Raw genomic sequence first — 115,188 nt, 5'->3', positions numbered from 1 at the left:
AACGCGATTCATCTTTTTGCGGTTTACATAGGCCTACACTAACGCTATTCCATAACGTTATTCCACATAACACTTGAGAAAAGATAACTTAGCCTACCTCACTCCTCATCTATTGCTCCTCATATCAGCACTGTTCTTTTCTCCAGGATTATTAGGTAGGCTATGCCTCACTCGCGGCGCGCTGCATGTGTTTACAGCTGATGTGGGCGTTTCACAGGTCTGAAATGGTTCAGAATTTGCGTTTGAATAGCGCGTGCTCTCTGGGGCGTGGTTACATTACATTTGAATGAGCTCTAATAAGCTCGACTGGAATTGCTCTCTTTTAATACAGATTTCACAAGCTGAGAATATTTGTTTTTTATATAAATTACTTAATTTAAGAGAAGCGATTTCAAGCTTTATGCCCGTGGTTATGTTTACCTGTTTGACTGAATTTTCGCAGAGTATCAGATCATTTTCGAACGCGTTTCAAATTGAACTTCACAGACAGAGAGAGTGCAGAACTTGAATCATGTTTATTTTTCTTTATTTGGCAAAAAGCACAACACTTTATTTTTATTGTGAGTATACAGAAAAAAAATAGAAACTGACCAGGATCGATTGATGTATAACACGAAAATGAAAGATCAAAATTAACAGAGCAGTTTGAGCTTATTTTACATTGCTAAAAAAAAAAAACGAGCAAAACGCGGGGGCGCGTTTTTGGTCCCCAGAGGGTTAAAGCCATGAGAATGCTACTAACAGAGAAACTACAAAAAACTGAAGCTACCATGTGTACTGAATTTCGCTTTATGGTGGAACAACAACAACTGGAATTACAGCAGGACATCAAGACCACCCAGCGAATTTTTCAAAAAGAGCATGAGCAACTCACTGCAGAAGTTACCAAAGGTAACATCAAGATGAATGAACTAGATAAGAAGATAACTGAATTTCAACTTGAAATAAACAGCCTCAAAACAATCAAGGTGGATATAGAAAGGTAAAAGGCTTGTTCGAGTTCATGCAGCTCTGCGCAGACCGATCGGCGGCTGACTTGAAGCAGTGCATGCCGGTTAGAAATTTTGTCCGACTTGATACAGCACTGACGCCACGTGACTGTGACGTATGCCATCAAAGTACCGCGAGAGCGATTCGAGAGTAGCCGGAGAACTCAGCCAGCGCAGCTTCTCAAGAGCGGCTGCACTGGGCTGCATGAACTCTGATGACGACACAGCTGTCACATGATTCACCGCATGACAATGATCACATGTGTTTCGTGTTTATTCGAACACCTTTAGTTCCTCTAAAGCTCACAAATCAGTGTTTTATAACAGTAAACACTCTTTTCATGTAGTTGCGATTGTTATATTGTGTCATGTTTATCAAATTAAAACTGATTAAAAAACGTAGACTCCACTTCATTGATAGTAGCTTATGTTGAACTTTATTCTTGTTCAAACAGATGCTGTATGAAGCAGTACATAAAGTGTTGAATGAAAATGTCTCTGAAACATCTGTGTATTATTTGGCAAATATTGCATTTATTTCACTTCAGCTGTGGTAAAGTATGCAAACACCACATGAGCGGTAACTACGTGAACCAGAAAGTGTCCGACTTCACGTCTCCATTTGCAGTTCCTCCCTGCCTGCACGTGGCTACTCTCTCCGATCGGTTACATCCAGCCGCAGCCGATGTCGAACACACCTAAAGTGAGTCCTCATCTACAACCCCACCTAACATACCTGCTTCACCAATAGTAAGTCCTGCACATCTAAAAACTCCTGCCATCAAAAGTGACCATTTAAGATTGACCTTTCCTACTTTTGGAAGATCATCTGATGACACAGACCCACTGCTATATCTAGCACGATGTCAAGACTTCCTAGCATTACACCCTCTTGCCGACATTGACATTTTAGCAACTTTTCGCACAGTCCTACATGGCACAGCATGAGACTGGTGGGAGGTCGCTAGATCTTCCATAACCACTTGGGATGAATTTAAAACTGCATTTCTTTCTGCTTTTCTGTCAGAAGATTATGAAGATGAGTTGGCGGAACGAGTCCGTACCCGAACACAAGGAGAAAAGGAGACAATTCGAGATTTTGCTTTCACATACAGAGCCCTCTGCAAACGTTGGAAACCAACCGTGACAGAAACTGAGGTGGTTAAATTGATTCTCAAAAACATAAAACCTCACCTGGCCAGTCAGTTATGTAGTCGTGTCACAACAGTGGAAGAACTCGTAAAGTTGGGTCATCAACTGGAGAAGGACTACGAGCAACAACAGCAGTATGGAACTTGTGTGAGTAACCCATCATTCCCAGATGTGTCACAAAAGCCCACAAACAGAACTGCTAACAAACCATCTTCTGTAGATGCTGGAGATGTAAAGGATATCACGCACCTGGAAACTGTCCACATTATTCATCCACTCCTGAGAATCCACAGCACCCACCTGGTTACAGAAGGGCATTTCAACCTCACAAACATGGCAGCCAACCAATCAGTAATGCTGTAACTGCTACAACCATACCTAAAATGAAAACGACCCCAAAATTACCTTAATCTCCATCTCCAATCATTCTGCCACAGTTAGTAGTGCCTGTCTGCATTGGTGTTTGGGCAGGAAAAGCTATTGTGGACACAGGAGCAAGTTATACTATGGTGCAGGAGGAGGTGTGGAAAAAACTTACCCCACATGAGAAACTGCAACCTTGGACTTTGGGACCTTTGTATCTGGCAAATGGAGAAGCTGAAGTTCCTTTAGGATGGATACATCAACAAATTTATATACATGATCATTCTTTTACTTTACCCATTGCTGTCCTTTCTTCCAAGGCCCTCGCCTATTCAGTAGTTTTGGGTTTGGACTTCATATTCTTTAGTGGCATGCAAATCAACGTCATTGACCGACAATACTTTTTCAAGTCAAATCCAGGAGAACAACATTTGTTTCAACCTGGAAATGCCAATGTGCCTGCAAGTAGCAAATCCCAACGACAAATCCCAAGGCAGAGTCTGTCCTTCCTAAGCGCTATACCTCCTCAATCCACACTCATGTTACCATCTCTTGAGAATACAGACTTAACTCTGATTGAAAAGGCTGTGAATGATGCCCACGTACCCCCTGATGGTAAACAGCAATTGCAGGAACTTCTGGAGAGGAACACTCAAGTATGCACACTTCAACTTGGTCGTACTGATTTTCTGCAACATTACATCTACACAAGTCAGCAAGTACCCATTAAACAGAAACCTTACCGCATGTCTCCTGTCAAGCAAGCTCTGGTAAAAGAACAACTGGAAGAGATGCTTAAGACAGGAATTGTGGAACCATCACACTCGGGTTGGGCTTCTCCAGTCGTTCTTGTCCCCAAGAAAGATGGCAGCATGAGATTCTGTGTGGATTACAGGAAGTTAAATGCCATAACCGAAACGGATGCTTACCCATTGCCGAACATTGCAGAGATTCTCGAATCACTTTCAGGGGCAGCAATTTTTTCCACAGTAGATCTCAACAGTGGTTATTGGAAAATGGCCATGGACCCCTCAAGTAAACCAAAAACTGCCTTCATCACTCCTTCAGGTATTTTCCAATTTAACGTTATGCCTTTTGGGCTTAGGAACGCCCCCGCGACCTTCCAAAGGTTAATGGAGACGGTATTGGGAAAATTGCGAGGAGAACGGTGTTGTGTCTACATGGATGATATAATCATCTATTCATCAGACCTAAATCAGCATCTACAAGACTTTCAGACTGTCTTCCATAAGCTACAAGAAGCAGGATTGACCATCAACTTGAAAAAAAGTAAATTCTGCCTCCAAGAAATTTCATTCCTTGGCCATGTTGTGAACACTCAAGGTATTATGGCAGACCCAAGCAAAGTTGAGGCCATTCGGTCTTATCCAGTACCCACCAACCTCAAAGAGGTACAGCGGTTTCTTGGACTAGCCGGATGGTACCATTGATTTGTGCCGAATTTTTCACAAATTGCAGAACCCATAAATGCTCTGAAAAAGAAAGGGAAAACATTTAATTGGTCAGATAAATGTCAACAGGCATTTGAGCAGCTCAAGACATGTTTGTCTTCATCCCCCATTCTTAGTCATCCAAATCTGCAGCATCCTTTCACAGTATACACAGACGCTAGTGACACAGGTTTAGGAGCTGTGTTAACCCAAAGAAAAGAACAAGGAATGGAAGAAGTTATAGCTTATGCAAGCCGAAGCTTAAACCCAGCAAAAACAAACTACTCCGTCACAGTGAAAGAGTGTTTAGCAGTCATCTGGGCGTTAGAGATGTGGCAACATTACCTTGAGGACAGAATGTTCACAGTTGTGACTGATCACTCTGCCCTTCAGTGGGTAATGTCCTCTACTAAAACCACTGGTCGTCTCATCCGATGGGCCCTGTGTTTACAAAAGTTTGACTTTGTCATCGAATACAGAAAAGGAAAACTAAATGCAGCGCTAGATGCCCTTTCCAGAATGTCCAACTTACCTGCATGCACCTTGTTCACTAGCCTGAACAACGAAGTAGACTTCCCAATTACTGCTATGGACCTATGGGAAGAACAACATAAGGATCCTGAAATTCAAAAGATTTTCGAAGGAATAGCAGAGAACAAGCAAGCTACCCCTGAACAATTTGAGATTGTTGAAGACAAGTTGTATCTCAAGACGCAACTGGCCAAAGGACAAGTTCAGTACAGAATGTACTTACCTAAAAACCTTATTCCTGAAATTCTTCAGCATTACCATTCACATTCTCTGAGTGGACATGGAGGTATTTTTAAAACCTACAAACGTCTACAGGATGTTGTCTTCTGGCTTAAAATGTGGACAGATGTCAAGAATTACGTTAAATGTTGTAAGAAGTGTCAAACCTACAAATATGACAATCGCAAACCTGCAGGCAAGTTACAAACTGTCACCACCACACGTCCTATGGAAATGTTAGGAGTGGACATTATGCGACCATTGCCCAGCAGCAGCCCACACCGTCACGAATACCTTCTAGTCTGTGTAGACTATTTCTCTCGGTGGGTTGAAATGTTGCCAATGCGTAAAGCAAATGCACAAACCATTGCTCTGATTCTTCGCAAGGAAATTCATACCCGTTGGGGTGTGCCAGACTTCATCTGGTACGATCGAGGAACCCAGTTCGTCTCATCACTTTTCAGGGAATTGTGTTCATAATGGAACATTGCACAAAAATTAACGACAGCGTACCATCCACAAACGAACATGACAGAGAGAGTGAACCGCACCTTAAAATGTATTATTGCCTCTTACTTGGAGGAAAACCACAAAAAATGGGACCAGTACATACCTGAGCTCCGTTTTGCTGTTAACTCCACCATCCAAGAGCGTATTGGAATGTCACCTGCAGAATTACAACTGGGCCAAAAGCTCCAAGGTCCAATAGACAAACTGTTTCGACCTCAGGGAAACAACCTCTCACCATCTGATCCATCTTACGATGTTGTAAACCACATAGCTCAACTAAAGGAAAGAGCTAAAGAGAATTGCATACGAGCGAAAAAACGCCAACTGCGAAACTACAATAAAAACTGACGAGAAGTCTTGTTCAAGGAACAAGATCGCGTCTGGCTGAGGAACTTACCACTATCCAGCGCCCAACAAAGTTTCAGTGCCAAATTAGCACCCAAGTGGAAAGGGCCTTACCGAGTAATCAAGCAGATGGGTCCAATTAATTATCAAATAGTTTTGGAATCTACGGGCGAAGATGTTAGAGTTACTCACGTCTGTAATCTGAAACCATGCTACCCCACCGCTGCTGATTTGGAGTTATATGGTAAACAAAGACTCCAGGAAATCTTTCAAGAATCCTCAGATGAGGATACAGAATTCCGGGGATTTTAAAGCATATGACTCTCACAACCTTGAGGTTGTGTTTTTCCAGCGGGGGGGAATGTGACAATTTCGTGACAAACCCGCACCTTTTAATTACTATCACATAAATGAAATGAAGTTGACCAATCAGGAGACGGACAAAGGATGACGCAAAGGGTATGAAAAGGAAGCGTAAGGAAATGGAGGAAGGGGCGGTAAATGTAAAGGCAGCAGGGGACAGACAGCAGACAGTCATAGCTCACGGTTCTTTTCATTCATTGCATGAATCTTTCGCCTGCTACTAAAGATCTGTGTGGAAGTGAACATTACAAGTAACGCTAATGAGTCAAGTCCTGCGTGGAACTACTCCAAACACACACTGTTTCGAGTTCGTACAGTCAACAGAGGGAACGAGCCAAAAGGGATTTAATCGCCGCATTTTTGGAACCTTCAGACACCAGCTGCAGAGCATTGCCTGTTCTAATGCCTTACCTCAGGTATTCACTCCAAATCAATTCCACTCAAGCCCGAAAGTCTTCCTCTGTGGCGTTGTGCATTCACGTCAGTGACAAACGCACATAACGTTACACGCACACACACACACAAATGAACATTCACAATTATTCACCCTAACTCTTTCAAGATACGCTCAGAGCGAGTGCTTTTGTTTTGTTCCTGTTTTTGTATGATTATTTTTGAGCGTGACGATTTGCATATGAGTGTAATAAGTGTGATATCTTGAGTTATATTTTGCAAATCATGGACTATTGATTACTGCGAGCTTACACCACACAACCTACATCAAAGGCATTGTGATCCGTTATTGTACCAAACCTCTGTTGTGAGAAAATGTTATCGTTTATTTATTTTGTTTGTTTGTTTGTTTGTTTGTTTGTTTTGTTAAAAGAATAATATAAATTTTTACACTAAATCTTTCTTGTGGGATGTTTTGTGAAGGAGGTTATTGCAAATACAATTTGTTTTTGTGTAACTGGTGGCTTATGAGCTATCCTGGTATAAATTATTATGTGTGGTAGACCTTAATTCTACCTGGCACCCAAATTAATTACTTTCAAATTTAAAAATCCTTTTGCAAGGGCGTGCCACCGTTACAACGCTCATCACGGACCAAGAGCCTGAGCCCACCACTGACTGAGAGACTGAGCCCGCCACGAAGACAGCTAAATACTGAGGCCATCTTTGTCCGGGAGCCCGAACCCAAAGAGAGTCTGAGCAGGTGTGTGAGCTGGCAACACTGTCCGTCCCATTGGGTGTCCTCATGGAGTACAAGGGCATGGATGACAGCCCTACTCCCGCTGCTAAGGGTGAGCTGTGCCAGGTTTCTACATTATTATTTGATGGATTGGAAAATATGAGTCCCCAAAATATCCTCTTACCGCTGGTTACACCCAGTTGCAAGTCTCTGTCATCGCTGATGGTCCCACCTGGCTTCTCTTTCCCGCCAGTCCCTCATCTCCTCCTTTGCTAGCTCGGCTCTGCCGCTTGGATCCGCCTCGGGCCTTGTGGTCTCCAGCTCCGGCTTGGTACATGGACCCCCTGGCTCCACCTCTACCCGTCGACCAGTCGGCTCCTCCTTGGCTCCTCGCCTCATGGCTCCACATGGAACCATCGTCCTTAAGGCTTCGCCTTAGTCACTCGTCACACTGCCTATGCCACGGACTTCTAGGCCATTGGCTGTGCCTCATCACCCTTCGGCTCCATTTGACTTCTCATTCCCTCCGGCTCCTCCTCAGTACTCCAGCACCCTGGTTCCATCTCGGCCGCTCATTACCATGGCTCGGCCTTGGCCTCCAGGTCCTTCGGTGGCACCCAATCTCTTTCATCTCATCGGCTCTGCCCAGGTCTCCAGCTCTCCTGTCTCCACCGCTGTCGGTCGGTTTCCTGACTCCACCATGGCTCCTCTCTCCATCAGTTACACCATGGGTCCTCGCCTTGGCTGTGCTTTAGGTTTCTATCTGGCTCCTTCCTCCATAGATTTAATTTTTTTTTCCATAACCATATGTGATGCGATCTGGGAAAACCCATCACATGGTGAAATTTTACAGGTTTTACAGCCCTTTACAGGTTTTACAGCCCTTTCCAAATCTGTTTTTATTTCTTTCATCGTTTGTCGGTAACAAAAGTTATGGTTATCTGAAGTCGGCTGATCGCCATGATTTTCAGGAACGGAATTTTGAGAAAAACAGGTTTAATTAACTGTCACGTCCTGCTAGCGGGACGATTGGTGCTCTTTTTTTTAATTGCCTTTCTTTCATATCACATATTTAAGTAAGCATATTAGACAGCGTACAAACTCAAAATTCATCATGTGAAAACTGTTTTGAAAATGGGCGATTGAGAGGGGAGCAAGATCTTTTAAGTGAGCAGCTACTTCAGACTCCATTGTTCTCATGTGCTCCGCTCCGCATCTCACGATAACGTTGGATAAAAAAAAAATAAAGAAAAGAAAAAAAACTTGCGTGCCGTTGTAGTTTACCAGGACCGGTGGGGAATGCGCATTGATATACCTTTATTCTAGATGTTATGTGGTTTATTTTGATAGGTGAACTGTCTTTGTAGTGGTAACTTTTTTTTTCTTTTTTTTTTTTTTTTCACCTCCGCACATGCGTGTTCTTAAAGAGAAAGACAGTCTTTTCAGCTTGCCACTATAAATCGCTATTTTTCTGCACTAAACTAGTGAATTTTGTCAAGATATATTGAGAGATGATAGACTAGATGTTATAGAATAATAATTTAATGAAAACCCAATTTTGACAAAAAAAACCCTGACATTCGACCTATTTTTAGACCTTGCTGAAAACGTACCAGCGCGACATCCGACAGGTTTTCCCAGATCGCATCACAGATATGAAACCATCATGAATACAAAGTGTTTATTTTTAAGAACTTAACATATGCGTTTTAAACTCTGTCACTCCTACTCCTGTGCTCTATTAGCTGTGATATGACAAGGGAGGTCAGTCCAGATTTATTCTGTTTCTGTCGGGCCTGTGAGGTGGTTGGCTGTATCTGTGCATTAATGAGCAGGATTTGGCCTAAGCCCTAAAAATCTCACCCTTCCGCTGGTTAGTCACAATGATTACTGAGACATCTGCGGAAATTACAATTGCACAACACTCATTCACAAAGCAATTTATGGCACTTTAATATAGTAGAAAGTAATTTAATAGAGATGAAATATCAGATTCAGAAGCTAAAGAACCAGTGTAGATGTTACACTGCCCTCTCTTCTTCAGTGCATAATGGGTTATGACTATTACAGACCATACATGTGACATGAAGGACATCTTATCTTGATTGGTGATATGTTGAGTCTCCAGCAAACACCTTTAATGTAAACCTGTTAAAATGAGGAACTCAGTGGTGTCTTTGTGTAGCCATTGACTCAGATGCAGGTAGTTACATGACAGAACTACCAATTAGGTGCTTCACGGGGTCTTGTTAGCCTGTGTCTTCTCTGTCAACCACTAAGGTTCTGACACAGAACACTGTGTGTGCCCAGAGAGAAAGAAAGGAAGAATGAGAGAGCAGACATGTCAAGAAATCTTACTGAGATGGTCTGAGGGATCTGAAACAGGACATATGTCAGGGATTTTCAAACATTTTAATGCCCAGGACCCCCAAACATGATGATCCTCTTGTGAGGGACCCTCTTACTAAAATATAATGTCAAATATTTTCATATATAGCATAATTTTATGACCAAAAAAAAAAATCAAAGGAATATTTTACCCACAAATAAAAATTCTGTCATTTACTCACCCTGACGTCACTCCAAAACTGTATGAGTTTCTGTCTTCTGTAGTACAATAAAGAAGATATTTTAAAGAAATATTTTCTCTTTTATACTGCCAATATACTAAAGCATTTTTTTTAATTACCTGCAAATATTTTACTTTATATTAAGTTGAGGTTTTTTTTGTTTTTTGTTTTTTATCTGATGTGTAAACCTTAAAAATAAAAAACAGAGCTTGTTTTTAAGTTCTTACAATGAAATGCTGTCAATAGAATAAAATAATTATTCATGAATAATTTAATGTCTTTCCAACAAGTTTTTGAAATTAAATTATAATAATATAAAAGTATTGTGTTAAACTGTAACGGTCACCAGCTGGAGTGCCCTTGAGTGCCACCAGAGGGCACTCCACACCAGACTATCATATTTCACTCACACTACATTTCCCAGAACTCACTGCCCGGACTCATTATCATTGATTGCATTCACCTGTATCTTATTACCCTGTTAGTCTCAGCCTATTTATACCTTGTACATTCATTCATTCCCTGCAAAGTCTTGTTTGTGTCACACTGCATTTCTGAGCGTTTATCCTGTGTTTTGTTTATCTGGTTTTTGATCTTGGACTGTTTCCTCATTTGTAGTGGTGGGCAGATCGAGGCTTCGTGAAGCAATGAAACAGTTGAAGCAAATGTTCCATATTGTTTCGAGGCTTCGAATCAATCCGACACCTGTCTCAACGGTGACACCTAGTGGTCACTTGCAGGTGTTGATCTGAAATAACCTTGACGAGCCATTAAAATAATGTGTTGTTTTTTTATTATTGTATTTTTCTAATATGTGAAGCTTGTAACCTGTAGGCTCCTCACTGTGCATAATGTTATTTTGGTCCTGCAAAATTAATATTAATAAAAGAAATCAAGCCACAATGTCTAAATTTTTTTGAGATTTTTATTAAAAAATATTAATTTTTCTGCTGTGGAAGGACTACTTCTTTTTTTACAGTTAATTTCTCCAGCCTTTGAAAAAATCCTCTCACAAGGGACACTTGTTGCTGAGGTGCAAATATATATTTTAGCAAGGACATACAAATGAGGAAAGATTACTGCTCTCTCTTTCCAGTAAGTTAGTGGATCATGAGTTCTGGGCAAATACACAAATTTCAAATTCTCCTCAAATGGCGCATCATGGATGATGTATTGTTGCAGTAGGCTAGCAGCCGATCACAATACACACATCTCATATTTATTTGGGGTTTCTAAATGGAAATGCTCCCACACCACAGATGTACGGCATCTCTTCTGGGGAGCCTCCATTTGATCTATCTATCCAAATCTATCTATCTATATGAATCTATCTATGTATCTATAATCTATCTATGTATCTAGATATGTATCTAGATATGTACCTATGTATCTAGATATAATATGTATCTGTATCTATCTATAATCTATCTATGTATTTATATATGTATCTATAATCTATCTATATCTATCTATTAATCTAGCTGTCTATATATATTTATATCTATGTAATGTGTCACTATATGTATACTCTGTCTGTCTCTAGCCTATCAGTCAATGTGTTGTGTAAATTTAAATGTAAGCCTAAATAGCCTATATAATCAAATCGCACTATGTCACTATATCACCAAAAATCCGCTATCTCAAAATCAAACTCCTCTTACAAAAACCCACGAGGTCAATATGCGTTGATTTCACTTTTATACAGATGTGCGATTGTGTGGTCTGTTCCCGACCGTGTCAATCAAACACTGATTCGGCGGACCACACCTGATGAAACACTTAGTGAAACACTCAAGCGGGAAGGAAGTCGACCGGAAGTTGAAGCCGGCCGCGTGCCACCATCTTGTAGCAGAACTTCACCTGCTGTTAGCATCCCATTGACTCCCATTCATTTTGGCGTCACTTTGACAGCGAATAACTTTACATCTGAGGCGTTTGAAGACTCCATTTGTCCATTATTTATTTCTAAAGAAACACGACAATGTATAAAATGCTCCATTACCTTGTAGCTTACGTTATGGCCCCGTAAAAAACGTTTTTGTAAAAGTAGGCTAACGATTGCGTCATAACCACACGACTCTCTGTCGCACAGTAGAGAGATTACCGTATTGACGGGAGGAGAAGCTCGCGGGCAATCGGGGGGACGTGGAGGCAAAATGACAAAATAATTAATCAGAATACCTAGCAAAAGTTTCTCCTGCTCCTAGCTCATGGACAGCTCCTACTCACACTCTCCGTCTCTGCAAGATTCGGAAGGGAATGATTCAGATTTCTCATGCCACAGCCACTAGAAGACAGACGGGTTGCTCACGTCACATCTACGTCGTCAAGCTCAGTTTGAGTCTGCGCGTCAGGAACGGAAGTCCTAAAAAATCGCTGAAAATGGGCTTCACTTGCCTCAATTGAGTTCCAATGAGATGACTCTGTCCATTTCTTATACTGTCTATGGAAACACTTCGAGGCTTCGTTTGGCCATAGTCACGTGACATGTGTGTTTTGAATCACGCTTCGGATCAGTGTTTCGAAACATCTACGCTTCGGGATCTCGCAAAGCTTCGGAACGACTGTTTCGCGTCAGCCATCCCTACTCATTTGTATGATTGTTATCTGCCTGGCCTGACTTGGACTGTTCTTGGACTTTTGATTATTGCTGCCTGCCCCGAATTCTGCCTGTTATCTGGATTACCCTTGCTGTTTGATCTTCATTGCTCTGTCTGCCCTGTTTGACCCCGCCTTTACGACCTTCCTTATTAAAAGCTGCATTTGGATCCTCTACTCTCGTGTCTTGGAGCAGTTTCGTGACAGAAACATATTTAATTAATAGCTTCATTTAAATGAAAAACTTTTAATTAGTAACTTTGACAACTCCAAATATACAATTTGTAAATCTTTCCTTCTCTCATATTTCTCACAAACTCCCAAAAATTCTCTTTGCAGTCTTTTAGCGAGTTGGAAAACCCCTGCAGTACAATACAATACAAAAAATATAGATGACACGAATAGAACAAGAGAGAAGGTATAGTGACAAAGTTTTGTGTATGTGGTAGTGCAGTGTTGTAACTGAAGGAGGTTTGCCTTGATTAGAAAGGACTTTTATGCAGAATAAAAAGGCGCTTGGACCAGCTGCATGGAAAGTGTAAACAGGTCCACTTAGCATCTAAGAGATGTTCAACAGCTTCAGAAAAAGAGCCAGACCACATCACAGAGATCAGAGAGTCTCTGAGAGAGCCAATATGTGCAGATAGCCAAAAAGATGATGAATGTAATCATAAGGACCCTTACCTGCCAGACAAGCACATGCCACTCACAAAGACATAAAAGCAGCCATACATTTCCCAATAAAGAAAGTCAGATCAGTGCAGGTGGTTCTTCTAAAGGACTCCATTGGGAAGTTTTCTGAATTTGTTTTGTGATATTAGATGCCCGAAACATGACCAGAAGCTGGAATAAGAGAGTATGGGGAGAGGCAGAGCACCTGTATAAAGTCTAACCTCCGTTGCCCTGAAGTGACACACCCCTGCGAATGCGACGATCAGAGCCATCCACACAGTGCTCACATGAGGATATGCAGCGCTCCTTATTGCACACCTGGCTCATTTGACATGAGATGGCCCTCCAGGACTTGTATGATGCACCTGCACAAACAGGCCACTTGGATTCTTGCCAAGACCCTATAAGATGCAACCTTGGGACTCAGTCCAGAATGTACTCACAGAGGTCTCCATCAGCCCACTTACATGCCCAGATATGTCCTCCTCCACTTTAAAGACTCAGTCGTGCCTAAGGCCCACCGTCACCACACCACTCTAATACCCTTTTTTCTCTGTGCTCCTCTTCCCTCATACCAAACACGGTGCTTCACAATCATGCTGCTAGCTTAGACTTACACTGAAAAAATACAAATAAAATAGGTGTTGTCCGCAAGCACCTATAAACTCCTATTGTTGTAATAAACAGTTTTTGAACATATTACCATGAACAGATAGGCTGTTTTCAAACTCATAAAGCCTTTGGCTTTTTGGGGGAGATTGTGTGTGTGTGTGTGTGTGTGTGTGTGTGTGTGTGTGTGTGTGTGTGTGTGTGTGTGTGTGTGTGTGTGTGTGTGTGTGTGTGTGTGTGTGTGCAGGGTGCGATTTGCCGGGGGGGATGCGTGGGATTTCCCCCTTTCTGGTCAATGTATCCCTGCCTCTGCTTAATTATTTTTATCCCCGGTGGGGATAAATTTATCCCCCCCTCAAAGTGATCAGTGCTACTACACTAGTGGCGAGGCGGATCACAAAACTTATCACGGATCCGTGGTTTGATTAAAATCCTTTTTATTTTAAAATGCGCTACTTTGACTGGCTCCGCAGCCTCTCTGTAACCACCACTCTGCAGACTTGCTCAATGTCCCGCCCACGGCGCTATATGATTGGTTACACCTCACGAGTAATAGCCTATCAACACTTGCGAGACGGTTGCAGGTCTTTTTTTACGCTGCATATGCAGCATATTACTGAAGCGGGAATAAACATCACAATCTGATTATCTGTTTCTATGATGACAAGCAGAGTTAGTGCTGAAGTTGCACATACGGTGTTTTACTCAACTGAGGCTAAGCAAAGGTTTTTTGATTACTCACTCACTCTTGAGTGTCTGGCGTGAGTGATTTCAATGTTAAGTCAATGTAAAGACGCGTTTACGCGCGTCTAGAGGTCCTGCGGCGCGATGCGTGTCGCGCGGCGCGGTAGACGCGAAGCCCGAATGAGGCGAATTGACTTTGTCGGCCCGGCCCGACACATTAACTGTATGTTATGAGCCCGAGCCCAATTTAAACCCAGGGGTGGCGCCAGGGAAGTTGAGATGAAGCAAAGATGAAGTTGACGATCGCCATTTCCGTAGTGAATGCGCATATATGGAGAAATGCATGGATTACATCAGAGTGTTGCCTATTTCTTTTCGTTTTGAATTGTTTCGTTTAAAGACATTTCAAGCGTTCTTTAGATATATTTCTTAATATTCTCTTTGAGGCATACACTTAGTTTCGGTTAATTTATGATGAGATCCGCTCAAGTTATCATGCAGTGCAAGTAACCGCGGCGGCGCCTCTGATTATAGCCTTTGTCTGCTATATTTGCTTCTTATTTATTAAATACACGCAATTCGTTGATGAAAAATTTATTAAAATTAAGATACAATTTATACAGAACGAAATTCACTTTAAAGAAAGGCTTTCTACAAAACAAAACTTAATGAAATAGTCAAAATCATGTCTAACCCACTCCAAGTCTCCCGATATATACTGCACATCCTATCTTACTCGTGCTGCTGTTCACTTTTCATAAATCAACATAGATGGAAAAAAATAACAATAATATTTTAACAAATATGAAACTAAATGAGCTTATTTAATGGCTACAACACATATAGTAGGCCTATACAGACACTCTATTTGTACAAATTGCTGCACATTCATTTACTGCTTCTGAATTTTGCACACATAAGTTGAAAGGCATTTGTTTGTGCATAGTAAAACATATCTGCAACATTTATCAAGTTCACGGATATTGTGCGTGCATTTATTAATTATTATCATAATGAATAATGCAACAAGGACAAATCATGTAAACTGCCTTGTTTGTTTATTCAGAATGAAATGGATCGCAAATGGATCTGAAAGAAGAAACGTAAAAAATAAATAAAATAAAATAAAAATAAAACGTGAAAAATGATGAACACAGAAAATGAACTTTGGATGAACTTTGGATGGCCTAGGAGGAGTAGCCCTAGTAGGCTACAACTCTAATTTAATTCAACAAGGTTTTAGAATATAGAATATTTTTTAAACAAAATAAATATTTTTAAAGATTATTATCCCGGGCCGGTGTGATGCGTGCGAGTGGAGGAGCATGACACGTGACGTGTTGCATTTTGTAACACAAGTGCTGGATCAAGGGCCCGGGTCGGGTCGGGTCAAATTCGGGCTCGGGCAGAGAATCTAAACTCTGATTTATCTGATCCTGTCCATTAGCTTTGATCCATGTACGGCTTTTCAGAATGTCACCAAGTACAAATATTTGTAATAGTATGTAATTTTTCAGCACGAAAACTCTTGTTAGCTAGCTGGGAACAATGAAAAGGGTCCAGAGCAGCAAATGCAGTGAATGAAGTTCTTGTTCTCATGATTTATTTTTATGAATAAAAATGTTTCAAAACATCCCCCCCTCTGTTTTTTTCACAAATCGCACCCTGTGTGTGTGTGTGTGTGTGTGTGTGTGTGTGTGTGTGTGTGTGTGTGTGTGTGTGTGTGTGTGTGTGTGTGTGTGTGTGTGTGTGTGTGTGTGTGTGTGTGTGTGTGTGTCCAATGAAAGGACTATGCTAGTTATTATGTTACTGGCATAAATCATAGTTAAAAGAAAAAGGTATTTTTAAATCCAGTTCTTATCTTTATAAAAATGTTAAAAGCTAATAATTTGCTAAAGTGTAATGAAGTATTTAAGAACACATATCAGAGCAAGAAAACAAACACAAAAGGTGAGTGTTAGAAACTGCATTTAAAATAAAATTAAAGATGTAAGCTGACACTCTTCTTTGAGCAAATTCAAAAGTGATCATTTGCAACTAGCTGGCTTTCCTGATAACAATGCAAATCATGCTCTTAAGATCATCTTAACACTTTTGAGACTTTCTCAAAACAGTTTGATTCCTTTTTATTAAATAAGGAATAATGTTTAGTCAGACAATATTGCTAAGTAACTCAAACAGGTTATTTCATCAGTGTACAGTATGTTTTGTTCATTCATTGTTTTTTATTATTATTTAATATAAAAAAATATAAAAAAAAAGAAGAATTTGACTTGATTTCCTGTCTTTATGTTCAGGAGTAGAAAATGAATACATCTTGAATGTATTTTTTTTTTTTTTTACATGTGGGTGGGAATAAAACACGCCTTTTGCTGACTGGTCTACCAAAGATCAGCTAGGTTATAGTTGTGTGGATTCTAAAGTGATTATTGCAACAACATTTCATCTCTTTCTCCTCAAACAACCAGACTAACGAATGGCTTTACACAAACGTTACCTAAGCTAGACAGGCATAATACAAATGATTATATTATATTATATTATATTATATTATATTATATTATATTATATTATATTATATTATATTATATTATATTATATTATAGTTTATTTTAATTTATTAATTTATTTTTATTTATTTTATATTTGATTTATTTCATGTGTAATGACTATTTATTCAATTAATTAATTAATTAATTAATTAATATGACTAAAAACCAAATAAAAGCACACTTGATTTGTGTTGTTTAATTAAATAAATATTAAATTAATTATTTTGTTAATTTACTTGTAGTGTTGTCATAGAAAATGGTCCTGATATCAGAAATATTTGAACACTAATGCTATGGTTGGCCAATTGAAATTAAGTGTTCCAGAGTTCTTCTTTTTTATCAACACTTATGCATTAATAATATAATTTATTGCTATTCCTATTACTCTGATGATCTGTCTGAACAAGGAAAAAATATATATATAAGTTGCAAATAATAGACTTACAATTGGCGCTTGGCTCTCATTAACTGAAGAACATTTCTACAGTATGTGGTACACAAAAATTATATTTACAATCATGCCATGAAAAATGCCATTAAGATGAAGTACTAACCTTCTACTTCTAAGTCTTCTGGAAACATCCAAGGAAATGTCCAAGGTTATCATCAGACAGAAAATAACAAGTTACGCAGAATTACACAACACAGAAATTCACTTGAATATAGTGCAAGTGATAGAAATAAGTTCATTTATAAGATTTAAAAGACCCTGATGCTTTAATTAAAACAAAAATATGTTGCATTTATGCCTTTACTTATGAGTGCCTTATACCGAACATCTAACAGACACCCACTCCAAGTGTCCTGTTTACAACTTCTAAAGCCTTAGCAGTCATGCTTTGAAGAGAGGCGATGAAGGGTTGCTTTATCTCCCAGACAACAGAGCCATATAACTGACAAGGACCAAACTTGGTGTCAGTCCCATGACAAAGTTAAAAAACTAAAAATCATCTTTTTGTTATAAATGTGACAATAATAGCTATTTATCCAAAGCTAATGGACTTCAAAAAGTTCATTGTTTTGTTCCCTTAGAAACTGAATCTTGGGTCATAAAATTTAGTAATGGTCTTAAGAATGATATAATTGGTGACTGAAACACATCTCTTTGTCATTCAGCCAACAGAGGTTTCTTCAATGGCCTCATTCTTTTGTGTCATAGAGAAGAAAGAGAGGGAACCAACACGACCACAATGCCTGATAAAGTACATTTGCATAATGTCTGATGAGCAATGTTACAAGTGTTCTGTGGTCAGCTACTTTTGTGGCCACTCTTCTCCTTTTGAAATTATTAATTGAGCAATTTGAAAGGCGCTTATGTCTGACGCGTGATTGTTAATTTCTGCCCTGCTCTGGCTCTAAAATGTCCTCAAATTCCCCATCACTATAGGCTGGGGACAATGAAAGCTCTGTGAGGATATGACACGGCCTGACTGTCTGTCTAATACATCTGTCAAACATCTTATGCTGTTTTAAGGGTGGTCACATTTGAGAAGCGAATGAGCGCCATCTAGGACAGGATGTTCAGAATTTATTGCTGCTTTTTCAAACATAACTCCAGCTAAATTTTTTCTGAGTTTTGATCATTAACATCTGCATCTTATTTGTACCACTTACAGTATAAACAGTTTAGAGTTTGCCAGTCACATTTATAGAAACTGGATGGGACTGGAGGAGAGAGTGAAGCAGGATGATGGGGATTAAATGTGGGGAACAGGGGAGTTAGATTTATCTGACGCGAAGAATGTTGACGTGCTGAGGGGTTTATTTCTGATTACTCAACTGCTTACTGTGCAAAAGGAGAGAGACATAGTGAGATACAGATGAAATGAGAATGAGAGATTCTGCAAGACCAGACATGCATACAAATCTCACACTCATCTGTGTAAGTGCATGCATGCTAAATACACAGATCATGTGTTTGAGATAAAATACAATACTTGGATGAAATATTACTCCAGCAAAATATAAGTAGCCTATGAGTATTAAAAGTACTGATCGGTTGACCAATGTTTATTTTATTTTATTTTATTTCATAAGTACATTTTTATTTGTTTATTTGCAATTTATCATGCTCCATCAAATTCCTCAAAATTCACATTTAAAAAGAGATGGGGCTAATTTCCTATAGACACAAAAAGGATAAAGATTAAAAGGCTTGATATTGTGAATTATTTATGTTCATAATTTCCACTGAATTTTACAGCAGATTAGTTCACACACAACTTAGAGTTATGTATAACCTAAAAATATTATTTTAATTTGAAAGACTAAAAAATAATAAAATTTTGCATTAATCACTTACTTTTCACATCATCAGTCAATTCCTGTGCACACTCATTTCTGGTTCTTGGTTCATTTTGAGTCAGACTAAGGTCGTGAACTGGAATTGGATCAAATCATTGAACCAGTGAGTTGTTGATGCAAGAACAGCTCTGTGTCCAAAATCACCTACTCTCTTCTTTTGAATACTTGTTATAAAATACACTCTATCGCCACTTTATTTGGTAGGCCTACAGCTTACCGAGTTTGACCCCCTTGCCTTCAGAACTGCCTTAAGTCTTCATGGCATATAGATTTTGCACATTCCTCAGAGTTTTTGGTCCATTTTGACATGATAGCATCACGCAGTTGCTACAGATTTGTCAGCTGCACACCCATGATGCGAATCTCTAGTTCCACCACATCCCAAAGTTGCTCTGTTGGATTGAGATCTGGTGACTGTGAGACAATTTGAGTATAGTGAACTCATTGTAATTTTCAAGAAACTAGTCTGAGATGTTTAAACTTTGTGACATGGTGCGTTATCCTGTTGCAAACAGCTATCAGAAGACGTTACTCTGTCATAAAGGGATGGACATGATCAGCAACAACACTCAGGTAGGATGTGGAATTTTAAACGATGCTCAAAAGGGCCGAAAAGTGTGCCAAAAATATATCCCCCACACCATGACCATAAGTGGATTGTATAAAGTGTCCATTGGATGTGCACTAGGTCATCCTGGTATTTTTCGCCTATACTTTTTGTTTTATGAATACTGTACATTCGGAAATACTACTCTTTTCACATACGGTTTTCGGCTACAATTGTAGGAAATGATGCATATTCTGATGGAGCCTTAATCAGATCTGTCCAATCTGGCAGTGAATCGTTCTAGTGTTATGGGGTGTGTTTCCCCAAAAATCCTCAAAAATTTAGCAAAAAAAGCAAGCATTTTTTTGAAGAAAGCGCTTGTGCCAACCTACTCTTGTACGTAAGAACGAGCCTATGATTGGAAAGAAATAGTCCTCAGATGCCATGTCCGTAATTTATAGCAAAACATCTAGCATTTCGATCTCAAACAGATTCATTAAAATAAGTTATCACTCCATCACGTGCATGACATCATTAACCAAAGTGGTTGAACAATCAATTTGCATCAATACGGTTTCGGGAAACAGTCTATGGTCGTGACTAGCTACAGTAGTTGATTTCATCAACGATGCATCGTACTATGGTAGTCAAGCAGCGAGTTACGTCTTTGTACAGGAAACGCAACCCAGTGTGATATGTGACATCAAAACCAGATAAAAAAGAATCTCACAAAATAATGATTAATTCATGAATAAGACATCGCTATCACGTTATGGAGTGGGTCTCAATATGTTTTATTAGTGGAATAAATGACATAATTTGCTTTGGAATGTATTGTGATAAAGTAGGCTAAAAGATAGCTTATAATGAAAATACACTAATAATGTAGCCTGGTTAAAACCAGACCATTCTCAGTAGTAACTGAGTTATGGTCTGGCAAAGCTTCATTAATAACTCATTTCCAAAGGGGCGTCACCAACGGACGTCGCTCAAATGCCTTTGGGCGCAATCGGATAGACCTAAAACCAATCAGAGTGATCGTCATCGTGTAAAGCCATATGCTGCGTCCCAATTCGCCTAAGTTACACTATGCCATATATGTACTCTTTTTGTAAAGAAAAGGTTTTTACTTTTGAATGTGTAGCAAAAAAGTAGGCACACTTTGGGACATACTACTTCGTCATCTTTATCGAACGGATCTGTCGTGTGCATCCTGTCACGTAAACTGCCCTGTCAGTCATCTTGTCACAGTTAAAATCCTCTATTAAATCTAATTTAATTTCCTACCGTTTCAGAGAGAAATGTAGTAGCACGTTCATCTGCCAGTGGGTCTTTCATGGAGACTGTCCTCATGTGTTTGCAATTTGAATATAATAATGAATTTAAAATTTGAACGGACGTCGCTCAAATGCCTCTGGGCTAAAACCAATCAGAGCGATCGTCATCGTGTAAAGCCCACCCCAACGTTTCTGATTGGTGCCGCAATTTCGACGGATTAGAAATGGGCTTGAATGAGCTCTTTGCCAGACTACTTGCAGAGCAAATCTAAATTTGCCGGAAGTTGTCTGGGTTTTCCCAGGCTACTAATAATGTACAAATAGCCTACTTAATGTATTTTTTATAAATTCCCCATAAAGATGCAAAGATGCTGTTAAACATAAAAGTTGCTTGTCAGTTGCAGTGCAATGATGAATGTTAGGTGCTGGCTCATGCTTTCAGTACTAGATATATCAGTGATGCTGACATCTCTTGTCATTTATGTGGTTGCTGGGTGTGGGTTTGTGTCTCAATGACATGTAGGCCTCTCATAATAGGTATACACTGTCTGTGATCAGCAGCACATGGCAGCACTTTGAACTAATCACAAATTCATCATAATTTGCAGTTGCCCTGATGGGCAGAGCATGTTGTGGTTTGTGGTTTGGTATGGTTACTGCCCAGACAGTTTGCTGGAAGATCGTGACGGGGTGACTGTGTTGGCATCAGGTTTGCTTTTTGAGGAACTTACTCTTAAGAAAAATGGTTCTAAACAGTACCAAATTAGGGTTCTTCGTTTTGTAACAATAGCAGAACCCTTTTTGGTGCTTAATAGAACCCTTTTAATAAGGTTCCATAAAGAACCATGCTTTGAAAGGGCTATATAGGACCTTAATGGTGTTATAAATAACCTTTTCAACAATATTTATTTTCATTAATATTAGTATCTTCAAATTATTATTATTACTATTATTTTTGATAAATTATTTATTAATATTGTTTTGTTTTTAGTCCTCTATCTGCCTGGTCTTAAATCTTGTTGCCTCTATTTAGGTTTTACATAAAAACACAGCATGTTGTGTCAATTAGGTACTTTTATTTGTTATTGACATGGCAGATTGTAGCAATAATGAGAGTTCTCTAACAACAGTTGTTAGCTGAATACATTAATAAGTAACAATTGACAATGAACACGATATAGATGTAATAAAGACCAAGTTTCAGTCAAATCTCTGCAGATGATGAGGTTATGATACATGACAGCATCTGAAATACACAATTGTGTAGTTACATTGTGTCTCTTACGTTATATGTAAAAACAGTTAGGCTATGTTCATGAAGGCCAAAATGAGCAATAATGGACAGTATGAGCCCTTTGTTTAAAGGAAAAAGTGATATAAAGTCATGGGATAGCTATAAAGTGGTTTGTGCTTTAATGGCATAAAGTCATTATTTAAAAAAACAATATGGATCAATATGGATCATAAATTCCATATCTCTGTTACTTACTTTGTGGAGAAGAGAAGATAAGGGTGGTACCACCCATAGGGTGGTAGTGGCGCAGTGGATAAGACACATGCCTTTGGTGTGAGAGACCCGGGTTCGAATCCACTGTGAGACACCAATGTGTCCCTGAGCAAGACACTTAACCCCTAGTTGCTCCAGAGGCGTGCGACCTCTGACATATATAGCAATTGTAAGTCGCTTTGGATAAAAAGCGTCAGCTAAATGAATAAATGTAAATGTAAGATAAGTATCCTTAACTGAATAGAGCTGCTCACATTACATGTTCTGTTAAACTAAAAAGAGAAAAAAACACGATTGTTAGGAAATGATTGTTACACCATTTTTAGAGTTATGAATATAGACATTTTAAGAAAGAAATGATTTACCTGTTGAGAGTTTGTTGACAGTCTGTGTGGTTGTATAGCTGCATGAGCTCCAGAAAGTCAGTAATGAGGAGGCTTTGACAGTTACATATTTGAAAAACAAAAAGGCGGGAATAAAGAACCCTAAACTCTTACACAAAGAACCATTTCAACACATAAAAGGATCTTCTGGACGATACAGTTCTAAATAGAACTGTTGTTTCTATGTGTAAAGAACCTTTAAAGAACTATCTTTTTTTAGAGTGGGTTTCAGACAAAGTATATTTAGTTGTTAGGATTTGAGCTGTGGTTGTGGTTTATTACTGTAATTCATTGTGTTTTAGTGCTGTGGGTGGGGAAAGCATTTACATCTGAGTGTATACAACACTCACATATGATATGAGTGTATCATACTGAGGAAAAAAAATGGTATGTTGCGAGCTCACCCCTTTAGTGATTAACTCTAAGGTGGAGATACTCTTTCTTGTTTTGGTGAATGATTACTTTGTTTTCCTCCACAATTTGCTGAATATTCAGATGCTTGGTTGCACCTTGCCTTTAGGTTTGTTGTAAGGCAAAATTCTTTGTAATACTGCTTTGGTGCAATATTTATTGTGAAAAGTGACAATCAAATAGGATTTGAATTTTATTTTAATATGTTCATCTACAGATTTACACCTTTAACAATACTGTAATAGTAACAAAAAATCACTGTAAACTTAATACAAAGTGAATATTTTGCAGGTAATATTTTAATCTCTTCTCTTGGCTTTAGTAGGCTACAATGACAATATAAAAAACAATTGTTTAAGGATACTGCCTTATTAGTTTAGTAAGTGGGCCCTCGCAAGGGGGATTGATATCCTTAGGGGTCTTTGGCGTTAAAAAAGTTTGAAAAGTCCTGTCTTTCGGTTACCACTGAGTGTAAGTGTTTCCACATCTTCTGCACTTGAATGTTCTATGAAACTTGTGTAGTCACAACATGTGATTTCGAATTTAGCCAGCAGATGGCAGTAAATGATCGCTTTATAACCTGATCTCGCGTTTTCTCTTTGAGACAGTATGGTCACTGAAATCCAAGCGTTACTTTTAAGCCAGCCCGTATTATGAATATGGTCCATTCTACAATAACTTTTGCAAACCATGTCAGGGCAATTCCATATCTTATCAATATTAAATGTAAAATTATTGTCAAAACTTTGATAAAGATTTGATTGGGCTACTTACTTTTGTTTTCTACAAGTCATGAAATTGTATGTTCAGAGCTATCTTGAGATATCTACACTTATGCTCTAGTTTTTGTTCTCTGGTTTGCTCCTAAAATGTATTGTGATAGGCTATTGCTTCGTGGATGTGTTGTGAATGTGTGATTTTCCTCATTTGTAGGACCTAATTTGCATTTGATAGCGTGTCTGCTAAATTAACAAATGTAAATGTTGAAATTCTTGTTTACTCATGCATCAATCATCTTTAAAATTTATTTAGCCTAATATTCATGTATTTTTTGTTATATTTGTTATATTTATGTAATATAGTATTCATTAATAAAATCTTTTACAGAATTTAATAATAGTCAGGAGTAGACTTTGAGCTATTAGAGGTTGTACAATTTGGAGGGAATTTGATTTGTCATAAAAAATCGGAAGCATAAAAAAGTAGGAGCAACGACAGTGAAAGATGAGAGAGGACCAGGACTAGACTTTATGTTATGTTTTGTGTGTGTGTGTGTGTGTGTGTGTGTGTGTGTGTGTGTGTGTGTGTGTGTGTGTGTGTGTGTGTGTGTGTGGCAGTCGTCCGTGAGGGGCTGCCACCTTAACTTTCGTTTTGTGTTTGTTTATTTTGGATTAAAGTTTGTGAATGCTCACCGGTTCCCACCTCCTTCTTCCCATAACAACATACCTCGTAGGCATTGGTGTTTTATAATTCCACATACTGCCTTTGTTTTTTTGTGCATAGCCTGATCTTTGGTAATTATTGATGTTACCATCTTTAACTCCAGAGAACGACTGTAGGGTTTATTTTTGGAATTTAATAATAAAAAAAAACTTTTTTAAATTCACGTACCTTCATCATCTTTAATTAAAACTTCCCCTCCCTCTTGCAATGACATCTCTTTTCTTCTCTGATGATGTGTTTACTGGCGTGAGGGCGGGACAACCTGTCACCTTTCAATCAATTCCCTATGGACCAAATTAGGTCCTGCCCCTACATTTTTTCTTGATCGAGAAGCCGTTTCACTCTGATGCTGCGTCTCAATTCACCTACTTGTACAATTATACTATGCCCTAAAAGTATGTAGCTACTCTTTTTGTGAAGAAAAAGTACTTTTGAGTGTGTAGCAAAAAGTAGACAAGCTTTGAGACATACTATAACATACAATTGCGTCTTTAACGGTTGCTCTCTGTCGCATCTTATCACAGTAAACTGGCCTGTCAATCATCTTGTCACAGTTAAAATTTCATTTCATTTCCTACCGTATCGGAGAGAAATGCAGTAGCACGTTGATCTGCAGTCGTGGGTCTTTCATGCCGAGACTCTCCTCATATTAAAGGTGCTCTAAGCGATGTCACACGTTTTTTCGGCCAAAACATTTTTTGTCACATACAGCAAACATCTCCTCACTATTCGCTAGCTGCCTGTCCCCTGAACACACTGTAAAAACGGCAAGAAAAACAAACTGGCCCAGCCTGGACCACGAAACATAACAAACCGTTTTCCAGCCAATAACCGATAAGAATGATTTGGGGGTGGGGTGGGGGTTGGGGGGTTAGTGCCCGTGCACATGAAGGGGAGTGTGGGGAGTGGAGGAGAGAGAAGCATGAAGAGGGAAGTTAGCTAGAGGAGAGATGTCCTAGACAACGACAACGACTAACGTTGAAAACGTTATATTCTTGAGAATTTTGATATGGCCGACACACGACGTTCCGATGAACAAATAACAAAGAATAGGGAAAAGGAGAAGGAACGCGTGCAAAGTCCCTAATTTAAAATCGGAAAAGCGTTCAAAAAGTGCCGAGTTCCAATTCGAAATTCAGGTGGCTCTCTTTTTGCTGGACAGGTGGGTAAATCTAGTTTGGTTTCTCTAAATGGTTCATCACTGTTTCAGGAAGCACGGAAGGGAAGGGGGTGGGTGGATGGGATGAGGAGGAGGGAGGGTCTAGCTAGCCTCCGTTTTGTTTGACAATACTTTGAACGTCAACAAGAAGTGACGTCACCCAACATCGCTTAGAGCACCTTTAATGCATAATGATGCATTTAAAAGTTAATGGCCAAACGGATCTTTATAAACGTCCACATTGCTATTGCAGATGAAATATAACACGGATAACATTACATAAATATATTTTTTTTTATCAGGTTAAACTTTGATTAGTCACTCAAACCTTTATCTAAACCTCTCACCATTGGACGCGTTTATCCGCCATGTTTTGTAGTTTTTTTTAACACTTTTTACTCATGTTTGTAGTTCCTCCTCCAAAGCGCAATGGGTTGTGGGCAATATTAGCTGTTAGAGTGTGCACGGATCCACACTTCGTAAATCCACCAGAAATTGTAGACCATCCGGGGACTTCTGGCATACTCTTTTTAACACACTATGCTTTGGGACACACTTATTTTAATCTCACATAGCCTACTGTTTAGGATGGATAGTATGGACATTACGACGCAGGGTGATATATGCCACATAGGGAAGAGAAGACCATCACAAATATAAATTCTGTCATGAAACTCTAGATCAGGGATGGGCATCTTCGGTCCTGGTGGGCCACTGTCCTACAGAGTTTAGCTCCAACCCTGAAAAAATCACCTGCCTGTAATTTTCTAGTAATCCTGAGGACCTTGATTAGCTTGTTCAGGTGTGTTTGATTAGGGTTGAAGCTAAACTCTGTAGGACAGTGCAGAGCCATAGAGAGAGAGAGTTGCGACACTCCCATAGACCTCCGTTGTAAATAATGGCGGCGCTTTTAACCGCCTACTTCCGGGATATGAAGATCGGAATAGTTCCAAACACTGTCATTTGGGCGTTGGACACCATTCACTTACATTGCTGCGCGTCGAGTTGTTCCAGAGTTAAGTTGCCGAAATATCGACCTCTTTTGAATTGTCAACTGTCTATATTGTATCAGAGGCCCTTTGCGATGCTTATACTGGTCTTCATTTGTACATGCACAGCGTAATTATTTATATTTTATGTTGGTTCAACCAATTTTCAAGCACTGCCTGCCTGCTAGCTAACGTTAGTTAGCTAGCGCGACTTCGTCAGCTAAGAGTTCGGTAATGAATCGCTACCACCTTTATAGCAACTTTTATTTAATTAAATTTTTTGGGATATACTAACTTTTCATTATGTTATTATTGTCTTGAGTGAAGCGGCTTGTGAGAACAATGCTGGACCTTTAGGATTGTTATGGCCATCACCAGTCCTGTCTGTTTCATGGATCACCTGCCCCTGGTTTTTGTTTTTCTTGTTCACACACACAAGCACACATTTTTGTTGTCTGTCATTGTTTAATAAAAAATATTTTATTTGAAAACCTTCATTTGTATCAGCCATGCTTAAATTCGTTTTTAATCTGTTATAGTTTTGATAATGTGTATGGCCTTAATCTTAAAATAATATTCTTAGTCTTAACATGATCATGTTTCACGTTGTGGTCCTGGGGGTGGCCACTTTCATCAGAAGAAGTGAGCTAGCTTCTAAGCGAATTCTGAACGGACCGCCACGGCAGACCTCTTTGCGTGATCACGAAGGTAGGCTAATGGCTGAATCAAAATTTATAAGCAAAATCACGGGAATCAATAGCCTAATACAGCCCAGTTGTGCTAAAATAAATATCATGAGACGTCCATCATCAGATGAATGATATGGAAAAGTTAAGTTAGAGCCGCTAAAGCCAGTGCTACTACCCATGCGAACATGAACACTAGCTTTTCCCTCCAAAAATATAGCTTAAAACTTATCTCCAAATGCAAAACTGACATTAACAAAATGCAATAATGCAATAACAGCTGAAAAAGTACTTGGGTGTGTGTTTTATTTTATATTTACCGTTCAATAATGCAATCGCTGCTGTCTGTCCCATAGAAGAACATGACAGCCAGCGTACGTTTTGGAACTATTGGGGCTTACATGAACCACGTGACAGCCATAGCGGCGACATCAAAGAGTGTCGCAACTCTCTCTCTCTATGGCTCTGGGACAGTGGCCCTCCAGGACCGAAGTTGCCCATCCCTGCTCTAGATGGTGCAGGCTGATAGGTCCTTAACTCAATTTGCGATCACATTGTTATCTACATAGTGCAGCTGATTGGTCGCTGTGACATCAATGGCCAATGAGCTGCTGCTCAACATTAAAATACTTGCCATTGTTTGCTGTTAGCAGTATGCAGCGCGCTTTCAGAAACCCTCCATCTTCCCCAGCTCCACCTGTATAGATCTGCTATGGGGGTATTTCATCTATTTTATATGTGGAGCAGCAGCAGCATGTCTTACATGCTCACAGCAGCATGTTTGTGAATGTATTGGCAGTAGCAGGTCTTATTTGCTCTTCAGCAGCAGCAATAATCATTATCAGCAGCAGCAGCCGAGCTGATCTGTTCCGCCAAGACCAAATACATTTCCCACATACATTACCATTCCAATCTCTCAGAGAGTTGTCAAGGCAAAACATTAGTTTCATGCCAACTTTAATGTACTTTTTGATAACTTAAAAAGAAAATCTTCAAGCTCTGAAAAGTTTGACAAAAATTATTTGACGAAAAGCATTTTATCTGTGTTCATCTTTATAAATCAGGTCTAATCAATTAAGGTAGATATAACAATAGTTGAACTTATTGTATTTTGTGTCTATATCTCCCTCTCCCCATTTCACAACTTTGATAACCCTGTTTTGATAGTCACTGTCTATTTGCCGTGGGATCTTGATATGTGGCATTCAAATGTGTTCTCACCCATGTCATTTCCTCTTTGGGCCATCTATCACAACAAGTTGCACAAGTGCCTTTTCACTGGTCCCTTGCCACTATTGCTAATGCAAATTGCATTTGCATGAAAACTTTTTGCCTCGTGGGCCCATCCTGCCCTTGGGAACTGAGGCCGCTGCATCTGCACATATCGACAATCAGATTGAACCCCAGTGTCAAAATGACAATATTCCTGCCTCTATGAATTGATCTTGTGTAACCTCCAGGTCATCAGTTACTCTATGTATGTCATATTTCTATACTCACACAATCAATTAAAGAAAGTGATGACAGATTTTGACACAGGAGCTGGATGAGCTCTGATGATGTTCTGTTTCCCAAACATGCAAACTTGATGGTGGCTGCTGACACACAGAGCATATGAATCAACAGATCTTACTCACATACCCAAAGCATACCTCTATTAGTGACTAAATCAGATGAACATCAAAACAATATACTAAAAACAAAACATTTATTTCCCAGGGCACCTTCATAAGTTTGACAATGTTAACAGTATGGGAAGATATATTTTTATCCTAAAAAGGAGTGCCAGTTCACTTGAGACCATTTTCTGTTTTTTCTGTTTACGTTTGGTCAATGCAAGGTTAAATGCAACTCCATGGAAAAATTTGTCCCTGTAGGCATCTAGGCATAACAGAAATTGTGATAAAACACTGCAAAATAACATAGTCAAATGCAATAGAATGATAATGGTGCGAGGCGTAGCATTTGGCAGATAAGATAAAGAGCTACAGTCTGGACAAATATATGCCTATAAAAGCAAGCTTTAATGATTTCAGATAAACCTGACGTCAGTGGAGTAGAGCTTGTATCGAGGAGGTAACATGGAAGAACTTACAAAGCACACGTACTCTGGCCAAAACATTAAGCTATTTTTTTTCTCTCTGTCTTTCTCCTTTTACCCTCTTAGTTTATGAGTCAGTGCCATGTAATCCCATGGGTGGTGCAGCAATCTGTAGCTGTGCAGACATTTATGAAAACTTTATTATGGCTTATAAAGCTGAGAAAAACAGGAGCATTGGCAGACTAAGAGAGGGATTCTCCCAGTTATCACAGACAGTTTGTGCTAATATGCAGCAAGAATTGCTAGAGTATATATCGTACTCTCTTGGCCTTTTCAAATATGAATTAATTCTAAACTTTGGAGAGTCCAAAAGGAAAAATATCACTTTAAATATCTGCAAATAATGCTTTAAACATGCAATACCCTGCAAAAGTATTTAGACACTTCTCGTTTCACTTAATTAAAGATTCCACATCTATTCCATGTGATGTTTTAAAGCTCTTTCGAAGCAAATCATTTATTTTTAATGTCTTTATCTTTCTCTTTTTTCCCTTTCTTTTTTCATATAAACGTACGCTCTAGTTTTTGTACAGTAATTTACTGCTTTGTGGGTGTGTGTGATTTTCCTCATTGGTTTGGATAAAAGTGTTACTCACCAATCATCTTGATAATTGATATAATATTTATAAAATATGTGCAGAATTGAAAAGTCTGGAGCAGGTTTTGAACTCGTTTCTGTTTGAAGAGGTTTTAGACATAAGACTTTATAGACTTCTAATTTGATGTTAGGCTGCACCGATTAGATCAGACGGAACCGGGAACACTCCCCATAAATCCTGATGTACTCGTTACATCAGAAAAAGAATGGCATCTACGCTAATATTAGTCTCTCTGTTTATCCCGAGGTTTACCGCAGTCCGCCGGATCCATGCCGTATCCAGATCTGATGAAGGACCTGCGCCTGGACGTGACAACAACGCAGTCCTGAAGTGTCAACTAGTCTCTCCCCTGTGAAGGCCTCCCTCCCCTCCCTTTACCTCTCTACATATAAAGCGTTATCGGGATAATTCCGGTTCACGTGGCTACGCGGAAGCGATAAAAATTATGTATTATACATTTTAAGGCCAGACAAGTAGTTTGTTGAGGGTTGGTTTGTAGACAAGGACTACACGCCTGCGCACATATATATTTAAAAGCACATACCTATAGACCGAACTTGTAATACGCATGTGCATGCCATCAGCGTTCTCACAGGTTCGCATTTTTAAAGTTTGTGTAGAGAGAACTTAAAGAGTTTTCTGTTAAAACTGTGTTGTGTTAGCGGCCCCTAAGTTAATAACTAATGATCGTTGCGACGGAAGTGAATCAATCAAAAATAAATTTAGCTGGACAATAACTTTATTCTTGAGCTGCTATAAAGCCAAAACAATATCTGTAACTTTAATTTCCTATTATCACGTAAAGCTGCTTTGGAACAATCTACATTGTTAAAAGCGGTATATAAATGAAGATGACTTGACTTGACTTGACTTTGAATTCTGGCTGTCTGTCTCTTTTTAAGAAATGGCTTTTTTTGGGCACCGCGTAGCATGTGTTCGAGAAAAGTTCCGCCCCTCCATAACAGTGAGTTCTGCTCAAATTTTAAGGATGGCGTAAATTTCAAATCAGTTCGAGCCCGATTCAGACCCTGACAATGTTAACGAACAAGAGGATCATACAGAAAATAAGTAAAATTTTAACCACTCTAATTTTGTCCACCTAAGAAGGGCAAACAAAGGGGTTTTGAAACGGGGTGGAAAAACAGCATCTCTTCGAGATAGCAGCAACATTCTTCATCTTCTCTAGCACAGCTCAACCAGGCCTCACTCCCTTTTTTGGTGTAGCTATTCTGTGGGTACAGGTTATTTAAATGAGTAACACTGTGACTTCATAAGACCAGGGGAAAAATGGGTTGTAGTCCAAACGAGCTGTTTGTTGTAGTTCTTGAAAAGGGGATTCTGTTAAATAAAATATCTCCCTTTGGAGTGGACTTTGAGCTTTGTAACCTTGCAGATTTTTTTATTTTATTTTATTTTTTACTCAAACAGCAACATTACACAATTGGTAAAGTTGAAAAAGAGGAAGAGCATAATAGGACCCTTTTTAATGCATAAATGTACTTTGTTCTCAGCTGTTCTTGAGCTGTGTCGCAGTGGATTCTCTTTAATGAATTTGGATTAGTTTATCTCTAATCTCTTTTGAATGACCTCAAATAGGCTATTTTTCCCATAGCTGTTCTGTAATTCTAAAAGTGAATAAAATGCTTTTAATTGTTAAGGTTTTATTTAGAAAATGATAAGAGTTGTTTTATTGATCACAGAGGACAACAGCAAGGCTAATTATATGTCCAGTGTGTAGGCCTAGGTATACCAATATTTTTCATATGCGATTTTGCAATGTGAATCCAAATTTTGGTGTGAATAGTAAACACCACATTTGTGTAGTTTTAACTACGCCCCAATTAATGGGTTTATTATTAAACCCATTTCTTGATTATGTAAATAAGGCTTTTGAATATTTCACAGTCACAAGTTGGCTACTTTCGGCTTCACACTATACAACTGACGTCGAGAAATCATTAATATGTAGGTTTGTATTAACATATTCAGCACCTCACTGGCTGTCCTGCAGAGAGAGAGAGAGAGAGAGAGAGAGAGAGAGAGAGAGAGAGAGAGAGAGAGAGAGAGAGCGCGCGCGCGCGCGCCAGTAGAGGGGGAAACGTGAGGCTAGATTGAGAGCTGACCGTGTTTTCTACAGGAAACAAATCAGAGAGAGGGAGCGAGTGAAAATGCTGTTGTAACCGCTGTGTTTGTCGCGGTTTTGTGAGTGTTTTCCTGGAAGCTGACGCTTAGCGAATCACGCCAATCTGGAGCCCCGTTTGTTTAGACCCGGGAATCTAAGCTAAAGGTGTTTATTTTGTGTTTTTGGTGGCGTGAAGCTCGAGACTCCTCGCAGAATGACCGTTGACTGGCCCGATCTGCTTATCGTTCGCGGGCATTAGGTAAGAGGACTTATTTACACCGATCATGGCTGAAAGAAAAGCAGATAGCATAACGTTTCTTTTGGGCACTCACAAACAATAAGACATGCTGTAGCTTAATTTTAGTCCGTTAAATCGCCCACATCATGCCTAAATCTGATTAAACCAAGCAAATTCAACCTAAAGACTTCTGAGAGCTTGATATTGTACTTGTTCTTATGTTGAAGGAACTATCACTACCTCCGTTTGCTGGCGAAACAAACAACGCATTTGCCTTCGAGGGTCTTTTGGGTCAAAATGAAGAGAAAAATGGCATTGCTGGCAGTCCGAATGCTTGTGTTGGGCTTGTGGATAGGGGGGCAGTCAGCCACTGCGGGAGAGGGACAATCCACTCCGGCCACATGCTCTCCGCTGTGCCGCTGCGATGAGGACGGAGGAGCGGACTGTTCTGGACGAGCACTGACCACTGTTCCCACCGGCCTCAGCGCTTTCACATATTACCTGTAAGTTAATACAATAACGTTTAACAATCAAGTTCATGCTGGGAACAAGTGCATACTGAATGTAGAAAACAGTTTTTCTAGATTTGGCTCCCATATCTAAAAAGTCCTTATTAAACGTTACATGTTTTTTTTGTATTTTTTTTACGATTTACTGTAGAAATACCAATAATAGCATGTAGCAATCCCGCAAAATAATGACGCATATCTAGTTCATGCATTTACGTAAACTAACCATAATTTGTCTGCCTAAAACAAGTCTAAAATTGTTTTCAGTCTTCAAGTTAATAAGATCATTGATCATGTAGTTTCAATCCATGATAAACTCTTTTGTGACTCAGAAACACACCTTATCCACTCACTTTTATTCACAGCATAGCACTAAGCTGCAGTACAAAATGTTCAAGATTAAAGGTGAAAAATCCAAATTAAGTAGTTTTGATGGACATGACTGGCAGTAAGTAATTATTATTACAGTACAAATATTAGCTAAATTTATTCAGAAATTCATAGGTGAGATTGTTTTGTAGCTCAAAGTCCATCTTGGGCCGCTTTTGGGTAGGCTACTTTGTGTGAGTGTAACGGACTAAATGACCCATGCGGTTAATAAAGAGAGGGCTGCTCATCTATTATTGAATGCAGCCAGCCTTTAAAACCATACCAGCCTGCTTTTAAACCCATGCTGCATAAAAAAGGTAGATTTTGAGCCAGTTATTTATATATTGAGGTGAGTTGAGGTGCTTTTCTATAAATAGGGCTTTCCACAAATGTCTTTCTCGGCAGTCTACTGCTGATTTTGTTTTTATTTTTTGCAGTGCACAACGCACGGACACTAGTATTATATCTTTCTGAATTTTTTTTAGGTTACATTTTCTTCATTTTTGAATTGAACTTTGAATCACTGATAATCCAGGAGCCCTCCCACATTAAAAGACACAAGTTATTTAAGTATGTGTAAGTATACTGTCAAACAGTAAGCTTTACCATTACTGACTAAAGGCCCGTTCACAATAAGAACTAAAACTATAAAGAACTAGGCTATAACAACTAAATTAGCATCCACGCCAATGCACGATAGCATTCTTTTTTATTATAAGCGAGAGCATGGAGTTATGCTGTCTTTATTATGTCGTTTTAAATGCTCAAGCTCCTTAAAGTCGGTTGGATTCTGATTGTCTTTCAATGTTTTTATTGTTCATCAGCTGGAAAAAAAAAATTGTTCTAAAAATGATTCCAGCAATATCGTGTGGCCTTATTCTCATAGAATTAGAATGATTATTAAAACTTTATAGTTATTGTCCTTGGTGTTAATGGGCCTTAATTCTTGATGCTGACTCCTTTGGGTATCAACAAGCATTTGCATCAACCGTGCATAGTTTGATGTCTTACCGGTTGACTTTGAGAACTTTTTTCCGTCTGTTAATACAGAAAGGCTGGTTTATTGCTGGGCTGAGCCAGAGCCCAGTGTCTGTGGCACGTGCGAATCATGTCCCTCACCTCATTAGACTTTACCGGCATTTTTAGTGCCTTTACTCTGTTGTGTGTTACTTTTCTGCCAAATTGTTTAGAAGCAAGTCTGGAGGTGAGTGTTTACTCTGCAGCTCTCTCTTGGAGCCCATACATTTTGAAAACAGCTTGACCGGGCTCTCGAAATATCTGTGCCAAGCTGCAGCGTGTAACTCAACGCCAAGCTAAGTCCAGTCTGGAGAAGCGATAAAGCCAGAAATAAAGCCACAGAGTTAACACTAGCTGCGGCAGTTGTCCTCTTAGATGTCAGTGAATTATATGGAAATAGGAGGGATGCATGTGTAGGCATCAGCAGGATAATAATACTCCCGATTGGGTTTTTTATATATATATATATATTTTTATATGTGACACATTTTGTTAGGCAGTGTCATCATTATAACCAACAGCATTTTGTTAAATGTTTCTTGACCAATTCACCAGCAAGCCACATTATATTGTTGGACTAGGGGGAATTCAGGTAAGCTAAATTGGGATTTTTTTTTGCCATTTAGATGAATAATGTCTCAAAATGTCCCAATTATTCTGAATTAATCTCTCTCTCTCTCTCTCTCTCTCTCTCTCTCTATATATATATATATATATATATATATATATATATATATATATATATATATATATATATATATATCATTTTATTTATTTTTAATTCAGCATGTAATGAAAATTCTCCCTATCTATTTTGTAAGTGCATGTTATAGATCTTATTGTGAACCATTCATCCATTCACTTTCAAAATGTAAAAAAACCCCAAAAAACTGACGTATACCGGACTTCTAATATTTAGTCTACTTAAATCCCTCCACAATCGTGTGCAAGCTCACCTTCATGTTTGAGTGCAACAACCACATCTCAACATCCAATTAACAACTGATGGATAGAACCTGGTCTCTGTCCTATATTTTTCAACAATCTGTTACACTTATGTGTAAGTCACAGTAGGGAATAAAAGATCTGTTGCTACTTCAACTTAATGATTTTGAAGACTATAAAATTAATGTGTGACCGTATTTTCTCTTATTTGTAACATAGGCCTACTGGTTAATCTGGAAACTATGTTAGTGATGAAAGGTGTCTATATTTAAACAGTTTGTGTTTTATTGTGGTCCAATTTTTGATAAAATGCACATTTCTGATCAATCCACGAGTGATGATGAGCAGATGATGGGACATCTGTCAGTCAGTCTGTGTGGTAATAGTCATAAGTTGTGAAATGCGCTGCCACCGCTCCAGCCGTATTGCTGCATCCGGCTGCGTCGGCCTGCTGCACGCTTTACTGCATTTCTGGTATTTATTTATGTAATTGATAATAGTTGGGCTGTTTTCTCTGCCCGTACTCTGGGTTGCCTTCAGCTGTCGCCACACTGTCTCTCCCTGCAGAGAAGAACAGAACTGGAGAATTAGTGAGAGAAAGGACAATAGAGGGAGGGAGTTGAAGTTGAAAACTGGTAAAGTGACAAAGAAAAATATGTTGGAGGATATCTGGATTCGGAGGGTCAGAGAAAAAAAAAGGGAGGGAAACAAGTGTAAAAGTGTGAGAGAGAGTGGGCACAGTCTGGTTGATCATTATTCTCTAGTCTAGATAGCAGCCCTCAGTGGGGTTAATATAGTTTGCTTACTTCAACAGGTTGTTGCGCAATACTCCAGGTTAATCATACTCTGTTTAGGTGGAGTATCGTAGCAGGGCGAGTGAGAGACTTAGCACTGGCTTAAGAAACAAATATGCACTGTAGTATCGCTCCACACCAGGGAAACTTTGACCTTGACTGAGCTGTATGGACAGATGTAACTATATACTTATTTAACTCCCGATGCAGGTGGTTCATAGCATATTACAGTGCACTTTGGCCTTGATAGTGTTTTAACAAGCACCCAGTAAAAAAAAAAATCTGTTTTGTTGTATTGATAAGTGCTTTCTTAGTTGGGGCTGGGGGTGGGGGTGAGGGTGGGGTTTATGCTTAACTCATATATTTGAAAAAGTATTTTAGATGTTTTTTTTTTTCTTGTAATAATTTCAAATTTCTTACCTAGTTGTTTAATTGTTTTACTTTTGTTATTCACTTTATCCCCATGAAGAGACCCTTGCTACTCACTTCTTTCTTTACTTATCTTGTTCTTTTCCAGTAAGTTTAAAAAAAACTTTTTTGTTACTATTCATTTGTATGTCCTTCATAGTCAAGCGCGTGACTCCTTTATTTTTGACCCATGCTACTTTTCAATTTACCTTGCCTCTTTTTTGGTGGCAAAAAAGAATTTCTCTTGTGTATATGTGTGTGTGCGCTGGCTTAGTGCAGTGGGGATATCCCCCCTTAACCGTCTGTCCACACGCCATTAGCAAACTCTTGCCTCAGCCTCAGTAAAGCCCTTCAGCATTGAGGAGCTGGAATGTGCCTTTGTGTCCCATTAACAAAACAGAGACGCCATGTTCTTTTCCATCTTAAAGGCTGTGAGAAGGGTTGCACGTCTACAAGCTCAGTCAGATGGAACCGGCAGCACCATTTTTCCACACCTTTCCCTGACTGAATGTATAGAGCGATTAGTGATCTTGTTTTTTCACATTCACGTCTGAAGACAAAACCGTTTCTGTGCAGTCAGAGGGTACATGACAGAAAATTCCTGGTTGGGTAATGCACTTTTAATGGTGTTCGAGAGTGAATTAGAGGATGAAAGTTTGTCATTGCTCTTCTTTTGATTTAAATTTTTTGAGCAGGCACACACTTTTCTTGAATCTGTCAGATAAAATTACTAGGGTGAAAACTATGGATTAGCTGAACCTTTGAGATGCAATGTTTTATCTGAAGATGGTTTGTATGCCTCAGTGCTGCACAAATGATTTACAGCTCTAACTGATGTTATGTGGTGAATTGGGATGGTTCAGGATAAAGGTTGTTTTATATGCACATGAGCACAGGCAGCCTTCAGTCATACCTACACACACACACACACACACACACACACACACACACACACACACACACACACACACACACACACACACACACACACACACACACACACACACACACACACACACACACACACACACACACACAGGTCATGAGAAGAGCTCTGGAGGAAAAGAGGGCCCTCTGTGTTCAGCGTTCTGGCGAAGACTTTCTCAGCCGTTACTGGTGAAGCCTCATGAATGTCTGTGACTTAATTTTCGTTTTTTCAAGAACAACTTTGTGTATCCAGTTTTAGTCTCAAACATTGAACTTAATACCAAAAAATCTATGCTTGGCAACCAAGTTTTTTTTTTTCAATTCAGAACTGTTTTTTAAAGGGGCTATTTGGAGAATTCAGAAACCCTTATTATTAGTGACACCGGTGGCTGTTAAGTGAACTGCAGCCAGCAACTTGCTGCTTGTGCTCGCACTCCTGCACACGTAACGTAATGCCTGATATACTCACAGCGAAGTCCTTTTTTCACTTTTTGCTTTGGGTTAAATGAAGTTAGAGCGATGTTTAGATGAATATGTAAATAGGTGTTGCACACTTTCCTCTTAGAAACAAAATAAACACACAATAAAAATGACAGCACTGAGAAAGCAACAGTTAAGAAAGCATCTGAGCATAGCTATGTGGAAATGTTTGCACAAGCTCTGCAATTCACCAACATCATATTGACAGATGAAGTAATTAATAATATTCAATATTCACTTAATATTCAACAATATTATTGATCTGACTATTCTGACGCTGTTGTAAGAAAACTGAACTGAGCTGGACAAGGACATCCCTTTTTTTTCAGAACTGCTATATAGATGAAATGAACTATTTTAATAATTGATTATCTTTACAACGGAACTGAATCAACACTGAACTGATTTCAGCTGAACAACAGCCAAGATGCATCATTTTCCTGTTGTAAAGCTGCTTTGAAACAATCTGTATTGTATAAAGCGCTATATAAATAAAGGTGACTTAACTTGAAATTACACTGTTATGATAGTTTTATTATGAAGTATATTTGAGACTATAGACTATATCTGACAATGTGAGACCATAGTTCGAATTAATCACTTTTCTTTGCATGATACACTGACATTACAGTACAGAATAGCTCTTTTGGCAATATCCTGAACTAGTGTTGTCACGATACTAGAATTTCTAACTTCGATACGATACCTTGAAAAATATCGATATTTGATACCTTTTTCGATACCACGGAGAAAAAAACTGCCATAATATTAAGGGGTATTTTTTATTTATTTAAAGCTAAATATAACAAGTCTAGAACATGACAATGAGGGATATTTTACATGAACAAAAATGTCCTGAGGTAGTGCACTGGTTCAAAAGCATAAATGCTGGTTAATACATTAACGTTATTTGATGAACAGATTTAAACGCAAACGTGCATCACACACTGGATCGACATGAAGTCAAGTCACCTTTATTTATATAGTGCTTTTAACAATACAGATTGTGTCAAAGCACTTAACAGTATCAAATTGGAGGATAGAGTGTCAGTAATGCATAATAATAAGATTAAACATTCAATTTTCAGTTAAAGGCATTTCATTATTGAATTCAGAGATGTCATTGTCTAGCTCAGTTTAGTTTAATTAGTATCTGTGTAATCAAATTGATGATAATCGCTAATGAAGGCAAATTGCAGAATTAAATAATAATTTTTTGAATAAAGTTAAAGGTACAGTATGGAATTTTTCGCCACTAGGGGTCGCTAACCTATTTACAATAACAAAGGCGTAGTTTGATGACGCAACATTTGCTAAGAATTATGGATCTTGTCGTCAACGTCAAGCCGACCGATCTAATCTATGGATCTAATAATGTTTATGGATGACTGAATTAGGGCTGGGACAACGCGTCGAAGTCATCGATGACGTCGACGCAAAAAATACGTCGACGCAAAATATGCGCGTCGATTCGTCGACCTGTTTTCATTTCTCTAAAAAACGTGTGCAAATTACTTCACAGTGTGTACCTTATGTGCGCTGATACGCGATGGCCATCATTCTATCCAACAGTATATAACCAATCCAGGGGTTTTCCTGCATTGAATTTTTTTTTGGCGGCCGCCAAAGCCTTATTTGATCGACAGGGCGCATATAAGTACGAGAGAGAGCCCCGGCCGCGCGCGCGCGCGCGCACTCACCTTCTTCAAACAACACGAGCGCTGTCTTGCTCTCTCTCTCCCTCGTGCATATTAATCAAAATCATTAGACACGATAGAAAAAGGGCGGAAGACCAAAGTTTCACGTGGAGCATTCGGAGATTTTTTTTCTCTTGAATTACCGCGGAGTGTGAATTGTGGTAAAAAAATTAACTGCCGGGATAATCACACAACGCTTGCCGTAGGCTACACGTCCACTAATGACACGTCCGATTCGCGAACTAATGACTCATTTGAACCGATTCACTTTAATGAATGGTTAAAACAACTGATCTGTCCAACACTGAACTCACGAGACGTCTGAATCGGTGTATAACAAATCGGTAACACTTTACAATAATGTTCCATTTATTAAATTCTAGTTAAGTACTTTTTTTTATTAGTTTTTTTTTATTTATTTTTTTTGAAAAAGGTGAGTGGCAGAGTGTATTACTATACGTTGTTGTCATTTTTATGTGAATGAAGAATTAAAATATGCACTTTTTTCAGTAAGCTAGGACTATGTGTTTTCAACATAAATGTTCAATTCTGTTGGTTCAGGAAGGACGCCATGACAGGCTGCTGGCTCCCACTGTTAATTTTTATTTATTTTTTGTTGTAAAAGCACTCTCTGTATTAGCTTAAACCCCCCAAGTTTACATTGGTTACTGTATTCTTTCAATTGCTCTAAACAAGTATTTTGGGTGACCTTTTTATTTTTTTATTGAATGCTAGACATCAAGTTGTTGTTATTTTCATCTGAAAGAATAACTTTTTTTCAGTAAGCTAGGCCCTATGTGTTCAGTAAGCTTGTTTCAGTAAGCTAAGCTAAAGGTTTTATTGAATGCTACCTCTGACTAAGAATGCATTACTATGCACTTGTATAGTCTTTTATTTTGGAATTTTAAGAGCAATAAACATATATTGCAATGTTAAGGAATTCATGTTTTTTTTCATTCAGATATGTAAATTAACATGTATAAATTGCTATTAGTCAATTAATGGGGATTGGGGAGATAATCGAATCGAATCGAAATCGAATCGGACTGGAAAAATGAATCGTTAGATTAATCGATGCATCGAAAAAATAATCGCTAGATAAATCGTTTAAAAAATAATCGTTTATCCCAGCCCTAGACTGAATACATCGATGCTTTTATCATGACTGTGATATGAAGCAGTTCGGGATTGCTAAGAGACAGCTATCAGCTATCATATAAGGAATATGGACATTTCATTCTACCGAACTAACATTACACGCGAGTGCAGAATTACTACTCACAGTCACAGGTCAGTTTATTAGACAAATTAAACTTGTGAGGTAACGCAGCGTTGTTTCACTTGGTCTAACATTACACTATCACACTAAACTGCATTTGAATGTGTTGAAATGTATGTGTTAACGTTAGTTTGTCTGTATGAGACCAGCAGTAAGCTAGATAAACATTTGAATAACATACAGATCATATTCTAACATTTCATCATGTTGAGCTATATAACATTGATTAGTTTTATGTAAATGTGCTCACCTGTTTAATAAAGTACATGTAGAAGCGGTCGAAGTCTCGGACGTGGAGCTCTCGTTTATATACTGTCTATGGGAGCTCTAGGCATCTCGAAAACACCGCGCTGATATTGATTCTCGTTTAGGTTCTCCTTTTGTATCCAAAGTCTGCTTGCCATGGTCCATAATGTTTGAACGAAACAACAACAGCGTGCAAATAGACATTGCGAACTACCATCAGTCGCTTTGGTTACTATCAAAGGGCTCTGGTTCATAGCTCTGGTTGCCATGGCAGTACGAGCGGAAACCAGGGACAATGTGGATATGACGCCATTGACGGCGACAAAACGAAAATAAAGAAACGGGACGTTTCTCGAATTAAATTACAAATTTCTCCTGGTTTGAAAGTTGTTGGAAACAGTCGGGATAATCTAAGTACACAACTAAAAAAAATATATAACATAGAAATAGAGCACAAGTTAATTTACATTTGACCATGTAAAAGTAAAATATTTACTTGTCTAAGATTCCTCAGTCAGATTATATTAAATTTAATAATTACGGTGAAAAAACGAGACAACACACACTCATAACAACAAAGGCCATTTTGGTTAATGTTTCAGAAATGTTAAAATGAGAAGAGTTACCAACCTCTCGAAATTATTTATATAGATCCGGGTGTCGGTCTTTCAGGTGCTTTGCTGTATTAGGCCCCGATCACACCTAACGCATTTTTTCAGGTTCGAACACGCGAGGCACACAGCTGCACTTACCATCACACAGAATGAGCAGTGCGCTGCGTTTATTATGTTGCTAGGCAACCACTGAAACAGCTGTCCTGTCAGTCAAGTAAACGTCAAATCAGCCTTTTATTAACTTTATTTACTTTCTGTTAACATTGTGGTAGTTACGGTTTGTGAAGTCGTTAAGCTCCTGGTAACCCGCGAGAGCACCACAAGTTTATCCTCCATCATCGCACTCTCCGGGCGTTCAAGCAACTAGCTTTCAGCACTAAACTGGAAGGCCCGCGAGGCGCAGCAGCGCATAAACAGCGCGTAGAACGCTCGCTGGAAACCAATTGAAACCAGGCGCCTCTCACTGCAAAAAAACGCGTCAGGTGTGATCGACCCCATTTACTTCACTTTTGCTATTTAATCAGAGCGAATGAGACGAGTGCGTGTGTGGTGTTTGTCAACGCGCCTTTGGAGAGAAGTGAAAGTGACAGCTCGGCTAGTATCGATACTACGGGAAATTAGTATTGGTATCGTTCAGATATTTCAGTATCGATATTTATCGAAATATCGATATTTTTGACAACACTATCCTGAACATTGTATAAGCATTCATTTCATGTGTCATAGAATGGAAGAGAGGCTCTCGGGAGCACCCGTAAACGTCACATCCTTTTTATTTTCCCGCCAATAACCACCTGGGTTTCCAATCTTTCATAGACAACCTAGGAAGTCAGGGAATGTCTAGTTTCGTTACATTTAGTTTCGCAATTAATACGTAATAAGTTAATTAACACTTTTGCCGCAGAGACCATTTATGTCCTATAAATGTGTCGTATTTTTGATATTCCGCGCAGATTTCAGTTGATGATTCTATTTAAGGTTATAACAAAATATGAATGAAAGCGAAAGAAAAGAGCAGGATGTGCTTTATATTGAAAAGAAATATTAAAAGCGCGATAAGTCGCGAAATAGAACTGAATTATACTGACAGGATGCTGTGCGCACGCTCCGAGCGCAACACGGACAAGCAGCCTTTGTCTCTGGTTGCACGCCTAAACGGCCAAACAAACACTAACCCTAACCCTAACCCTAACCCTCATCGTCCATCGCGATGTTTTACTGTAAACATCGTCAACTGCCGATTTAGGGGACATCGCCCAACCCTATTTTTTACATATAGCCCCTTTAAATAAAACTGACAGATTTTCATGCACTACATGTTCATAGGAACCACGAGACCGCTCTTGAATCTAAAGCTTGAACAATGTAGTCAGATTATAGAATAAATTACTCTTATTAATCAGATCTTTTTAGTGAATCAAAAACATACTACGTGACCATGTAGTCTGATTCCTGAACAAATCACTCTAATGAATTGGATTTTTTTTAGTGAAACAAACACACACAGCTTATAACTTACAGTGAGACTCAGTTTAATTACTGACTGGTTCCTTATATGACATTGTGTACTTAAAGATACACATTATGAAGTTTGTCAGTAGAATTTTATAAATATTAAGGGACATTTTTGATTGGTATTGTTGTTGTTTAATATTTAAGGCCAAATATTGGACTCCATTAAGTCTGCCTAAAAAAAGCCATTAAAAAGATGACACCCTTTACAAGATTTGTTTTACGTTTGTAAAGTATTTTATTTTGTTGTTGTGATTTTATCATTGAATATCTCATAATTTGACGATTGGATCGCTTTTGAATTTAACTCAAAAATAAAAGAAACTTTACTCGGACCAAAACTGTTAAGAGGAATTGTAACTAAAATGGTTAAATTCTTTACGATTCCCATTCCTAATAAAATCTCTGTCACTCTGTACTTTCCCTTTTAGATTCCTTGTTTTATATCTCTCCCTCTTTGTACTTTTCTATTTTTGATGAGCATAAACGAAGGCTCATGATGGTTAGAGAGACACGTAAGAGCTTTTCTCTCATTCAGAAATGGTGGATGTGGGACAAAGAGAGAGACTGTTAGGCTGCCAGAACTTCTTAAAGCATTGCAAGTGTTTATACATGCAGCTTTCAGACCTCAAATCAAACCTTACTGGCCATGCCCTTGTCCTGTGGACTTCGTCCCATGTGAAGAAAATATCCACTAAATGTCCGTTCTGCTGTAAGGAACTGTGAGGACTGGATTAGTGGACTGACAAGTAGTCCCCAGTAGGAGTCCGACCGGAGATGAGCTCTAATCCAAGGTTTGCGTGTGTTGTGTTCTCTGGTGGTTAGGCTCCTTGAGAAGTGTCCAGCAGCTGAAGAAGTGCGGATGTCTTCTCTGTCCAGCTCTTCCAGTAAGGAGTGTTTAACATGGTACCTCTCCTTCTAGCCGAACATTTGTACGTGTGTGGTCCTACACAGTGCCACTTGGCTGGCATTTCCTCTCTGCCCATGTGCGCGACCCCTGGTGACCTCGAGTCGCAGGGTCCATCATCGCCCCACAGCCGAGCGCTTCCTGACCTGGAGATGACCCCCCTGGGTCCCCCGCATCTGTCCACACATTGCCCCTGCCAACAATTTGTATGTGTTTATGAATGTGAGAGAGACAGAAAAGCAGCACCTGTTGAATTTATTTAAACTGAACTGATGATACATTATGTCTAGAGTCCAGTAAAATAAACAGTTATTACCAGTTCATCATTTTCTTCCTCATTTCGGAAACCTCTGCTGTGTCCTCGTCTGGTTGGCATGTCATATTTAAGCCAGTCATGCTTCATTTTGCGCTGCTATTTTTAAGAGTTTGCAATATTTTGAGAGAGAGAGAGAGCGAGAGAGAGACTAGTAGGTACATTGACAACAGTTTACAGTGACAAAACAACCATTATTTTGTATTAGATTTGAGGTGACAAGGGACAATGTAATGGCAAACAACCACACAGAGGGAGAGATGAGCTAGGTTAGGAATGAGGAGCATATTACTGTAAAAAACGGACAATTACATGCAGAAAAGAAAAGAAAACATGCATCATCCTTCATGCAAAGGCAAGGTTTTAGGGACTGCATTCAACTGAGAAACTGTGGGCATAGTTGATTTCAAATTCACACTGATATTTTGTCCAGTCAGTAGACCTAGTAATTAACTTATGAGCAGAAAAATAAAAAAATACACTACTGTTTAAAAGTTTGGGTTCAGATATATATATATATATATATATATATATATATATATATATATATATATATATATATATATATAATATATTATTTTTTATTTATTTATTTTTCTCAACAAGGCAGCATTTATTTGATATATATATATATATATATATATATATATATATATATATATATATATATATATATATATATATATATATATATATATATAATATCAATATATTGATTGCAAAGTTGAATTTTTAGCAGCCATTCAGTATCACATGATCCTTCAGAAATCATTTTAAAGACCTCCTGTGGTGAAAATCAAGTTTTTAATGTTGTTTATATATTGTCTATGTGGTGTTTTTATTATGCTTTAAGACAAACCATATGCAAATTCATCAGTCAACACCATTGCTGAGTATTTTCTCCTTAAAACTGCAGTGAACCAAAGATGCGGCTTGAAATTGCCACTCTTCTCTACGTCACAAATATGTTGTAACCAATCCCTTCAAAGTGCAGGCTGGCCTTAGCATATCATTAAATATGCTGTGAAGCAGGGGGGGGTCTAATCATATCAATTATCATTATGTATAATTTGCCCTTCCACTTCTGAATCAGTTTCTGGTTCAAACATAAATGGCTAAATTAAACTAGTATTTCCACTCGCCATTGTGTAGCGTTTACTACAGTAAAGTTGACCCAGTGGATCAGGTATTCTAAGCTCTTGGGATTGAGTAGAGGCGGATACTAAATTGCATATTCATGGATCCGTGTATACTAAATGAAGCAAGGGTGTAGTTACATTCAAGCTATTTTAAGGCATGTAGAAATTATTTTCACAGGATAAATTGTTTAAATGTCATTTTGGTGATCAAAGCTTAGTTTTAAGGGATAAAATTGACAACAGTGGGACTTCAATATTTCAAATGATCAATGTTGAAAACAGTTGCGCTGCTTAATATTTTTGTGGAAACTGATACACTTTTTCAGGATTTCTTCTTTTTTCACTAATTTCTTTCAAACATGCTTTATGAAACAACTTTCATTAGTCATTATAAAAAATAAACATTATGTAGTATTAAACAGATCAGTATGACAATTCAAATATATGAATCAAATTTTCATTACATTCATAAATATTTGAATGTATTTTAAATAATGTTCTGTGGAGAAAGCATGGCTCATTAATATTATCAAGTTATTTATTAAGTCATTTTCACTTGCAAATGCTCACACTCCATTTAATGGCTTTAGAGTTATAAGAGAGTCTGAGAGAGTTTGTGTATGGCACTGTGAGAGAAGGCAGGACAGACTGTGGGGTACTGAGGTAGTAAAGAGGCCCCCCTGTAATTTATTAGAGTGTTGAATTCTAGTCAAAGACAGTTTGATTCACTGTGTTTGGTCTAAACCAGCTGAGAGAATCGTGAGGACAGCCGGACACTCCCTCCGACTCACTCCATTCACACGCTCAAGTTCATCTCTGTCCTCCAGAAATGGAGGGTTGTGAACGCTCACAGAGATGGCCATGTGATTATTTAGAGATCATTCATGGTCAATGGTGTTGTTGGGACGCAGGCAGGTTGCCTTGGCAGTTAATGGGTTTGTTTAATGTGAGCTTCCTGATGGAGCCTTGAAGAAGACCATCTGCTGCGTTAGAAACGCCTGTCTCCCATCACATCTTCTTTTTCTAATGGACACCAGACAAATGACAGGATGAGGCTCTGAGATCAGTGGAAAGGAATGAAGGGGAAGGATGGAGAGAGAAACAGAGGGAGAGAGATGGGCCGAACGATAAACAGGGGTATACTGAGTGAGATGAACTGGGAAAGTGCTGAGCCACACACACACAAGCACGCACACACATTCTGTCTCTTAGTGTCACAACACACACAGACACGCAAATAGGTGCAGCCACAGACAGGTCTGTACACACACTCTTACTGGAAGGTGGGAAGCTTCTCTGGTCTCACTGGAATGTGAAATGGCTTCCCAGAAAACTGGTTTTATTTGGGTTTCATTCCCATCAAGCTTCTGTCCAGCTCAGCTCACCTATTCAGAGACAAAGAGAGGGAACACATGGACCAAATTGAGAAGGAGTACTATGGAAAAGAACTTGCTGGCCATGAGACTTGTCAGTATCAAACCCTTTTGGGAGGCAACTTACATTTAGGTAATTCTGTCAAGGACATCTGGACAGCACTCACTGCCAAACATTACTTGCTGATATTGTATTAAAACAACTGTTATTTGAAGCAGTCGAGGTATCCACTGATGCTGATTATCTTCATTATCCTTCTTTAGTGGAGGAATGTTTCCTTCTCACCACCATGTTTGATACCAACTGTAGCAACCTGATTTGCTAACAAGCATTTTGATAGCAATGAGATCATGTAATTGAAATTATTAAGAATTATTATATTTTAATGAAAGGATTGGAAAATTGCAGAATTTACAGTCTTGTTAACATAATATCTATTCCCATAAAAATACTTTATTAAGATGTTTTACTTAACCACATTTTTAGTGTATTGGTAATTTTTGACCTCACCTCAATCTGAACAAAAATAGGAGATGTTTATCATCACTGATTTATTTTGGATTATCACTGATATATGTTAAATATCACTGATTTATTGATGTTTACATTAAATAACTGAATATAAGCATGATTGAAATTTGAGCACTCTAGCAGAGGGGGAGGTTTCTTTTTAAGTGAATACGTTTGTTCTGTTGTAGAACTTCAAAGGGTTTGTATATGAGACTTTGTTTTATGATACTTAAATGGTGCTTTTTTAGTTCTTTTTGGAGCCATTCATAAGCCACTTCATTGAATGGAAAAGAGCAGCCCGGATATTCTGTTAAACAACAAATTGTGTTCATCACAATAAAGAAAATCAGCTGGGTTTGGACTGACGGGATTGTGGGTGAACTATCCCTTTAAATGTTTTGATAATTCCATTTGGAAAATTCACTGTATTAAAGCACATATTTTACATAATAAAGTTTACATTTAAGAAAATAAAGAAGGGAGGTGAAGGTGTATGGTTTGCTCTTGGCACTTGTGCAGTCTAACTCCAGTGTATGTTGTTTGTGTGGATCGGTGGTGTGTTCAGCCTTGTCCATATCTCATTACAGATAGGCTATCAGCACAGCCCAAACACACTGTGTGCTTACAGGCATGGTGTTCCTGTGGAATTAGCAGCTTAATGCACTTCCTTTCTCGCATTCCTGCTGTCTTTCTCTTTCTGTAAATCCTTTGCTTTCTCTGTCTCAATGTAAAAAAAATTTTTTTTTTTTTTTATATACTTTTTTTCATAGCATAAAATAATGTGTGTGTGGTCGTCTTCTCTTCTTTAAGTATTGGGTAAGTCTGTAGTTTTTTTTTTTTAAGGATCTCAGGTAGTTTCGTTCAAAGAGGGTTTAGACTGGAACTCATTACTCAGAGTTTAAATCCCATGCTCTGCGTCAGACGGCACTCGTCTTTTCCCAAACATTTTAAGAAAAACATTTAAGTGCTGTCTTCCCAAACATTTAAAGAACCAAGTACTGTGTTTGAATTAGTATATAAAGCTTATGCCCTATCTTTGAGGGCTATCAGGCCTATCCTTCTTTTGGAAAGGTGTCTTACACTGAGCTTGTGAACTAGAAGGCAATCTGTTTACTTATCTTTCTGGTTTTTATAATTTTTTAGTTCAAACTGTACAATTGTCTTCTGAATGACAGACAGTGTGCTGGAGCTCAAATATGACTCAAACTTGTCTCTTGTGTAGAGTACGAGAGGAATTTGTCAGGCATGACATCATCCAACCCACTGATAGGCTTCCAGTGTTTAGCGTTCAACCTCTACTATATGTAATGCTGAAGGAAAAACAAACCATCAGGCTTTCTGCTTGTGAGAAGAGACTAATGTGCTTAAAATTCAGGGTGGAGGTCCTGCTTGAAACAACAAACCCTGAGCCCTACTCAGGCCCTGAAACTCAGGATTGTAGCATTGTAGTTATTGCTCACCATTTTAATCAATCCCACAAGTTGCGCACTCAAAATGTTGGAAAATGAATTTAATTATTGCTCAAAATAATCTGACTTTACATTACTGTGTTATTTAGCTGTGCTCTAATCAGGATTTTTGGGGCTGATCACAGATTACCAATCACTGGAAGCAGTATTGGCCAATACCGATCACCGAAATAAATAATAGGCCAACTATTCTTAACAACAATGTATTTGAAGTATAATATATTTAAGAGATGTGGAAGTATCATGAATTGACAACTCTTTATTTATTGGTAAGGAACATGTGCAACATATTACATTTCCTCTCTCAGAGGTGATTAGGAACAGCTTAGAGCTTAATAAACATAGCATTCCTGTTAAATAAATAATAATAATAAAACTTTATGAACAGAAAATAATCAAGAATAAAACAACACTGCACAGTCTTTACTGTGTACATTTTATATAGATGAATTCTACTAAGTCTACTATATTTGTTTTCTTTGTCTTTTGTTGTTTGATTAACATTAATGAGACAGATTTCTTTAATATTACACCGGCCTTTATAGAGACCACTGATCAAACTATATAAATCATATTATCGGTCAATAACGATGGAACACCCTTATATTATACACAAGTGCCTAAAAATCCCTGAATAAGACTAGATGTAGGTCCATGTGAGATACACAAACATTTATATAAAATTAGATAAAAAGTCCCATTTCATGAGGACATTTTTAAGGCGCACACCCTTTTTTATGCTTGTTCTTTAAAGGTTGTATCAGTGATTTCAGGCCCCCCCAAAAAATTATCACATTCATCTAATCTTTCGATCCGCTAGCTGCCTGCCCCATAAGCATGCAGTCAAAAAAACGCGTCTCTGTAGGCAGCCTAGGCTCTGAGATCTGCACACAAAAACAATTGGTTTCACCAACCACTCAAAACCAAAACAAATAGTGTTCCAACCAATCACCGACAGGGGGTGGGTGTTGTGAGGTTTGGAGCCAACTTCTTCTTCAGCTCCGACTTCGCCGTGCACGAGCACAAAACCTCACAACACCCACCCCCTGTCGGTGATTGGTTGGATTCAGTTTACAAAGACGTGAAACTCACCGAGTGGTCAGGGGTGTTCACTGATATGCTTACACAAAAATTGCTGCAAAAGATGCTTTCCAACAGGTTTTTTACCATTCGTTGTAAAACTGTGGACCTATTTTTCCAAACGCCTCACACCCGTACATTCTTCCGTTGAGAGCTTGAATAATAGACACTCCAGCCCGGCGGCGGAGTAATACCGTACCTCACAGCACATCCAATTCAAGCCAATGGAGTTGGACAAAAACTACGATAAAACCTGTTGGAAAGCATCTTTTGCAGGGATTTGTGTGTGAGCTTATCAGTGAACACCCCTGACCACTCGGTGAGTTTCACGTCTTTGTAAACGAAAGTTTAATGCGTTTTAGGAAGGATTGTTCCAGTGCACATATGCAGCCATTCTGGAGGTGGGGGGGAAAGCGAAAGAAACCTAAAATTCTCGGGACAGCAGCATGTGTCCAAATTTCAATCTTAACCATTCTATTTCATCAGAAACGATCTGTAAACAGGGCTTTAAGTGTAAAATACCGAACTTGTCCTTTAAAAGAGATCATTTGAAGGGCTGTCAATCAAAATGGAGTTGTCACAGAAACGCCTCACCCTTTTTGGTCTAAAAGCCAGCCGGTGAACAAGACCCACCCATGCCCTAACACACGCACGCACGCACGCACGCACGCACGCACACACACACACACACACACACACCATCTACGGGCCTTATCATGGGGCAGGCTGTGGCTGGGCTCCTTCAGGGCTTGGCAGGGCTGTGAGCGGCCTGGCCCAGCTGTGATGTGGGTCTCTGTGGGCAGCTGCGGCCACCGAAAGGCCTGCTGCGGTTCTGGTGTGGTTTGCCGACACGCGGATGCTCCCATGTTTCATTGGTGCAGTGGAAATGTAAAAGTTAACCCTCAGGGTCTGAGCGGAGGAGTTAAGGAGGCTGCAGAGGGCAGTTGCTATTGATTGGATTCCTGCACATGTTCATGGACACACTTTCTGTATTGTTTTACCATCTGATTCACTAAATAATTAGTAACGCTGTAAACACACCCACAAAGTCTATGGTGAATGCAATTTGGCCAGCTCAATTCTGGATCTTTCAGGTTGGTTCTGAGGGTAGATCGCTAATCGAGATAATCCGATAATCATTTTACTGATATTTTTGACTGATATAGAGCTGTATGAGTAATCATTAAAAGATTACAATCTTGATTCAAACACCCACTCGATTCCTAAATGACAACGATTCGCCTGTCTCTATTAAAGCTTTGACGGAATCATACCAGAATATTCAAATCTGTGTTCGCACTCTGATCCAGAGAAAGCAGTCATGTTTAGGTATGAAATAGCTTCACAAACGGTCTTTTTAACCACAAAGTATTGTGATTTCTGTGTTAAAAATATTCAAATGATCACAGAATTACTGGGATGAAAGTTTATACTTCGAATATAGACACTGATGTCTACAGTAGCGATCAAAATAGAGTAACTTGGCGTTTCAGATAATGTTGTTCAGTGTTTTGTTTACAGGGCTCGCAAAATCGCCTGCCCGACGTCCCGGGGCTATATTGTTTTCCATTCGGGCTACCAAAATGCATAACCGGCCTGCCCGACGGGCTATCTGAAATACTGTTCGTTTCAGTCTTGTTATAATCAGATTCAGCGCGTTCTTCATCTTCAATCCGCAGTGGCTCCGAGCAGAGCGCACGTCAGAAACAGAGGACAGGGTGTGTGTGTGTGTGTTCATCTGAGTCTCATTGGTCTGTCAATGTCAGAATATTTGAGATGACCAATCAAATCAAAGTAGGCGGGCTTTATATACACAGAAGCTTCTGAGCGCGAATTTGAGCAGAGCGGTCGACTCGCTTCAGTTTACGGTCAAGTGCGAGATAAGATGTAAGTAGCTAAACTAAACATTTCATATTTGACAGTTTTTTAGGTCATAAATGTGAAACGAATGACAAAAATGATCAGACAAACGAATATACTTTTGTCGAATTTCGCCATTTTGAACTGAAAATAGGCCTATGTAACGTGATTAGTTTGCTGTCATTGTGAGGGGACATTAACAGAGCATTAACAAAGCCGTTTTCATGTTGGGCACAAGATTAATAATGAATGTGTACATGTTGAGAATTAATATACAATTTGTAGCCTTCAGTAAATTAAAAAAGTTCAGCTTTAGGAGGGGAAGAGACAGGGCAAGATGAGACTGAGAGAAAAAGAAAGAGTGATGGATAAGAAGTGAGAGCAGGTATTGACAAATAATCTACTGCCCACTGACGTTGTTTTAAAGCTATTTCTTATCCTTTTTTGGCCTTAAAATGTCTTGAAATGGACATATCAGAGAAATGAAAAAAATTCTTTGATTATAAAGCCCTGTCTACGGCCCTGTATTAGGAATAAGATCAATAATGAATGTGTACATACTGTGAATGAATTTAATAAACTTAGTTAGGCTACCTAGTAGGCCTGTCACGATTATGAAATTTGGCTGACGATTAATTGTCTAAAAAATAATTGCGGTTATGCCGATTAATTGTCAGTTTTAGGGCTTTGACGATTAATTGTCTGTGTTAGGGCTTTGGCAATTATGCTGATTAATTGTCTGTTTTAGGGCTTTGTGCTTCATTCATTAAATAATTGTGATGAATTTAATCCTTTGTAAGTTATCATTTTGCAGTGTAAGTTTACAGTTAACACCTTTAAATATTAAATAAATAGGCTATATTCAATAGCTATGACAATTTGTTTATTAAACTTAGTGAGTGTATAAATCAGCAGCAAAAAGTAATTTTTGAAAACATCTGCACAGTAATTTAATAAAATCTAAACATGTTAATAAAAACAAATGTGCACAAACCATGATAATATGATACGCTTCAAAACAGAGCGGAACAAAGCGCGTATGCGCATCGCGGGTGCAGAATGATGTGCTTAATGCAACATGGAGTCGCAGCGATGCACAAGTGCGCATTTAAAAGTTCACGGCACAAAGCGAAGAAATGTCGAGGGCACAAATCCTAGTGTATATCAGTCCAACAGTTTATTGATCATTTGTTTCTTCACAGTTTTAAACTCCAGTTATTGTGCATCTGATGCCAATTCATAGTCCTTGTGCTGTGTAGGCACACGGTAGCGAGCGAGTCATTTAGAAACAGCAAAAAACTCCAGCAAAATAAAGTCATTTTATGCAAATCCACAGCCCTTTATCTACAGATCAAGCATTATAACGTCAATGTCACATTGGAGAAAGTTTTACCGTGTATCCTGTCGTAACCGGACGACGCGCGCTGTTTGAATGCTGAACGGAATGATTGACAGCTGCAGAGTTTGAATGCCGAACGGAATGATTGACAGCTGCAGACGAGTTTGTGAACTTTAATTTAACAATGTAAATATACTACTGTCCCTCACATTAAGCTATGGAATGGCTTCAGATGACTTTGAATATATTGCTAGAAAACGTAATTAGTGCTTGACTGCTTGTCTATTTATTTTGGTTCATGACTCCCCCTTGTGCCGTAGGTCTATAAAAGAGCGCAATAATCGCGGTTGTCTGAAACAATCGCGGTTAGATCAAATAATCGCGATCAGACGGTTATTTAATTATCGCGACAGGCCTACTACCTAGCTTTCCTAGTAGCTTTCAGTAAATTAATGCGTCTGAGAAAATGATTCATAAATCAACCTATCAGATATGTTTACTTCACTGACAGACAAAAATGAAAAGCCTATATCAGTCAAAGCTCAGCTTTAGGAGGGGAAGACAAAGAGAATAGGAGTGTGATGCTGATGAGGAGAGAAAAATAATCAGCTGGCCACTTACATCCATTTTTTTTTGGCCTTCAAAACATCTTAAAATGCACATATGTAGATCAGAGAAATCTACATTTTCTCGGGGGTGCCCCCGAACCCCCCTGACTGAGTATGAGTGAGTATTAGACCCAGATTAGACCCTAAACTAAAGTGTTACTTTTTTTTAGTTTTTTTATCATACCCTCATTGGGGGCTGAGCCACAGACATGACTGATTCATGTTCCATACTTGTCACACACATTTCAGTTCAGTTAGAACCAGATGCATATTTGTTGATATTTTGTGTTTTGAAAAAGTTTTTGATTCATTGTTTTGACTCCTAACCAATTTTCTACATTGAAAATTGTTTTTTTTATCTGGGCTAGTAAAATTCATTTCGGGCTACCAAAATCTGAAGAGTGCCTGCCCGAAGGGCTACCAGCGATTTTGAAATTTTGCGAGCCCTGGTTTAGTTGTCCGTGCAGGATTGTGGGAGAATCGTGATCTCTATATGAAACGCACAAAAAAAGTGATTCTCAATTTATTCAAAATCGTACAGCTTTTGAAATATTGAAATATTAACAAAATTAATTTTTAAATGTTTTTTACAGGGCTTATCATTTTCATATATTTTATTATACCGATAAGTGTCATCTAGTAGGTCTCTATAGAATAATACTCAAAACAGCATTTCATTTTGTTATGACTGAAGAACAGGCCTATTGAATAAATAGCATATATTTATAGTATATGTCTGGCTGTAAGTCTAATCTCATATGCTTTGTAATTTTTTGAAAAACTGAATTAGACTGCAGTACATGTAGTAAGTGAATATGCACAGGTTTTTGTGCTAAGATGTTGTGCAAAATTTTAAACGTTTAGTGAATTTGCCCCTGAGTGTTCATTCCAGTTGTGCCTCTTTCAGAGTGATTTAGAGAGCATCTTGCATTAAGCTCTAAAAGAATAAATGTTGTTTTAGAAAAGGTGAATGACGCTATCCTCTTAGAAAATAAGGCTATCATTCATAAATCAATGTTCTCTGTCCTATAGCATGAGTTTAACTAGGCTTCTGTCTCTTTCCTGCTCTTTTTCTGTTACTCTTACTGACAGGCAGAAAATCTGCAGTGCTCTGTTGAGACTTGACATGTTCCTGAGCTCTCCTAACACAAAGCTTTTTCTTCTTCCTTCCATGTTTGTAGTATGTATTTTCCATTCAGTCACGCTCCATCTGTAGCGCTTAGGGTGGTCCTTATTTGTATTCCTAGAGTTAGTAATTTAATGACAATGCCAAATTGTATCTGCCTTTGCAAGCTGAAATCTTTAACTGTTTGAGCATGTTGCAGGATTTCACCTTCACAATACCCAGCAGGTTTTACATTATCGTTCTGTCACTGGTGTTTAAAACAAGACTTTTAACGTTTTAAACATGCTCAAGTATGTTTTGGGTTAGTGCTTGGCCGGTATACCAGTTTCAATTTCGCGTACGATTTGTATTTTTCAAATAGCGCCATGCCAGCGCATAGCTGAAACAATTGTTGCATCTGTTCAATGGCCACAGAGAGCGCTATGTAAAGTGTATTGAGAGGAGACCTCTATTAACTGCATACCCTTCTTTCTAATGGTTATAACTTTATAACACAACAATAAATATTCCACATAACTAACTCAATTTAACAAGGCAAATACCATTACATGTTGGATTTTCACAATGCAGAAAACACGGACGGAATCACAAATGTCACAAATGGAAATTAAATTACTGTATAAAGTGGAATGTCACTGAATTTGTCAATTTTTGGATGAATAAATCAAACGTTGAACTGTACAATGAATCAAATCGCTATATGGACAAAAAGACTGCTATTGAAATTAAGTCTGCATGTTCTGTGTGTCTCTATGTGAATAAACTGCAGTTTCGTCTACTACACATACTGAAGCATGCGTGGCACTCACTTCACAAGCATTTCACCATTTCATTTGATAAAACTATCATATCACAGAAACTCAAAGGTCTTCACGATTCACAACAACCCGTCAAAATAAAAGTTTGGTTTAACTTGAAGAAATTATAACAGAAATATATTACTATTGCATGGTAGAGTGTTCTTCTTCAAGAAATAATGATGATAATAATAAAAATAACCAATCTGACTATATTACTAGGGACACATAATATTATTGGAATATCATTGAAATCTTAAAGGCTTAAAATATCATCAGCATTGGCCCGATATGAAAAAAATTTGAAGATAAGATGACGTGTTGATTCAAAATGATATCACGATATTTCAAGAATATTTGCGATAATGATATTTATGACGATATAAAAAAAAAATGTTGACAATTTTTTTTATTACATTTATCTCACCTAAATGTTTGCTCACTCATTGTGTTTTTACAATTGGGTAATTTTGTTTTTAAGAGTTTACACAACACAAGGAAGCTTGATTTCAATCTTTGAATTAAATTGAAAAAAGTAGCAAAAAATATATACAAAATAATAAAGATACAAATAAAGAGAAAAGTTTTTGGGTAGGTCTAACACTATTCAGAAATACTACAGAAACTGAATAAGGTAATCAAATGTAAAATAACACTAGTCCTGAGTCCTGACTAAATTAAATACATAGGCTATTAATTCTGATTCCTTACAATGAAAGTTATCTTTTGTTGTTTTGACGACAACATTAATGACAGACACATATGGCTGCTGTCACTTTTAGAGCTAGTGCCCGGATCCATTACTGTTATACTGTCTGTCACACTGTCACACGCGTTTTATGGTTATTTCAGACATAACCGACTGTTTACAAATATACTAACCATGCCTGGAATTTTTACAAAATTTTGCGTGTTTTTTCCCCCGTTAAAGCGGTATAATCCGCGAAAAAGAACTTTTGTTACTCGCGAGCTGTTTGTGAGGTGGCTTTACTGTATGTATGCACGCAGAGTAAACATCTCTCAGAGAGGGCGCAAAAGTACTGAATAGTTTAAAATCGCAAATGTTTAAACTGATAAGACTTAAAAAGAAGTGAAAATGATAAACTTTAGTTACGATGCAAGTGACAAAAGACAATTTCGTCATGTCCTGACTGCTAAACACAAGTGTGGTATTGACGCTTGACTTGTGCAACCCATTTTGAGAGCGAGAGAGAGAAGACGCGGCACTGCTGAACACTCACGCGGTTGGTAAAATCAATGTTTGCGGGGGAATTTCCCGCATTATAAGTGGTAGACCTGCGGGAATGATTAAAATACTATTGAAGTAGCTCCTTTTTAGGTACTAAATCATCATTGGAGGCTGACTTGCTGCTCTCACGCTCAGACAGGTGTTGTTATTGTGCGTGCTAGGGAACGTAATGCGCCATACATCATTGCGTCGCTATATCAGTGATATCGCGATATGACACTTTTTTATCACGTAAAAATTTATACCGGTATTATCGTGGACGGTATGATATGGCACACCCCTACTCCCCATGTGTGCAAGGAGTACTAGCCATAAGATCATGTCAGCAGTTTGGTCATTCTTGAAGTGAACTTGTTATTAGACTAATAAAATAGCATTTGTTATTTCTGTTTCTGAATAAATAAAGCAGTAATTAATGTCTTAAAATCACGAGTCTGATTTGGTTTAATGGTCAGCAGCTATAGCCTACATGACTAATAAAAATCACAAACCTGACACTTGTAAATTAAATTATTTTATATACAGTATAGTTTATTAATAGATCTTTTTTTTTTTTTAAATGGATGATGAAACATGGCAAAATTATCTCTAATTTTACACAGATAATTTTAAAGTATCTCTATATATCATACAGATAGAAATATTATAAATACATCTGATCAAGTAGAAATAGCTCCTTAAAGGAATAGTTCACCTAAAAATGAAAATTCTTTCATGTCTTTCCAAATCTGTCTGTCTTTCGCAGAACACAAAATAATTTTGAAGAATTCTGGGAGTCAAAATAACATAAAACCTCATTGACCCCAATTTAAAAAAAAACAACAACAACATATTTTCAAAAAAGTCTTATTTTGTCTTCCACAGATGAAAAACTTTTCATGACAGAATTGTCATTTTCGGGTAAAATATCCCTTAAATGTAAGAACTAGACATTTTAACATTTAAGAAGTTTTCATTTCGAGGTTGTGGTGTGTATGTTAAAAGAAAATACACCATGTTACTTGCCATTTCTTCTTAATTGTTTGTTAAATTTTCAAGCAATTAGAAAATTGTTTATTCACCAATAATGAATTTTCTTTTTTATGTTTTTTTTTTTTTTTTTAGTGTAGAAGTTTGAGACTTGTAAATATTTTTTACAATTCAGTTTGGTGACATATAAACAAGACACATCACCTTTAAGGTCCAAATGCACAAGGTTAATAATTATGCTTTATTTAAACATAAATGCAGTAGAACTGGTCTGAAGCAGTCACAAATGCACACATTCTTTAAGAGCACACGTTATCAGTCTCATAGGATAGAGTTTCCTCCGGTAACGGCTCCAGTAGGCCTCTGTCTCCGTCCCTGTCTTTGTCACTGCAGTGCGGCCCCTGGCCCCTAATGAGGAAACCTGCTACTCAGGGATAGAGATCACATTCACAGACCCAAACACACATACACATAGTCTTCTTTCTCTCTCTCTCTCATCCTGCTCCCAGGCACCTCAGCCAAAAGACTGAGAGAGTTTGCAGTAGGACGAAAGGTGTGTGTGTGTGTGTGTGTGTGTGTGTGTGTGTGTGTGTGTGTGTGTGTGTGTGTGTGTGTGTGTGTGTGTGTGTGTGTGTGTGTGTGTGTGTGTGTGTGTGTGTGTGTGTGTGTGTGTGTGTGTGTGTGTGTGTGTGTGTGTGTGTGTGTGTGTGCAGGAGGAACAGGACTGTCAGTAATACATAATGTATCCAGAGGACCACCAGGACCGCTGCACAAATAGGGGTCCAGGGACACCACCAAGAGAGAGAAGGAGTGAGTGAATGATAAGGAATGAGAGGAGAAAGGGGAGTGTTCTGGTGGTACATGGTCCATTGAAAGCAGCCTGAAGGGTAATTGGATAGGGCAGGTAACCTGCGGATCAGAAAAGAAAAAAAGATAGCGGAGCGATGGAAGGTCATAGCTGCAGGGGGGATAGGGAGGCCCCTTTCGGTGTGTGAGATGGGGGGGTAATCTGATACACAGTGTGGCCAGAGGCCCTCATGCTCATATACGCTTTCAAGACTCAAGACAGCCCTTGCAATGAAATACAAGATGGTGAAGACTCTCTTCCCCTTGTTTTTCTCTACCTTCAGGGATGGGGATGTGCCTCATTAGCTATTGTAGCATGTTTGTTGGGCTCCGTCAGACCCCGTCTCCACGTCTACTGTGTGCGGCCCAGCTTTTGAAGCCGCACATAATGGATTCTTAATCAAGATCTCGGCCCCAGCTGAAAAAACCTGCATCTCCTCCAGAACAAAGACAGAAACACACACACTCAATTCTGGCTGGAATACGGCAGGATAAATAAACAAGAGGACTGAAATGTATAACAAGTAGAATGCCACATAAAAACACACTTATTATGATCTACATGCACTGGTTCTCATTTCCTCTCTGTGAGTTTGTGTTGTGGCGTCACTAACGGTGGGTGTTTTAAGGTCAGTGTTCTGACCTTTCTCACTGCGGATCTACCATTTGCTTTTCTAGCTGCCCACACATTTCACCTTTCAGCCCAAATGGAGAAAGAGAAAGAGAGAGGAAAACACTTTGTGTACTGCCTGCATTTTTGTCATGCTGCTACATGCTATCTCTCGGTCTCCTTGACAGCCTTCGTTCTCTCTATGCTCAGAGCTTGAGAGCCTTAGGGAGAGAAGGAGGGACAGAGATAGTTTTATTGAAATTAAGAGAAGAAAAAAGAGAGTGAGGGAAATGTAGAGGATTTCGCTTCATTAAAGGAATACTTCACAATCATTTACTCATTCCAAACCTGAATGCTTTATTTTTCTCTTGCAGTTTTTTCAGAGAATGGATGTTCTTTACTTACAATGAAAGTGAATGGTGACCAGAGGCTGTCAAACTTCAAGATGACAAAAAGCACAATAAAAGTTGGCCAAGCTAATTTTTTAAGCTTTTGTTTTAAAGCTTGACAGACCCTGGGAAAAGAACATCTCATTTAAAAAAAAATGCTTTATGAACCTATTTATCAACCCTTCTTTTTCTGTATAGACTGAAGCAACATAATAATGGTCTACTACTTAATGTTTGAAAAAGAAGTCTGTCAGGCTTGATGCACAGCAACAGACATACAAACAGCACTTTGTTCACAAATCTGACTCAATTCAGATAATTTAGCCATACAGTGTGCACTTTGTTTCTATGTAAATTATTACTATACTATGAAATTTGAACCACCTCATTGGATGAAAATTAGATTTCATGATGATCAAGTTTGTAATAGTAATAGTCCTTCCTAAAAACTATTTTGTTTTTTATGGACAATTGGACATTATTAACGGGAATACTCAATGTGGTTGTACTCGATGTGTAACCCACTGCATTAGCCATGGCTAACTCAGAAATCACTTTATCTTCTGTATGAGCCACAGCTAAAAGGCTGGGATCGTCAAAATATTTGCACAATGTATATTTGCACAAAGCAGGAGAGATTATGGAGGATGATGGGAAATAAAGATTATATGTATGAATATGTATATGTGAAAAATAGATTTTTGGTTGGAAATGCAAACATTTATAGCTTTTCAATCTCATCTCCCAAGCAAAAACTTATAAGCCACTGATGTCGTACTTGCATGACAGTGGAGGTAAAACACCATAGTGCAGCACTGATGACATCAAATACATTTTGCTTTCTTCAATTATTGTTGCGTGATGCTTGATCTCACTGTCTGATCTGGATTCAGGTCTTATCAGTCGTCACAGACATACAGATCTCTGTTCGAACTTGTAAAGCATGAACATGATCTGTGGGAGGGGCCACTCAAAAAGAAATGTATCAAATTGAAATAATGTACGTTGCCTTATGGCACACTTTTTGAGTTGTTCTATTTTGAATTGTGTTAAAGGCGTAATTTTACTCTTTCTTTTGTTTTCCATATATTGTCTTATTTATTTTACATTTACAATAACAATTTGCTTAACTAATTCACGCCTTTTTGCAGTTTTATTTTTAGTAAATGGTATTTTTGGATTGCAGAGGGAGTACCTTTAAAACAATCATGATATGACCATGAAATCTCTTTAAGTTCTGGTTGAAATAAGTGTCCGCACACAGTCAGTTTTAGTTATGTTGTCACGTGAGCGAAATCCCAGCACAAGCTATCCATGATCTCTTCTCTTCCATACAAAATAGTGAAGAAACCAACCATAAAATGTATATCCAAAAAAGAAATGCATCCAAAGAGCAAATGTAAATGTTTGTGTTATGTTATGTTAACCTATAGAAATAGTACTGCTCAAAAACCACTATGAACATGTTATTCTTTTGTTTCCATAGGGACATCAGCATGAACAACATCACTGAGCTGCCTGCTAATGTCTTCAGAAACCTGCCCTATCTGGAAGAACTGTGAGGATGATTTTTTTTTCTCTTTCACTATTTTCCTCTTGCTTTGTTTTCTAATTCTTATGTTTGACACTGTTTGCAAGTACTGTCATGGAAAAATATGATAAATGGAACACCTCTATGATGATTTGAAATTATCTTTTGCTCAGCCTTTATTTTTGAGTATGGCCCTATTTAGTGATATTTTGCATATTTTTAGATTTTGAAATGTTTATAGAACTGCTAAAACAACTTTAAAACTAAATACACATGGCATCCATTAAATCTCTGCTGGTTTCAGTGTCCGCTTGTTGGATTACGTGAGCTCCATTGTCTTCATTTCTTTTGATAGTCACCACATTGTGTCGCTGTCCATTTACAAATTAAAGTCTGCTCAACTTTGATGCAGCAGTCATTGTTGTATTACATTGCCTCGGATCGGCAACTATCATTGAAAATGTGTGACTTCCAAACACTTTGACTCTGCAGTCACTGTTTATGCACGACTGCTGTTTAGGTGCAGTCACACCAGCAAATTTTCATGGACGAAATCATTTTAAATCATCACATTAAAATCATTTTAATAGGAATCCACATGAGTTTTCCCCATACAGATTTTGTATTGTTTTGAAGTTGGTCACGCAAATTCACCACATTGACCAACAGAAAGCTTCTTGGTTTGAAAGTGACTTCTGTGTGAGTCACATACATCGCTACTCTGATAATAGACAATTGACCTTTTTTGCCCCGCAATATTTTGCTAATATGACAGTACCTTTATTTAAGGATTCCAGCTAAGTGGCCCCAGAAAACTCGTCCATGTTGTAGATATTCAGTATAACAACACTATCGCATTCGCAAGTATGATTTGGCTTTTTGTTCTTTATCATCTTAGACAGATGCAATAGAATGGATTTACAGATGATCAAGCTACACACTGTCAATTAGACCTTGAGAGTTCTCTTCAAAAAATAAAAATTCAAATACCTACTGCAGACAATAAGTGGGGAAGAGATTTGACCACCCACAGCACCATCCGACTGGTTCAGCACATCTGGAACAGTCTCATAGCTTACCTTATTATTAGTCAGAGCATCTCAGGATTACTACGGGTGTCAGATGTCACCAAGCTGGCTTTTGAAGCAATGTCTAACTTGTTCATATTGTGTTAATGGCATTAAAGGAACAAACACATGCTGTTTTTGACTGTTCTGGAGTGTCTGTATCAGTATGTCTGAAAAAAGTTCTGAACTCTCATTGGGTGTCTGATCTTTTTCCATGTGTTTGTCTTTTCTCTACTCCTTCACTCATCCCGTGTCTGCCCATCTGCGGGAAGGGCAGATAACATCTGTCTAAGTGATATCAGGTACCAGTGCTTCCAGACTGCTGAAATGACCAGCTCTCAAAGTCGGCTCCCCCTTGTTGTTCACTCTTTTCCACTCTTTTCCTTTTTTATTCGTTTGATTGGAGTGTGTTTTCTTACCCTTGTGTGTCTTTCATCCACTCCAATCTCCTCGGCTCTCATTCCTAAACAGTCCTCCAGCGCTTTGTCAAAGGCCAATTTGCTTTTCAACGCATTGTGAGAAGGAATGCATGGCAGGAAGAAGGAGGGCAAAACAATGGTTTCCGTGACAACTGGAGTTTTCAGAAGCGTGTGCTATCTGGGAATGGGGTGGGGGGTGCAGGAGGTCTCAGGGACCTGTACAGCACTGTATTGTGCCAGATGCTCTTTGTCAGGTTGCTCATGGTTCAGTGGACACAATGGGTGTGGTTAATCAGAGGGTCAGGAGTTCACTTTCTGGGCTTACATTTATCTTTAAACACATCCTAGACTGTTGTAACCACTCAAAAGCTATTGCAAGATCATCAACTATGTGTGTGTGTTTGTGTGTGTGGTCCAGGTAAACCCTACGTTGTGAGGACAAAATGTCCCCACAAAGATGGCAATATCTGAAATCCTTGTCCGTGTGCAGACATTTTTTGTTCCCCTTGAGGAAAGCAGCTTATAAATCAGACTTAATTATGTTTTTTGAAATTGTGAAAATGCAGAAAGTTTTCTGTGATAATGACAATATTTTATTTAAAACACTGTTGACAAATAAAAATAACATGAAAATTAAGCGTAGCGTCGGTTCTGGCAGGTCACGTTAGTTGACTTGCATCAGCTGACTCTCAGCTGATCCACGCCTACCTATAGGAATACGACGCCCATCACTGTATAGGCTACATATAAGCTCCTTCAGTATTATCAGCAGCTATCGCGTTTTTCAGGAGCTAATTAAATGGCGAAATTTGGCAGGCAAACCACATCATCTCACAAGGAATCGTGCAATCGGGAATTTAGCGAGAACAATTCGTTCACCTCAGATTAATTCAAGTTCGTGAACTTAAAGGGTAACTAAACCCCTGGTCAGAGCCTGACTCCACCCACTAGCAATATTTGAAAAATGCTGGAAAAGTAGGCAGAGCCCAGTGGAGAGGGGGCGTGCATCTGTGACGTATCTCTCTGCAGGCAAGGGTGTGGTTAGCTGGTACCCTCTGACGTCAGAGGGTACCACAACTTCCAATAGGAAAATTCAACTGCAGTAGCCACTGTTCAACCTGAAGAGGGCAGCACTCAGACGTTTTTACACCATATTTTGTAAAATTAAAACACTTTAAACACAAATGTCAAAAAAACTACTTGAATCAATGAACAGCACTAATTAAGCCTCATTCTTACAGATCATTAACTAAAAAAAGTTGGTTTAGGGTTTAGTTACCCTTTAAACACGAGATTCGCCGCATTGATCATAAGCTGCCTGATTTGGAAGTGACCTCAGTCTGCATTGCTGCTCGCATCGCTGCATTATTGACACAGGACTCGATGTGATTCACTCACCATTCATCTCTGAAAGTCTCCACGAAGCTAAGCTAAGTTCCTTTTTAATGCTCATTGCTAAAAGCTATCAGCGTATTGGCAACATGCATGTTGCTAATGCTATACGTGTTGCTTGGGCTTATCTAGTAGTTTTCATTAAAATGTTTTTGCTAGGCTTATGCGATCATATTGGCTATGTGCGTTATTTATCTGTTGTCATTGACAACTGCTCGCGTTGCACATGCTGTGCTTTTAGCACTATGCAGCACAGATTCAGGCAGCTTGCGGTGATAGTTAGGAAATAACAATCCATGGTGCAAACGGAATCATTTCTACTGTTCTGCGGCACAGCTCTAAAAACACATAGTAACAGTCACTATTCAGTTGAGTCAGTTCAGCGTTGATTCTGTCGGGTATCGGACACACTTGGTCTATATAGTTCTTGGAAACACGGCGGTCTTAAAGCTAGGCCTTGTAGTGTATTGTAAATATGCTTGCTCTAAAGGCTATCTGTTGTAATTTAAACACGCTTGTTCTTAAGGCTATCTGGTTGCTATTGGAAACATGCTCAGATTTCTTTTTTAAAAAAATTTAAAGGGGGCGCGACCAAAAAAAGTTTAAGAACCACTGCTCTAAAAGCTGTTAGTTGCTATTGGAAACATGGTTATTTAGCCCAGTCGTTATTTGGAACATGGCTGTGTTTTAGGCTTATATCTGGTGTCATTGTCACATGCTGTGCTAATCTTATCCAGGTATCAGCAAAATGCTTTCGTTGTTTCAGCAACATTGCTATCAGTACTGTACTGGTTGCTAATGCAAATGTTATCGAATATATGCTCATTACTTAGGCTTCTAGTATTATTGAGCATACTGTACTAAGCGACATGCTGTGGTAATCAAAGCATTGTTTTAGCCTTATCTGGTTGCATAGAATAAATAATTAGCTTCTTTTTTTTTCAATCCAATTATTGCAACATGCTCTGTTAAAGTTAACACATGCTTGTGGCTAAAGCTTATCTAGAATAGATTATTGGTAACATATTGTGCAAATACACATTAGGTTTGTTCACTGCAGAGGTCTGTCATTCAACACTAACAACATCGTAGCTTGATGATCCCGTGAATGAGTGTGGAATCATGGGAGTCGTCATCTTCACCTCCACAACCAATGGAATTCAGTACAACAGGAGCAGAAATCATTTTCATGAATGAGGAAGCACACTGTACTTGATGTGCTTAGCTGTCCACTGCATATGACTCAGAGCTACAGGGTGTATGCTTCCCCGACCGGACTACACTAGTTTTAATACTAGTCCTATGGTTATATAACATGCTTGTTGTATCAGATTTTGCTGCCACTAGTCAGAGCTAGGCTATTGCTGTAGGGTGTATGTATGCTTCCCCTGCCAAACTACACTAGTTTTAGCAATAGTTCTGTGATTATACAACATGCTTGTTGTATCGGTTTTTGCTGCCACTAGTCAGAGCTATTGCTGTAGGGTGTATGCTTCCCCTGCCAATCTACACTAGTTTTAGCAATAGTTCCGCAATTATACAACATGCTGCCGCTAGGGGTGTAAGCTTTGCCCAATAGATCCTATTCAACTGTTAAATTGGCTACAGCAACACGCTTGTTGCAATGTGTCCTTGCTTGCTCCAGCTTGGGGTGATGCTTCCCCTACAATATTAGATCTTTAGTACTCAACATATGCCACTAACATCAGGATGTATTAACCGTTCTATCAGTATCGGCATATGGTTTGGTTTTGGGGGCTTATTGCTGCTCTTCTATTGCTGTTCTTGCCCAGAACAGAACCATACCGCCAATCCAAAATGTATGCTAACTTTCAATCATATTTGACGATAGTGGTCCTGACAGAAATTAAGCGTAACATCAGTTAGTGACGTTAGTCAAGCTAGCATCAGCTGATCCACGTCTACCTATAGGAATACAATGCCTATCACTGTATACATTTAAGCTCCTTCAGTATTATCAGCAGTTATCGCGTTCTCATGCGCTAATTACCCTCCTCCATCCCCAGCTCCTCCTCTAGTCCAGTCAGGATTTGGCATTCTGATTCCCCCTGAATCTGACTTAAATTCTCTAATTATGTCGTACATTAAAATTAATTAATGATATCTGCAATACATTTATGTTGGCTCTGTTCTGTGTACCCTAAGGGGGGTTATTGCTGCTCTCCCTGCTCTTATTATCTCCCTTGCTAGGCTGCATGGATGCGCAGGGAGTTCTTGTCCAGAACAGAACCATACCGCCAATCCTAACTGTATGCTAATTGTCAATCGTATTTGACAATAGTGGTCCTGACAGAAATGTTTATCAAAATATGAAAATGTGACTAGAAAAACACTGCTATTATAAATAATTAGAGGTCGACCGATAGTGGATTTTACCGATAACGATAGCTAGGTTGGGCCATACTTGCCGATAACCGATTAATCAACCGATAGTTTTTAAAATTGATACTGGATAAAAACAAACATAACACTCCAAGTAAAACAGTGCTGAACTTTAATATAAAAATAATAAAACTGTATTGAACCATGAAAACATGCTAAATGAAATAAATATATAATATGAATAAATATTGAAGTCAATAAAAGACATTCATTCAAACTGAAACAAAAAGTAATGCTCTAAATAACAAATAAAACCAGTTACATTCAAAATGCAACTATTAAACTGTTATTTTTCAAGCCAACTTAATGAATAAAAAAGTAACAAAATTTGATTGGTATAATATTTGAGCAATACAATTGCACCTTGATCATTCATGTTAGTTTGATAGTGCATTAACTATGGTTAACAAATAAAAACTTTAATTTAAAAATGTATTAGTACATGTTAATTAACAAATAATGAACAATCCTTATACAGAAGTTATTAACCTAAAGGGGGTCGCACACCGGACGCGCAGCTCAGCGGCGCGCCGCGCAGCGCCACGTCTTTTAAATTCGAACACACTATTCTCTATGAGAGTACACACACCGGCGGCGCCTTTCGGCGTCTGTCCGCGGCGGCTCAGGACCGTGTTCAAAATCCTGCCGCGCCACAGAGCGCCATTTAAGGGGGTCGCACACCGGACGCGCAGCTCAGCGGCGCGCCGCGCAGCGCCACGTCTTTTAAATTCGAACACATTATTCTCTATGAGAGTACACACACCGGCGGCGCCTTTCGGCGTCTGTCCGCGGCGGCTCAAGGCGGCCGCACACCGGACGCGCAGCTCAGCGCCGCGCCGCGCCACGTCTAGGACAACTGTCACCTGAAAATCCGATAACATCAGCAATTTTCTGATTTCTGTAAATAAATATAAAACTAAATGTATATTGCAGCACAGGGTGAGGTCCGTATATACATTAACTACGATTTGAGACACACACATGTAAATTTAATATAAAACTATGTAAATGGCGCTCTGTGGCGCGGCAGGATTTTGAACACGGTCCTGAGCCGCCGCGGACAGACGCCGAAAGGCGCCGCCGGTGTGTGTACTCTCATAGAGAATAGTGTGTTCGAATTTAAAAGACGTGGCGCTGCGCGGCGCGCCGCCGAGCTGCGCGTCCGGTGTGCGACCCCCTTCAGGACCGTGTTCAAAATCCTGCCGCGCCACAGAGCGCCATTTACATAGTTTTATATAAAATTTACATGTATGTGTCTCAAATCGTAGTTAATGTATATACGGACCTCACCCTGTGCTGCAATATACATTTAGTTTTATATTTATTTACAGAAATCAGAAAATTGCTGATGTTATCGGATTTTCAGGTGACAGTTGTCCTAGACGCGGCGCTGAGCTGCGCGTCCGGTGTGCGGCCGCCTTTACATAGTTTTATATTAAATTTACATGTATGTGTCTCAAATCGTAGTTAATATATATACGGACCTCACCCTGTGCTGCAATATACATTTAGTTTTATATTTATTTACAGAAATCAGAAAATTGCTGATGTTATCGGATTTTCAGGTGACAGTTGTCCTAGACGTGGCGCGGCGCGGCGCTGAGCTGCGCGTCCGGTGTGCGGCCGCCTTTAGTTAATGTTACATATGGAATTTTATTGTAAGTGTTATCATTTCATATAAATCCAAACAGTCATGCTTAAATATCTACAATGCCAGAGCATTGAAATGACATAAATATTAAATGTATAGTCTCACACTTTTGCTTCTATTTTATAAACACTTGATGATTATCTAATCAAAATAACAAAACATGTATTAAAGTGATGACGAAAAAATAACCGAAATCTAATGATTTTCTGATTTGTTTATATGTTTCTGTCGGCTGTATGAACATATCAGTTTGCTATCTTACGTCTCTAGCTTTAAATATGCAACTTCTCTGCATATTAAATGCATAAAAGTGACCAGCTGGATATAAACTAATGCAAATAGAGGTAACAATTGTGGCATTAAACATTCGGGTCGGACTTACGTTTATTTTTGTCAGTGTTTTAACCGCTTGAGGTAGCCTAAGTTACTAATGTTAGCGTCCTCTCAGCCTTGAAGGCAAACAAACATACTGTTGTGCTGTTCTTTCTCTACTAATGCAGCATTTAGTCAACAAATTAATCACTTTATAATGATATGACAAAATGTAGTGTATACATAGGCTACCTTTTAGCTGTCGGTGCTTTAAACGCGCATCTGATGTCAGCGCTCTCCACGCAGCGTGTGCTCTCAGTGCAGCACGCAGAATCACGTGTCGAAATAAACAACACGAGGCATCAGCGATAGTTTTATTACACCTCTAGAGGCCGCTCTTGTACTGCATGATGCCAGCAGACCCTTCTCAGCTCTCTCTTACTGTGTAATGAATGACAGCGCGCGCTTCTCAGCTGCTCCAGCAACGGACGCAACCAGGAAAAACTATCGGTATGTATTTTTGCCGATAACGATAGTTCCACCAATCAACTATCGGTGCCGATTAATCGGCAAAACCGATGAATCGGTCGACCTCTATAAATAATGCATTAATGTTTTCGAAAAGGAAATATCTGTAAGGAATAGCTGCAAGAGGTGAAGCTGAAGAATGAATCAATGAACGGTCTGAAGCCCGTTCTATGACACAACATAAATATAACATTGCAACTTATATCTAGGGATGTCCCGATACCACTTTTTGCAGAACGAGTCCGATACCGATACTGTAATTTTTGGTACTCACCGATACTGTAACCGATCCCTGAATTTTCAATGCATTTGTAATTTTTAAATGTATTAGTAGATAAACCAAAAGATTATAAATCATATTAGTTGGCTTAATTTGTTCATCAAATATATATATTTCTCTGTTATTTTCATGCTTAATTAAGCCTGCTAAAATGCATTGTATGAGCTTTTGTTAGCCTACTGTCACTGTTCATTCTATTGCTCTATCATATTTTATCTTTCATTTAATAACACAGCACATATTTAGAGCTGCTTCAGCAGGGCTCAGTGCTGAGGACTGGGTCAGCTGTTCAAATGTTTGTCAAAACCAGTGAAATATCAATTATTTAATCCAATTTTGATACTACAACAAAAACTAGCAGCCTAATTAATGTGAATTTAAAACAAGTAAGCAGTCAGTAACAAAATAAGAACAAACAATCGAATTACAAATAGGACAAATAAATACAATAGAACAAAGGCTACAAATGAAATAAACATTTTTTTTTTAAAGTGTTTCAGGTAGATCTAACAGGTACAGAAATTTGAATAAAGTAATCAAATGTGAAAAAAGCATATTCATTACTGTATAAATTATATATAGATTAATATTTTTCTAAAGTTGAAAAGGGTAGCCCATTTAGTCAAGAGCAGTGAGTATTTCTTTGTCCTTTGTTTGATTAACATTAAAACACAGAAGCAGGTTTATCAAACTGCTGCCCCTTTAAGACCGAATACGGTGCGTGGTATCGGCAAATTTTTATGAGTACGAGTATATGAGGACAGTATCCGCCCGATCCCCGATATCGGTATCGGGCCATCCCTACTTATATCTGCACAAAAGGAGACAAATGCAAGCGAACTTGAACTAAGTTACATGCTAGCCAGAAAGTGTTATTCCTGTTGTGGATGCGCTCTTCCTGTAAAAACGTGCTGAAACACGGGAAACTAAACCCAAAGAATTTACAATGTTTTATTGCAATAGTATTCTCATTTTAATGTTATGTATGGCAGATTGGCTCTGCACATCTTGTGCTTAACTGTATTTTCATCTACTTTATCAAGTAATTCCAGACATCCCTATGTATTTTCGACACCATAACGAATAACGATTTTAATTAAAACAGTTGAAAAAAGAACACTGGATTATTAATAATATCATCAATAATATCAACAATATCTTCAATGTTTTTTTGGAAAAAAAAACATCTAAAATGAAAATGACCATCTCAAATAACCCAATTATAGTCAATAATGTAGGCATTGCCGTTTTAGCTGACGTTGAAGAGTGAATGAACTCTGGTAAACTGAAGCGCGTTTACGCATCCAATATGAGATTAATCAGATATACACAACATAAAAGTAATATTAAAACTTACATCTGCACATAAGGACACAGGTGAAAACAACGCTGAAACACGAGTAACTAAAGCACAAAGAATTTACAACATTCTATTTTAATAGTGTTCTCACTATAAGATATGTATATGGCAGATTGGCACTGCACATCTTGCACTTAACTGTATTTTAATTATCAAAGGGATTTAGGCATAACTGCACGCTTTCAAATACAGTTGTAATCTAAATTATTCAACCCCCATTGCAAATCAGGTTTATTGGCAATTTACAGACTTTCAACTGTTTGCAATGAACAAATCAAACAAAAGTAATTGAAAGATCAATTGCGTTGATATCTGACGCAAAAAGTATTTAAGTAGCGCGAGGGCTTTTCAGTGCATTAATTACTATTTTAATATGAGGCGAGGCATCACTATTAAAGGATTAGCTCCCAGCACTTCGCCCACACATCACACCAGAACCGTTTTCGGAACCGAAACTTAGGAATTTCACATGGTTCTGGTATTTTTCAAAAACACTAACAGTTCTTGATAAGAACCGATTCTCGGTTCCCAACCCTACTCAAGATCTTGATCAATTTTAAAATGTTGTTGTTGTTTATAATCCGGTATTCCCGTAATACTTTTGACTTATATAAGTTTAATAAAGAACTCTTGTCTCGTCTTCTGTCGAAACATACTGCGCCGCCTTTAAAGAATGACCAACTTTACATACGCCAGGTGACCTGTAAATGCGAAAAACTGTTTCCACTGCAGTTTTGCAAAATATTCCTTTTTCAAATTGCCTGAAAAACCACCTCATGTTAGTGTAAAAGCTTTTTTGCAAATTTGATGTTTCCATTGGGCGTAATAGAAACGCAGCTATTCTCTGCCTGAGTCATGCAGTCTTCTGTCATAACCACACACATACACACTCTCACCTCTCTCTTCAAACATATCATCATCCCCCCACTAACAGATATAGAGCTGTCAAATATTAATCCTCTCTAGATGTGTGTCTCTGGCTTGATATGTACTGTGCGTGTGAGTATGCCAGAGATTGTGTCTGATTGATATGTAGCTAAAGCTATATTGTTTTGTATTTAAAGGTGCACTCACACTTTTTTTTTTTTTTTTTTATTATTATAATGTTTTATACAAATTCATGAATAATACTTCAGGGTTCCAGACTGCGACCAAAATGGTCGCATATGCGAGTTAAAATTGTATGTGGTCGCATTTGTGCGAGTGCATGGTCATGTAAGCCTACTACTCAGTTAAATTCACGCATGAATTTTCCTGCATTGAACTTGTTTTAGCGCCCGCCATAGTGAATTTTTGTCCCGCCAAAGTCTTATTTGATCGGTGAGTAATGTAGATGAACTGCTGCGCTTGTGACAGGACATGTTTATAACTGAAAGAACGAGCAGAGAGAGAGAGAGAGAGCCGGACGCGCGCGCGCGCACTCTCTCTCTTCGGAACCAGGCGAAAGTGTAAACAAGACTTCACCGTCTCCAAACTAAGCGCTGTCTTGCTCTCTCTCCCTCGCACATATTAATCAAAATAAATCGACACGGTAAAAGGTCGGAAGACCAAAGTTTCATGTGGAGCATTCTTTTTTTTTTTCTTTTTTTTTTTACCGCTAGATTGTGCTAAATAAGTTTCCTTATCTTCTCTGAAAGCGTTCCGGACATTCAGCTGACATAAAACAACACTTTAATTAAACGAAAAAAAACTACCCAGTGATGAAATGTTTTCTGTGTTGACAGAAATCTTGGATGTCCATGTCCTAACTGCTGGGATAACAATCACACAACGCGCATGACACGTCCAATTTGCGAACTAATGACTCCTTTGAACCGATTCATTTTAATGAATGGTTAAAACAACTGATCTTTCCAACAGTGAACTCAGGAGACGTCTGAATCGGTGTATAACTAATCAGTAACACTTTACAATAAGGTTCTATACATAAATTACATAAAAAATACAGTTTTAAGCTTTAAAATAAATAAAACCACTTGTTTTTGGAAAGGCATATGACTACATTTTTCCACACAGTGCTATCAAGAATCGATAAGAGAATCTTTAAAGAATCAGATCGATAAGCAGAATCGTCAGTGGCATTGATATTGATAAAATCTTATCAATTCCAATCCCTATGTGAAGACAGTAAAATTATAATCAAACATTAAAGAACATAGGCTACATGTTTTTTTAATAGTTTTTTTTTTAGAGTTAAAAGATTAAAACATTTTTTTAACTAACGCTAACATGAGGTCTTGTGTCACTGTCAGTCTTTTACATCAGTGCAAAACTAGGGTAGATTAAGACCACTATTCATCAGCATTGATTAATCCCATGGCATGTAGCAAAAAAAAAAGGTGCCACCAAATCATATGCTGGTGCGACCAACTGAGAAAGTTGGTAGCACCAGTGCAACCAGGTCACTTTTTCTCCTGGAATAAAAAAAAATGGCTGACTGTGAATAAGCCATTTCTACAATCCCATTGGTAACAAAACTTTTGGGTGTTGCTGCATTCATGTCACTGGGTGAAGTCATATAGTCAAGCGCAATATTCATGTGGTTTTGGTTGTGTACATCATTTTGATGCCTGTTTCCACACTAGCTTCTCAGGTTGTCTTTCTTTGAGAAATTTAGCTAGAGCTCAGACAATACAAGATTTTTGCAGCATTGGATCATGGTTGCTAGTGGCAGACCTATTATTCTACATTAGGCAACTAGGGCACTTTGGCCAAGAAAATTGGAGAATGACTCCAATAACATTTGGTCTAACATTTGGTCTAACTAAAAGTAGTAGCCGCAGGGCTCAGTTAGTGCTAGTATATTCCAAGAGATTTGTTGTTCAGGTTTTGTTGGCAGTCTCGGGGTGCAAAGCCTTAAAGCTTGGGAAGTCCAGTGGCCTTTTTCATAAGAGTTTGGCACAGTGACTATCTAAGAGGGGAGAAAGTAAGTGCAAAGTCTGCAGTTAGTTCTGAACAAAAACTAGGGGATTTTAGACATAAAAGTACATCATTAAAGCTCTTGACCTGCAAAAAAAAAAAAACACCATTCAGACTCTGTGGTTTTTAAATGATGTTATTTAGAGCAAACTGAATCCAGCCTCACTGGACATGTCCTAAACAATGCCGTAGGAAAATTTGACAATGCCATATGGGATATATTGCATTGTACTGCCTTATTAAAATTCTTTTGTAATTTGTTTTATATAGGCACTTCTGTCTTGGAAATGTTGGCTGAACACATCACAAGGTCACATGATATTTCCCATGCTTACTGAAGTGGTTACTAAAGCAACACTCCAGATTAGCTCTACACAACTCTGGCAACACACTGACCACAGAATGAGACTTAGATTAGTTCCAGACAAATAAAGATCAGGGGTGACATCTCTCTGCTCAATGCATCGGACTGCTGAGTAGTGACACTGAGTGTGTGCATAAGGAATCCACCCATGGAAGCCTGGCCAGAACTGGTGGCTTTGAGAGACAGCCAAACCAGAACGATATAGAGAGAAATACATGGAGGGAAAGAACGTCTCTTTTTCCCGCAAGCTAACCCAACCTCATTGGTGTGCCACAACAAATGTGTTGATGTAAACAAGAATGTAGTTGGACTGCAGTTGATTGTTTAATTTGGGGTTTGTGTCGTGGTTTGAGAAATACAGATATTCTGTCAATTGCTGCATGATGGTTCATCATTTTAACTTTTTTTTTTTAACAGTCTTTTCCATCTCTCTCTGTGTTTTCTCTCTCCTTCCATCTCTCTGTGTGTGGCAATGTCTCAACACTTAGAAGCTGAACCCCTATGATCCCGTGGACAGATAAGCCACCCCAGTCCTGTCCTCACCGTCATAATTGCAGCTGTATTATCCATTGTCTCTTGTTGTTTTTCCTCTGTCTTTCCTCTTTATGTCTCTCTGTCTCGAGGTTTGCTGGTGAATAATGGAGGCACTGTGCCTTAAGATAATTACCCACACAGTAACATATATACTTTGGTATTATGGAGAATGTAAGGGTGTGGTAGAGAAAGGGATGACAGTAAAAAGAGGAACATGTTTATCTTTAAAGGTGCATCATCACCTTTTTTCACAAAGACCTCCATTCATCTCAGCAGCATTTGACTTAATGGAATTACATGATTGAAAAATTTGCACTCAAATTTCGTATGGAGCTTATTATGACAATTTCTGAATTTGATTTCTTTAAACGAATATTGAACATTTGAAATTTAACGAATTGAAATGTTTTATGGCAGAATTTTATAGACATGTATTTTCAAACAGCTATTTTTTTGTTCTGAATTCTTAGACTGCAAAAAAAAATACAGATTCAAGTTTTCAAGATGAAGAAGTTTTCTAAAATTCTAATTCAGTTTTCTAAAATTCAAACCATGGAAAATTCAGATCGTACAGAAAGTAGGTCACAGGTCATCCACAGGGAAGAGTAGAGGATCTCAGAAAAGTCAAACGGAGCATTTTGGCTGCACTGCAGTAGTTTTCTGTCGCAAACGTGGTGGTGGTCAAAAAAGTCTTTTTTTTAATTTAATATTAAGAGTAGAAAAATTAGAAAACAGCTTGAATATTAAATTTCTAATATTCTAATAATAGTCCTCCGCTGCTGCAGTTGCATGGATTCTTAAACTACGTAGTAAAAATTTATATATACATTTAATCTTTTTCTCATCAAACAACCAAACTAATGGCTCGACACAACCCGTACCGGGGAAGAGCCTAGACAGGGCTTTCTTCTGTGTAGATATAGATACGCTTTGCATCAGCTGGGTATGGCCTGCATGGAAATTAAGTTAAAAAAGAAATTAAGATATAAATCAATATAATTAGTAGTAAATTAAACATTTTAAACACTAATACTAAAAGGAAAGAATAATGCATTGACTTGGGTAGCATATAGGCCTAACGTTCACGCATGAACTGTTATTCAGACTGACTATCAGAGATATTAAAATACATAATCTTCTGAGTTTTATGATGTAGGCCTTGTGTTTTATTTTTATTAAAATGTATTATAATTTATATCTCAAAAGGATGCGCTTTGTGTATTTTCTGACATTACATTTATTTATTTAATTAATATTGAGTATCAATTGATGTCAAACAAAACGGTGTGTTATTTGTATGTCAAATCATTTTGTCATATTATAAACTCCATAGTTTCGCATCCTTTTTTTTATTTATGTATGTACATTTATAACACCATACTTTGTATTATATTACCTTTGCATCAAATTAACACTGCTGTGAGGGTGTTTATAATACAGTGGCTATGGGAGTGACTGTAAAGTTGACATCTTTCTCTCTTCTTTCTGCCGTTATCAATTTCTCTCTATTTTTTCCCTCTTTTTGAAAGTTTCCAAACTTCTATGAATTTCTTTTTTCTGCTGAACACAAAAGATGATATTTTGAAGAATGTCAGTAACCAAACAGTTGATTTGACTTACATAGTCTTTTTTTCCTCCATACTATGAAAGTCAATGGGTAAACTATATTTTAGATTAGGGCTGCAATATATAGGAAGTGCGATAACAATAGGGATCGTAGTTGGTCTGTGATCCGTATGGACCAGGCTCCATGGTTCGTAATGCATGTGATTTGCAGATTAATTGCAGTGTTTAACCATGATGAAGTGAATGATGATGTTTTAAGTCCTGTTTAAACATTCAAGCGAGTTTAAAGGGATACTTCACCTCTGGAAAGATGAATGTGTATTTAAAATAGGTAATTTATGTAGAAGAAATGTGAAGAAATTTTAGAATTTGGAGCTTTCTAGACTGAGAAAAGCCAGAAAATGTATTTTTGGCTTATGTGGATGAAAGACAACAACTCCCAGAATGCACTTGCTTCGCTGCTCTACGAGGCCACTCCTAAGCCACGCCTCCCGGTTAGAGAGCGCAGTTGAAAACAACAAGGTTAGGCTACTAGTGAGTCTCCGTGACGAGTTTGCCCGGGATATCGAGATCGCCCAAAATGTCCGGGATTCGGCTTTTGCGTTCTATAGTCGCCATTCATCATGTGTACTGTGGCGAGCAGGACGAGGCTGAGGGCTTCGTGAGAACGGCGCGAGGCCGGTGGCATCATTACTGAGTGTGTCTACTATCTCTCACGGAGGAGCGGAAATTTTCTTAGCAATGTTAAAACGCACATCAACCGATCACTTGTTTAGCGTTAAACACTACATTCAGATTCACCAATCAGAATGAATTCAGTTAGATTGAAACAAAAGGTGTGCATGTAAACAATGAATGGCGACTGCAGAAAGCAAAAACCGAATCCCGGACATTTTGGACGATCTCGACGGCCGGACATGTCCGGGAAAAAGAGGATGGTAACCCCTACTACTCAGCTTTCTCCTACTACTCAGCTTTCTCCACAGAACAAGAGCCTGCTAGCTTAGCTTCCAAAGAAAGACGGCTGAAACTATGTGTACATTCTGTGAGTGAGATCCCACCTCCTATGGGCGGGTTGAAAACATGCGGGACAGCCCCTACTACTGGCTGTAGTCTTTAGCCTCTGGCCAGAAAATCCTCAGATGACGCAAAATGACGATTTTTGCGTCATCGGAGGATTTTTTCCAGACAAAAAATACATAAATCTCTCATCTCAGGGGGATATGAGGGTGGAAAGCACGGTAATTCGAAAATACTACAGGTTTTCTACTAATACAAAGCTTAATGCTAAATCCTGAAGTATCCCTTTAAAGCATTCAAGCGCAAGCAGATGCAGAGCCATGCGGGTGGCACACAAACACCGAATTCAGTTCTCTTTCTCATCTTATTGTGCTCGAACACAGTCGCAAATGTCTTAAGTAAACGTAAACAATTGAAAGAAAACGGATGCGTATCATCATATTGTATCCGTGCATTTGGTCTTAAAGTGAAAGCAGCCTAATAAACATGTCTTTCTGTATTATTAATGTTAATCAAACAACAAAAGACAAAGAAAATTATCTGATGAAATTGTTTTCATATCACAATATACATTGCAGAAAAACTAAATATTGCAATACCAATATCGTACAGCCCTGTTTTAGATGCAATTTATTTCAGACATGCATCTAAGGGCCACCGAGGGGCAGTTAACTAATCCTGATGCTGTAAACATCTAGATAGATGTGCAGTCTAGCCCTTCCTGTAATGAGAGGGGCAAATGGAAGGCTTTCTGTTCTTTCTGAAACACTGTGGCCTATTTCTGTGGCCATATTAGAGAGAGAGCGAGAGAGAGAGAGAGAGATGATAAGTTAGAAGAGTGTGTGTGAGTTTTCTGACTCCAGTTTCAGTGGGTGATAAATCTGGTGTTAATCTCTCGGGCCTGATTTGGTGAAGTTATGTGTACCCTCTGCCCACCTTACTACACACAAGCACTCTCACACACATGCAGCATTGACAAACCCATACCGTGTGTTGTACAGCATAACCTGTGTACATGCCTTCACGCACCATGTGAAATTCAGACTCAAGATGTCCACTTGATTATCTCTGAATAGAATGTGTCTGAGTGTGTGTTGTCCAGCCCAAAACATAACTGTGTACAATCAGAACATCACATCACATTCATTCCAGCCATCACATTCTGACACGTCTTAGGTATTTGTGCTGCCCAGTCAGACAGACAGTCTGTAGAGGCTTTTGCCAACAGAGAACAAGTTAGCACTTCAGGAGAGAGCAGTGCTTATCACACACATTACTTTCAGCACCGCAGATATCGGCTGCTGTATATATTGTACTCCCACACTAAGCCTGTAGCCCATTTATGGTTGCCAAGTGACATAGCAGTTGACCCTTTGCTAAGCACACCCCACTTAGTTACTGTTGCTACTTTAGACAAACTTTACAGAATATTTCATTGGCATAAACTGGAGATTTCTGTAAACCACACGATTTTTTGTAAAATATGCTCAAAGTGGGAAATATTAATTTTGGTACAATTCTTATTAGTAGTAAAATTGTATTATGCAATAACAAGATACTGATATACAGTATGTGTGTGAAGTCTCTTATGCTGCATTTATTTGAATGCAATAAAACAGTAATATTGTTAAATATTATTACAATAAAAAATGTTTCTATTTGCCATTTACTCCCAGTTTTCAGTGTCACATGATCCTTGAAATCTATATGCTGATTTGGTGCTTAAGAACTCAAGATACAAGATACAAGTTACTAACTATGAGTGACAAAGCAGTGACGCTGTTCTGAGTTGTGGGAACGTTTTCTTCAAACGGTTTCATTTTATTAAACCTATTACCAATTAAACTAACTCCCATTGAAGTTAGTTGGGTTAATTGGAGTTCCAATGTGATCCCACAATCACATTGGGAAAAAAAAGCAAAAGTTTGTTACTAAGTTAAAGGATTGGTCAGTTTCATTTTAAGGTGGGGCTTAGGGAAGGGTCAGTTAAAAAAATGCAGAATGTATAGTTGCAAGTGTGAGTTTATAAGCATTTTACAATGGCTCATCCAGCCTAATTTAGAGTTGTAGCTCTTCCTTTTTTAATCGCTCTTTCTGTGTTCCTTCCCACTCACAACCTTGCATTCACTCCCTTTGACACCCCTTCTCCAGCTTTCCATTAGAATGACACTTTTTTTTTTTTTTTTTACAGTCTATCTGAAATGAAATATCTTTCTCTCTCCATAGACGTTTGGCTGGTAATGACCTTGCTTTCATCCACCCAGAGGCTCTGTCTGGCCTCCATCAGCTTAAAGTCCTGTAAGTATTGCACACACACATATATACACACACACACACACACACACACACACACACACACACACACACACACACACACACACACACACACACACACACACACCTCTGTTTGATACAGGCTTACTCGTTCACCCAGAGAGACGATCTTGAATAGCGCAGTGAGAGAGCAGTAGATCCTGCTGTGTGTTTTGTTGAGTTGTTAAGTGGTGTTGTGTAACTAACAGGAATTTCACTGCTACTGGATCAGCAAGTCTGTCAGTGTCTGATGGAGTACCTTCATTGTGATGCACCCCCCCCTTCTCTCTCTCTCTCTCTCTCTCTCTCCCTCTCTCTCTCTCTCTCTCTCTCTCTCTCTCTCTCTCTCTCTTTTCTTTAACTCATATTTTGTCCTTCAGGTGTTTGTGAGCCAATTCAAATGCAGCTTATCAGCTGCTTGGTCCCCTCAGCCATGCTTTACATAAAGCTCATTTTTCCTCTTCCTGTCCTCATCCAGGGCTGTTTCAAAGCCCCACAGTGCTGTAACAGGCTCATCCAGACACTGTTGTGGGAAGTTGGGAATGAGTTAGGAAAACCTATTATGGACCTAAAGCCAAGGACTTTGGAACTGTAGATGTTGGAGATGATTTGAGACCAGTTTTTATTTACTGTGGTCATGCGTTTATGAATGCCTCTTGGCTGGGCTACGTGTATGTGACTACAGTATATATGTGTGTGGTTGTGTGTGCTGTGGCCTGGCACTAAATGGGAAAAGCTGTCCTTGCGGCCTATGCCATTTGAGTGACGCCAGAGAGCAGATAGTGTAGAGGAAGCAAGATATGCACTGTGATTAGTTCAGAACAAGACACACACACACACACAAATACATACTACATTAACACTAGAGCTCACATTGTGGTTATCTGGGCTCATGATTTGTGAAGAAATGTTGTAGAGAATTGTATATGTATTGTGTTGTGATGTGATATCAGATGTGTCATAAAGGGTGAACACAGTAAATAATAATGGTGTTTTAAACCTATTTTTCAGGATGCTTCAGAACAATCAGTTGAAGACTGTACCCAATGCAGCTCTCAAGAATCTCCATGCCCTGCAGTCTTTGTAAGCATCTTCCTCTGCTCTCTCTCTCTCTCTCTCTCTCTCTCTCTCTCTCTCTCCTCTCTCTCTCTCTCTCTCTCTCTCTCTCTCTCTCTCTCTCTCTCTCTCTCTCTCTCTCTCTCTCTCTCTCTCTCTCTCTCTCAAATATATTTAAATACTGTTCAAAAGATTGGGGTGAGTAAGAGATGTATATATAAAATATATATATATATATATAAATAAATGTTTACTTTTAAAGATGCATTGATCAAAAGTGACAGTAAAAACATGTTACTTGTTACACTGTTAAAAAAAAAACTATTTCAAATAAGTTTTTCATTAAATAATCATGCCAAAAATGTAGCACATCTGATAACTTTGATAATAATAAGACATGTTTCTTGAGCACCAAATCAGCATATTAGTATGATTGGAGTGCTGGCTGTTGAAAATTCAGGAAGACATTACATTTTAAAATATATATGAAGATATATCAAATTTTTTAATAATAATGTTTCACAATATTTCTGTTTTACTGTGTTTTTGATCAAATAAAGGCAGCCTTGGTGAGCATAAGAGACTTCTTTCAAAAACATTAAATAAATACAGCGGGGGAAATAAGTATTGAACACGTCATCATTTTTCTCAGTAAATATATTTCCAAAGGTGCTATTGACATGACATTTTCACCAGATGTTGGTAACAACCCAAGTAAGCCATACATACAAAGAAACAAACAAAAATAAGTTCAGAAATTAAGTTATGTGTAATAATGTGAAATGACACAGGGAAAAAGTATTGAACACATGAAGAAAGGGAGGCGCAAAAAGGCATGGAAAGCCAAGACAACTGCTGAAAACTTACAGTAATTAAAAAGCAATCCAGCCCCCTGTCAGTGGAAATTAATAACAGCTGGTTCAGTCCCAAATGATGGCCTACAAAAAGGTCTCATTGCCAAGGTGTCACACAAGACACATCTGATGATGGGTAAAAGCAACTCTTCTGATTATTCTTTTCACTCCTCTATCAGAAATCTTGCGAGGAGCACTGGTCGAGGCAAATTTATGGTGAAATGATTGTCTTTCCACTTCCGTATTATGGCCCCAAAAGTGCTCACTGGACCATTCAGAAGCTTAGAATGGCGCCTATAACCAATGCCATCATTATGTTTTGCAACAGTTAGGTTGCGAAGGTCTTGAGACAGCTCTTTGCTTTTACCCATCATGAGATGTGTCTTGTGTGACACCTTGGCAATGAGACCTTTTTGTAGGCCATCATTTGGGACTGAACCAGCTGTTATTAATTTCCACTGACAGGGGGCTGGATTGCTTTTTAATTACTGTAAGTTTTCAGCAGTTGTCTTGGCTTTCCATGCCTTTTTGCGCCTCCCTTTCTTCATGTGTTCAATACTTTTTCCCTGTGTCATTTCACATTATTACACATAACTTAATTTCTGAACTTATTTTTGTTTGTTTCTTTGTATGTATGGCTTACTTGGGTTGTTACCAACATCTGGTGAAAATGTCATGTCAATAGCATCTTTGGAAATATATTTACTGAGAAAAATGATGACGTGTTCAATACTTATTTCCCCCGCTGTATTACCGACCCCAAACTTTTGAACAGTAGTTTACTTGTGACGACGAAAGGCTTGTTACAAAGGTAGTATAAAATAGTGATGCACAATACAGATTTTGTGAGCCGATTCCAAAATCAAATTACTCAGAACAACATCTGTAAATACTGATAGTTTGGTGTGTTTTTTTTGTTCTTTTTTTCTTTTTCTGATTCCTTGTTGTTTTAAAACACTAACAATTAACAAACTTTGAAGAAAATTGTATTCTTTATAACCTTTTTTTCTACATTTATTTAGTTAACCCAAGGTTCTTTAAATACAATGTCTTAATATGAAATTAAAGACCAGCTGATATCTGGATAATTAGGAAATATTCTTAATACAATTTATTATTAATACAAATATCACAGCATTCAAAAAGGTTCCAATTCTAAGGAGAAAACACTAAAACAAAAAGCACCCCATTTAATATTAAGTTTGATGTTATTGCTGTAGAATAGCAAGTTAGATAATCAAGATGATCACTTTTTTATTTGCCGATACAGCTGATTTACACATTGTTTAAAAATAGTTTGTGTCCATTTCATTTTGTCTATTGCCTGTGTAATGTTTCGCTAAAAATGATTTAATGCATTTAATTCTAATGGAAATAATAAGTAGGAGTTTATCAAGAAATGTTTGCATGGCAATGTCTCAGATGCATTAGAGTTCCTGTAACTATGCGTTGTTGTGTTTGTTTGTTTGTTTGTGTGTCTGTCCTCTAAAGTTGTCTCAATGAGATTTAGTCCAGCTGTTGTTTCTGCTCTGGGACAATGTGTTTAAAAAATCAGGTTTTTAACCATTATCACCTCTCCAGATTTCTCCGTCTCTTTCTGTCTGACCCCCTCGTATAGTGTGTTTTTCCTCTCTTTTTCCCTGTGGTGCTGAATTAATGTGTTTTGGCACAGTCCACCTGCTTTTGGATAAGGCCTCAGAGAATGACCTGTCAATCAATGTGCCTTCTGGCCCTCAGCATGGTTGATGAGGGAAAGAGTAGGATATATGTCAGAGCAGAGGCCAAAAACGAGAGACACATGAGAGAGAGGGAAGGGGGCAGTCCTTTAGGAATGTGTTCACCCTGCTGGCTTTCTGCACAGGTTCTTCAACTGTGCTAATCAGGCTACCAAAAAAAAAAACAAAAAAAAAAACAATTTCCTAATTACAGTGGCATTGCTGTGAGAAGCAAGGCAGAGACAAAGCCTGTAAAAAACTTTACTTCACAATTTTTTTTAATGACAATTGTTTGATAGCCTCTTGGTGAATTATTTGTATTTATTTAAAAAAATTTTTTTGGGTTGTAGCTATTTATACACTGAAATTAAAATTATTGGCCTAAACTGAATATTCTGGCTGAAAGTTGATACCGAAAACTGTTATATTATAACTCTAATATTAAAATAGCCTTTCTTTAAAATATCTGTGATCTTTATTAATTTTATACAAAAAAAGTGATTATACACAAAATTAATATAATGTATACACTGCCATTCAAAAGTTTGGGGTCAGTAAAAGTTTTTTAGGTTTTTTTTTGTGGAAAGGTCTGCTTACTAAGGCTCCAAAAAATGTATAAAAAATATTGTAAACACACTAATATTGCGAAATATTAAAACAACTGTTTTCTATTTTATTATATTTTAAAATGTAATTTATTCCTGTGACGCAAAGCTGAATTTTCAGCATCATTATTCCAATCTCCAATGTCACATGATTCTTCAGAAATCACTCTAGTTTTCTAATTTGGTGCTCAAAAATTATCAATTTTGAAAAGAGTTTTGCTGCTGTTTTGCTGCGATGATATTTTTTTCTGAATCCTTTGATCAAAAGAAAGTTCAACTCAACCTTATGTCTCAGCTATAAAACGCAACCTTTTTTCTCTCAATATATAACGTATTAACAGCTGGTGTTTACATTAAATCTCATTAAATCTGGATCGTTTCAAGTGTACACTGCTTTTCCCTCTATGTTAATGATTCTGTTATTGAATGGTGAAGTAATGTTAAAGTTTCCATTTCCTTCTTTCTTTAAAATAGAATTTTAAAACATTTCAGGTGGCTAAATTTTTTTTGCATCCCTAGTTAGAACAGCTGATGATATGGATATACTCTAGAAATACGATTGCCTCTCCTCACTCAGACTGTTTTCAAAACCACAATTATAATCTTACGTCCATCTATAATTTCAAGTGGCCGTCTGTGCCACATTTTGCAGCGATCCGGTAAAGATCGCTGCCTTCTAACCACAAAAGTCAATTCTGTGGTTTTCCAGTTAACAGACCAGAGAGCAATTCATTATCAGAAACAATTATCCTTCAGTCTCCTTGAGCGTTAAAGCTGTGATCTGTGGTGTGTTTTAGAAAAAGCTTTTAAAGTAATAAATCTTAACAAACGCTGAGCTGAACGGCCCTTGTGGCCAACTGTTTACTTGTAGATATACATCTTAAATTAATATTCTCTCTGTCTCTTTGTCATATATGCCACCCAACCCTTTTGACTCTCTGTGAATCTCATACTATGAGTTTGTCTGTGTGTGCGCTCAGGTTTGGCAATGGCTGATGTGGACATGCCCAGATCTGCATGTTCAAAATAAGAAGCATGTACAGACTTTAGCTGCAGCTGAAAGATCCGTATCTCCATAGATAAGAGCCATCTCTCACCTCCCTGAATATTGATTTGGTTCAATTCGCAAATCAACCATCCGTTTTAGAATGAATCTAAGGGACTGTAAAATGCCAAATTGTGTCATTCATGAACTGATTTCAGTTTACTTATCACTCACCGGCCCCACATTATGCCCATTGTGTGAGCTTCATGTCTGTGTAGAGCGGAGAATTAAACATTCTTAAACGTGCCAAAGCCGAAAGTGAGCCAGAGTTCATATCCAAAGCACACGTCAGTTTAGATGATCTCTCACTGTAGTTCACAAATGCCTCACAGTGCTGAAAATTTGTCCTAATGCATTGCACTCAGATAAAAAGGGGAAAAGTACATGCATGAAAACTTGCTATTGGTTCATTAGTAGAACATGTGCGATCTTTAGTCCTCCTTTCCCAGAATGGCCTGAGAGAACACAAAAAGTTTATTTAACAAGCAAAACTAAGCTTAAAGTACACTGTACACACACTATTCCAGGAAGAAATATTGTGAACAATTATGAGCTGTGTTTATATTTTCATTTGGTAGATCCAAAAATATATTTCCATTACACAGAGGCATTTATTAGCTCCACAACAATGGTTTAACTCTGTGTTTCTGTTCCCAAATAATAAACTGACTATGCAGAATTTTAAGGCATCATGCATGTTCAGGGTGTCCGTGGGGTTGTAAAAAGTATTAAAAGGTAGTAAATGAAATTAGTCAAAATTAAGGGCATGAAAAAGTAATAAACGTCATCTGACGAGGTATTAAATTTCCGAACCCCCATCCAACTAGGCCTATGAGTTTCAATTTGTGTTAAGTGCAGGCCTTTCTTCTAAAATTCCAAAAATTCGCGTGGATTTATTTATATGTTGTGAGTAGGACCTGAGCGATATCATTCATGAGACTTGGTGTTCGTTCGCGCGCAGCGCGCTGAAACAAACTGGGTACCCGGCTGGTTTGCTACTAAACCTGTTTGCGAGTTCGCTTCTATTTCAGTCATTTAAGAGACATCAGGGTTTTTCCTGCATTGAATTTTTTTTTGGCGGCCACCAAAGCTTTATTTGATCGGTGAGTAGCCTAATGTAGATGACTGCTGCGTTCGTGACAGGGTGCGAACAAGCAGAGAGAGCCCCGGTCGCGCGCGCGCGCGCGCGCACTCTCTTCACTCTTGCTCTCTCTCATCCTCGCTATATTAATCAAAATCGATTGACACAATGGTAAAAGGTCGGAAGACCGAAGTTTCACGTGTCGCATTCGGAGATTTATTTCTTGAATTACCGCTGGGTGTGAATTGTGCTAAAATACACTGCCTTATCTTCTCTGAAAAGCATTCCGCACATTTAGCGGACATAAACCACACTTTCAATAAACAAAAAAAAACCTATCCAGTGAGGAAATGTTTTCTGTGTTGACACAAATCTTGTGCGATGTCCTAAACTGCCGGGATAATCACACAATGCGTACACGTCCGCTAATGACATAATTAATGACATAATTCGCGAACTAATGACTCCTTTGAACCGATTCACTTTAATGAATGGTTAAAACAACTGATCTGTCTGACACTGATCTCACGAGACGTCTGAATCGGTGTATAACAAATCGGTAACACTTTACAATATGGTTCCATTTATTAAACTCTAGTCAACTATATTAATTAACATTAACTATTAATAAAGTGCACTTCTACAGCATTAATTAATCTTTCTCAATGTTAATTTCACCATTTACTAGTAGCCTACATTATTGAAATCAAAAGTTGTATTTGTTAACATTAGTTAATGCACTGTGAAGTAACATGAACAAACAATTAATGTATTCATGTTAGAGCTGTAGCGGTGCGTCGATGACATCGACGCGTCGACGCCAAAATTACGTCGACGTCATATTTTTTGCGTCGACGCTTCTTTATTTATTATCTATTTATTTTTTTGCACCATTCCCGGAGGTACAGCTCGCCACACACACACGTCTCCTTTCTCTGCAGAATGCCACAAATCCGCTCAACCAATCACAGCGCACCATTCCACGCATTGTAAACAGTAACGGTGGCGCTCTGACACCCGGCATCCTAGTTTTCCTTATCTACTTTGCACTTTTTGATCAACAAACAAACAAAAAAAATAATACATTGATGAACCTGTGGTGGATTCTGCCGTAGGGAAGAAACGTAAGCCATCGAAATCTAATCATTTACGTGAGGAGATTAAGAAGATGAGGCACGCGGGAGGAAGAGAAATGCCGACTGATGCTTGTTCTCACACGACAGCGTCAAACTTCTGTCGAATGCTGACACGTTAACCCCAGGGGATCTTTTAAAAAACTTTCAATTCTTGTACTCAAAGTCAACGAAAACCGAGCAGGACCTAAGCCATTTTACAGCTGATCGCCGTCAAAAAAGAAGGTCGCCGTCGTTCAGAAGGTATTTCTAGCGATGGCTGATTGAATGTAGCCTATGTTTAGTCCAGATTAGTATTGACCGAGTTCAGAGGCTGTCATATGTGGATCAACTTACTTTGTTGTGTATTTTCAACAGTTTCAATGTGAAAATTAACTTTTATATTGATTCAATGGATTAATTGCATGAAAAAAAAAAGGATTTATCACATTTATACTATATTATTCAGAAGTAAACATTGTAGCTGACAGTGTGTTTATGTCAGAATGTTTATTTTTAAACCACAACCTTCTAAGTGCTTCTTTTACCAATATATTTAACATATCTTTTGCATTTCTCATCCAAACAACGTCAAACTTGGCACTGCACTTACTCGTGCCCAGACAGCTGTCGAGTTTGAAATCCATCGGAGTAACGGCTCGACAGAGATATGCGAATAACAGACAGGATAAATAATTCCAATTAGTCGTTAGATTAGTCGACTAATCGATAAAATAATCGCCCGACTAATCGTTTAATTAATAATCGTTTACCCCAGCACTAATTCATGTATGTAAACTACGTAGTATTTTCAGGTTATTTATATTATAATGTGTAGAAACATTACCAAAAAAAAATAAAATCATTTAGTTTAGACTGGAGTGAGGTGAAACCAGAAAAAAAGTGCAAAGCAAGTTATTGTTATCTAGCAGCTAATTTTTTTTTTATCTGGCAGCTAATTTTATTCACTTGTACAGTATATGGTAGAAAATTAGACTATTAGTTAAAATAAACTTTTTAATGCTACTTTTTTTATTCTACTTTTTGATATTGATATGATTATAGACCAAAATAATTATCAGGTCTAGCAAGAAGGATTTTATCTTAAAAAGCTATGAAATCAAGTGGTAAAATCACAGCTTAAAAAACAAACAAAAAAAGTTACTTTTCACTTTACACCGCTACATTTGCAGCTTGATGTCGTGCTGGTATTAAAAAATATTGTGAAGGTATTAAAAAAGGTATTAAAAGGTATTAAATTCAACTTAAGAATTTCTGTATATACCCTGATGTTTCTGATGTGACCTTTATTTTTTGCATAGAATGCAATTGAGTCAAGCTTAGTGAAAAATATTTCTATCCAAGATGGCAGACACAGCACTATAAATTTAGTAATGATTTAATACAGAAAAGTGCCAATAGGATTGGCTCAGTCTAATTCAAAATTGACTTTTTTTACTCAATATTTGGGTGTTCTATGGATTTTTATTGGAAACTATGAATAGTTTACCCAAACATGAAATTAATTTACTCACTGTCATGTCATTTTAAACCCATAAGACTTTGGTTAATCTTTGAAACACAAATCAAGATTGTCCATGAAACCTGAGAGGTTTCGGTCCATTGATCTGCAGGAAGTCTGACTTTTTGACACTTGGGTAGATTTCCCCTTGTAATTTCACTATTTTCTACTTCTACTGTTATATTTATATTTACTTATGTTTAGTGTTTAAACATAATAAATATAATGATAAAAATGTATGTGCTTTCTTTTTTGCATGATAATAAATTTGAAGTAATTTTTTCCAAAATCATCAGGCACATCAGCAAGCAATCCGACTTGTGACACCATTATGTTTGATGGACATAGATACGGTACCGCCTTTGAAAAGCAGTAGGCGTGGTATAGCAATCGCTGTGGTGAGGTCAGTTTAGTCATTTATGAGGTTCTATTTTAGTTAGAATAGCTAGGTAGGCAATTCAGCAAGGTCTGGTAACAGAGCATTTGTGAGTGAGTGTGGGTTTCCACATTTTTGTGCTTTGTCCTGTTCCAATGGTAAGGTTATAAGGCTTTTTTCTTGTTCTAACTAAGATCTCCACCTACACATACCCTAGTCTTTTGTGTTTTAATTGTATAATCACAGGGCAGGGAGAGTATAGCTTAGTCAGTGTCAGCCATTTATAAACAGGAAGTCACCACCCCACCGTTATTACCCATCAACCCCTTCCTCCTAGTGATTGGCTCCGATTCCAATTCTTAGTGCCCTAACTTAGAAAATAGAAATAGAAAATTCTCCACATGACTTGTGCGCTATATTCATAGTCTTCTGAAGTCATATGCAACACACACTTGTTGATAAGTATATACATACTGAGTCAGATCTTTTAAGCATCTACAGTATTTGACACAGCACTGTTTATTTCGGTCACAAGCCCTCAGGGCTGAAAGGTGCAGTTCCTTTTTCTCATAAAGCCATTGAAGCGGCCCCTGAGTGGGGCCAGGGCTCCCACCTGGGCTGTGTGAAAAGGGAGGCCAGTGTAGTGAGATCATGGAAACGTCTTGTGTTTCTTTAACAGCACAGTGTGCAGAGACTGAGTGTTAACTGATGTTTTAGCACCTATGTGACGGCACACTGTTATTCCCAATATGCGCTGGTGCTGTATTTGTAGAAGCGGCTGTTTCGATAAGTAAAAGCGTTTTCAGCTCATTTATGCTCTATCCGCATCAGGGTTCCTGAAATCTCTTCCTATTTCTGTGCAGGCGGTTGGATGCTAACCACATCACTTCAGTGCCTGAGGACAGTTTTGAGGGTCTGCAGCAGCTCAGGCACCTCTGGTTGGATGACAACAGCCTGACTGAGGTTCCCATTGTCCCCCTACAGCACCAGAGTAACCTGCAGGCCCTGACGTTGGCCCTTAACCGGATCACACACATCCCAGACAACGCCTTCGCCAACCTCTCCAGCCTGGTTGTATTGTGAGTACTGTGCAATTTCGGCCACATACACTAGAGTAATTCATCCTGCTTTTAACACTGATAAATTTACCTTCCCCTGTTGCCTTTTACCACACATCAGTTAAATCCATCAATGCGCTACACTAACTGTAGTCCTAGGCGGCTCGTAAAACACTCATACAAATACACTTGCACATGGTTAAGTACACACACAGGTAAACAGCAGCGTGGATGGGTGAATTTAGAGAGAGAAAACGGGAAAGCAAAATGGACCCTTGTGTCTTGCAAAGTCAAACAGAGGCTATAGACTCTCTCTCTCTCTCTCTCTCTCTCTCTCTCTCTCTCTCTCTCTCTCTCTCTCTCTCTCTCTCTCTCTGTGCCTCACTTGGAAGCTTCTCTGTGGGTCTGATTTTCCAATTACATTCCAGCTGCTGGAAAATATTTGTCTTAGGAGTGGAGGCCAATTAATCCGTTAAGTAGACTGAACAAACACACAGACCTGTGTGGTGAAGTGCTCAGAAGAACTACTGAGGAGTTATCCGTTCAGAGAAAATGTTTGTGTTAATGTTCTGCTGAGAATTGCATCTTTTTAATGACTGGAAAATCCAAGCAAAATAGACATCCCTTAGTCATCCCTAGTCATCTGAATGGTTATAAATGGATTCATTAATACCTCTCAGGTTATATTTACCACAATCTATTGGCCCTCTTTTTAGTGCATATAGTCATTTTATCACACAGGACTCACTGTATAACTAACCAAACACACTGTGGAAGTAAATTGTAAAATTTAATGGAGGATCAAAAAAGTGCACAAGAAAATGTACATCTTAAAATTAGTGATGACTGTTATATTGGGTACCTTCTTGATAATCAATGATATTAGTGTTTGGTTAAAAAAATTGAATAATAATTATATTGGTGGACATTAGATATTTAATAGTACATGCTCATTTCCCTTATTTTTATATTAAGGTCACCTGCCGTCATATGTTGCTCACAAATTTAATCTTTAAAAACATTAACGCTGTTAAAGGTAGTAATTAGCAACATTCAAAGTGAACAAAAAGTGAATGTTTGCCTAAATTCCCTTTTAACATTTACAATAATTGGTTTTATTTTTGAGTATTTTATTTTTAATATTTATTTAAAAAATGTACTTATTTTCATTTACACAAAATATAACATTCATCATCATACCATCAAAATAATTATCAGCCTATTGGCATCATCTAGAAACCCAACTTAAAATGATTGTGTGTAAATTAATATATAAGTGTTGCTTCTAAAATCTTGTTTGCCGTGTTGTCCGTGTTGTTCAGGCATCTACACAATAATCGGATTCAGGAGATTGGAAAAAACTGCTTTAATGGGCTGGACAACCTGGAGACATTGTGAGTTCCCCTTCACTTACACATGTAATCACACTTCCTGTCATTAAAGAGATTGTAATCTGCTAGAGTGGGTCTGTCATCAATAGCATCATACTACATATTTTTTACAAGAGATTGTATGTGGGCACAAGTGTAGTTACTCTGTGTGGTGTTTAGTATATGTATCTGCTGCCCTCTTCTGCAAGACTCAGGGTTGCAGAGAACATTGGGAGCCTCAGAAGGATGCCTCAGCTGACATTTATTTGAATACCAGTATGCAGTGTAGTAGAGAACACACTAGACATGGAGTACTTAACTGGTATGTGAGCAGAGACAAAGGTTGAGTAATCCATTGAACCGAGATCCCTAACCTTAAGCCTGAAACGTTACGGAATGTTTTTCATTTTGAATGAAAAGCATGTAATATATGACGTGTCAAAATAACATTAAATAACAATGTGCCAGTTGTTTTTCTGAATGTTTTAGAGAGTAAAATGCAATAGCTCATTTTAAAAAGATGCAGTAAGTGTGCTGTCTTCTTCGCTTGAATTGAGTTGATCAGGATTTACAGTATACTGATAAAGGACAAAGGAGTCTTTTAGGACCTTCGGCTTTACCTTATTGCCTCCGTTCTCTCTCTCCACTTACCACAGTTCGTTTAGCAAGCATCCACTGCGTCAGGGAGGAAGAGGCGAGGGGAAGGGGAAGGCAGATAGCCATCGCTGACTCTGCTTTATTTACTTATTCTGGCCATAATTAGGACAGGATGAGGACACGCCAACGTCCTGTGCCCCTGGGGAGGAGAGTGGGACACCAGACAGGGGCATTAGGGGGTAGAGAGGAAGTATCATGCCAGGTTGTATCGTGTGGCAGCTGAGATAAACAATAACACACTGAAGAAATCAGCAGACCGGCTGTCCTGACTGGCCTCTGTAAACAGCAGAGTTGATTTCTCTCAACAGATATTTTGTTTTCTCCATCTTTCATATTGTTCCTTTTCTGTTGTTTGGCAAAAAATTATCTTCAGTTAGGGCTGTCTTTAAACATAGAGCTGAAACAGAGGTGGCCCATATTATACTGCTTTATTAAATGTACAGTATAAAGAGCAAAGAGTTTCCTCTGTATTAGTGATGGTAGTGGTTTCGCTCAAGTGTTTCGTTCATACAAGGGAGGTTCTTCTAATATGAAAAACTTTCATCTGCCCTGTCTCCTTTTAGGGATCTAAACTTCAACAATCTGAAGACCTTCCCAGAGGCCATTCAGACACTGCCCAAGCTGAAAGAACTGTGCGTATATCCAAACACACACAGTCAAACAATCATTTACAGTCATTCTAATAGTTCCTCTCAGCCACTTGTTTTGTAGTCAGTTTTTGATATAGATGGTTGGTGTACCAGATTAGAATGTTGTTAGAAAATGGGGATTTCTGAACATCTTTTTCAGAGAGGAAAAAATCTAATTGTTTTGAAGTTTCAGGTGCTTCTTTCAGCATTTTTTATTTTTATGCATAAAAATAAAACATTTGGAGTCCTTTTTAAAATCAAGGAATATTAAAATAGTTTAAAAATGCACTCAAAATCAAGGGTCCCAAACAGGTGTAGGTTTGTTAACCTCATCACCATTGTGTTTAGAAATCCAGAGAGCTTTAAAAAAATTACTTGTGTCAAGCTGCCATCTAGTGTTAAGAATTAGAAGTGCTTCATAATATTGAGCTGTGATCAGTGATGTAGCAGTTATGAATCCTGAGGGAGAATGTTTCAGAGTGCTCATCTCACAGAGCTTCTTAAAGATTTTTAGCTTAATGATTTCATAATGATTAAAAATTTTCCCTGTTTTCCAGTGGATTTCATAGCAACAGCATCGCATCCATCCCTGAGGGAGCCTTCAGTAGGAATCCCCTGCTACGCACAATGTAAGCAAACGCTGATCCCACTGTCATGGAACACACACACACTGTCTCATTGAAATATTGTTGTGATTAATTGTTTTTGGCTATAAACATCCATTATGTCTTCAGCCATCTTTTTGACAACCCTCTCTCCTTCGTGGGAACTACTGCTTTCCAGAACCTGTCAGACCTGCACTCTCTGTAAGCAGAATCATTATTCAATCATTGTTCTGGAACTGAATTAATGACACTCACAATTAACATATTAGTGTGTAACTGGCAGGTGTCCGTTTGAATGACTGACCTGCATACCACAGTGTTTACTTGCTTTTATATGTTTCTTTCTATTTATTCAACTTTATAAGAATCATTCACCCCCAAAATTAAAAGATGGTTGTTCCAAACCAGTATAGTACTTTCTATCTTCCATGAAACACAAAAGTTGATGTTTAGGAGTTGCTGTTTTCCGTAAGGCACTTTTCTATATAATGGCCTATATATGATACTTTAATAATGCTTTTTTCTTAAATTTTGGAGCTTGAATAGAATAAAGCTTTTCTAACTAACTGATGATCACAGAGTTTTGATTTCTTGAATTTGTTATATATTTCAGAATGCTGCGCGGTGCCAGTATGATGCAGGATTTCCCCAGCCTGACTGGAACAATAAATCTAGAAAGCCTGTGAGTTTATTTCACACTGGATAAACATACGCAAAGAACAGTGTCAGTTAAAATAAAATCAACTGCAAAACATTTATGTAAGGTTCCCTAATATGGAAATGTCATACAGCACAGCCTGAAATAAATTCAAAAAAAAATTCAATGACAAGCCTTTAAAGTTTAAACTATAGTATAAATTAATCAAAAACACAATTCACATTTAATGTATCTTGTGTTGTTCAGGACTTTAACAGGAACTAAAATCAAAAGCATCCCAGCAGACCTGTGTGAGGATCTGACTGTGCTCCGAACACTGTAAGTCACACACGATGCATGAGCACGGTTCATAATTCAGTGCCACTCACACTGTTGACACAACAGTATAACACATCAGATACACAACGATATTAGCACTAAATGACACTTTGTAACCCTAAACTAATATGCTACGGCACACATAAGCATGTTTTTAAGCAGTGACATACCACTCATAACAGTTTGTAACACATGTCAGTCAGATGTCCATGAGCGCCCAGTGATGTGCCAGTTACAGCCTAGAGCGCTCAGTAATTAATCATCAGTCACAGGCCCCTTTACACGCAAAGGTTAGCCGTCACTCAAAACACTCACACACGGTCATGGAAAAGCCTTCAAGCCGGTGCTGTCATTTAAGATACTAACATATGCTCAGCATGTCAGTCATAACGTACACTCCCCTTTCCGCATCAGCTTCAAATACACAGACACACTCCATCGCACACAAGCGAAGTGTGCATCAGTCAAGCGTCATCCACCTCACAGGCGCGCGTACGCAGTGGCCTGTCAGAGGCACAGCTGCAGGGGGATGTTTTAAAGTGATGTCTAATGACCTCCCGGAGGAGAGCGAGCCAGACGCAGGCCTGCTCCCAGCCCGACTGCTGTAACACATCACACATCCTTTAGTTCCTGTCTAAACTTCATCAAAACATTTCCATTCCTCACAAGCTCAGTGTCTCAACATTTGTGTGTATGTTCTGACAGAGATCTTTCCTATAATGACATTGGAGACCTGCCGTCCTTTCAGGGCTGTGTTAGACTGCAGGACATGTAAGTTCCGTAATCGTGCTACGTTTTTCTACTGTTTAGACAATGTTCAGTACTTACATTTGAATTATGTTTATAAATAGGCTTTTTTATTATTATTTGTCCTGCAGAAGTCTACAGCACAACCAAATCCAGCAGATAGACAGAGGAACTTTCCAGGGGATGTCTAGCCTTAGAGTGCTGTAAGTAATAACAATTACTGTGCCGTAAATGTGTGTATATGCAAATGTTAATGTATAAACAGCAGGTCATTCTCACAAAACAATCCCAGAGAGGGTGATCACTCTTGTATTAGATGATCCTACATTATTACACATATTACACGGCTACCTACCACATAAATAAATAAATGGACATGAAATATTGATATGAATTCATTGGAAGATTTCATTATGTTAGAAGAAAGAGACTGTGGAGTGATACAACAGAGAGACCTGAAACTAGCACAGTTATTTAGGAAATGTTTTGTAGTTCGTCAATTATGCAATTAAGCACTCATTACATAAAAATATTTGGCCACAAAATATTGAAATTAACCAGTCAGAATAAAGTATTCAAAAGAGTCTTATTAATAATAATTACTGTAAATGGTCTAATAAACTATATTAATTGAAGAATTGTTTGTGATGATGATGATGATTATTATTAGGGATGCACCGTTACCACTTTTTCATAACTAGGCTGATACCGACGTGAAAGAGAATTTAATGCATTATTCAAGGCTTTCTAGGCACGCTTCAGCAATGAGAAGTACGAAATCGCTATTCGCTATTAACTCCTAAACCGTTAGGCGTAGTGTCTTATATCATTGGAATCCTTGGGTCAAGGCAGACAAAATGCATGACTTGAATTCAATCGTCACCTAGTGTTGCTTTCGTCAACGAAAAGAATGACTAAATATCGTCGTCAACGAACCTTTATCACGTGACGAAAACGAGACGAAACGCAACATACATGCTGGTTATGTGACGATAACTATAATTAAATGTATAATGCGATATTGTTGACGAATAAAAACGAGACTAAATGTGGTTTACAAAATAAAAGCTATGCTAAAATGTCTCTTCATTTTCGTTGACCAAAACGAGACGAGACGAAATGTTATGACGTTATTTCATCTCGTTTAGTCGCATTATTATTATTTTGCAGTATTTCTGTTTCCCGTGGCTCACTTCAGGGGCTGCATCAGGTCGCACTGTGCAGACGCAGGTGACGTCACTTCCTCAAGCCCCACTCGCGGCATTATTTAGAACAGTGGTTTTCAACCGGTGGGGCCCACTCTCCCAGGGGGGCGCGAGTAGGCTACAGCTCCCATGCTCCCCAAAAAAATTTCCATTTTGAAATGCAAGTGGTTGGACTATTATAACTAGGATTGGGTACCGAAACCAGGCACCGATATAGAACCGGTACCTAAGTAACTGGTATGTAACCGGACGGAATCAAAACGCAGATTTCGGTGCCTCATTTCGGTGTCACTTAAATGCCTCAGCTCGTCAGCTGTCGGTCGAAATATTTGTCATCTGGTTCTCCAAAACGAACGTAAGAAGCATCATCACCACATGTGATCGCTAGTTAACCGTTGGACGCGTACGATTGATCACACTGATTAGAACGTTCAGATCGCGTGTTCATTAACTTCTAAATTCAAATCTGCGTTCGTGCGTTAGTTGGCGCTGAGCCAGAGAGAGACGCGCTCAGCGCTGTCATATATCACAACTATTCAGTGTTTTCAACCACATAAAGAATATTTTAGGTTGCTAAAATTTGGGGGGGCCCAGCTTTCAAAAGGTTGAGAACCCCTGATTTAGAAGATGCAGCTGCGGTGAGTTACTGTATGTTCACACCGCCGCCGGCGAGAGCGGCAAAATTCGCTCTCGCCGCCCTGCCAACGACGCCGGAGAAAGATTCGGGACGCTCTGATGCTCTGACGTAGATCGAAGGCGTGATCTTTTTAAACCAATGTTTACAGTTAGCGTAACAACAAACAAAGTTAAGTCTGACGACCGTTTCACACATACTCCGTATGCGGTGCAGGAGCAGCACGCTCTAAAGTGCTTTCACATATGCTGCGTTTGCAGTGCGTTACTGATCCACGGCTGTACCACAAACACATACTCACTATTTTTATTTAAAATCCAGAAGTTATCAGCTACTTTTTTTTTTTTTTTTAAGTTTTGTCAGCATTGCGATTCTCTTTGTACACATATACACTCTTTAATAGACGTAATTCACTTTTAAGCACAATTTAAACAACGTATTATTATTCAATGCACTACTTCTATCTAGATTTATAAGCAAGTGGTAAAATATTTAGCCATGTAGTTATATTAAAATCGCAAACATTTTAAATTAAAACTTAAAATTGACAAACTCTCATGCCTTTTCTTTTGCATTGAAATTTTAATACAATAAATCTTGGATGTCACAAAGAACTTGTTTTTCAACCTCCACGAATGAGACGAGTGTTACTTTTCTGTTCGCTATTTTTGCTATTTTTCCATAGTGGTACACTATATTGACTGGGTTAAATAGAATTGCATTATTAAATAGAGTCATTGACTAAAACTAGACTAAATGTCATCAGTTTTCGTCGACTAATAGTTATGGATAATTCTGACTAAAATAAGACTAAAATGCTCAGACTTTTAGGCGACTGAAACTTGACTAGACTAAAAAGAGTATGAATGTGACTAAAACTATTAAAAACTAAAATGACAGCTTGACACAAAGACTAGACTAAAACTAAAATTAAAACAGGCCGCCAAAAACAACACTATCGTCACCCTGGCAAAAAAATGAATGAAAAGAATTATCTCTAAGGGGCGCTAAAACGTTAGAAGTGGGAGGAGCCTTCGCGTTTTTCACGTGCATAAAGTATTGTATACTGCACGATTTTTCGCCCACGACGTTCATGCCGTGTGGTAGAACTCCTCATCCTGGGCAACTTTGCCTCTAGGATTGTCGCTGTCAATCGAATCGTTTGTTAAATATGGGAGATTATTTCAAAAAACACCTTTGTCTAATTAGTCCTAGGTTTTTGGCTCAACCTTAATAAAACCCCTGCGTCACAATTCTCTGGACTCTCAAGGTCAATAATTATCAAAACAAATGTTTTACTTTGGCCTTTGGATAGCTATAGCTGGGTCATTTAGAAAGTAGGCAACCCAAAAGCCTATCAAAGATCAAAGCTCAGAACTTTGTGAACACATGTGGCACATGATTCTAAAGAAGAATGCAAACTTTTATGGAGATCGGCCCATGGTGGGGCTATTACTGTTAAAAAGGTGTAAAAATTATGCATTTATATGGCAGATTCCATGAAATGGCTGAAAATGGCCCTCTTTCTGCCTGATATGCGTAGAACTTCACGAAATTGGATGTGCACATGCGTCACATGATTATATGCCATAGATGGCACTTTAACGGTTATAAAGGTGTCTTAAATGGTTAAGAGAGCTTTAAGGCACACCTAGCAACACATGAGTGTAAAATGACTTTTTCAATCAAGTGAATTGCAGTTCACTAATCACATCTCCTCACAGTGAACTCGCACAAGGCCAGATTCCTGAAATCTGAATTTTTACCCAGAGCCATCTGTATATGTTTAGCTTGTGTCTGTTTGTTTTCACACTGCTTTACAGAGACCTGAGCAGAAACCGGATCAAGTTCATCCACAGAGATGCTTTCCTTTCTCTCAGCGCTCTCACCAACCTGTGAGTGTTTAGTCAAAGTGTATGCTCTCATAATTATTCACATTCATTGTATTTCAGTGGAAAAACTGCTGGGAAATTGAAAATATAATTGTCATGATTTAACAGTCAGGACATACATTGCTCTTTAATTAGATATTAAAAGTACTTTGCAGTGTGTGTGTGTGTGTGTGTGTGTGTGTGTGTGTGTGTGTGTGTGTGTGTGTGTGTGTGTGTGTGTGTGTCTGCGTGTCTGCGTGCGTGCGTGTGTCTGCGTGCGTGTGTGTGTGTGCGTGTGTACATGAATATAATTGCCGTTTTTCCATCATGCCATTAGGGATCTCAGTCTGAACTCCCTAGCCAGTGTTCCTACCGCAGGACTGAGTGCACTGAACCAGCTTAAACTGACTGGAAATGTGGAACTGAGGAACGGTCTAATGTCTAAAAGTCTGCCTAAACTCAGGTAGAGCTCTTCACAGCCTTACTCATGTGCCTCTGACTGATTACAGGTCATTAAGGTTGCTCCTGTGTCCCAGTTCAGTTTATATGAATAATGATGTGACATCCTTACCTTCACCCATTCTCTGCAATCACACTCAGAGTGCACTCAAGAAATCAGAGACCTTGAGCCTTTCTTTGATCAAAACCCAGATAATTAAGTAACTCTTCATGTCTTCCTAATCAGTTTGTCTCTCTCTCTCTCTCTCTCTCTCTCTCTCTCTCTCTCTCTCTCTCTCTCTCTCTCTCTCTCTCTCTCTCTCTCTCTCTCTCTCTCTCTCTCTCTCCCTCCCTCTCTCTCTCTCTCTCTCTCTCTCTCCCTCCCTCTCCCTTTGTCCCCAAAGGTCCATTACGGTTCCCTATGCCTACCAGTGTTGTGCTTTTGTGACTTGTGACAGCGCAGTTAACCAAGCTGAGGATGACGAGCGGAGAAATACATTTGGTATGACTTTTTGGCATATAGTATAATGCTGTTAAGCTCAGCAGCTTCTGGTGTATGTGGCCACATGTGATTGAATGAGGTGGCCTGGCTGTGTTTATGTGTGGTATTATGTTTCTCATAGTTGACATGCTTATAAATGTATTTGTTAGGTGGTGAGGAGGAGATGGAAAGGATTCCTCTAGTCATGCACTGCTCACCCTCACCGGGTAAATACAAAGAAGTCTATTTTTCTCTCCTTTTGCTACAGCCAGAGAACTCTTGGTAATCTAATGTTACAAGATACTCACAGAATTAGTACCACCATAACACATTTACTATGGGATGCACAAAACATCTGTACCATATTGGCCGTTTTGTTTTATTATTAATAAAAAAATATTTCTGTGCATTCCCATTATGTAATGTACACTAACGTTCAAAAGTTTGGGGTCAGTAAGGAGCTCCAAATCAGCATATTTGAATGATTTCTGAAGAATCATGTGACAGTGAAGACTGGAGTAATGATGCTGAAAATTCAGCTTTGCCATCACAGGGATAAATTACATTTTAAGAAAAGAAAAGGTTATTGTAGATTGTAATACTATTAGGCCTGTCACGATAACAAATTTTACTGGAAGATAAATTGTCCAAGAAATTATTGCGATAAACGATAATATTGTCGTTCAAGACCATTTTCATCTAATATAATGATAATGGCATAATAATTCAGGTACACCTTTTCAAAGATCTATAAACTTTTATTTCTTAAGAATATTAAACATTGAAAAGGAAAACATTTTAAATATCCACAAAAAATGAACAAAACAACCAAAAACAATAAAAGCAATGTCTGTTAACAAAAAAATTCACTTGTTCACAAATACCAAAAACAATAAATAAAATGGATGTAAACAAAATTGCACTTCAAAAATTATTAAACATTAGGCTTAGACATAAATAGTGATGCATTCCATAACAGGCAAAACTGCCGGTTAGGACATTTGTAAACAAATAAAAAAAAGCCTCAACAGGCCATATCACACTATTTTGCACTGTCCTCCTGTTACTTTGTCGACTAAACAAACGCCCGAGTGATTGTGTAACTTACTGTCGGGAAGATGGAGACGCACTTTATTGCGTGTATATGCTACACACTGAAAATACTTGGTTAGGATTAGGGGTGAGGAGTGCGTGCGTATTACACGCCATAAAGTGCGTTTCATATGCACGCAAAAACTATTTTTGGCGTATAAATCAATATTGAAATGGCACGAGAAATAACATTCGTGGTATACAGTAGATACGCATTTTCATGAGATCGGGCTCGCTGTCGCGTTTGGCTTTGAAACCAATTCCATCTTTTTCTTTTTTTTCCCTCCAACTCACAACTAGCGTCTTTTCTCTCTCCCGGCAGTCGCCGCAAGCAGTCCTGCCGGCGCTTTCCCATACAAAGACCATGTGACTGACAAGCGCCGCGGCGCCGCCTCCCCACACAAAGACCATGCAACTGACAAGAGGGTTCACTCCTATACGCTAAGGAACCGAGAGTGGTCATCCAGTCTCTTTGGTAGAGAGAGAGAGAGAGAGAGAGAGACACGAGGAAAACAAACAAGCATGCAAATGGAATTATCGCGGCCGGAAAAATGACCGAGCTCATTTTTTTTATCGTGCGATTAATTGATTTATTGACTATCGCGACAGGCCTAAATACTATTTCACAATATAAAAAATTTTACTGTATTTTTTATCAAATAAATGCTGGATCTTTAATCTTTTTTTTTAACATAGAATATTGACTTAGCCTTTTATACACTCTTATGCATTTCCATCTTTCAGGGGCATTTAAACCTTGTGAACACTTGTTGGGAAGCTGGATGATCCGATTGACCGTGTGGTTCATCTGCCTGGTGGCGCTCCTCTTCAACTGCCTGGTGCTTGCAGCCACCTTCTCCCCACGCACCTCTCCTCTCTCCCCATCCCGACTCCTGGTGGCTCTCCTGGCCTCCGCTAACCTGCTGACAGGGGTCTACGTGGCAGCACTGACACTCCTGGACGCCATCACCTGGGGCTCGTTTGCAGAGTATGGCGTGTGGTGGGAAACGGGTGCCGGATGTCAGGTGGTGGGCTTCCTCGCTGTGTTTTCATCAGAGTGGGCTGTCCTGCTGTTGGCGTTAGCTGCGGTGGAGCGTTGCTTTGCTGTGAGGGCTCTGATGGGGAAGGCAGGAGCTCTGAGGTCCAGTAGCGAAAGGAGGGAACGACGAAGAAGGTTTGGTATCGCTGCACTCCTGTTGGGATTGGTATCTATCGCGGCGGCCTGCCTCAGTCTGTATCATGAATCTGCCATGGGCTCTCCTCTCTGCCTGCCCTTCTCTGGAGGTCCCGGACCAGGTCTGGGGTTCACAGTGGCCCTGGTGCTATTGAACACACTAGCGTACCTGCTGAGCGCGGTTGTCTATATGCGGTTATACTGCAGACTGGGTCGTGCCCAGTTGGCTGACCCCGAGCAGGCCGGGTCTGTGAGGCATATTGCCTGGCTCATCTTCACCAACTGCATCTTCTTCTGTCCTGTAGCAGCTTTCTCATTCGCTCCCCTGCTGGCCGGGACCAGTAATGCAGTGGGCGGACCGGAGATGGCCAAATCCGTGACGCTCATATTCTTTCCCCTCTCTGCCTGCTTGAACCCTGTGCTGTACGTCTGCTTCAGTCCCTCCTTCAGATATGACTGGCTTCGGCTTAGAGGACGGGGGAGGGCCGGAGGTTGCGGTGGGCTGGTTGGTAAAGTGGTCACTAAAGGGACGGTAGCAGGAGGCTCAGCGCTATCTGACGACGGCGAAGGCTTGTCTAGCGATTGCGGAATGTACACAAAGTTGCACAGCAACACTCGGGGAATGTGTGAACACTGTGACCCTGCCCTCCACATCAGGACATCTTCCTCATCTGCTTCCTCCTCTTCCTCAGCCTGCAGACATTTAGTGAAGTCCCACAGCTGCCCTGCCCTGATGGCGAATGCATCTCAGTGCCTGAGCTCAGAGGGGTACTGGCCCGACACCGGGACGCTTTCCGCCCAGTCAGAATATGGAGACGAGGGCGATTCGTTTGTGTCAGACAGTTCGGAGCAGGTTCAGGCTTGCGGCCGAGCTTGTTTCTGTCAGAGCCGCGGCCTCCCTTTAGTACACTACTCTTATAACCTCCCCCGCATGACAGACTGAGCTCACAGCCCCGAGCACTCACACACTCACTTCCTCACAGAGTCCTCCAGGGTGTGGAGTGTCCCTGCTCCGCAAGGACAGAGAACAGGGAGGGGCTGAACACGTGGCTGCAGAGCCATTGAGACAAACAGACCGGAAGCACTTTTCACACTTGTGTGTGCGCGTGTGTGTGTGTGTGTGTGTGTGTTTGAGTGAATATAGACCAAATCCATGAAAAGGGAATCTGACAATACAGAAAGACTCTCTGAGCCAAATGTTGTCAGCAAACAACATGTCTTGTTTTCTGTTTCCTGTCCCCCTCAGCCAAATTCAGTTGCATTGGCACCCAGGGGTGATTGACAGTAGGATGGACTCAGTAATCTTATCTCCCAGTGCCTGCCTTTCAGTTTGCAAGTGTAGAACTTGTCTGTTTATTTTCTTGGGGCATTTTTAGAAGAGAAAAATATATTTTCCCTTTTATTCTTTAAAACGTTTGTCCTTTCGATTTAAAGCAGGGATATATGTGCCATTGTTGATTGTCTTTTTTCTTATTCCTTATTGTCATCATAAAGCCTGACTGTCTATGTAGCAAAGTTCCTCCTTATACTGGAGTTCCAGTTTGCCGATGAGAATGTAATGTTCATGCTGTCTTGTTCATGCCCTCTCATTTCTGAGTAAGTTCAAGTTGGCCGTAATGTTGAAAAGCATTCATTCCTTGCCTGTTTTTTTCTGAAAGTGATCCTAAAAACAGTCCTCTCCTTCAGCTAAAAGAGTGATCCAGTCATGCCAGTACTCTATTAACTGTTTATAAAATGAAATCATATTTAATTTATGTTATACAATGACCTTTGGATGTCTTGACCAGAGCGCTTCCTTAATCACTAGTAAGTTTCTAATAATTTATTTTAAGACATGGAAATGCTTTGATGAATGAATGGCAAACTACACTTTTTTAAATTTTTTTATTCTGCTATTAAGTCACTAGATCATTTTGATATGTATTTTGTACACTGGTAGTGAAAAAAATGGGTTTCATGTTAGTCATGTTATGGTTGATAAACTATATATATTAATATTTATACTATTAGGTCTAAAAATAAATTAAAAATAAAACTCTAAAAGTGAAAATCATTTTTTTACATTCTACAACTGAACTTATCACGACATAATTTAACATGAAAAGTTTAAGATTTTCTTAAGATTACATTTAACAGTGTTATAAATTATTAGTTTTTAAAGATTATCTTTAATTGAGAATTTGATGACTGCAAACATAATCTAAATGTAAAAATATGAAAAATTTAATTTTCTATATTGTTAAATCCCAATAAAATAAAAATTGTATCTTATAAATAAAAAATCTTATAAATGAAAATATCTTGATCTTGAATATTGTGCATCCCTACATAAGAGCTGATGTTACATGCTTTGTACCAAGGTCTTTAAAATTCATAGCCTGTCCTTATGAAAACCCTTTTTTTCCTCTACACTTAACATCCATACAGTAGCATCTGTGTGATCAGCTGTATAATATATTGATGTTGATGTTGCCATTAAGCTATGTCATGTGGGATGGACAAGGGGACCAAAGTATGTCTTTGTGTTCAGGAATATAGAACATTTCATCATAATGATTCTACTTGTATACCTTTGTCCATGTATGTTCAGGAATTCAAGTGAAAGGAAATGTGTGTTTGTTTGCCTTGGATACCGAATGTCAACACCTTCCTTTGGTCTTCTAACATGTTTGCAAAGTGGATGCCATTTTGCCAGTCATATAAGCTCTGGCATCAACTGACAAGCCTTGCAGGTCGTAGCTACTAGAACTGACAGAATTCCAAAGTGTGTGTGTGTGTGTGTGTGTGTGTGTGTGTGTGTGTGTGTGTGTGTGTGTGTGTGTGTGTGTGTGTGTGTGTGTGTGTGTGTGTGTGTGTGTGTGTGTGTGTGTGTGTGTGTGTGTGTGTGTGTGTGTGTGTGTGTGTGTGTGTGTGTGAGAGAGAGAGAGAGAGAGGTTTAGAGATGTCAGTATGTTGTAAATTATTTTTGTAGGACACATCTAATCAAAAATGGGATGCATTGTCTAACTGTGGAAGCTACCTCTTCAACCGTAGTGGCTACCAGTAGTGAGTAGTACATGTGGTTATGTTTTCATTTTTATTTTGTTGGTATGATTGCTTGCGCTGTAAATACATCTAGTTGTATGTTCTCACTGAATGAGTCATGCGTTAGTTTGTACTGGGAGAAAATTACATACTGTATACAGACATTTTTGTAAACCAAACTATATAAACTGATTCGCTTTAAAGATGGGATTGCTTGTCCTTTGTTATCAAGTTTCTCTCTTGATAGTTTATTCCTCTTTTAGTTGATGAGTTACACGTGTTGTGTCATGCTCTTTTTATTCCGAGTTGAAATCCAAGGTCCTGACACTGCTCATTATAAAGCAGTAGTCTCATTGATAGATTTAAAGTTTTAACCTTGCAGTATTATGCCTGTCATCCTAAATTGACGCTGCTTTATAATAGTGACTGCAGCTCCTAAAACTTCACCTTCGTGTCATAACAATGAACATTAGCGCTTCAATGCTTTTTATTAAAAAATAGCAGCCATCCCCAATATTAAAATGTTTAATGTGGTTAATGCATTAATTATCCTTTAACCTGTAATGGCATTTAAATACCTGACAAGATTAGTTATTCAATTAATGGAGCATTACTACGTTTTTAAAAAGAGGAGAGTGTCTACAAAACAATCATCTATTAAGCCCATGGGAATTGTATGTTTCCTAAAAGAAAAAAAACATCACAGCCGGTGCTGTGGAAAACGGCTCCGCCAATCAAGCAGCCGGGTCGGGGATTGTGGAGCCACCAGACACTGCCAGAAGGGATAGGGAGGGGTTCTTAATAAAGGGAATAGTCCATTGTTCTTTTTTCTGCTTCTAATTTTCGTCTTATCAGACTCCCGATGCTTAAAAAAGGCTGATTCTATTTTGTATGTGGATGGAGTTTAACTGCCTTTTTGCCTTTTATTATGATAGGACAGTATGGGATCGAGAAAAAATCAAGAGCCGGGACTTGAACTCGGGTCGCCCAAAAGCGCAAAATGTCACTGCAGAGACCACTAGGCTATCATGGCCAATTAATCAGCATCAGTTTGATGACTATTTGAACCTCACTGTGTAAGAAACATGGGGGGAACAGAATCCGACCGCAAACAATTCAGTTGTCGAAATCCGTTCCCATTATGAGAGGTGTTGATGTAGTGGCTTAATGGATGTTTATTATATTCTGTGTGTGGGATGGAGCTTGACCAGCATCATTTATATACATATTAGTTCCTCTTTGTGTAAGAAACATGGTGGGAACAGAATCCGACGGCAAACAAACCAGCTGTCGGAATCCGTTCCCCCTCTCCCATTATGAGAGGTGTTGATGTATTGGCTTAACTGGAGGGGCGGAATAAGAACATTTGAAGTAGACCCCCTGGAGCTCATCGTCGAGTTGCTAAAACATCTCAGTGGGAATCTTTCCTAAGGTGCCCGTAATTGAACCAAGCGCTTAAGCATGAATGCTTTCTGCAATATTACAGTCACGCTAGTTAATGCTTAATAAACTGCCATCTTACGTTCTTTTAGTACAGATCTTTGCACACTAAACATCCATGATTGAAGATTCTGATCTTACCTGACTTACGGGCGGTTTGGTGTTTGAGGAGATCTATAGTTTTCTTTGCAGACCTCACTGCATGTGTTGAATGGATAGCTTTGATTAGGCAGGGGTGAGAAGTAGTAGCCTGCCAGGATTTGTTATTACCTTAATGTTCCTGGTGATAGACTAAAACCATCCAGGCTGAGAAAAAGACTCATTACTAAGACTAATATCACCATCAGTACTAAATATACGGCTTGTGACAGGCAATTCAACACGTAATTAGTGATTCTGACTGGAAGGAGGCCTCATATGCTCCAGTTCTCACCAGTCCAGCAGATGGTTGTGGCTTGTATGCGCCTCTAGATGGCAGTGCTGTTCAGCTGGTTTACAGAGTAACGCTTTCTCATTTTCCGTGCAACTTCAGCTTTATATTAAACGGGAGATTTTCCCCAGCCGCTGAGAGCCTCTGATCTTTCCAAATGTCCTCCTGTAACCTTCATATGTAAGTGTACACTGCGTATGGACCTGCTTTGCCACTACTAGCAGAGAAACCACCTGCTTGAGGTAGGATAATAAATTAAGCGCCCACTTAGGTATTAACGTTAGGCCTAATAAAAATGTGCATGAATTTAAAAACTCAGAATGTCTATATATCTGTAACGTTATATGCCACGCTCTAACTTCAAGAGTCATGTAAATATGATCCAGATTTATGGCCTGGATTTTTGTTGTCTGGTATTTATTTTACTATTTCCAATATCTGACAGGCTACTGCTGCAATCATTCTACCATACAAAGATGTAACGTTAGGCCTATGACATTGCCATTTTATAAAGTATTTAGTCTCCAAGAGAGTTGCTATGGTGATACTGTGAACTGGAAAAGCTAATAGCTAGGTTACCTGATTTTTTTTTTTATCCATTTTTAATTTACATCTTTAAAAATTACAGTAGCTACTTGCTGTAGGCCTACTCAATTATTTAGTCTTCGTACTCATTTGAGTAAGATTATAATGCAAAATAGGTATCTCCGATCAGGTCTGCGACAGATATTTCCATAAATGATTTTTAAATGTCACATAAAACGGTACCATCTTGCCATTTAGCGCTATGTACGAGTAATCTAGTACTCCGATGTGACAGCGACTATCAATCATGAAAACGATGATCGTCGTGACCAAAAATGTTTTTTTATATATATTTTTTATTTATTTTATTTTATTGGTTACTGTGGCATTTAGGGCGGTACCAGAGGTCTGATTGGTTAACATAAGGACAGCATGCTGTCCAGACCTGCGAAATAAAGTGAAACTATGGATTTGAAAGCGTGCAGTGATGCCTGACCTGGAATCACTTTGATCATGAAACGTAATCGGTTACTAACGTAACCTCGGTTCTCTCTAGAAGAGGGAACGAGTATTGCGTAAGTTAGCTTACGCTACGGGTAAAGTCATCTTTTCTCGAGATATGAAGCCCAAAAATTATCCTTAATTTTTATTCATTGTCAACGCAGTGCAGCAGCTAGCAGACCTAGAGCAGGCTATCTAGCGCGCTCATTGGCTGATCCGCGGCAACTGCAGCAGCCTACCAGTGAGCCTGGCGTGACGTCGCGCCCTCACGCGTCACAGCCCGCCAGAATGGGAGTGGCTTAGCGTATAAAAGGAAGGCTCGGAGGCTGATACCCTGGTTTTCGACGACTGAAGCGAAATGAGCTCGTGGCGCGAGCACGGCGGGTTACGCAATACTCGTTCCCTCTTCTAGAGAGAACCGAGGTTACGTTAGTAACCGATTACGTTCTCTTACGAGAGGTTCTCTTTACGTATTGCGTAAGTTAGCTTATGCTACGGGAACCCCTTGTCAACGCCGTGCGCGCCCAGCATCCACTACATGAGTCCCAGGGGAAACCCGGGGAACACTGATAAGTGGGAAACAGGTGGCCGACAGAGTGGGCCAGCACATGTTCATAAGCACACATTAGGGGGTGTAGAGCGGCTCGGCCGGTCTATACTGACATAACCCTTTCTAGTGCAGCTCAACCAGGAGAGCTAAATCGAGTAAGTAGCCCGCGCACAAAAGTGTGGGCAGGGCATACACACGACTTAGACTGATAGAAGTTTAGCCTGCAGGGCGGGGACTTCCAGGTTATAAAACCTAACAAATGTAGAGGGGGAGGCCCAGCCTGCCGCTGTACAAATGTCAAGAATGGAAATCCCGCTGGACCAAGCCCACGGTGAGGCCATGCCTCTGGTGGAATAAGCCCGGATGCCCAAGGGGCACTGCAGGTTTCTGGACGCATAAGCTGCCGCAATAGCGTTCACTATCCATCTGGACAGACTGTGTTTCGAGGCGGCGAGACCCTTGGTGCGCCCTCCAAACGAAACGAAAAGCTGCTCCGAGCGCCTGAAAGCGGCGGAGCGCGTGACGTAATTCCTCAGAGCCCTGACAGGGCAGAGGAAGTTACTATCAACCTCGCTGCCGGATGCCGGTAGGGCTGATAGGGAAATGACCTGTGCTCTGAAAGGAGACGGCCCTGACGGTTCACGTAGGACACCACTGACATGTTGTCTGTGCAAACTAGTACATGGTGTCCTCGCAGGTATGGGAGAAAATGTTTCAGTGCATTCACGACTGCTAGCATCTCCAGACAGTTTATGTGAAGGCATTTCTCCCGGTCTGACCAGAGGCCATAGACTGGTCTGCCCTCGAGAAGCGCCCCCCAACCTAGGTTGGAGGCGTCTGTCGAGATCGTTTTCCGGTGCGAGGTAACTCCCATTGTAACTCCCCGTTGGTACCATTCGGCCGCCAGCCAGGGCTGCAGGGCTGAGACGCAGCCCTGATTCACACTGACTCGCGAACCGCCGGCAATCCACGCTCTGCGGGGCGCTCTCGCTCTCAGCCAGCGCTGAAGCGGGCGCATGCGCAGTAGGCCCAGCTGAAGCACCGCTGCAGCTGAAGCCATGTGGCCCAACATCCTCTGAAATGCTTTCAGGGGGAAACACCTGCCTTTCTGAAAAGACGCGGCGAGATGTCGAATACGGCGCGCGCGCTGTGTCGACAGTCTGGCCGTCATAGCCACCGAGTCCAGCTCTATTCCCAAAAAAGAGATTGACTGACTGGGTATTGAGCTCTTGGTCCAGTTGACCGAGAGACCCAAGCTTTTCAGATGGCTGAGTAGCGCTAGTCTGTGGGATATGAGTTCTTCCTCTGACTGCGCTAGAATCAACCAGTCGTCCAAATAGCTCAGAATTCGCATGCCCTGTGTTCTCAGGGGAGCGAGGGCCGAGTCCATGCACTTCGTGAACGTACGGGGTGCTAAAGACAGGCCGAACGGGAGGACGGTGTATTGATATACCTGACCGTCGAAGGCGAATCTCAAGAATGGCCTGTGACGGGGTATAATCTGAATCTGAAAGTATGCGTCTTTCAGATCGAGAGAAATAAACCAGTCCCTCGGGCGGATTTGCGCAAGGATTTGTCTGGTTGTGAGCATTTTGAACGGCCGTCTCATGAGAGCTTTGTTCAAATATCTCAGATCTAATATGGGTCTGAGAGCTCCGTCCTTCTTGGGAACGAGGAAATAGCGGCTGTAAAAGCCCGTCTCGGTCAGAGAAGGATGCACTCGTTTCGCAATTTCTGTATGAAGCAGATGGGCTGCTTCTGTATTCACTCTCGTCTCGGTCCGTGCTCGAAAGCGCGGGGGACGGCGAGCGAACTGCAGCGAATAGCCCCGTTTCACAATGTTCAGCATCCATTCTGACACACCCGGGATAGCTTCCCACGCTTCTGCATGCATAGCTAGGGGTCGAATGGCCTCTGGGTCCCGGCCGCTGCACTGCGCGGGATAGGGGACTCGTAACAGAGGAATTTGCGCGGTGCGCGCGCTGTCGATGCTGGGGAACGGGAGCTCGCTGATAGCGATAACTGGCTGGACAGCACTCAATGACTCGGTCACTTGGGACGGAGAACGTTTTGCAGTGAGAAACCCGTGACACGAGAGCGGCGTGGGTGTTAATGTGTTTATCAGTAAGTGTGAGCGCTCGTGGGCGGGCACAGGGCTTACATTCATAACACGGCCAGTGTTGGGGAGCTTTATGTGATCTAACCCCCGGGGCAGCTGTGTGACAGAGCGGGCAGTGGGTAGGTGTGAGCACTGACTCGTGGGCACAATTCCTACGCTTATCACTCGAGCGGCGCGTGCCCGCTTTGTGAGAGTGAGCTCTGTGAGAGACACAGGGGAGATCGTGCTTGTGTGTAGGGGTGAGCACTGGGCTGTGGGCACATTTCCTACACTCAAAACACCGTCGGTGTGAGCCGAATAACCAGAATTAATACTCTTTTTCAGATTTCTCTGGGTCGCTGTGCGAACGGCGTTTGTGTGCAGGCGAGCGAGTTGTGTAACTGACTCGTTGGCTGCAAAATACACATCTGCAGTCGCCTTTTTAGGTGACTGACAGCGCGAAATGCTTTGAAGGCTCAAATGTTTAGACTCTCATAATTACTCGAGCACCCATCATGTGAGCGGGAGGGTGCGAGGGGCGGGTTCACTTTCTGCATGTGAGAAGCTGGCTGCGAGCTCGGAGCAGTGAACAGCATAAAACACTTTTTTTTTTCTTTTTTTTTTTGCTGCCAGAGCCGGAATCGAACACGGGTCTCTGGCGCGAAAGCCTAAGATTCTGCCACTGAGCCACAGGGGGAGAATACATAGGCTATTGGTTCGCGCGAGCATATGATAGAGCGTTGTCATGTTTCGTGTCGGCGTTAGCTTGCAGGCGTGCGTGTATTGTAACAGGCTCGTTTACTGCAATATTAATATTTCCAGCCGCCTGAACTCAGAGGGGACTGAGAAATGTGTGAGAACTGGAGATTGGCCCGGCCTCAGCGGGGCTACAAATACTCTCTCTCCTCCTTTCGCCGGGGAGTGAGGCACGCGGGGTGCTGAACATTGCTCGTGACCATCCGCTCTGACATCCCTTGAGAACGGCGCAGTTTGCGCGGCACAAGCAAAGGGAGAGAGCGCGGGAAGCGGGGCGAGTAGCCAGAGAGCGTCATCATGTTTTGCAGGCGTGCGTGTATTATAACAGGCTCGTTTACTGCAGTATTGATATTACCAGTCGCCTGAACTTGGGAGGGGACTGAGAACTATGTGAGACATGGCGGTCAGCCAAGCCTCGGCGGGACTCACTCACTCTCGTTTCTCCTTTCGCCGGTGAGTGACGGGCGCGGGGGCGGTAGCTTTCTTGTAACGTAAAGAAAAACTAGCCCCGTGATTGTCCGCTTCTGCGATCCCTTGTGAGCGGCACGGTCTGCGCGGCTCGAGCAGAGGGAGAGAGCGCGGGAAGAGGGGCGAGTAGCCAGAGAGCGTCATCATGTTTTGCAGGCGTGCGTGTACTGTAACAGGCTCGTTTACTGCAGTATTGATATTTCCAGTAGCCTGAACTTAGGAGGGGACTGAGAAATATGTGTGAAATGGATGTGAAACACTCTTTTCTCCTTTCGCCTGGAGACGGGCGCGGGGGGCGGGGTAGCTTTCTTGTAACGTAAAGAAAAACTAGCCCCGTGACCGTACGCTTCTGCAATCCCTTGTGAGCGGCGCAGTTTGCGCGACTCGAACAGAGGGAGAGAGCGAGCCCCGTAATCGTCCGCATCTCTGACATCCCTTGTGAACGGCGCAGTTGCGTGGCTCGAACAGAGGGAGAGAGAGAGCGGGGAGTGGTGCGAGGCATTTGAAACAACGCCTCGTAGGAAATTTCTCTTTTAGAAGCGAGAGTATGTGTCGCAGCGGCGAACACACACAGCAGTAAAAGGATATGACGCCGGATAGCGTAGCAGGCACGGATGGCTGAAGGCGGCGAAGAATCGTCCGGCTTCCTCAGGCGCTGTCCTCTGCTTGCTCTGTCGCTTGCTTCGACGACGGCGGCGGCTTCTCTCAGAGATCCAGCGATGCAGAGAGCTTCGCTGAAGAGACGAAAATCAGGGTATCAGCCTCCGAGCCTTCCTTTTATACGCTAAGCCACTCCCATTCTGGCGGGCTGTGACGCGTGAGGGCGCGACGTCACGCCAGGCTCACTGGTAGGCTGCTGCAGTTGCCGCGGAGCAGCCAATGAGCGCGCTAGATAGCCTGCTCTAGGTCTGCTAGCTGCTGCACTGCGTTGACAATGAATAAAAATTAAGGATAATTTTTTGGCTTCATATCTCGAGAAAAGATGACTTTACCCGTAGCGTAAGCTAACTTACGCAATATGAGAGAACCTCTCGTAAGAGAACTACAAGTGCAAGATGTGCAGTGCCAATCTGCCATATACTTAACATTATAATGAGAACAACATTTTAATAGAACGTTGTAAATTCTTTATGCTTTATTCGCCCATGTTTCAGCATTGTTGTTAGGAGAAAGAGCGCATCTACAACGTATGGGAGTTACACATTCAGACAAACCTACTCAAGTACACGTGCGCATTCACGTCCTTTTCTGCAGATGTAAGTTGTAATATTACTTTTATGTTGGCTATAGGCTATCTGATTAATCTCATGTAGGATGTGTTTGGTTATTATTGATGATCTAGGAGTGTTATTGTTCTAACTTCTAGTCATGTTTTCATTATGTGATAGACATTTTATGACATTTTTATTTCGTCAAAATTCATTTTCGTATATAGCTATGTTTTAATTAAAGTCTTTTGTTTTTATTATCTCCTTGCCAGAAACGAAATGAAAAATTTACAAACATGCCCTACTTGCCACGTACACTGGAAAGCTTGAATCATTAAGAAAGTATGGAGAAAGGCCTAAGCAGAGCCGTCAGTGCTGCAATTTAGTGAGCTAGAAATCTCCAAGTCTTTAAATTATGCTTTCTTCACCATGTGCAGAATTTTACAAGGTTTCATTAAACAGAGTCATTAGCACATAAAAGTCATTCAGAGCACAGTACCAACTGAACAGCTGAGCCACAAATCTCTCCTAGTGCAGATTCTAGATAAAGGACAAACTGGAGGGTGTGACGCTGGACCCGAACCATAGAAAATAGAATATTGCTAAAAGACAAGGAAAATCTTTTGGCATTCAGAATGTTGATTCTTTCTGGCATGAAATGAATAAGCAAAGCGTATCAGTGGAGCTGTCCATCTGGACCTTGAAGAGACAACGTAGACTGAGTTTGTCAAGAAACTTAAACTGTTAAAAATAAAACCCCTCCCTCAGTCTGTCGGCTACAAATTCAGTCAGCTGTGGCACACAGTAGAAAATCTCACACGCCAAATATAGTTCCACCTTACCTTCCACCCCACCTTTAACCCACTAACACTATACAAAAGTAATATGTTATTTTAGTATTATTTATATGCTATTTTTGTATTTATTGTGAATTAGCTTTTCTATTTTCAGTTTTCATTTTAGTTTTAGTAATTTTATGATGTGCTTTTGTCATTTCAATTCTTTTTTCTTTTTGCTTTAATACATGTTTATTTCAGTTTTAGTCATTTTAGTACTATTTTACTTCAGTTCAAATTTTCATTTCAGTTTTTTAAATGTACATGTTTTTTTTTATTTCAGCATTATTTCAATTAACAGATATTATTTTGAATCATTTTAGTTTTAGTTTTTTTTTGTTAAAGATAACAGTGCTGAAATAATCCATATGAAAAGAATTTCATAGATCATCACCTTACTCTAAAGTAGAAAAACAAACACATTAAAGACAATTAAACTTTCTAAAAATTGTAATTTCTTATATTCTGATTTTCATACTACCCCATGTACCAATAAATTAAGAGGCCAATCTGTTTGACTATATTAACTATTTCTTTAAATAACCATTTACTCAACGACTATAGTCAAAAATGCTGCATAAGCAGTTAGAGACAAATACCTGTCTAGTGGATGGTGACATGCTTAAAATAATTCGGAGCTGAAATGAGTTTAAAGGAAAGTCTCCACCAACAAGGTCAAACATAACCACACCAATATAACAGTAGACTATGATTGTTTGCTCAATGGAGCCAATTGTGTTTACTTAGTTTAGAATAAATACAGTCAGACAGCCTGTAAATGGAAAGTTAGTTCCAGTTGATTTTTAACGTCACCCCTATAACAATAAAAAGTTGGTATGATTTCTATCCACTCAAGAGGCTGCTAATAGCACACTTCCTCTCCCCATGGCCTTGTCTGTGGTATCTCTGACAACACACTCTGCTCATATCAGCAGACATTATTTGATAAAGGGAGCAAAGGGCACGAATGTGCTAAGGGATTAGCGTTCGCTAACATTACAAGGTAATTCACAGTGGCACATCTGCCATCTTGATTGTTTGTACAGAAAGCACATACCTAATCACACTGAGTTGCCCGTTTTCATCTCCCCCTGGCTTTCCTCTCTCAACGGCTGAAGGTGATCACCGCCTCATTGGGGAACGGCTTCAGCTTAGCCACATCCTGCTTATGCAAGCTTTATCTCTCGCTGTCAAACATCTCACACAGATGCACCGTGGCAAGGCTCATTTTTAAGCCCCTGTGTTGAGGAAAGCTTATTTTGAATTCTGGGATGTAATGCTTTCCCAATTCACATTAGGTTATCCATATTATTTTACTAGATACTACGCTATGCATATTAGAGGTTGTCGTGAGTAATGCATAGAAATGTACAACTATTGGGAGCCCATTACGCAACTCTCTGGAATATTTGATTCTGTTTGGTTGATCCCGACATCCAGTGATCAGATATTTCTCAATATTCACTGTCGGACACGGCAACGCTGTAGATCAGACGTCAACA

General features: G+C 39.2%; 1 protein-coding gene and 3 long non-coding RNA genes across 5 annotated transcripts; 2 read left to right on the top strand and 2 right to left on the bottom strand.

The window, feature by feature from the left end:
- Positions 1–32,222: 32,222 nt before the first annotated feature.
- Positions 32,223–105,077, top strand: lgr4 (leucine-rich repeat containing G protein-coupled receptor 4). The gene is made up of 19 exons (XM_082162590.1): positions 32,223–32,527; positions 32,734–33,009; positions 61,375–61,446; positions 79,461–79,532; positions 80,559–80,630; positions 89,777–89,992; positions 91,294–91,365; positions 92,562–92,630; positions 93,185–93,256; positions 93,362–93,433; positions 93,846–93,914; positions 94,137–94,208; positions 94,914–94,979; positions 95,087–95,158; positions 98,618–98,689; positions 99,003–99,128; positions 99,508–99,605; positions 99,755–99,811; positions 101,421–105,077. Exons 2-19 carry the CDS (start codon positions 32,804–32,806, stop codon positions 102,791–102,793), a joined length of 2,928 nt encoding a protein of 975 aa, XP_082018716.1. The 5' UTR covers positions 32,223–32,527; positions 32,734–32,803; the 3' UTR covers positions 102,794–105,077.
- LOC309493470 lies at positions 33,134–38,612 on the bottom strand. Of its 2 annotated transcripts, none has more exons than XR_014203948.1 (2): positions 37,546–38,612; positions 33,134–37,461 (listed from the first exon to the last, which is right to left on the bottom strand). It is a non-coding gene; the product is annotated as an uncharacterized lncRNA (long non-coding RNA). The 2 variants fall into 2 exon arrangements; XR_014203949.1 differs by having other exon boundaries at positions 37,554–38,612.
- LOC309493469 lies at positions 50,183–56,120 on the top strand. The gene is made up of 3 exons (XR_014203947.1): positions 50,183–51,603; positions 54,347–55,934; positions 55,984–56,120. It is a non-coding gene; the product is annotated as an uncharacterized lncRNA (long non-coding RNA).
- A 2,250-nt stretch (positions 105,078–107,327) lies between the features above and the next one.
- On the bottom strand, positions 107,328–113,858 carry LOC309493473. Its single transcript, XR_014203952.1, has 2 exons — positions 112,671–113,858; positions 107,328–107,774 (listed from the first exon to the last, which is right to left on the bottom strand). It is a non-coding gene; the product is annotated as an uncharacterized lncRNA (long non-coding RNA).
- Between the last annotated feature and the right edge of the window lie 1,330 nt (positions 113,859–115,188).

This window comes from Leuciscus leuciscus (genome assembly GCF_965113295.1).
Source record: "Leuciscus leuciscus genome assembly, chromosome: 2".
In the NCBI taxonomy this organism is placed as follows: Eukaryota; Metazoa; Chordata; class Actinopteri; order Cypriniformes; family Leuciscidae; genus Leuciscus; species Leuciscus leuciscus.
This window is presented reverse-complemented; position numbering and strand designations above follow the sequence as displayed.

Coding starts and splice junctions, on each gene's coding strand:
- lgr4 (XM_082162590.1), top strand. CDS start 32,804: ATGAAGAGAAAAATGGCATTGCTGGCAGTCCGAATGCTTGTGTTGGGC. Junction 33,010..61,374: donor AGCGCTTTCACATATTACCT/GTAAGTTAATAC, acceptor TTGTTTCCATAG/GGACATCAGCATGAACAACA. Junction 93,434..93,845: donor CTGTCAGACCTGCACTCTCT/GTAAGCAGAATC, acceptor TATATATTTCAG/AATGCTGCGCGGTGCCAGTA.